Here is a 135,818-nt window from a genome sequence, read left to right as displayed (position 1 = left end):
TCGCAGGAGGCGTCGTTGCACAGGGACACTCTATGGATGGCAGTCTGGCCCTGCACCTTTACAGCAGTCCAGAGAGCCACCGGCCTCCAAGAAATATTTCTCTTTCCAAGAAATGCTGGTTTAGACACAACCAGCACCTAAGGCCTATTAATAGGCATTTCTATGGCATGCCTGACCTTTGGCAGCTGAGAGCTTCACTGAGCGGTCCCCAAGATGACAAACCAAAAATCAGTCCAGCACCATGGGAGTTTTGAAAAGGCAAGCTGTTAAACACTGAGGAGGAGAAACAAAGGAAAGCCGGAAATGTTGAGGAGCAGCCCACAGGTATACAATACAAACAATAACTCAAATTCACAGCTTAAAAAACAGTATCCCAAATTTAAAGTACTTGAACACTAAGGTGAGCAAGCTGGCATTGGGCTGGTAACACTGAACTGAGGTGCAGGAGAGCTGTGGAAATCCCTAAAGTGATTAGCAGGATCCAGGACCTTCCAGCTGCATGGGGTGGCATGGTGTGCAGCTCTGCCAGGGATGCCACAGGAATAGAGGAGCCAAGATGCAAAGGTGACACTGCCCTAGAAGTCTTCCCAGCACTGTCCATGTCAAAACAAGGGTTTCCCAGTGCTCCCAGCTCCTCATCCCACCTTGTAGCCAGGAGGCCCTGCTGCCATCCTCCCGCTCTTCCTGCTGCCTCCAGGAAAAATGACCTGCCTTCTTTACTGAGCCCAAGTGGAGTCCTGTGAGGCTCCCTGCAGCAAGGGCAGGTTCATAGCCTGTTCCACATAAGGGTCTCTGCTGCCTGGAGGAAAACAAGTGAGGTGGCTCCAGCTTTTAGTACTGTACATAGATACATAGTCATTTCTTAGGCTGTAGATTGACAGGATGGAGAATATTACTGAAGCACCCTGTGATATTTTAACAGAAAGACACATCCTCCAAACCTGGAGGGTTTGGAGCGAGTCAGGTCACGTGCAGTGAGGCTCTCCCAGGCAGCAGGGATAACTGCTTCTCATCCTTACTGAGTCTGTCCTGCCCCCAGTGTGCTGTTAGTGAGAAGCTAGGCAGCAGCTTTTGTGGGCACTAGGCTTCCTCAGCCTCGATCTTAGCCCAGGCTTATGTAGCTTCACTCCCCTGGTGCACACAGTGACTGCAGTTCTCCACAGAGCTGTGGTTAAGTGGCATCTTCATCCCCTAACAACTTCACTGGGTCTTGTGTCCCAGCCACATATATTACAGGCTTGCCCCTCAAGCAGCACAATGAAATCTCAAGCAGCACAATAAAATCACAACATAACTAAAGAAAGACAATATTTTAGCACATTATTAAGAGACAGTTTTAATTGGTGATGGGCTAAGAGTAGATCCTCCAATACAGTCCTTTCCAAATGCCTGGGATGCCAAGGAATGCACTTTAAACCCTGATCATTCATTGTACTTGGGTGACTGCTGGCAGCTGTAGCAGCCTGGCCTTCTGCTCTGCCTTCTGCCAGATGCCTCCTCTCAAGCAAGGTCTCTACCCCAGGTTCTCAGTGTCCCACACTCCGATCTCCCTAAACAGGGTCTCAGGTGTCAGTCTCTCACACTTCACTCTCCCCTCTAATGTTTGGTTTTCCTGCATTAAGAGTACACAATGAATCAGATCTTTGCTCCCCAAACCTGCACATTTGAGAGTGGTGTTGTTTTTTTGAGTAACAGTTGTTCATGTATTCCTGCCAAGATCCCCACCAAAATGAGCATCGAAACTTGACTCTTTATTTATCTATTTTCACAGTCCAGTTTCTAGCTATGGTCCTGAGATGTTTTTTTCTGCCCTTTTCCTTTGGTGGTATCTTGAACTAAATCTACTCAATCTTACAAACCCGGGCAATGACTCTCCCAACTGAGGCAGAAACCACAATGGAGCACTCATACATGTATGTTTGCATACATTAACATACTGATGTCTCCAGCACAGGGAATTTATGCCCCTGGTGACAAAAATACATACATAAAATCCACACCTGTTCCTCTCCACTTTCAGTCAGGGCTGTTCCTGGAGGCCTGCATGCCTTAGGCTGTCAGAGCAGGGTATTTCCCATGACACTAAGACACTGCTGCAGGGTACAGAGCCACAGAAATCCTAATGCCATTTGTAAAAATTGAGTCTCTGACACACAGCTTAAGTGCTCTAATCAATGTATGGTGTTAGAAGAGTGGGGGAAAATGAGAAGGATTTCCTCCTCTCTTTTTTGTGTCACAGATTTCTGCTCTGATGCCGTGCCAGCTCCTCAGAGACGCTTTCCTGCGAGTCTGGCCTCGAGCAAAGCGTAAAATTCCATGGGGTTTAGGCTTAATGCCTTCTTCCCAGCCTTTCCTCTTAGCTACCACAGTGTCAGCTTTTGTAAAGCCTGCTTTGGAGGTGTCTAATAGCCTCCATGCATTGCATCCAAAGCTTGGGTGCACAGCTTGGACCCAGAGCTGGCTCCCCAGCACTGCTCTCCTGTGGCACTGCCTCACAAGGGATCAGAAAGCTTCAGCAGCTTTGCAAAGGGGCGGATGATTTTGGGTTTTTGTTTTTTCTGTATTTACTACAGTTGCCAGAAAAGCTCTACAGCAAGCAAAGTGTTAGATCTGTTTGATTACAGTCAAAAGTACACAGGAAAAGTGCAGCTCCATCACATCTTCTTGCAAATAGCAATTTCTTGCTCTGTGTTGGCATGACATCTCCACTGATTAATAATCAGATCAATGTGATTTGGTTAATAAGGTGGGATATCAGTAAATAACATGTCATCCTGATGATTCTAGCAATACTCAGCTGAGGCATGCATCAGCATCAATTACTCTCCTGTGGTTTCCACCTTTAAATCTCTCTCACTCACTAAAGGTACCAAAGTCTAAGATTTCTGCATCCAGATCTGTCATGAAGTGTTACTGGACCTGTCCTCAGAATCACAGAGATCCTGTGTGTTTAATGCCTTTTGTAACACAGTAGGTACTCCACTTTTAAACTCTTTCTGGTAAAAATAACAACATGCACTCTTTAACCACATTCTGTCCTTTGCTCCTAGAGCTTAGGTCAGACAGGTAAAGGGGATGGGGAAAATGTAGAGAGGCTGAATTCGCTCTGCACCTTAAAATACATTACTCATGGAAGTAGCAGGGAAGTGGGATTTAAAAGGGATTTGAGAAGAGGCACTTAAAAGTGAAATCAAGAGATGAAGAATTAGGAAGACTGTAACTATACAGTTACACAGGAGACCATACAGAGAAAGGCATAGGGTTTTTTCCCCTTTAAATGAGACAGACAAGGAAGTGAACAATTGGTGGGGGAGCATTTAGTTGAGCTTTCTCTGACTAGGGAAAGGTAAAATATTAATCTGTTAATTTAACCTTAGGAAACTTTAGTACCGCTCTACATATTTTAGTTATTGCAGTGTTAAGTCATCACAAAGGAGTTATAAGAATCAGACTCATACAGAAGAAAAATCAAAATATTATTTTCATGGAGAAGACAAACACTGTTCCAGTAACTAAGATGGCCTGCAGGAAAGGTTATGCTTCTTGCATGGGAAGTGATGTCTTTCACAAAAAAATAAGGAAACTGCACAAGGATTCTGTTGAATTCTGTGCTCACAGCAAAAAACACTTACTATAGGTTCAGAGAAGTGAAGAATGATAGAGTCATAAGGAGAAGCTTTAATTTTTGGCTGATTATTTTCTTGAGTAGTATTTGAATACTGCTGGATTAAGTTTTTCTCTCAGTAGTTTTCTGGTAACATTGCACATTGTCAGGGTGAGCTCTGTGGTAATCTTTGAAATCAAAGCAAAAAAATACAATACTGGAATTTAGATGTGTGTGTATGTTAAAGAGAAGGGAAAACTGAAAGCAGCACCCTGATTTTCTCTGAGGACTAGTACCCAAGAAGGAGGGAGCAAACTCCACTTTGGAAAGGAAGAGGTGGATTTGTGGCTTAGCAATAAACAGTGCAGCCCAGCACGCATTATACATCTCCAAGTGCTACCAGATATACTGAGAGGAAATACAATAACCACACATGTGTGTTGGTATGGAAGATTTCTAGCAAAACCAAGTGGAAATAAAATGAGATTTTTGTAGCTTGCACTAAAATGGTGTTTCTTACAGCATTTAGCAAGGGTCTGACTGAAAAAGTACTAAGCAAAAACTAAGTGAAAACCAACACCTGGATGGCTCAATCCTTTCTCTCACAGAGACTATGCTAGTCAAGGGGATCTTTCTTTATTTCCTTTTCCATCCGAGCCTGTAGAAGAGATTGAGGGGCTCTTAACACTCAACCTGCAAATGGAAACCAAATGTGCACTCCCTCCTGGCAGAGCTCTCTATCTCAGTGAGTGTCAGCCCTGTCTAAAGAAACTCCAGAGCTGGGTGGATTTCACAAGACCCTAACCCTGAGTGCTTGAGCTTGAATGATGCAAAGACCCTGGCGTGGCTCTCTGACTGGGAGGCTGCTTTTCCTCCTAGGATGGGACAGGATCAGGTTCTGGCCGCTGCCCTGTGCATTCCCGTGTCCCTGAGCCCCTGGAGCGGCAGCCCCAGCCCTGCCCGCAGCTCCCCCGGCCCTTGCTGTTCTCAGCTCCTGCCGGGTGCCTTACAAGGGCTGCAGAAGATATAGATGTTTTTAAACCAGATCCTCCCCCTCGCTACCCATCCTTCCCTTCCAGACCCCAAAATCTCATGCCAAAACAAACAGGCAGGAACATAATCCCAGAAGGAGTTTAGATTTCAGCCCTGCTTTTCAGTAGTGCTGCAAGTGCAGTCTAAATATGTGTTCGTGTATTTATATGGGGTGTCTGCTCCTCAGACAAAATAAATCAAATACTTGCTGAATTTTGTGCATGACAGATTAAACTGCGTCTACAATGTCAGTGACACAAGAGAATGTTCTGGTGGCTATTACATGTAGACAGCAATAGCACATGCAAACTGTGGGAATCTGTTGAATAAGACTAATTATAAACACTTTATTGCTTTCACAAACATCCTGGCAGGTGCCTGCCCAGCCTGCACTGACAAACTTCTGCTTGCAGAGGCTTCGTGGCTTCCCCAGGCCAATTCCCTGGTACCTGATTGTCCATACACCATCAGAAAGATGGTCCTCAGGTCTATCTGGCTTCTCCTTGCTGTCAATCCATTATTTCTGCCACAGATGGAGGAAGAAGATGATTCCCGCTCTGTGCTAGAGGGTTTTTCATAACTAAGGGTGAACAGTGTGCTTCCTTCAATCTCCAGCTTTCCCTAGGCCTAGGTATACGTTATCTTTACCCATGGGACACAGCAGCTGCATCTCCCATCTGCTCTTCAGATGTCCTTTAGCCCATCTGTAGGGCAGACAGAAGTGGTGCCTACAAGATACCAGGTGGACCCTCTCCCACAGTGAGAAGAATAATTTTGTGTCCTGCTCATCCATCCCTGAGTAACATCCATTGTTTTCATGTTGGCATGACTGTGTCCTTCAGCTTAGGCTCCATGCTTTCTATTCTTCTGCCAGGTACCAATGAAAATACTGAACAAACACAATGGTGTTGACCCCCATAAATTCACTACTAACATAAATGATGCAGTACCTGTAATTGACACAATCCAAACAGGCTTTTCTCACCTCATAATTTCACCATCACAGTGCTTTCCTACCTGGCTAACAGAAGAGAATCACACCCTGGGAAAGGCAAACACCATTTCTGCTCTCTCTGCAAAGCCCATTGACCCATTTTAGAAGGACTCACCAAGAACAAATCCTATCAAACTCACGTTATTTATCTGTTCTTTATGTTTCTCTCTCTTTGCCTACAGAGTGCAAGTTTAAGCCCACATTTCTCCAGGAACCAAAGTTACATTGACTGATTTCAACTTTACTGCCCCTTCCCCCAGGTCCCTTAAAGTCCCTTTCCACAGGAGCAACCCTCCCAGGTGGCTGGGTCTGCTCAAATCTCCAATCATGGACCTGCTTTGGGAATGAACTTTCCTCAGTGACCCTATTCTTTGTACAGTATTATTGGGTAACCCAAGAACCACAGATGTATCTGATTATTGCAACTCTGGAGATGATTGCCAAAAAACCCGAAACCATGACCTTTCCTTGAGTTGTTATCAGCCAAGCTGGTGAGGGGAAAGAGACATGATTTATGACCATTCATTAAAACTACACAAAACTGATTATAGAGATAGATTTCAGCTGAGAAGTTCAGGCTAAAACCTCCCTGCAAAGTTCAGGGTATTTGGACATGAAAAAACAAGGCATTATCTCTTGAAGCAATGTGGATTATATTTTTATGATGTTTTGTGTTATATTTTAAAATACAACTTATTTGTACTCAAGTATTTTTCTTAATTTTCTCATGGTTTGTTAATATCTTATTTTTATCACTAGATTTTGTTAAATCTGGTTTTATTTTTTTAATATTTTAAAAGTCCATCTTTTAACTGGCCAGGGGCCATCACATAAAACCACAAATTGTATCAGTTTTTTTCCCCACTAACTTTAGATTTAAAAATGCAAGCAGTCAGTCTGGATTTTATATGGGATAATACCATTGCTTGTTGCAACCAACTGCTTTGCAGAGGGGTTCTGAACTCTGGCAACAATTTGTTGACAAAGAAGAGCTCCTACAGAGGAATGTGCGCTCCAGCAGTCAATGGCAAACCTGCTCTGAGACTGTACCATGAAATTGCCATGCTTTGGAGAGCAGCCAGCGTGGGATTGGGATTAATTTGCTCCCAGTGTTCAATAAGTAATGTCGGGAGGCCCTGTGGAAAGCGATCCCTGCTGGTTTCACACAGCTCCTGCCGCGGGGCTATGTTTGGTCACTGGCTGGGTGCGTGCGGCCGCCGTGCCCTGGCATTTCTCACTGGGCTCACAGCAGAAGGCAGCTAAAGTGCCTCCCACCCCTGGCACTGACAAGGGGGATCAAGCAGCCCCCTGGGCAGAGCTCCCTCGGGATGGAGGGGCTAAATATAGGGCAGCTCAATAAACACCATTATGATCCGCGTGCGGCGCACCTGCCCAGAATTAAGGTCACATCCACGCTTTTGTGTGTGCTTCTCCACGGCTCCCTTGGCTTACAAATTAAAGAACTGCAGGTGAGGAGCTGGCTGCCTCATGGGGACTTAGGAATCCAGCCAGTTTCCATCTGACAAAACCTTTTAGTCAGTACATGAGGCAACTGCAGAGCAAAGTAAGAATAAGATTTTTAAATCCACGTGTAAAATCCATTGTAAAGGTCAGGTTTATAAGGAGACCATCCCAAAATGCTAATGACATGACAGTTTTATGAGACTGGAAAATGATAGCTTGGCAGAAGCTGAGTAATACTAGAGCTAGGGATTTATTTAAATTGGACTACTTTTTTTTAATTTATTTTTTTTGTTTTGCCCTTGATCCTTCCAGATCTCACAGGGATGAAAAATGTGTAAGTAGCTCTCCACATTCAGCTGACAAGCGAGGTAAGAAAAGGTTATTTATGTGAGGCATTATTCTGTAATTTTACCCTCCAAAGGTTTTACATATTTTTCTGCAGAATATGTTATTGAAAGTTACACAAATTTTAATGCCTATGCTTTGCAAAAAAAAACCCATAAAACATCAACTCTTAATAGCTAGCCTCAGAAATAGAAATAGTAGGAGTTTCTACAGGAAGTTTTAACTTAGAGAAACTGCATTTCTCCATAGAACAGGAGGACAACCTGTCCAGAAGAGCTTGTAGTCAAATATATACATTTAACAGAGGTGCATGTGCACTCTAAGAGTAAGAGAGTAAGCCTTTGTGTATCTAACCAGAGCAAAAGTACTTTTTAATTTGCAATATAAAAATCTCTCCCATCTTAATACTGTTTCTCCAAAAAGCAGTTCAACACCAAGTTAGATTTGTTGGCTTTTTTTTTTTTTACCTTGTGCAATGAGTTAATTCACCCTCTAGAACACTGTGAGCACCTGAACACATCCTTCATCAACTGAGCAGTTCTTGTCATGCTGAAGCTTAATGCAATTTTCATTAAACTGCAGTTTCAAGTTTTGCCTCAACACATACAATATTTCTCAATCAAAACATAGCTGTAGATATGCTATAGCATATTATCTATAGTTACACAAAACATACAATATTTATCTACAGCTACACTAGTGATTTGCTTATCCACTTCGGTGTTTCCCACAACTCCTTTAATCAACAGTGAAAAATAGGAATATTTTAAAAAATAGGAAAAATAGTAATACTTTGAACACAAAAATGGTGTATTCTCTATTCTGCAAGGGGGCTGAGGCTCTCTCTCCAGGTCTGCTACTTCCCTTGGCCACAGCATGTTGAGAACACAGGTGGTGCCTCGGCACCCAGGGCTGTGGGGTTTAGTAGGGTGCTCTGCACAGGGTGTGCAGGCCTGCTCCTGGGAGGTGATGAGTGCTTCCCAGGAAGCGATGAGCCCTCTGAAATCCCTGGGACTTACATCCCCAGGCTGGGCAGCCACTGAGCACATCTCCCCCGACACCCTCCTGGGAATCCTCCTCTCTGCAGCACGCACCAACCTGCTCCTCAAGTGCCGCCCTTGTGGAGGCTCTCCATTAATAAATTGATCATCCTGCTAATGAGGCAGGGTGGATTTTGGCCAAATACTGGCTGCTGTGGAGTTCATTCTGGCAAAATACTGAAGTATTTGTCCACTTTGTGACTCAAGTCTGTAGCTGCTCAGCAATGAGGGCTGGTGTGCAAACCCTCTGGGGCGATGGGCTCCCCATAGAGCCCAGCTGGATGCTGCAGGTCACTCCTCTTCCCCAGCTCCAGAACCCAGGGCCAAACCAACCCCCATGGGGCAGCATTCCTTCTCCAAAGAAGCCTCTTTTGCTCAGAGGCTCTTGCAGTTGCCAAGTGGCTTCTTATCCCTCCCCCTGCACCAGCACATCATGGCTGGGGGGTCATGGAACTGAGCATGGATCGTATCCTGCTTTGGATACCTCTCAAGGATGAGGAAAATAAAAAAGAAAGCCTTCCCCTTCCTGTCTCTGAATGGTTTCCAAACCTCTCTGTGCATCAAGTTTGGGAAAAGAAAGCAAAAAACCCTCTCTGTTTCAGAAAATTTGAACACTTAACAACTCTTTTTCCTCTTATGAACCATTTGCTGAGCTTAAACCCAAATTACCAGATAGGTCTGAATTGTTCAGTTAGTGAAGTGACCAGCTGGAATTTGTATTTGGTCACACTCTGGTAATTGTTTTCTTTTACTAGCAGTACAAGCCTAGATGGCACAAAAGGTTGCTAGCCAGTGACACAAGTGACAACTGTATTAGCTGCTGGCTGCAGGGCAGCACCAGCACAGGGATTCCTGAGACAACTTTAAATTGGCTAGCTGGGGTGCTCGCCACTTGTTCACCTGCAAAAGCAGAGCAGTTAAGTTGGGGCATCTCATCTCTGCATGTCTTTATGTGAGCATTTTCCCCTCATCATCCCAACACAGTCCTTTTTGCAACAGTGAAGACCCTTCAAGGGCCAAACCTGAGAATGTGCTCCTTGTCAGAGAGATTTTGTTTGTTTCAGCATTTGTGGCGAGGAAGAGATTAAAAATTATTCTAAAAGAAGAGAGACTCTAGATTTATTTTTTTCTCCAAAAGCTATTTCACACCTGCTACTCCATACTTTAGAAGACAGAAAAAGTACAACTTTACTGAGTTTTAGTTTTATCCCTTTACATATTTACATTCCTATGTCCTGACCCTGCCAAAACTAAGCTCAGAAAGGAGAAAAGGCTTCTAGAGTATAACTTTTCACCAAAACTTTAAAAACAACCAGCAAAGGGAGAGTTCAACCCACCTAAAGTCTCAGCTGGTCTGTCATTAGCAGACAGCAATCAGCTTTTTACTTCAGATGAGTCACTTTGGTGCATAAAGGCATGTATTGTATACATAATCATGTGTGCTATGGGGTCTCAATAAAAAGATCTGCCAGATGGATTGCTCTGTCCAAACTGGGATCAGTGATCTGGCTGAGCCTATGTAGTTAAAGTGAAAGCAAATAAAATCTACTTTGTGCTTTATGCTGTTTTATTGAATGGTGTAAACCCACATGAGTGGGTCTGTGTGGAAAAAATGTAGTTATATATAAGCTTCGTGCCTGATACCTTGACAGCGCTGCAGGGATATTTTTAGCTTGAATGAACTCCTGAGCCCTGGTTGAAATGCATTCAACTAGGGCATGTTCCTCTCCATGCTGGAAAAAGAGGAGTCCATTAAGGTCTTATTCTGGTGCACCAGCAGCTCAAGCCACTTAACTTTCCATGCAGTAAGTCACATGAACTGAATATATAAAGCAAGCAGAGAACACAGCGGAATGATTTTTTATCCCTGACTGATGAAAGGAAGCACATGCTGATCTTTTTGGACAAATCACTGCTCTCTGCTGAAACCTCCATGCCTCCTCCCGTGGATATGTTGAAGAGGATGGGCACTTAAAGTGGTTGGGCAAAAATCCAGCATCACTTGACAACAAAGCCTTACTTAACGCGTATCCTGTTGCGGCCGTACAGTTGTTTTAGCCATCAGACAGAGCCAAAAGCAGTTACAGGGATGTGATGGCAACCTGAGAAGAGCTGTGCAGCCATGGAGAGAGTACAGGCCATAGACTGAGCCCAGCAGACCCAGGCTGATCTCTACTGTACGTGGCCAGGCTCTCAGGTTACGTGGTTGAGGCCACTGCCTACCGGGCGTGATAGAACTGATCACGTAGGTTTGGGGCAAAGGCACGATTTATCAGATCCTAATCCACAGGTTCATGTTCTCTCCCTTTACCCAGAAATGATGGTCATCCAAGGTTACAGGAGAAGTAGCTGGGAGATCAGCAGCAGCTCTCCTGGCAGCTGCCTTCATCTGTTAGGCAGCTTTGCCACCCTGCAGCACACGCTTTTGCAGCTGGCACAAGAGACAGACAAGGCACAGGCACTCGTACAAAACCTTTCTGCCCCCATGTGCATTAATGCCCGCTGAAAATGAGCCACACTGGGCTTTCACAGAGAGCTCTCTGGGTACCAGTGTGGAAGAAAGTAATGACATTGCTGTTTTTAACAAAGCAGTTTGGTTCCTAAGCTTGGTTACTCAGGAGATGGCTGGGGAGCTGAATATTCAGTCCTGTCACAGTATGCTGCTGCAAGAGGTGAAGACGTGCTTGTCTTTTATCACATTCTGCCCATATCTTATTTTCAGATGTCATGTTTATAAAGTTATGTACTAGAAGTAGTGAAAAAAATACTTAGCAAGGGCACATTAAAAATGCACCTGTGTTAAAAGAATATCTCAAAAAGGAAACCACTAAAAGTTAAAAAAATAGCTTTTCCTATTGCGCTTGTCAGAAGATGATAAAACCTGTGACTGAAGCCAAAAACTGTGGCTTTGTTTTGGGAGGACACCATCCACTCTTCCATTAGCAATCAGAAAAGTCAACAGAGCTATTAGTATTCCTTATAATGCTCTAATTCATGGAAGATTCTGAGTTGGAAGGAACCCACAGGGATCATCGAGTCCAAAGTTTTCTGGAATTCTGTAACCTTGCTGTTCTTTTTGTGCAGAGCATTTCCCTGCAAATGAGTATCATTTACAGAAGTGAAATGCAACGTACTTTTAACAAAAAAGTTTATCCCATTTTTTGTATTTGCAAACTAGAGATATAAAACTCTATCCTGGGCTCGTATCTGGTACTTTCCATTGAGCAGGTGCCGCTGAATGTGAACTTTCTCCCATTTTGACCAAAGGAACAGCTGTTCTGTTGGTTTTACAGCACAGATTTACACCAGCATGAAAGCACAACTGCATACTCACTCCACCTGCTGAATAACCTGCAGCACTGGCTGCCCCAGCGCTTTCACCAGGCACCAGATGGAGATTCCCACCCAGCTGGACATCACCTGACCTAAGTTTCTAAACAAAAAGAGCATGGCATTGTACCGTGTTGGATTTGTATTGACCAGGCAGCATTTTAGCAGCTCTACTCAGTCTAATTTTTAATGCAGTGTACCACAGCAAGAATCCTCATTATCTCCTTTGTGCTGGACAGGACCAAAATATATCTCAATAGAAGACAGGAATAATAATAAGAAGTGAGACATATGAAATTTTTTGCCTTAAGAACCTGGTATTGTCCATGGACAATTTTTTTTAGTCACATTAATGTGGTTTTGACACCCAAGTGTTGAGGCGGGAATGCAATAGCTGCATTAGCTATTTATAGAGGCACTGTATAAAGATCAACAGATGTTTTCAGCACAGCTCTGTACTTCAAAGGTTACTAGCAAAGTCAGGGCAGTATAAAAAACCTTAATTCATAAATTCACAATAAAAGCCCTGAATTGTTGTTGTTTTCTAGAGGATCCACCAGTTGTTAGGCTAATTGCTGTGGTAGTCTGACTGTTAGGGGTTACTTCCATTTTGATCAATATTAGTTTAAAATAATGTTGAAGGGGAAAGTGTGGAAAGGCAGGCCAAAGTTTTATTCCATAAAACAATATGGAAGTGTGGAAAAAGCAACCAAAGTTTGTGATGCTATCAATAATCATAGCAACATCTCAGACAAGGTACATGTTAAATTCTTGGCTCTTGATTAGAAGTTAATTTTTTTGCCAATCCCAAACATTTAAAACTGAAAATTAATCAGATTTTTTTAAAACAGTGTAGATAGATGTACTGATCTGGAGCATCAATTGGTCATGGTCAAATTCTAGTATTAAATTACAGTTTTTAATGAGAGCTGATGCTGAAAACCAACCTACATACCAGAACACAACACCAATTCTACCTCATCATGGCAAAGTTGCAGTGCAGCTTTGGGTTTTTTACTAAAATCATACAGTAAGTACAAAGGTTCCCTTTCAAAATACAGCACATTTTGGTGACAGACTGATTGCAGTATGCTTCCAAGGCAAGTTTCAGCTAAGTCACTACAAGTGTATAATTATTGGTTTTCTCTTGGAAAACTTCTTTTTCTTTGGGTTTATTTTACCCACATTTGTTAAGTGCTAAAGACTCTTGCCAAATTTGCAGGGTGAGCTGTCTAAGCAGTGAGTTACTTCAGAGCGATTTAATCTGCAGGGTAAGTAAATGCACCATGTCTGCACAAAAGCATAGGCAGTGCAGGCTGAGCAGCCCTCAGGCATCCCCATGGTCAAGGATTTTTTATAGGGACTGGGAGCTAAGCGTAAAAATGATCATCATTATCACTGTTAATGAAGGATGAAGAGCTCAAGCTAACCATGTGGTAGAGCCATCAGGAAGGATGTCAAAAATTGGCTAATAAAATTTAGTAAGTGTGAAGTTCGTTTGACCTTTCCATATGGAAAGTGAGCTCTCCATACAGAGAGCACTCTCAGAGCTGCCAGATGGGAGGAAATATCTGCCACAATCCCTTCTCTGCTCTCACTTTAGCCTGTTGAGCAGAACAGAGCCTGTGCTTTCACACATCTCTTGTTACATCTGAGCAGCAGCATGGATAACCATCAGGGAGAATACTCTGACCTTCATTAGACATTCACAGGGCCCTGAGCCAGAAGCAGTCAACTTCACCAGCATCCTGATAAAATTTAAAATTCACCTCCTGCACCCAAAGGCAGCCCAGAACAAGGCTGTGCTTGGGTCCTTTGTGTGGTCTGCTTGTGCTGTGGCACAGAGGAGAGGCAATTTCTGTCCAGAAGGTCCCAGTGAGACTTCAGTAGCCTTCACCAGCTGGTCACTATCCTTCCGCTGTGCTGGGCCTACATTACAGTCCTTGTTGCCTTAAAATATTCCAAATGGCACAAAGAGAAGGCACAGCTTCTCACTGAGGGATTAGAAGTGACCTCTGTCCAAAATGCTTGACTGCTTTTGCCTAGAATGAGGCAAAGCTGAGCTGCTTTTGCTTTTGCAGGGTGCAGATGGGAACTTGATTTATTTGAATTTTTTCAAGCTGATCTGACAGTCTCATGTAAAGTCCCAGAAAAATTCAGGTTGCTGTGGATTTTTCCAACATCTTCTTGCCTCCCAGCTGTAATTTATGGCTTATGTTCCGTTTAGATGTTCACCTCTTACAGGCAAATTATTGCAATACTGCATGATGCAACCACATTTTGAACAAGCTAACACCTGGAATTCTCCTGGATGGGGCCAGTGTCTGCAGGGACCTTGCAGCAACAAGGGAGGTGCATGTAGGGGCACCTAAGGGGCAGACTGGCACCTGTGGGACAGAGGAGACATCTGTTGTGCCCATATTTTAGCAGCTCTAATCCAGGTCAGGAAGAGCAGGTTCAAAGCCCTCAGGGTCTGAGTCAATCATACTGAAATGCTGTGGGTGGTAGACGGTCTAATCAAGCTCTGCATGGGTCATGTTCATTCAGGGCAGGAGACCTTTGGGAATTTTAAGGAAAGTGAAGCTCTTGCCAGCCGTGCCTAGCTGAAGTAGGTGGCAAAGGGGAAGAGAGATCAGTTGCAGCTGTCTTGTCTTAGTGCAGGAGTGTGGGGCTGGCTGTGCAGCTCTCAGGAGCTATTTGAGAGGCTCTGGCACACAGGAGCAGTGTGCATGGCAGGAGGTACCCAAGGACACCCAGAACGTGCCCACTCCGTGCAGGGTGGCTCAGGATGAGTGTGTCCCCATCATTACACATTCCTGACCTTGCTGGGCAGCAGCACAGACCGCAGGGACAAGGACTGTATCCCACTGTGCCCACGTGCATTCAGCCAGGGCAGCTCCCTCCTGCACAGGGCTTGGTGTGGAGCCTGCACTGCCGCTGACTCCAGAGCCAGCTCACCTGAAGTTAACTTTGGCACCCCGACACGCTGCTGCCTTGCACGTGTGCTCTGCACTCACTGGAAACCCTGAATTTACTGCCACTGCAACAGCCTCAGAGGCTCACAGAGGCATGGAGCTCATGCTGCTTTCCTTCCTGTGGCCTGGGAAACCATGCCACATCCTGACTTGCCTTCCACTCCCTTTTCTAAGGGACCAATCTATTTCTTAGCATGCCCCTGAGCATTCAGCAGGGCAGCGTGGCTGAGTAAATGCTACTATAATAACACCCAGCACTGTTAGCATCCAAGGGCATTGAAAAGTATCGAGTTTCTGCAGCTCTGAGGTAGAGACATTTATGATCCTTGTATCTCTAGGTTGTAAATTATTTCTGAATATGGCAAAATGCATGCAGAAATAATTGAAGAGATTATGGCTATAAAGCCACTAGCAGTTTGGGGAAGAATATAACACATAAAAGTTCTCTCTGAAAGTAATAGAACAGACCAGCTTTGACCCCATTTTTGATGAGAAAAGCCTGTATGTCTTTGTACAGAAATATCCTTTTCACTGCTCCTTTGGTTTATGGATACGATCGCATTTCATTCATTTCCTTTACAGGCCACAGGGTGGCAAAGATTGCTTGGTGCCTGGCTTCTGCACAGTGAGATCACAATCTGGAAACTGAGGTCCTCAGCACTTGGATTGGTGGAGCCAAAGGGAGCTGCCTCTGCCCTGGAATGACCAGAAACTGCAGCCACAGCAGCATGAACTCCATCATTTGGAGATGCAGGTTACAGGCCCTTCCCACAGGAGGGATGCAGGACGAGGAGCAAAAGAAAGATTCAGATGCTTCAGCAGAAGAAGGGCTTCCAGGTGGAGTCCATAAAAGGCCAGGTCTTCATGTGTTCCGGGTCTTCAGAGCCTAAAATGGACTGATGGCACTTCAAGGCCCCGCTGATGATTCATGCTGCAAATAAACTTCAGGAGGCAGCAGGTGCCAGCCCTCATCAGAGGGTGAAGTGCAATTGTTTTCTAGTCAACAGAGTAATTTGAAAAGTATTTGTGCCATCTTGCTAAAAACACAAACTGTGTCACATTTATTTTTAGGAGCAGATATCCGTCCAGGAAGAAATCACAACCAGTTATGTCACACATCAATAAGAGCTACCTGCTGACAGCATCACAGGGTTCACTATGGTGCTTTTTTAAATGGCCAACGAACCAATTCCAATGTTATGGTTTTCCTTGCCACATAGCAAGGTATATAAACTTTAATTTACATCTCAAGCAACCTTCTTTCTCAGGAAGTAAAATGCTCCCTGGGATGGAGGTGTTGGGCTGGGAAGAGAGTCTATGAGGAGCAGGGTTGCAGCCCTCTACTCCTTCTATCCCACACTTCTGTCTTTTTAATCATAAAATTATCCCACACTTCTTTAAATCATAAAAACCCCCAAGCAACTCCTATATCATCAGCAAAGCTAGTGCTACAAAGCAGACACGTATCTTAAAAAATAATGTGTGAATCTACTTGTATACGAATGAGGAGGGTTATGTCAAAAAAAGGAACTTTCTGAAAGACTTCCTTAAAATTTTCTTTTTCTTCTTGTGTCGTATAGTACTGACAGTACTGACAGTACCAGTACAATGGTTATCCATTGTCTCACACTTCCAGTCCTAAAAGGCTGTTTGACCCTCAGTTCTTTCTGAAAATAACCATACCATTTATGGTGCTAGAAATTATGCTTTCACTATTGTCACCAAAATAATTAGCCTTTTTCTACAACCTCTTCACTTTTTTGAAAATTAGGTCAGCAAACCCAATGTGAACAAGCACTACTTAATTCAGTAAGGCCATATGTGTTCTGACTACATAAATAATTTTGAATGCATATTTGAATACTTAACCAAAAGACCAGATGCAAACCCACACATATCCATGGGTAACATTCCAGATTCATAGTCGTGGTTTAACTCTGATGTTAATTCTGGGGGAATTAAGAGTTAAGAGCTCTGATGTCATTTTGTCTTCTTTTTCCTCTGAATTCTTATCAACATCCTCACTTTTATGGCTACATAATGAGATAATTATGATGTAATTACTGCACTGACAAAAACTATTTTTAAAAACTCATACAACTGCCCTTGATAGGGGCACAGAGAGTGGGCAGCAGACTTGTGGATGGAAGTTGGACTGGATGACCTCCACAGGCTGTTCTGACTTTAATTTTCCCCTAATGTTTTATATGCTTGTTTATATGCCAAAATTTAACAACATTACCCTTCCGCACATCAGTTCACCCAAATGGAAATACCCCCACAGGGCAGGCAGGCCCTGGAGGATGACATTGCTGCACTGCCCTTGTCAGCCCAAGCTCTGAGGAGGGCACTGTGCTGTTCTCTGAGTCCCACAGGGGCCACATCCCTGGGGAGCCAGCAGACGTGGCACCGGGGAGGATGGGCACACAGACCTGGCAGCTCCTGGCATGAAAAGACCTGCAGAGAGAGCCTGCTCCTCCAGACATTGAGCCTTTCTCTGTCCTTGCAGGGCAAGGATGAGGTGCTGCTGTGCATCATCAGCACACATCCTCCACACTGGGAGGAAATTCTCCAGCTTGGGGGATGCTCAGGATGAGGAGCGCTGAGCAGGATCTCCCCATCTTGCCCCCTGTCATCATACACCTCTTGTCTTCTACCTGTGTCTCTGTCACTTCACAGCTCTCAGTGGCCTCCTGAGCCTCCTTCTGATCGAGTCTCACATTTCTGGAATCCCTTGTTCTTTCAGTCCAGCCCATAAAACAATAGAGATAAACCATTAGTTCTTTGGCACTGAGAAAAGCAAGAGTTCCCTTCCCTCTGACTGTTCTCTCAAATAGGCTCTTCTGCAGGCTGGTATGGAGAATGGTGGCATTGTGTCCAGCAAATGCCATCCCTGTCCTGCTTCCCAACAGTGCCAACAATGTATAGTTCCTGTATTTTCCAAAGCACAGTCCATCTTGGACACAAAACTATAAATCCAGCAAATTCTCCTGTGCCAAATACCCACCAGCTTACCACCTGGCCAGCACCCAGGCAGCACTGTACAGGTAGGCTGGTACACCTGCTTCTCCCTCAGACAACTTTCTCCAGCTCCTGCCTGCTGGTGTTTCCCTCCTCCTGGGTACACACACACATTAATGCATCGCAGGGACTTCTTTGTTATACTTCTTTGTTATACTTCATCTTTTGGGAGCTACAGATTGCAATGGAACCTCAGTTTCTCTATCACAGATTGTGTATGATCCAGAGACACTTAGTGTTAAGGTTAAAGAATTATATCATTTTAATTAAACCAAAGATTAAGATTTTAATTCTCATTCTAATGAAAATATATATTCCCTACCACCATTCTTGAAGCAGTAATACAATTCCCCACTTAAACCCAGGAGAATATCCATCAGATATCCTTGACATATAGGTTGCATTAGGATCCCCGAGACTGACACATGTTTACAAATTCCCTTTTTTATTTCTCCTCAATGATATTAGCTTTGAGGGGGAGCAGGTGCTTATACCATGGCCCATAGGTACTGTAAGCTATTTAAATACAGTCTGCAAAAAGTAATTGCTAGGACTACAACTACAACCAACAGTGAAGCTCTGGGCTTTCTCTTTTATTACCTGCCTCTCACCTCTCCACTCCAGGTTGTTTCTTTCCTCCATTTTTCCTTCTTCATTACTTCTACCTACCCTGTAGATAGTTCCTATCTACCTTGTCATTACCCTTTTACATCTTCTCTGGCTCCCTGAACATTTGCCTGCAAATTTGGTGGTGCATGTCCTGTGCTGCAAGAAAACCTCTGAGCTTTCCTTTGCTCTCATGTTTCCCAAGAGTTCACAAACTGCTTTCAGCACCCAAGCACCCCAGGTGTGTTATTATGCTGCTTCAGTGCCTGGGGCTACTCTCATCCATCTTTCCTCTGCTGGCATGATGGAAACACTTGCCCATCATTTCCATCCCTCAACACAGAAAGCTTCAGGGATTTAACACTCTTTCCCCATGTGGTATATCAAAGGATTTTTTCCCCCCTAGTGGTATCTCGAAGTATATATCAAATGCACATCATTTTCTTACCCAACAGTTCAGAATTAGATATATTTTACCTACTCTAAAGTAACTAGGAACAAAAGACTGTTTTGATGCTTAGTTTTATAAAAGGTATGAGATTGCCTGCATTTTCTTTTGGTTACAATTTTCTCCTTCACTGCTGCTTTAGTGCAAGTGGTAAAAGCATTTAGAATACTGTGAACTTGTTGGTTATGAAGTCAAAATGGTAGGAAAAAGGACTGTTTTCTGCCCTCATAACTTCTGCACTCCTTTACATCCTCTCATGGTATTATTCTTTTCCTAGTGCCACAGAAACGCTCAAAGTCTTTGATTTTGATGAATGACACCTCCAGAAGCCTGTGACTACTCTCCAGGGATGCCTGTGACTGGTTTCCCTGCTCAGGTGCCTGTTTGCAAAAGCAGAGGTGGTTGAATCACGACTGTCTTAAAGCTGTGCTCTGTGCCACTTGGAGAGGAGCCAGTTCTGCCCAAAATAAACAGTGTGGTAGCAAGTCCATCATGATTTGTACTTCACTCCTTCACTGCTATAGGAGCAGCAAGCCTTATAGCCCATCTCTATCATGGCACAGCTCAAAACAATGCTGGCAGCAACAAAAGAGGTTTGTCCCAGGGTTGTCCCAGTTTCCCTCAGTGTACATGCAAGCACTGAATGCCAAGGTGGGAGCTCAGCAGTGGGAGAATTCATGGTGTCAGAAAGCATCTCAGAATTCTCCCAGCACAGAAACCCATTGCTAACCCATATTAGTGCCATCCTGGGGCCTGTCAGGACAGTGACAGGAGTGACAGATCGCTGTCTGGCAGTATTTACACCCCAGCCAGCCCTGCAGTATCTGGGGAGTGTGGTATAAATACAGAGCCAGCAATAGCCAGGGAAGCCCAAAGGGTGGGCAAGGAGGGTGAGTGGCCAAGGCAGCTGAGAGATGTGTTGGTGACATGCAGCTCCCTCAGCTGTCTCCAGCACCAGGTTGCCATGGATTAGAAATTGGGAAGATTGAAAGAACTGATCTTTCTTTTCCCCCCTCCTCTTCAACAGCTCTTTCTCACTCTACTTGAGCCCCTAAGGTTCTTCATTTGAGTCTGCAATCACAGCGCTTTGTGTTACTACATGAAGTAAACACGTTACTATTTCTTCTTAGGAGATGATTTGGCTCATGCCTGTCAGCCTGCAGCACTCAGAAGATGAGGTCAGAGTTGTCAGCCCTGCCTTACAGATGGGGAAATCCATGCAAAGGGAAGGTACAAAGCACCTTCCCGCAGAAGGCCTGCTCAAAGGAAAGAGGTTCATGTTCTCACTCAAAAATCCAGTCACAGGGCTTTTAAGACAACAGCTAGAAATGGGTTGAAATGCAGGGGAAAAGGAAATGGTTGTTCAAGAAGAACTTGTGGATGTGCATCTCTCTGTCACATGTTTAGCTCCCTCCCAACACATATTAAAGACAAGTATTTTCAAGTGTCTGAACAGCTGACTTTCTGCTGTAAAATCAGTGAGAATTTGAAATATGAGCTTTGCATGTTGATTTCTTTCTTCTCTATAAATAAATCACAAATCTCTATTTTCAAAGGAAACCTTTGAAATAAAACATAGGTGGGGAAGAATCCCTCACACAACCAAGGGATTTGCCACAGGTGTTTGCAAGCACATAGCTGGCATATGGGAGCCCATCTAGTTTAGCAATACTTGAGTACACCTCCTTGCTAGAGAAGGAAGGGCACTTTCTCTATTTTTTCCACTCAGGATACTGTATTTTCTTCTGAAGGACTGTGACTGCCACAGCAGCAATTCCCACAAGAAGAGTTTCTTTTTGGACTCAGCTCCTCTACAGGGAGCTGGACTTGTCAGCAGCACCCTGGTGCACAGATTAAATGATTAGCAACTACTTTTTGTCACACCTTCAGAGCCTCTTGTACAGATGGAAGGGCTGAAATGAGCTGTTCTTGAGAGTAAGATCAGATTAGGTGAGTGAGAGCAGATTTGGAAGCCCCTCTCCCCCTGCAGCAGTGGAAATGGGGGAGTGCATGGACTGCACTGACAGTGCAAAACTTGCCTATGGCTTATGGAATTATTACCATTTGACTAATTTGAGCTATTTCTGCCCTTGCAAAAGAAATATTCTACTTTGATGTTGCTGGAAAACGCTAAAATTACTACTCACCTCTTTGCATTCAGAAGGGCACTAGGACATTGCCTCTTGTGAACAGCATTTTTCCATCTGTCCTGGCTTGAGTCACTTAAAAGCCTGGCTAAGGACTCTCTCTCCCTGGTAATTTGGCACTCCAAGCTCTTTAGTAGATCACCAAGGTAGCCTAAAGCAAGCCCAGCTTTATGTGAGGCTTGCTTCTCTGAGTACAATCACTGGGAGGGCTTTGGGAAGAGCTCTCTGACAGATGCCTTCTTAGCCCATTCTCTGAGCAAGGTGCCACTGCACCAGCTGGCTTTGCCTTGGCTTGATTGAAATTCATGCTCAATAATATTTAGCTAGCACAGGATATCCTTCCAAAATATGTCAGTCCTGGACATCTTTTCCCCAGTTTTGCAGCAGGCTTCAGAGGCAATTTCCACGGTGACTTTGTTGTGGATGCTGCTTTTTTTGCAAGATAAAAATCTGTAATAAGAAAGATCTGTTTATCAACCTGACAGTATGAGGGCTCCCTGAAGCCACGGGGCTTTATCATGGAAGATCTGCTGCAGCCTTTATTTCCTTGCACTGTGTGCTCCTGTAGATAACCATCTGCTCCTGTGTCAGTCTGAAGGGCCTGACAGACCCACAGCACCAGTTATGTGCCAGCTCCTCCTGGATAAGATTTCCCCTTTCCCCTGCTGCTGCTCACCAGTGTGATTGTGTGTTTACACTTGGACATCCCTGAAACACCTCTGCTTCAATGTATTGTATTTCTATACATTTCAAATGTTAAAGCAAAATAGGAGGACAGAAAAATAAGGGGTTTTCTGGTGTCAAGCTGTTTAAGTTGCAAGGAGGATCGTTTACACACCCTGTATTTAGATCCTAAAGGAAGCATAGAGTACCTAACTACATGCTGGTGGCAGAGAGCAGCCAGCTGAACCTTCCTACAATGTGAAGCAGCCCAGAAATGTGAGCAGAACCTGCCACTTCAAAATCCAAAAAGCAGTTTTCACCTTGAATCCCAAACAAGCAAAAGCTCGTTTTTCAAAGTGCTAATGGGAGCTGCTGCTGCCTAGGTTATTTCTTGTAACCATGATAGCAGATGAAGAATCAAAGTGACATTTTGCTTCTTGGCATCAACCAGACTGCCCCCACCTTCACCCTCACACCTGACTCCACAGTTTGCTTTTTTTTTTCTGGAGATGCTGATTAAGATCCCTATTTGTGCACTGGTGAGACATCTCCAAGGTATGCTGGGTGTGCAGCTCCCCTTTGATGAATATGATTATGAACATGCACCTGTTATTTAAATGGATTTTTATCATTTGCAAAACATGCCACAGAATAACTGCTGTTCAGCTTCTTGGAGCTTTGTTACATCCAGATCAATTGCTATAAAGTCATTGTCTGCAGCTTTGCCAGAAACACTCTGACACGACTTGAACTAATACAGAAGTCAAAATTCACTAACTCAATTCAGTGAACATTCAGAAGTCAATGTTCCCTTACTCAAGCAGATAAACATTTTGTTATATTCTGAGATCGCTATGTTGAACCTGCATTTTTTATACTGGGTGTTTTTGTAAATGAACTTTTCATTTACAGAGTTTCAATTTATTTTGGTCAGGCTCAGGACTGCAATTAAACCTGTACTAAACCAACCTTGCATTTCAGCAGCATTTCCCAAACAACTCGACTTCATTTCAGCAGCTTAAAAATAGTTTCAATCTCATCATTGCTTTTCTCTGCCAGGCCATTTCCATCCCAGAAGACAATGACTCCCAAGCTTTCATTGGTGATACAGAAAGGGATTTGCTTGTGAAAGCACCTGTGCTCTGCTCCTGGCTGTGGTACAGGTTGCTTGGCCTCACTGAGCCACGCAGCCCACCTGGCTTCTGGCTAAGTACCTCCAATACTTGGTGCTATTCTGTGCCCAGTTTGGAGCCATGCCAGGAGCACAAAAGCTCACAGAACTCTGTCTGACACTGGCACATGCTGTGAAACCCTCGGGTGGCACAGTTCTGTGTGTTCCAGGTAAAAGAGCAGCAAACACGTGGTGAAGGGCTGCAGCTCTGCAGTGAAGCCTCCTTGCTTTGGTGGATGTTTAGAGTGTGAATTTTACATGGTCCTCAGGACTGTGAGGATGACTCCCAGGGGGGATCCTTTGATCCCTGCAAAAATATGACAGGGAAACCTGATTTATACATGAAGATCTTGTGCTTTTTGTATTTGTGCAATATTTAATTTTTACACCAGTTAGTAAAATACTTTCTGCGGGTATAGCATATATACTTTGGCCAGCACTATGTTTTTTTTTAAGGCTGCAAAGATCTGGGTTATTATAGACAAGAAATGTAGTTTAAATAATTGAAATTTCCTGGATGTAAGTTGGGGGCTTTGACCCTTGTGCATACACTTCCTAATAGATTACAGACCACGAAGTTTTGGTTTATTCCAGCTCTGGCAAGCAGATTCCTGGACTATCAAATCCTTTCAAAGAAAAACAGAAGTTAATTAAATTTTAATGTTCATAAAAATAATGATGTAGAGAATTAGCACCTTATGAATTTCATGTTTCAAACTTAGGATTTCCTGGGAGCTCACTCATAGCCCAGTTCCCCTCCAACCCATGACATGCCCTAAATGTAAAAACTGGAGAAATAAAGGTGGCCTACAAGAGGTCCCAAATTCTGGTTCCAGGTACTAAAACTTACAGTCTGTCAGAACTGAGAAAGAAAGCTGACTCACACACTGAATAAACATGCAAATTTAATTTCTGAGTTCAAAGAGGAGATTCTTAACCCCCTGAAACAAAATCAGGCCATAATAACAATAAAAGGCCCATATTTCTAAGAGCCTCCTCCACTTTCTTTACAGTATCAGGTTTGTGTCTCAAATCCCAATTTCCTTAATTCTTCATCTTAACCCAGGAAAATCCTCACTGGTTTGTTCTTGGGTCATCAACAAATTCTCTCTTTGTTCAATTACATCTTGCATTTCAGGCACCTGTACTGCAGGATACAACTGTCCTTTGATTAGTTTCGCCTATCTGCAGTGAAATTAGATCAGTGGCTGGACTTGGAGCACACCCACAGTGCTGACAAGGCCTGAGCTGTATCAACTTTACAGCAGTTAAACATGAGTGCACCCTGCTCTGCTCTAAGGTAACAGAACCAAAGACCACTACCTGAAAGCTGCCTTTCATTCAAACCAGAGCCCGCCTACTCTGCCAAAATCACGGTGACAAGGGCACATCTGAGCAAACTCCCCAGCCCCACACTACTTTACTTGCTTATGTCAATCAGTTTGGAGATTTTTAACGTTGGAGTTATGTTTATCTGAACTGGTTTTCAAGGTCTAATTATAACAGTGAGGTGGGGTGAGATGGCTGCCATGAAAGTCGCAGTATAAATAAGAGGGTTGGAGGGGCTGAGATGCTGGCACAGGCCAGACCTGGGTGTCACGTGGCTGCCCAGTGCAGCTGTTGTGCTCCATGGTACAATAAATAGCTATAGGGAAGGGAAGCACCGTGGTCAGGCAGGATTTTTTAATACCCCCTACTGTGCTACTTGGCCAAATGCACTCGCCTTGGGGAGAAAAAAAAAAAAAAAAAAAGAAGACAATGTCTGCAACTTAAATACAAAAAAGGCAGCAGTCCTGGTGCTTTTCCTCAGCAGGAAAGCATGGCATGGTTGCCTGCATCTACTGCTCTCTCCTCTTTTTTGCACAATCCTCCATAGATGACCCCAGCTCAGCTTTCCCCTCACCAAAACCAGCAGAGGACATGCTCTTGTCCCCTTGAGCAGGGAGAATGTGCTGGGCACAGCAATGTGCACAGCCTCTCCCACTACTGCAGGAGAGATCCACTGCAATCACCCCAAAATGGGCATGCAGAGATCATGCCTGCAAGCATGGCCAGACATCTCAGGTAAGAGACCAGGCTTCTGGAGAGGATCTCTATCTAAAACCTGGACCCTGCCAGGAGACTGCTCTTAGGTGTTAATGTGACAGAGTGCTGGTTTTTAAAGTCACTGAAGTGCCTGAACATGAATGGAATGGAATGGAATGGAATGGAATGGAATGGAATGGAATGGAATGGAATGGAATGGAAGATGAAGCTGTTGCTGGCTTGCAAATGATCATTGATGCCATGTACTGGTAGGAGCAGCAACCATCCATACCAGGCATTTGCAGTGCACTGAACACCCATTAGACCAATTAGGGTCCACAAAATATTAGTTATAAAGGTCCTGCACCCTTCCTTAGGTTAGGCTCTTATTCATTTTAGGGAAAAAAAGACTTGTCACAAGGTATATACATCTTTAAATTAGCAACTGGCTGTGAGCTGTGCTTTTGACAAGTCCCTGAAAAATGCCTGGCATCTGTAATTCCAGCAAGATGTCTGCTGGGATAACCCTAACATATTATGCTCATATAATGTTAACATATTAACCCATGCTCCCTCTGCAAGGAAAAGGCACTGTATTTACAATCATTGCTCTCAGACAGCAAGCTTCATCCCCATTTTCACCCAGATTCTCAGTATCCTGCTTTATGCATTAGCAGTGGCATAAAATGCAAAATGATGTAACATTCAAATGTTTTCAGAGCTACTGATGTAACATAATTTTATTTGGGTAAAATGATTTTTTCTTCTGAGCTCCTTTCTACTCAAGTCTTGGTATCACTCCTAAAGCTTGTCCCTGTATCCATAAACAGTTCCATAAGGTGACAGGGCTATCAAGTTTGATAGTGCACAGACATATTTGTATTATATGTTATTGTATTTATTATATATGTTATTTATTATATATATAATTCATAATTTATTTTATGTTATTTGAACATAAACTTTAAAGTTGCAAAAAGCAAAAATTAAAAAAAATATTATGAGCTGTAATAAGAGCACACAACAAACAGATTTACAAAACAGCAAGTAAGACTGTTCTCAGCTTTTTTTCCCCCTTACCCTGTCTTTAGTTTAAACAGTTCCATTTTGTATTTTATGACACTTTTACCAAAGCCTAAAATCACATGCTGCCTCTCCATCACTTTTCCTGTATGTTGGACACCGGTGTGTGGGGTCAGTGCTGCTCTGGGTGCAGTCTCTGCCTCAGGCTCACCATGGGTACTGTAATGCTGTCTGTGAGGAACTGGGAGCCAGAGCAGAGGTGGAGCTGGCACCCTGGGCTCTGCTGCAGGACACATTATGGGGACAGTCAGGTCTCCAGCCCTGAAGGTGCTCCCCACCAGGAGCACCTCCTCACCTGCAGTCTGGAGTGGCTCCTCCTCTCTACATCTTTAAATCCTGGCTAATCTTGGAGCACAGACTTGCCAGCCAGGTCTGATTCCTCTTGGAAAGAGGCTGAAGCACCAGCAGGCCACTTGGCACAAGGCACCACAAGAGGAGCTGCCTGTCTCCAGCCTTGCCCCTCACCCTGGCCTTTGGCAGCAAGAGCTGCTCTCCCCCACCTCCTCTCATGTACTGACACCCACATTTTATAATTTAAAGATAATTTCTTGGTGTTTGGGTTTATTTCTTGGGGTTGGGCTGGACAGGAAAAACATTTGCACAACATCTATTCAGAGAGTATGTCACTGCTGTAAAGTGGGAAGTTTTAAAGAGACTTTGGCTGTGTGTAAGAGGACATGAAAAAAGTGTTGAAGGCTTCAAGCACACATGCACGTTAAAGAGAGGATTGACAAAGTTCCTAGAAAGTTTTCCTTGTAGAACTGAAAGTGGAAACACATAATCTTCACATCATTATCCACATTATTGAAACTGTGAAAACCAAACCACGTGCAATAACACAGCTGTTCTAGCTAGGGGCATTTAATCTCCCACCATCATCTCAAAATATACATGCTCCAGCTCCTGGTTATGCACACAGCAATCAAGGGCTAGGAAAAAAATTAGTAAGCATCAAGGGAAACTTCCTGTACTTATTTCTCTGTCCCTGTTTAAGTTCAGAAACCAGAAAAAAAAATCCTCCTGCACTTAGCCCTAGAGAAGTAGCTGAATTTCCTAGAGCAAACAAGAGGAGAAAGTGCATGATGATAGAAATTATAACTATGTTTGGTCCCAAAAGACACATTGTGAAGAGTATGAAGAATGCTATTTTTTTTTACTAGGGACAGAGTTAAGAGACTTATAAAGCTGAATTAATAAATTAATATCTCTGGGATCCCATACATATATTCCTTTGGGACATGGCTGGGCCTATCCTACTTAGCAGGAAACTCCAAAAGGCTTGGGAGGGCATGGCTGTTGCACCTCTTGCTGTGCCTAGGTGGAGATGTGTTCCTAATCCAGGTGTGGGGAATGAACCCTGACAGCAGCACAGCTACTGTGATCTTTACCTATAGGAGCCCTGCCCCCCCAAACTGTGGAGAAAATGGGGCAAGAACAACCCTTCCTTTTGCACAATCTGTCTTCAAGCCATCTTCTGCTAGGAACCTGGGTAATTTCAAACTCCTTTTCTGACCACTGTTCTGTGTTTCCTGTCTGAATAGACTGCAGCCAATACAGGGTTAGCTGGCATGCTCTGGAAATGTACTCACTGTGGACATTAGAAACATATTGAATAAACATGCCCTAGGTGCCTCAAAATCCAAAGTAAACTCATCACTATGCTGATATCCAGTGTCTGAAGTGTTTTCCAGCATAACAATTGTTTCCAATAAACATTCCAAGACAATCCGTGCCACATTCAGAAGGGAAGAATCAGGTTAACTTCAGAAGATAATGTTAGCATGCATCCTGTGTTTGAACACAGTGGAAAGATTTCTGTAGCTGCTTTAGAGGGTTTCACAGAATCCCATGGGGTCATACCTGAGTGTAATAGGGATTAGATGTCTTGGGCACTGCAAAATTATCAGATGCAGTCACCTTAAAAGGAATAAATCAACAGCCAGCTCTCTGTTGTGTAGGAAACCTGTGCTCTGCAGGTGCCCACTGTGCTCCATCCCAACCTGCCGGTCATTCCAATCATGTTAGCAATGGCTTTGTGATATTTCTGGGGTTTTTTCTTTCATTTGGGTGGAATCACTGTCTTTGTGACTGACCATCTTTGCTTGGATGGTTTATAGCTATCTGTAATCTATTCAGGCTATTAGAAGGTGAAATAGTTAAAAGAAAAAAAAAATTCAATTCTTTCCTGCCACATTCTGTCAAGTAACTGGAGTTATTTATTTATGCTTTTGCAGCAATCATATCTATGTATTAGTCACATGCCTATCTAAGCCAAATTCTCCTTTATTAATTTAGTATATCTTAAAGTACAAAATTACAGCTACCTGAAAATAAAAATTAAACCTTTGAAACAGTTTTAAACACGTGCTGCATAATAACTCAAAAACCTGGAAGAACCATCATGATGCTGGGACCTGACCACTTGCAGGACACGTGATAGAAGCTCACCTAGCCATCCCACGATTTCTGCCCAAACAGAACACACAGCCTCCAAAAGCACTGTCATAAAAGCAAGCACCTGCTGGACTGAGAGACCTGGTGGCTGCACTGTAAAGGATTCACTGGGTTTTGAAGTCTGCTGGTAAATATGGCATTCTGGAATAACCCTAGTGTGACACAAGGAATAATTGCACATGCATTGATCATTATTGACCGTCTCCATTCTGACAGCCGTAGTTCTTCTGTTTTTTACGACCTAAATTTAAAACAATAGGGGTTTGGTGTTTGTTTCCTGTGAGATGGTGCAGTTATTCAAGAAAGGCTTGAAGAAATTGGGTTTTTTTAATTGAATCCCACTTTGGTTTTTAGCTGACAGCTGTGAGGGGATGAGTAGAGAGCCAAACTGTCCTTTGGGAGTGCTGTGTGGCCAGCAGGGCTCGGGCTGAGCTGCAGGCACCAGAGCACTGCTGCTATCTACAGGTCTGCTCTGCACAGCCTCACCCTGCACACGGAACCGCTCCTCCCACAGGGATGCCCGTGCTTGGGAACAGGACCAAAACACAGACACTGAAGTGTTCTGGCTTTGGGGAAGTGCAAGCTGGCAATCTGCAGCCTCTCTGTCCAGTGGCTACCCTGTGCCAAAAACCCAAATTCAAGTGGACTTCATTAAAGGGGAAGACCGTCTCTGCTGCATGAGAGTACAATTTCTGCCTTTTTTTTTTAATTTATTTTTAGATTTTTTTTTTTTTCTACAAATGAAGAGGAAACATTGCTCTGTCAGGTGCAGAGTAAGAGGAAGTGTCTGCTCCCAGATGGGAACCCCCTCCCACCGCAGCACAGTCGTGCAGAAAACACAATGGTGAACACAAGGGCTGGAAACCACCTTTGAGCATGCATTGCTGAACTTTTAAGACCATTTGTGATACAAGTAGAATTTAGTAAAATCTAGTTGTGGCTCTTTGCTGCTTGGAATTTAATTAGTTTTTCCTTCTGTGCCTTTTCCTCTGTAACCAAGAAATTTTCATAGGTGCTTTTCTGCCTCTATCAGTAGAACAGACAAGACAACCTGGAATGGGTTTATCACTGTTAAATCAAATACAGAACAGGAGAACACTAATAAATAAATCTATCCAGCAAATACAAGCAAACCATAGAGACATCAAAGCATCTATTTAACAAATGTTGTGGGTTTCAGAGTCAGGTTATCAAAGAGTATCAGATCACAAGCTTTCAACAAGCAATAGAGGAAGGGGAAAACTCAGAAAAAAGTATTTTTCCCCACTAAAAAATTACATTTTCCTAGTAAGGAACAAACCCCCAGCTTATCTGCAAAAATCTTTATCTACAACTGAATGTCTGCCTGTCAACATGAACAGGTAAGTACAGAAGCAGAGGACCTTGCAGCCACAATTAGAAACTCAAAGGACAGTCTGAACTGACACAGGGAACCTCTCTGAAGATTTTCCCATTTGGGAGGCTAGAAAAGCTCTTTCAAAACTGATTCCCCAAGACAAGCAGGATCTGCAGGCTAAAAAATCCTGTTCCAAATGACTCTCAGCTCCATGCTGAGCACACAGTTCATATGACTACTTTTGGGGAAAAAAGTAGCTGTTCCATCCTCTCTAAATACCAACTTTTCTAGAAACAGGTGATTTTTAGTCCTGGATACCTTGTGAAAACTTCACTATGACTGGAAAGGAGCATTCTGTCTTTTGGGTTTTTTGGGGGTTTTTTTTTGTTTGTTTTTTTGTTGTTTTTTTTTTTTTTTTTTTTTTGTTTTGTTTTTGTTTTTTGTTTTTGTTTTTTTGAGTCCTGTCCTTTTGTCAAAAAATATCAGTAAATAATCTGCCACACCTATTAAAATTACTGTCCATGAAGTATCAGGGAATACCAATAACCTCTAGTATTGCAGGAGATCGTTTAAGCATTAGAAAGAACAGACACCAAATAATGCTCAGAAATTTCTCATCCACAAAGCTCAGTCCTCCTGATATTTCCAAAGAAGGAATGAAGCTGTAAATTCCTAGCAGTTTATGTTCCTATTCCTGTTTCAGAAAGACAGTGTGACCCCTTCAAAGCCTGCACGGAGGATCACACGGGAATCGGCGGGTCCGGGTGCCGGGGCAGACCCTGGGCAGGCAGCATCCCCCTTCCCAGGGAATCCAGCGGCAGGGCCATGGAAAGCTGTAAGCCACAGCCCCCCTGGGCTCTGGGGGCTGGCTGGGGACAGAACTGGGCACCTGACACTTACAGAATAATCCACAAATTTCACTTCCACAGATTTCCTCGCTGAGCACTTGGGCGGACACAAAAGAGGAGAGGGGCGTTCATGGATTGACTGCGGGAATAAAACGAGCGGACAACGAAACGCTTGGGAATACGAACTTCTGGGAGGGACAGGTTGAAGCAACGGGAGGTATGAATTATTCTGGCGATACACCGAGGTGTGTTAGCAGCATGGGAGCCACGCCGGGCACCGCTGGGAGCTGGGGGGCTCCGGCAGCTCCTGCCGAGGGCCGGGGTCTCACCGTGGGGCCGGGCCGGGATGGGGCGGGCCCCGCCCGGGGAGGTGCCGGGCCGCACTTCCTCAGCGCCGCGGAGCAGCGGCCGAGCATGGCCCAGCGCCGGGAGCCGCTGGAGCGGGAGCTGCTGGCGCTCGGGTAAGGGCACCGCGGGGCCCTGGGCACAGCCGGGGGGCTGGCGGGGCGGGAGCTGCGGCTCCCGCTGCTCGGTGTCTGGTGAGTGAGGGATGGGGAGGGGATGGCGGGTCTGTCTGAGCGAGGCCGCCCAGGCGCTCCGGTGCTGTGCCCAGCGCCTCGTCCCGGCGATGGATGAGGGTGATGGGCTGGCACAGGGGACCCGGAGGAATAAAGAATAGTTAGAAAACCGAGAGCACGGGCACACGGTTCGAATGCAGTGGGGAGCCGGTGGCAGGGGTGCACCTTCCCTCGGAAAACCTCTGTGGCCTCGAAGCCATCGCCATGGGACAGAGCCCAGGGTGTGCCGTGCCACTCCCCTGCGTCTCCAGGGAGCACCACATCCACACCTGCCCTCAGATCCCTGCCCTCCCTGTGCCGTCCCTTCCGCTGCCTCCTTGTAGCTGGGCCTGGGCTCTGCAGAGCTGCTGTCCTGCTGGGCCCCGGGAGGCTGCAGGATTCCCAAAGGTGCCCGGAGCATCAGGAGGGACAGCAGCGGACAAGTCACAGCCACGGTGACGAGGACACCATGCTCACCGAAAAGCAAAAGCCCGGGAGCAAAAAGGAAGGCTGAAGGTTGCAACAGACCTTGTTCCCTGTCTTATGTGGCTCGCCCATTTTTTCTGCCAGTTAGTTTTGGTTGTTGCAGGAGGAAGGCTTGGGTCCCTTTGTCACCGGCAGCAGTGCCGTGGGCGAGGAGAAACACGGGCAGGAGGAGCAGCACGGTGGGCACAGGCAGAGCGGGAGCAGTGGCAGCAATGCAGAGGGGAGGCAAGGCAGAAGAAAGGCCAGTGATCATTCTGACAGAGCAAAAGGGCTCTGGTGTCAGCTCTGCATTCAAAAAGAACTGATGAAAAAAGTATGGGTGTTTTGCTTCCCGAGTATTTGTGGATTTGGACCAATTCATTGCTTATTTTTGCAGTTTATTCACTTAGTAATTCCAACCTACTCTGTTGCACTCAGATTTGTTCACTATCTCCACACTGGTGCTACTTTCCCATATTTGAAAAAAACTTTTAATGAAATGCCTGGAAACTGAAGCACCTAACAGGTACGAAATTCAGTGGAGTCACTTTGCAGTGGTACCCAGAGTAGCCATTTTATACTTTTTCTTTACATCTGTAAGATTATGTTCATGCTAAAACAGAGTCTACAGGGAAGAAGGAAAGAAAAATTAATTGCAGCTGTTGTGGGAAGCATGACTCCCAATTACCAGACTTTTACTGATTTCTACAATGTGGTCTGAGTTAATATATGCCAGGAACATGTGCCTATTAGCAGCAAGGAGTTAATTCTCACAGACAGTCTTGTAGAAATAGAGCTTGATGTGGTACCTAATGTGGTATCCATAAGAAGGAAAGAGTACAAATTAGAAGGCTACAAATATGCATTTTTAAAGCTGTACCTTCTTTATTTTACTTCCACTTCAATGGAAAACCTAAACTTTTCACCCTTCCACAGAATACTCAGCATCTCCTTCAGGGAAGTGTGTTGAGTTAAATGCATTAAAGTTGAATAAGGAATGCCAGGTAAAGAATCCCTTCAAATTATTAAACAAGGCCCTTTCTTTTCATCTAGTAATGAAGCCACTTTTCTTCCCCTTTTTTGTTTGCCTAAAGATGCAAAAAGAAGCCCTCGTGCAGCAGACATTCTTGTAGCATAATCTGAAAGATCTCTTAATGTAAATACTTTTTCAGCTGTGACAAATAGGTGTATCACTCTCCAGACCATACAATGAAATTTTCAGTCATCACAAGGGTTTTCCATCCTAAACTTAGCCCCCTTCTCACAGTGCAGAGCTCCCCTGACAGCTGATGCAGAGTCCAGCACAACTGAGACCCAGTCCTGGTGAGGAGTGTGTGTCCAACAGAGACAATGGTCATTCAAATGAGAAGCAGCTTCAACATTCACATATCTTTGAGGGGGAATTTGAAGCAGTTTATTTTAAAGCTTCTGCTTTCTGGTACAAAAATCAAAGAAGTTGGATAAGGTTTAAAGAAGTGTGAAATGGGAAGGACTTCACTCTTAAGAGAAAAAGCTGAGTACCAGGATATGCTGGTAGTTTACCAGGTTAGCTGCTCAACAGAATGGAAACTTGTCAGGAAAATTCAGATTACAGTCAGCTTCGTTGTATTGACGTGTATATAAGGGGACCTAATGCTTAATGAAGAGGAAGATCAAAAGCAGAACACGTTGTTAAAAACTTGTTGCCTCACCCATTAGCTTTGTCCCTAAATCTACCAAAATGTTTAAAGGGAGCACTGAAGTTTGCCAAAAGAGATATAAGCACTTGGCTTAAAAGGAGAAGGAAGCTGACCGAGGGACTCTCTCTCCTCTGAAGGGCTCTTTGGTTATTGCTGGAGTCAGTCCCTTTTGCAGTGCCTTTGCTGCTGTGAGAGCTGAGGCGCAGCCAGAGGCAGCAGCGTGGAGCTCCGTGGCTGAGCACGGACTGTGGGGAATTCCGCTGTTGTTTGCGCAAGAGGGGAGAATGTGGAGGATCCCGTCATCCCGGTAATTACAGGCGGCTCTGGCAGCACAGCTCCCATCCCAATACAGCTTAGTCTGGGTGACGCTTTGTTTATCAGAAGTGAAAGGCACAGGGTGAGAGAAAACAAATCTTTGTAGCCTTTTTTCCTTCTACAGTCCAAACTCAATCTTTGTCACCCCTTGCAGCAGAACTATTATGCCCTTTCAGGTCTGACAGTTCCATGACAGGTGCTATATTTGTAAGGCTGGACAATACATTCCATGCTTAGCTTCAGCAACAGAAGAAAAATTAAGCCGCAGGCCTAGATCAGGTGATAATAAAATTGTGAAACTGAGGAACATGTTAGACTGGAACAGGGTAAATGGTCGTAAGAATTTTTTTATCTCTATTTTATAATTTAAGTAAGATAAAAATTAAAGTGACTAGAAAGTGGGCCAGATAATGGGTGAAAATCAGAATGAAGGCAGCTAAAAGAAGGGGGAGTGAAAATGGAAGTGAAAAGCAGAAGATGAACTAGTGAAAGTCTACAGTTAGAAGACAAACCTTAAGACTGGATACAATGATGTTATTTCCTCTTATTTCTATTTTAAAATTATTTTCCCCCATATAATGGCCTCCTTGTATTCCAGCAAAGTACTTTACACAGATTTGTGAATTTCAGTGTAACACATTGAAAGGATGTCTAAAAAATACCAATTTGGTTGACTGACATCTGTAACTTCTGTCTTAGCATTGTTGCCCTTTTGGAGATTCTCTAGAGGTGTCAACTCATGCACCATTAAAAACATGGCCAAAACTTCACTTTTAATGATGTGAGGTACAGAGAACCCTTTTGCAGTTTTCGGATGATGGGCAATGCTTCTAGGGTGTGATATTAGGGAAAAAAAATTAAAGATCCCAAAGTACTAAACTTGACAGATAAGAGCTGGAAGTTGCTGAAATACAGAGTGCCAAAAATAGACAACTAGTGAGTCAGTTTTACAGTCATTTTTGGAGCACAGGCGTGTGAAGAGCATTGCATCCAGCCAGAGGAGATAAGTCAGTGCTTTCCCATGTGCTCCATTGAGCAGTGCTGGGGACTACTGCTTTAACAAGAGTGGGAATACATCTTTGAGGCTAGAATATAGTTTCAAAGTGTAAGTAAATTCAACTCCTTGTGGTAGAAGATATATTTAATTAAATAAAAAAAAAAAACCAAAACAACAAAACATAAAACTTGCCAACATCTACCACCACAAAAAATCCCGTCAAGCAACTGAGGGCAAATAACTGCTGTGAGCACTATGGGAGTGAAGTCCTACTGGGAGCTCATGTTCCCAGTAGCCTGGGTTGTTGTTACCTTTCAGAGGTGGACAAAGTTTAAATTAGACTTGCTGTGTTCCTGCTCGGCTCCTGCAGCTCAGAGAGCCCAAGTGCTTCCCCCCACCACATGGCACCAGCAGTATTGCCCCTGCTGCAGCAGGTGAGGGAGCTTCTGGGAAGATAGTAGCACCAAAAGAGAGCACAGCTCACCCAGCTGAACACCAAGAATCTCCTTCTTGCTTCACAGAAGGAACTTTGAATTGCCTGACTTTTCCACAAAAGCAAGCCAAACATGCACACAGTTTCTGATTCTATCCAGGCTACACCTGCCTGAGAACATCTGATAAGGACACAAAAACCAAGTGTGCCTCTGCCTACTGCATTCATCTGGTAGCTGGGCATACTGCAGAGTTTCACTCCAAACACTCGCACCAAATAGCAGCCAGAACTTCCAGCTGTGCTCTCTTTTGGTGCTACTATCTTTCATTTTTGTGAGGAAGAAAAGCAAGTGTTTCTACTGGATGTTACACAATTTGCACATTAAAATGGCTCAGAAGAGAATTATGCAAGTCAGCATTCACCCTTTCATGGATGAGTGTTTGTGTTCCTTGTGTATTCTGTTATTGTTAAAACGTTTATCCACCTGATGCCAGCTACAAGTTTGTTCAGCAGCCCCTATTTACACAGGCAGATTTTTTTTTTTTTGCAAAAGATCCAGGTGCTTGCTTTGAAAACAGCATTATCATAACTGATAGATGCCATACCTAAGGGCACTCATCAGCAGGGGACACAGAAATGAAGTTTCATTAACATTTTTCATTGGAACAGCTTGGGTTGTTAAAGAATGAATGAACATTTTGAGGATGATGTTCTAACCTGAACAAAGAGTTTCCCACCCCAGACTTTGCTGTAACATATTCCTGATCTTCACCATGGTGTAGGTAGCTCTAGTTGCTGCATTAACTACAGAGACATCTTCCAAAGAAGAGATTTTAGCATGAGTGCATCCTGTCTGGAGGAACAGATCTTCAGGGCAAGGCTGAGTGCTCTGATGAGTTTGGGCATTCTGGGGCACTGGGTGTTTCACTTCCTTCTCCTTCCTGTAAAAGCCATCAGTGAAGTCCTTCCTCTATGCCATCACCAATGCAGTGTGGCATAAACAATAGGCTGATGTCTGGAAATGGTTTCTTTTTCAAAGGGTAGCAAAAGTGGTCTCACTGGCTGTGCTTGCCCACCCTAAGACATGCCTTCACTGGCCATTCCAAAGAGCAGGAAGGATGGCATGGCCATTCAGCCACACACAGTGACAACACAAGCATGCCTACATGGGTGGGATAAAGAGATTTAATGCCATTTAGGATGAAGTTAAAGTAACAAGAATGGATAAATGATGGCAGCTATAAACTCTGAGCCTGAGATTGCTAGTCAAATTGTGGAAATGGAACCCCAAAAAGTTGACCACACTTTTTTTTATTAATAGAAGAAATGAAATCATTAGAAAAGAGAAACCTCCCAGAAGTATGTATACATACCAGGAGGGTGTACAAGGCTAAGGGCAGCCAGAAGTGGGGTTGAAGCAAGGAAAGAATTTCATCTTTCTTCTTGTGTTTCTCAGAGAAATCTCAATCGAGAACCTCAGGCAATTTTTACACTACTGATGGCTTTCAGTCTGAAAGGTGTCAAAGTACAGAGCAGATTTCTGGACTTGTTTTGTAGTGAATACAAGACTGTAAAGGTGACTTTTGGAGGGACCTTCAGAAACATCCCAATTATCCAACTTTATCCAGCATGTTCAAAACCGAAGATTTAAGACAATTCACCTTATGAAGGACTTTCTAGGGGCTTCAAGGAGATGGGTGTTTGTAAAGCATTTTAATTTCCTTTATGTCTTGTTTTAAGACAGCATGAAGGTTGATACAGTATTGTGTTTTGTATCAACTGTTTCCTGCCCCAGTGTAACTCAGAAGACAACCTGAACTTCACCTGAAGGTGGTCTGCCTTTTACAGTTTTGCCAAATGAGGCATAAATCCCATCTTGAATTGCTTACTAATTTCAAAGAACTGCTTAAAAGTCTTTTTTTCTGAGACATAAATAGAAGGATTCTCCCTGTGAAAAATACTTAAATTTACCTGAAGTATACCTAGTAGTGTCTAATCACAGGACGTTGGGGATTAGTTTTGCTAGAGGAAAAAAAATTGGATTGGATTTGACAACTGCTCTCAATTTTCCAAATTACTTGTACTGTCAGCTCAGGCTTGATTGTGAGAGCAGACTGTATAGGTGAGTATTTGTTTACCTTCCTAGTGGTATGTCATGCAAATTCTAAATTTTCTTCAGCATTTTAATATTTTACCTGTGTTTATGCAATTGGAACAAAGTTTGTGTGACCATTTTCACAGTGGAATATCAAAGTAACCTGATCAAACCATCTGTCACAGTCAGGAAGAGAAAAGTCCCAAAACTACATGTAGCAGTCCCTTTGACACCAAGATCTGCATTACTGTCTCCCATCCACTTCTATTTTTTGAGCTGAAGAAGAGGAACATAGTAACATTTGAGGGATTCTTGTCTGAGACAGCATATTTAGGCAAGAAACTGCTGCAGCCTTGTCAGCAAAGTTCTAAAAGTGTGCTTTCAAACAACATTATTTCCCCAATTAAGGGGTTTATTGTTGGTTTCTGGTTTGTTTATGTTTTTTTTTTTTTTGCATAGTAGTAACATTTCATTAGTCACTGGTCTTTTATGTGTAAAGAGAGTGTGAATTTAAACACAGCATTTTTTAAACTTAAGTGACTTCTCTCTCAAAAGTTTAGTAAAGTTTTTTGGAAATAAGGTAACAGCACAGTTATGAGCAACATCAAACTAAATCTGCTTCCTTCCTGACAATGACCACTCAGATTTTCTCAACATCTGCTTCTTTTGCACAGAAGTTAGCCAAACAGTGTGAGGAAATCCCACCTAAAGCACAGTGCAGCATTCTCAGCTGCAGGTCTGGCCATGCTGGGACCATCCTGCCACACCAGGAATGATCTGACCTTTGCCTGTTCCTTACTTGGGCAGTTAATCCCAAAGCGGATTTTGGCTAACAGGTGTTCCAGAGGATGACACTTTGACTCTTTAAATATTCATTATTTTATTCTACTGTGTAGATGGACCACATTCTAGACCCAAAGCAGCAATGCCCTGCCTGTATTGAGTTTCACATGGATCTTCTCTTCCTCTGGGTTAACAGCCTGGAGTCTCTCATGAAGCAATTCATCAGCCAGCTGGCCTTTCAAATAGGCAGCCATCCAAATCCAGAGCTAAAGCTTTGTGTGAGGTGCCAAGTTTGGTGGAAATTTGGGATGAACAGCTAAGGAGAAGGAGGATACAGTTACACCTGGTTTCATTTCTAAGACTGCCAGGTTACAAGCTGTGGAAAGTGCTGCCATGGCACTTCTGCATTCAGGGGAACTGTGTTTCTTTGGCTGAAGCAGTGACAGGCTTTGCTGCCAATGCTGCAGGCATTTAAAAGGAAGGGAAAGGTGACATGGCATCACTCCACACACAGACCAGGGAAGCTTGCTCCCAGCAGAGCCTTGGGTATATTATCCCTCCCTCTTTCTGCTCCAGAGGCTCGTGTGTGTGCATGGCTATGGTTATTATCACGTGCCTTGCAGGATTTCAGCTCCAACCTTTTACAGCTCCAGCTTTTTGAGCTCAGGCTCATTTCTAGTGAGATCCTTGTCTCTTGTTGAAAATTGGGTGTTTCCATTGTGGAACATTCTGAATGGAAACCTATAAACTACACTTCCTGGACTTCTTTGCAGGGCTTTCTCCCTGTGAAGTCCTTTCAAAACTTTTTATATAAAAATGAAGTTAATTTTCACTGAAGATAAATTGAAACAGTGTTTAGATGTTTTCTTTTGTTGCTCAGCTCACAGGTGGCCAAGAGACAACAATGGCAAGGTATCTTAATTTTCACTGACATTTTGTCAGTTAATTTTCTTCCCTTTAATTCTAAGCTTAGGCAGGCATGTTTAATTGCAGTTCTTGTCAGTGAAGACACGTTGAAGGAAATACAGAATTTATGAGGAGTTTAGGCACTGCCTGTTTGCCCAGAAGGGGTTGTGTACCAAAGAACATACATATGTCAGGAAGTGCAGCTTCTGAAAATAGACAAAGGATTCTCTATACCCCCCCAAAGCTGCTTTCACCTTATCAGCACAGACCTGGGTAATCTGTTGCTCATGCAAGCAGAATTGGCAGGGTTTTTAGATCCAGCAAAACACTCAGCTGTTTGTACACAACTTTGTGTTAAGGAAAAATAGTTTTTTAACTCTGTCAAAAGATGGCCACTGCAAGAGGCACAGATCTGTGTAAACTGTGAGTGCCTGTGAAGAGGGTGGTAACTCAAAATTATAGAGGAAGGACTGCAACTAGCACTGCCTTTTCTAACCCTGCTCCAAAAAGCGGCACCAGAGTGAAGGATGCTGTAACCCCTTGTGTCTCCCCAGGTGGTACCATGACAGTCTTGTGTCTCCTTGTGTCTCCCCAGGTGGTACCATGACAATCTTGTGTCTCCTTGTGTCTCCCCAGGTGGTACCATGACAATCTCACCCGGCACGCAGCAGAAGCGCTGCTGCTCTCCAACGGGCAGGATGGGAGCTATCTTCTGAGGAAGAGCAATGAAAGGGAAGATCTGTACTCCCTCTCTGTAAGGTAGGCTATGGACAGGGTGAACTAATCTAATGCTGCAGCTACTTCCATGTTTGAATGTCCCCTACATTACAGGTTTTTCTTTTTCCCTAGGGCTGAAACTATTTTGAAATATATTCCTATTGGTGTAATCCCCCTGAATGACATTTTGCTAGAGGAAAAAAAAATTGATTGGATTTGACAGCTGCTCTCATTTTTCCAAATTATGAATTAATCTTATTGATAGAAAACAATTCTATAGAATGGCTGTAAATTTTCAGTCTGCATGATAAAAATCTGCATGTCATTTAAAAGAGCTTAAGAAACAGCTGGTGGGAATGGAAATGTTTTATGATGAGGACAGCAGCAAACACTTAACAGGTGCTAATCTTACTAGTCTCTGAATCCCTGTATAGGAACCATCACCTCTGAAGGATGATATGCGTTTGGCTGGTTTACTCCTCTGTTCTGTGCTAAGGTTCAGTCTTAGCCAAGTCTGGGTGACTAAACTGAATAGCACCTTGTGAGTGATCAATGCCAGGGCCTTGAAGTCAATTACAGCAGTTTAGGACACAACTGTTCAGGACACAGCCAATACAGGGTAGAGGAAGTCTGGCCTGGTTACTTCACTATGGAATCACATTTAAAGTCTCCCAGAAGGAGAGAAGCCACAACATTTTATTGAGGAAACCTAAGGACACATGCATTAGACACACAAGGTACTCCCTGCACATTGGCTGGTTAGAGGTAACCAGCTGTAAAAATATTTGTAATCTTTGGCAACTGTGTGATAAAAGCAGCCTCTGGACCCAAATTTTAAACTGGTGCATGCAAGCTGATTCCTGCTGCAAAGTGAGCCTCTGAACAATTCATGACCACAACTCAGCTGAATCACAGTAACTTTCTAAAGTCACTTTGATCAGTGTAATGCTGCTGGTTATTTCCACTCCTGACAGGGGCACAGCATATGCCCTTGAGATTGTGGCTTTCTGCATATTCAGTACCAGGAGCTGTTACAATCTGGAAGAGCAGTTGCTTGGGAGCTGAGGAAAGTCTGATTTGCACATTCCCTGTTCCCCAGGAAGGGCAACAATGAGGTCTTTGACCCACTTTTGACAGAAGATCTAGGAGCAAGTGTGCCTATACACACACTGTTGAAATTATTTCCACTATAGGCAGCCATTTATACAAAGGGTGACCTACAGATCTGCAGGTGATGTTACAGAATGAGTATTCAGACTAGCAATGACTGAATTCAGTGCAAGTGTTGCCAAAAAGCAAAAAGAACAGTGGCATTTATAAGCAATAGCTTTCCTTAAAAAAAAAAAAAAAAAAAAAAAAGTAATTTTAAGTAAATAATTGTTTTTCTGGTTAATATATCTTTTTTACTTTAAAATGTTAAGCATTATTTGAGGTAACTACCTCAGCCAATTAAAAATATGTATATATGTATCTTGAAGGTAGTTTTAAAGGGCATTCAGGAAACAACTTATTGTAATAAACCAAAATTTAAATAGTTCTTTTAATAGGAAACACAAGTGCTAATTAATGAAAATAAATTTGCTGCTTGACTAGACTTTAGCCTTAGGAGACCTACAAAAGTCTGTTTCAGGCCCATTCCAATCTCTTGTTCAGCTCTTCATGTAGTGAGAATTTCTCACTGCATTACCATATGAACTGAATAGCCCTGTCTGAAGTTTGGTCTTTTATTCTGTTCTGCTAGTTTCTGTTGTTACATCTCCTTTGAATACTGATTTTGATTTTAAAATGTTTTTCAATTTTTCTACTGGTTAATGTTATGTTTTCTTTCAGTTTTTGGACTAATATTAAAAGTTAATAGTAGAATAAGTAATTCAGTTTTGTTCTGATACATTTCTGTAGAAAAGATAACTTCAGCAATTCTAGCTGTCCTTTTCCTTCTGTCCTGAAATATCTTCTGTAGCTTTTACTTTATTTTCTGCCTCAGCCTCACAAGGAACTTTGGTCATGATTATAGTTTGGGGTTTTTCAAGGAAAAACTGCTTAGCCATCCCTTGAGGTTTTTATTGACAGCTGTAGGAAGAGAGATCAGTTATTCCCTGAAATCCCCTCCCCCAGTTTGAAAGGGAAGTAGGAAGCAGAGTAGAATTTGCTCTCATTGCAACATTGTCTTGAGAAATTAAACAAAAATATGGAAATGCCTGTAATTGCAGCAGAGTCACAGCAGCTCTTCCCTGGCATTGAGCATTTGCACTTGGCTTGTTGTGCCTCAGCTTACTGTAGCACAAAACATGTGGGAGGCCCACAGAGGCCTTCTTCTGTTTTCTACAGTACCATAAATACTGCTCAAAGATAAATCTTTTAATACCAGTTTGAAACCATAATCTTCTTTGGAAGTGGCAATAAACAATGAAAGAGAGGCTATAATTAATTTTCTTCACCACGCTTTTCCAGTATATTTGCTGTGTAAGTTTTTGCTCAGACAGTTTGCATTGGGTGCTAGTAACATTAAAAAAAGTCTCTTTTCCACTGGAGAAATACTTGCAATAAGTGCTTCACTGTCCTTTGAAGTCAAAATAATTGCTACCCAGGAAGTGAGACCTTGCACACTTCTCTAAATGCCATCAGGTTTCATAAACAAAAGCTGTCACTTCCCTTAGAGAACAAGGACCCAGGTTCATGTTTGTCAGTGCCCATCCCAGTGGAACCAATCATCCAAATACAGAGACAAAGCAAACAACTGCTAAAATTAGGTTATTAAACCTGTTTGGGTGCAAAACAGAGACAGCCTATTTTTCAAAGGGAAACAGAAGACATTTTCAGTGAGATTGGGATGCTTCTTGAAGAGCAAGACACATACTGAGTACACCCTCAAGGCTGAAGCCCAGTAAGTGAAAGGATTTAATCCTATTTAGGCAGAAGGCTTGAAATCTCTTTTGTGAGTCTTTTTGTTGATGCAAGAGTTAAATTAACCAACTTGGCCTTTCTAGGCTTTCATCATCTCATATCTCTAATTTTCATACTCTGATTTTCAGCTGTGTTGAGTATTAGTGAGGGACAGTAATGGCAGTAGTATTACTACTAGGACAGTGATTGGCAGCCTGTGACCTGGGGCCCTGCTGTGAAAGATGCTATTTAAGGATTTTTATCTGCAAAATGCCTTTGGCATTTATGTCTTGACAAATCTTCCTCTTTTATTTTAGGGGTAAAGACTCTGTGAAACACTTCCATGTTGAGCACACAGGAACTTCATTCAAATTTGGATTTAATGAATTTTCTAGCTTGAAAGAATTGGTCATGCACTTTGCAAATCAGCCTTTAATTGGAAGTGAAACAGGTATGGAGAGCCATATTGTGTGTGTGAGCACATTTGTAGCCATGCTTCACGAAGATCTGACTAAAAGGATCTTTTCTGTTGTGCTAGCAAATAGATCTTCTGCTAAAGTGTTCATTAATTCACATTTGTATTTGTATCTAAATCAATTCCACTTCAAAAAGTCTTTCAAGTTCTTTGAAGATAAACCACACATAAGCTTATTGGGCTTTTGCTAACCAGGGCTGTGAGCTCCTTTCAGTTTCTCTGAGGAAGGAGGATTTCAAAATACCAGGAGGATTAGAACATTCTCAAAACCAGCAAAACCAAAGCACAGTGATAGTGAGGAAATAAATATTCATCTATGAACTTGAAATCCCCCAATAAAATAAATAGAAAAGTGACTTGAAATGGTTTCATCTCACAATTATTTGTCCAAGGAAGGAGCCTACAGTGTTATGCTCCTCCTTCCTGTAGGGAATGTGTTTTTAACCAGCTCTCCTGTCCTGCCTGCAATGCCATCACCATGCTGATGCCATCTGCCATCACAGTGATTTTTCTTGCTTTTAAGAGGAGAGAGAAAATCACAGGTTTCTTTAACAACCAGTGTGCTGCCTGAATTAAAGGATCAAAATATTAAACTTGATTCCTACAAGAATTGAACGCCATCAGGCTAGAATCCCTGGAGAAACAAAGTGGATATTATCATGGCAATGTCAGTTTTATGTTCAGCTTCAAGTGTAAGAGATGAAGACATGTCAGTACAAGTTAATCCCAAAACTTCAGTGTCCTCTGTGGCAAGTGTATGCAAATAACTCAGAGCAGTGCTAATTATGTATGCAAGAGCCCAGTTAAATCATAGCTGGCACATGCAATAACTGTAACTTGTCACACACTAAATTGCACCAGTACTCTGCTAACCCAAACATTAAATTCAAGGGCTCCTTTGCCAATTTCTCCCCCCAAGAAAAATGCTCTTCTACACTCAATATGGCACTTGTATCTTTCAAAACACTCTTTTTAAATTGTTTTCAAGAGTGGTTCAAACACAGAGCTCCCACATGTATTATCTGTGCCAGTGAGCTATTTTTCCTGGGAAATCAAGCATGCACCCACAGGCCTAGCCCTGTAAAGATTTCAGATGACATAAAACTTGTATTTCCCCATTCCTCACTCCTTCACTGTATGTGTTGCAGACACTAATAAGCAATATATTGGTTTTATCTGATCTTGATGGATGAGATCAACACTTGTCACCTTAAGGTTTCCTAATCAGATTCTACTGGCTCTGTGAAACCTCTAAGTCAGATGTGCTACAAAAAAAAGAAAAAAATTTGGATATCATATCAAGAAACCTTCCACCTTACAATACCATGGAAAACAGTACAGGGAAAGAGAGAATTAACACTCAGGCAATATTCCTTCAGATACAGGTGTCAAATTTCTCCTGGGTCATAACCATGTTTTGTCAAAAATGAGGTAGGAGCTCATCAGCAGTTGCAGACATGGCAGAATAATCTTCCTACAGTGCAGCTTTTGCTAAATCTTGTGTATAAGTACCAGATTATTCTGTAAAATTGTCTTTGTGGAGGCAAAAAAAAAAATGCACAGAGAAAACAAATATTGTAAAAAACGTTATATTAGTCCTTCCATTTCTGCAATGAAGCTTTTTATCCATGGTGTACAGATCATGATACCCTGGTTCTGTGCAACAGCTCAGGAGTAGTTTCTCTGGAATGGTGATGGAACTGTTCTCAATTTTATTTTAAATGGTAAAGCGTAATTTTTCTGCAAGGCCAGATAGAAATAAACTAATGTTGACTTTCCACCTACAGCAAGTCGAAAAGGTCCCATTTGCATACACCCCCCGTGCCTGCAAACAGATTTCAGCTGGTTACTTCAAATACAATTTTTCCACTTCTCTTTTTATCCCCTCCCATTGCAGAATACTTTTAAATTACTCATACATCTGTAGGTTTCAAGTTCAAGTTGCTTCCAGTTCTAGCATCCCTCCTCTTTAAGAGCTGCAATATCAGCATAAAATGCAAATGGAGCAGCATTTGGAATGCTGTGACATTATTTTTAAAGAACGGAGTTAGACGGTGGAGCAGTTACTATTTCAAGGATGTTCTTGAATAATACAATAGTACTATTGTACTAAAAGTACAAAAATACTATTTTGAAAAGTACAATGCATTCACTATGAGAATGCAGGTTTTTTTCAGGGAACAGGCAATAAACATGACCTCACTTGAAGAAAAAGAATGTCTGCAATGAAAAGTTTAACTGGGAAGAGCTGTGGTAAGAACAGTTGACATGGGTTTACTGTTAGGAAGTCTGTAACCAAGCTCTGACAGATTAGGTGATTTAAGCACCAGCTAGTGGCATGTTGGCAAACCCCATGACTCCTGTGCCTCCTGTCTAGTTTAGCATCCTGCCCACCCTCCAAGCTAGCCTCTGGGGCAGGAAAGCAACTTAAAAAGTCAAGGGATTTCACGCAAGCATTTGCAAGGGTAAAGGTTTGAGAAGGTACCATCTATTTACAGTTTTCACAGCTGCCTTTTTAATTTTAGGGGAAGGTGAAATTAACCATTCCTCAGAGATGTAGCTACTGACAAATTATTTTCTAAGCTGGACTTGCCAGATGGATGACTCCTGCTCTTTTCTGTCCAGGAACTTTAATTGTGTTGAAGCATCCCTACCCCCGGCAAGTGGAGGAGCCCTCCATTTATGAGTCTGTCCGAGTTCACACTGCAATGCAGACAGGAAGGACAGAAAGTGACCTTGTCCCAAGTGCTCCCTCAGTAAGTTGTGTTCTGGTGGGAGGGGTGCTCCTGGCCTGAGCCTAGCATGGTTGTTGGAGTGAGCTATGGAGTAGGACTGGTTATTAATCCCTCTGTGGGTTTGTAAATACAGGAAGTCTCTGCCAAACAAGGCAAAGCAAATACAGACTTGCTCAGTACAGGCCCATGGCAAATAAAGGCTTTTATAATTGTTGTCACTTCATGCTGTCCCCGGAAAAACCTGGGTGAGTTTGACTATCCAAACAAAGAATCTGTGAAAGATTTTCATTCTCACGCTGTCTTTTAGAATATTTTATTTAGAATAATCATTATTAAAATTATCGTGAATTTTTTAAAAATGCATACAAAAAAAAAATCGTCATATACATTTGGGCCACCTATTTTGACATTTGAGACTCACTTGAACAGCAGTTGGAGTCTCTAAATCCCTTGTAACTCACGTCTAAGTGAGACAGGTGGCTTCTCCAGAACAGTTTGCTCTGAACAGAGAGGAAAGTATTTTAATTATATACTGTATTTTTGGGGGGGAAGAGGAAGAATTATGTTAATATGGGTTAATGAAGTTGCAAGAAGAACCACTTCTGATGTGTCTCACAACCAACCCTTCATCACCAAGTTACACTGTAACCTCCAAAAAAGCTTGAGTTCCACATACCACCAATAATAAGGTAACATTTTTTCAAGAACAAGCAGTAACTTGGCAAGATTTTGATTTTCAGAGATCTCACAGCCAGGTCCCTACAGAGAATTTCAGTACCTAAGAAGTGATAAGGTCCACATGTCACTCATGATGCCAGAGAAACAGTTGAAACCACCAATTTTTCCAAAAGCACACTGAACATAACAGGTTTTTCCTGTCTAGCATGGGCCTGGTTGAGAGAAGAGAGCAGCTCAGTAAAACAGCACTTTCCCCTGGCTGCATTTGAGGAGCCTTTCCTGGGGATAATTCCACTGTCAGTTACACCCCATGTGCTCCTGGTCACAACACCTACAGGGACAACCATCCAGCTTCACCAAATGAAGAGTAACTGAGCTGTTGTGGTGTGTTTGGCTGAGAAGGGCAGGGCAGGAGCTCCAGCCTGGGGGCTGCTCCAGAGCCAGCGCTGCTCTGTGTTCACCCTAGGACAGCTGGATCAGCCCAGGGGGAGCACTGAAGTGAGGGCAGGTGGCTCTGGGGAGTTTGCCAAAGAACTGATGCATCTTCCCAATGTAGGCAAAGAGGGGGATGTGGGACATGGAAGCAGAGCTCAGCCTCTAACCACAATCCCTTTCTTTCTTTCTTACTTCACAGCTCGGTACCAAAGAAGGATATTTGATAAAACAAGGCAAAATAGTCAAGGTAAGGAAAACTCTTACTTGTTGCTTCCACCCTGTGATCACCCACATAAGCTAAAGACAACATGGAGCTGAAATTGCTCCACCTGTATTTTCCTGCAGAGAGGAACAATTTGTGTTTTGAGCAACAACAAAGCACAGCTGTAAACCAGGGCAAGCCAGCAGCTTTGAAAGTTTTTCTTTCCCCAAGAAGTTTTAGACTAAACTCTCCCAAAGCAATTACCATTCGTTCTTGATCTTTCAGAACTGGAAAACAAGGTGGTTTACACTGCATAGGAATGAACTGAAATACTTCAAAGACCAGACAGTAAGTAGCAAACAACAATTCCACCTTTTAAACATCTACACAGGCAGCTGCATGCAGCCTCCTTGTCTCTCTGGCTTCTCACATCTGTATCACAGCTTTCCAAGCTAAAGCTTCCCAAACTGTCAGAGGGGTCAAACCTGTCAAGTAAAGTCAGTTTTGCTGATGACTTCAACAAGAGAAAGTAAGTTTTATGTTTACTGTGCTCTGCCAGTCTTAGCTACTGGATAGAGTTTACAGGGATTTTTTGCAAAGAATCATGGAATAGTTTGGGTTGGAAGGGACCTCAAAGATTTTCTTCTTCCAAGCTCTCGGTGGAGACAGGCAGAGACACCTTCCACTAGACCAGGCTGCTCCAAGCCCTGCCCAACCTGGCCTAGAATACATTTTTGTTTTGCTTTGTAAAGTGGATTTTAAGCTACCAGCACAACACAACCTTTATTTGTAGCTCAGACACAACCTGACAGAGAGCATGCTAAAATAGTTCTGAAAATGCTGGCAGTATCCTTTGCATTCTTTGATTTCATCCTCTTATTTCAAGTGGTCTCACAGGATACATGAAAAACTATTCATTTAAAAATTCCTTCTGACAAAGATTAATCTGCAGCATCCCTACAGTTGCTGCTCCATTTCTATCTTGATCTGAGTAAAGATAAGAAACACAGCTGGAATTTCTTTGCCCTTACAATGCCTCTGTTTGAAGTTCCTTCATAAACACATCCACACTGTTCACCTCTGCCAAGCCCCATTTCAAGCATCTAACAGATTTTTACACAAGAGCAGACACAAGAGCCTTCTCTCACCAAACATTACCATTTCTAAACAGTTATGGCTTTGCAGGGCTTTCCACCGGTTTTCATTTCAGTTCAAGACAACTTGAGTTAAGTTTGCAAGAGAGCATTTCAAAAAGCAGCAATCCATTAGTGACTTACCAGGCAAGAAGGGCTCCTGTGTTTGTCAGGACTACAATCTCCTTCCAGGCAGCAGCTCCAGTGTCTCCTGGCACTCCTGTTGTTGCTGTGGGGTTGCAGGGACCTACAGGTGGGCAGCCTGCAGCTAACCCTGGGATAGCATTTGGTATCACACCACAGCCCAAGGGGCTTTCTTCTGATGTAGGGTATTGCTAACAGCTACTGAGTCAGCAAAAATATTAAGGGAAGATGAGAGAGCAACAGACACCTCCATACACCTGATGAAGGACCATGGAAACAGCTAAGGGTGTTTGGGCAGAAAGCAATTCAGCTGTCTCTTCTGAGGCCTTAACAATGTGAGGCTGAAACAAATGGAGGAAGAGCTCTCACACTTAGGGAGAATGAAACTCCTGAGGGAGATGGGTTGCTGTTATACACAATCCCTGCACCTGAGCTCACCCAAAGAAACTTTTACACACACGTGTGTGTGTGTGTGTTTGTTTGTTTGTTTGTGCACACATGCTTCTCAGGCAGCCAAACCTATCACTTCTGCTGCAAGCACTACTTTGGCTTTACTTCTACATTTGTCCTGACCCAGCTTCATCCATTTAAGGCACTTAGGAATTAATTCAATCTACAACAGCTGGCTGGTCTGATAGGCCCCTATACCCATGTCTTTGTCTTTGTAAACTTTGGCTGAAAGTGGTGCCAGGTTTGCTGCTGTGTCAGTCACATTACAAGGCATCAGCCAAACCCTCAGCAGTTCCATGTAGCTCAAACATTCAAACACCTCCTCTGTTGCTTGTCCAGATGTGAACAGCCCTGCATTTTTTGTATTAAGCTCACTTTGTATCATATCACTGATGTTATGCTTGCTAGTTTGTGCTTATAGTGTTACAGCCATTGTAACTATGCCTGGAAAAACCTGTGGAGGTGCCTGTAAAAGTCTAGATGCACTGAAGATGAACTGAGATAACCTTATCTTCTGTTTTCATGTGCCCACATTTTAAAACATTTTCTCTTCAAGGCTACGGAACCAATTCGAGCACTTGACTTAACTGAATGCTCAGCTGTGCAATTTGACTATTCCCAGGAAAGAGTCAATTGTTTCTGGTAGGTTGCAGGATTTTCTCCATGTTGCTGGGAAGTTCAAAGGGAATTTTGAAATATAAACAATGTGTGTTTCTGAATGTCCTTTGGTGGTTGTGACCCTGCTCATCCTCTAACTCTCAAGTCTCTTTCTGTCAGACAATCTCTGTCAGTCCTACATAGCTTTGCCAAATTACTCCTGGCAAAAGCTGGGCCCATGTGTAGTGGGCATTTCTAATTCTGTGAGCATCTATAATCATCACCTAGACTCATGGATCTTGGGGTCAGACACTGATACAGGTGACATGGTGACCTCTTCTGTGCCCAAATGTGGGTCTTTTATCCTTAGAAGGGTCCTTGTCCTTAAGGACCCTGGGCTGTAAAAGGCTGTCACCCATTCTTGGTTAATCTCCCTCCTGGTGGTTGAAGGGGAGCTCAGCCTCCCTGTCCTGCTCTGTCTCAGCAACTGCTGGCACAGGCCAGTGGGGCTTAGTTTTGGGGAGAACTGCCAGTTGTTCTAGCAACTTAAGAAAGCGTTGTTTGCTTGCAGTTTAGTGTTCCCACTAAGGACATACTACCTGTGTGCAAAAACGGGGATAGAAGCTGACGAGTGGATTAAAATCCTGCGGTGGAAGCTGGTAAGGTGATGTGTGCTGCTACTGCCAGCACAGCCCCCCAGGATGGGGCACCCAAGGGCTACAGCTCTCAGCACCTCCAACAGGGAGAACTTGCTCTGGCTGCCAGACCAGCTAGAATGGAATATGCATTTTCACATAATCACAGAATCAATTAGGTTGGAAAGGACCTCTGAGGTCATCAAGTCCAATCTTTGATCAGTCAACTAGAACCTTGTCAACTAGACACTGTGGCATTGTCATAGCCACACCCTGTCTTTTCTTAAGCACCTTCAGGGATGGTGACTTCACCACCTCCCTGGGCAGCTCATTCCAATGTCCAACAACCCCTTCTGTGAAGAAATTCCTCCTGATGTCCAGTCTAAACCTCCCCTGGCACAGCTTGAGGCTGTGTCCTCTCATCCTGTCACTGGTTGCCAGGGAGAAGAGACCAACCCCCAGCTGGCTCCCCCCTCCTTTCAGGGAGTAAGGTCACCCCAGAACCTCCTCTTCCCCAAGCTAAACACCCCCAGCTCCATCAGCTGCTCCTCGTGGGACTTACAATCTAGCCCCTTCCCCTCCAATGCCCTTTTCTGGCATCAGGCACCTTCCTGAACTGAGGGGCCCAAAACTTGGACACAGCAGTCGAGGTGTGGCCTCATCAGTGCCATGCACAGGGGCATAATGTATATCTCTGCAAACCCACTTCAGCATTTTTGGGATGCACTTTTACAGGCACACTCATTTGTAAGAAAAAAGTTACTTCCATCTCTAAGGATGTCATTATATGCGCTTGGTAAACAATACTGATCATCAGCCCAGACCGCGTGTCCTGGGGTCATGATGGCAGGAATGAGGAGACAATGTAAAGGCTTGAAAGCACTACTTCCTATAAAACTTTCAGGAATTGGGTGGGCTGTACTCACCCACATGCACATGCACATGCACGCAGCCAAGCAGTAATTAATGGGCTGTCTCTCTGTTGCAGTCACAGATACGGAAGCAGCTGGAGGAGCGCAGCGCCACCCTCAGTTCCTAGCGCTGTGCCAGCGCTCCCGCTCCGCGGGCGGGAATTGCCTCTCTCCAAGGGAAGGCATTGCTTACCAGAGCGCAGCCTCAGGTCTGCAGTGCTGTCTGTGCCCCTCACAGAGGTCACCCAGCGCTGCACACACGGGATCCTGCAGCTCCGGGTGCTCTGGGGCTGCCGAGTCACGCGTGGGGCTGGTTGCAGAGCCAGAGTGTGGGTTTGGTGTATGCCTGTAATGCACTTAATTCAAATTCCTGCCACCTAATCACAGAAGTGGGCACTGTTCAAAACATTTGGGGTTATTCAGAGCACTCATTAATTTATTACAAGCTGCATCACAACTAAGCACTGGTATCATATTCTGTAACCTTGAACCTTTTATTTAAAATAGGTCCTTTCTGGAAACATTAAATATCTTTTTATTACCTGTTTAGGCTTTAAACCAAAAGAAAAATGACAGAAATAGTACCTATATTGCAATCCAGAAAGTAGTATTTCAAGGGCCTTTTCAAAGTGACAGATGTCAAACAAACTTTTATACGGTTTAGCTTTATTCCACAGTGATGGCTACAAGGGAATGTTTGTTTCAAACAGCACCTGTAGGTAATGGTGAGCAGCATCATGTAAGCACACCTGTATACAAACCAGGGTTCTGAGAAACCATAGGACACACATTTAACAGCACTGTGGCTCACTAGAGAGACAAGAAGTGAAACCCCATGATGTTGGTGCTGTACTCTAAATAGGTGTTACATTTTGGAAGCAAAGTTTGACACGCTGGAGAGGCTCAAGACCAGACTGACCCAGCTGCAAGATCCCCTGAGCAATTCTGTGCCTCCTCGAGGGCTTGCAAAGAGAGGGGACCCTCTCTCCCTGCACAGCAATTAAATTTGTGCTGAAACAGCATCTGCAAACCTCTCCTGCTGTGCAACACTGCAGTCTATGTTTGGTATTGATCATGCAGAAGGTGTTTGATAATTGCCTTTGCTGGGAGAAGAGTGCAGAAGAGGAAGGCAAAAGCACATTGGAAGAAGAAAGAAAATCTAAATTAGGACATATAAATAGCATTTTATTTCAACTTAGAAATTCAAAGTATTTGTAAATATTTTTATACAGACTGTTTTCTGAATAAAATGTCATTATAAATCTACCACAGGTATTTTATATTCCTGCACTGTATTGCTAAAGCTTTGTCCTCCTTTTTCCCTTAATGAAGCTTTAACAAACTTGCATCTCCCATTTAGTTAAAAACCTTGGCTGAGTTTCTGTGAGAGAGAGGCCGCATAAAGGGAAGAGAGAGATTATATTCTCCAACAGCATCAGTGTTCTGTGAACATGGCTTGGAAATGGAGCTTGTGGGGAAACCACAAACATTGCCTTCCCTTTTTCACAGCAACAGGCTGCCTCACAAAACACTGGGCACAAGCTCAGCACAGTGTCACGAACTGAAGCCAGTGAAACAAACAGCACTTGGGTGGCCTTGGAAGCCATCACAGACAGATGGGTTGAACAGAAGCAAACAGCAAGGGGAGGCCTTTGCTGGAACACAAACACGTTTTGCCAGAAATACACACACCTTCCAGCTGCTTCTGTAATGACCAGCAACCAAAGTCCCATTCCAGCTTAGTTTAAATGGAAAAGGGTTGACTGACAAGCTGTAATCTCTTTTTGAGACAAGAACTCCCAGCTGTCATTTCCAGCACCACTGTTTCCCCCCATCCTGCCTGAGGCACCACAGGTCAGTGAGGTGTGAGCAAGGGCCATGGCATCCCCTTTCCCAGCCTGGCACACAGACCTGCCCAGAGCTATCCCCAGACCTGCAGTGCCTGGCAGCTGTCATAAGGGGACGTGGGAGGGAACAAGGGATGGGGCTAAGAACACAGGCTTGACCCCCAGCAACAGGATCTCTGCTCTGCTCTGGGACTTGGTATCCTTACTGCCCAACTGAGAGACACACTGGTTAGTTTGCAGTGTATAATTCATGGAGTTTGGACATTTACAAACAATTAAGAGACCTGTTCTCTCTAGAGATAAGCAGATGTGCTGTGGGGTTACTACAGTGCAACAGAAGAGCGGACCAGGCTCTGTCATTTAAAAATATTGTATTTTATTTATATTTATTTACTTAAGAAAACCTAAGGGTAAATAAGCTGAGAGTGTCACCAGTGATGAACCCACACAAAGACTATGAGACATGAGATCTTCACAACCATATTACACAAAAAACCCCATGAAGAAGTGAGACATTGTTTGGGTGCTTTTAGCTAGGCATCATGGAAATCCCTACAGCAATAGCTTCCATAGAAACAGCTTTCTTCCTAGTGGAAGCAGGATGCAGCTAGCATCCAGATTAGTAGCACTCCCTCGCCAAAGTGCCCCCCGTGTAAGGAAGCTGGGACATTGATTGTACCAACACATCACTGCTACCACACTTGCTCTCACAATGCCTCCAAGCACGTCTCTGCTCACTCCCTCCAGCTGATGTGCCTTCCCACAGGCAGTGGTGGCCAGCCTGAGCACACCCCTGCCATGTGCCACGTGCCCTGTGAGGCAGGAGATCTGTGGGTCGCTCCTTGGAGCTGAGGGCATGGCGCCCGCCTGGCTCAGCTGGCTGAGCTAAACTCCATGGGAGCTATTTTGGTGGGCTCTCCAGTACTGCACAATACAAGAAGCATGGCCTAAAGTAACATCCACCTACAACACACTAGTAGATCATTTCAGATTCAGTACTATGTACAATTTACTCTTACTTAGTATACTAAGGAGCTGTGGTATTTCTTCCGAGACATGTTATTTGACTGATGATTATTGAATCTTTCTGTCCACTGGGCTGCAGAGGAATGCTGCACTCTGGCTGTACCATCGGGTTAAGAAACTTCAACAACCTGCCTCAGTTCTTCAAACAGGGGTGTGAGCTCCTTCTCCAAACTTACAATCAGCCCTGGCAAGAGAGAAGAGACAATGTTCCATCAAACAGCATCACTGAGAAGCCTCTCTCCAAAGCCCACAGCTTCCTCCCCCTACCAAATCACAGGCAGTGTTTTTCAAAGCCTGAAATGTTTCATGTGAGCTCCTCACTTTCCTGTGCATAGTGGGCAGCACCCCCAGGCAGGGTGTCTGCAGTCCCTGGCACTAAAAGAAGCACCCAGTGCAGCACAACTCTGCCCCACTACTGCCTTGCCACTTCCATAGCTACTGTGGCCCAAGAAGCTGTACCAGAACTAAATCCCTTCTGCTCACATTCAGTAGCCAATGTCCTCACCAGCAAGGCTAGGGCCTGGCTGAATGACTTCCCCACCCACAGAACTGAAGACAAATCTGCACACATTCCTGCAGAATGTTGACTTGACTGACAGAAAGAGACCCAACAGCTGGCTTGTACAGCACAGTACTGCCCACATAGCATGGGCAAGGGTAATCACAGGAGAAATACGCTTCTAGAAGAATAACAACTCCAGCAAGAACACCTAAAATCTGTCAATTTCTACTCACACCTTTCACAATACACTGACAAAATTCACAGCAGTAACAAAGTTAACACAGCTTGCAGTGAATTCAGGGAATTTATTTTTAATTATTAAAATACTGCAATCTTTACAACACATGTGCAGACATACCTGTATTGGCATTGCTGCTTGCAATGAAACTCACTACCAAAGGCAAGCGATTGAACTGCACCACCTGCAAGGAGAGAGAAGTGCTCAGCCAGCAGCTAACACATTGTGCACACCAGGGCTCTGATGAATTCTTTCCACAAAAATTCATTCTGCAACAAGCAGCCTCCTCAGTTTAAAGGACAAGCAGGAGCAAGAGCCACAGAGGTGACTTTTCAGTGTACCTGTTTCTCAAGATTCATGGCTAAAAACACCAACAGAACTTACACTACAGTACAGGGAGCTGCAGATGGAAAACCTGGCATTTCCCTCCACCTCCACTGTTCTACAGAGTGCTGTCCACCAGAAGCCTGCCTCAGCTGCAGACCCTGCAGACTACACTGTGGAGACCACACCCTCCACGGGAAACAGGAGGGCAGGCAGGTTTATTGTTTTACACTGCTGTTCCCTGTACAGGAGTATCTGTTCCTCCATTACAGGGAAACGGCACCATGGGCACAACAGTAAGCTAGCAGCATCAAGAGAGTCAAAGCAATGCACTAACTCACCCAATTAATTTCCAAACAAAGCTTGGCACACTGCACGCTAAACAGCTGGCCAGTTTACTGCAGCCATAATTAAAAGCTCTCAGGACCACCAGAACTTGTGAAGGAGCAGATATGTAGTAGATGGACACAAATTATCAATTTATTTGTGAAAAACGTGAGTGGTATTTAGAAGTGTTCTTACCTCAAAGTCATACTGGCAGCAGCATTAGCTATGAAGCAGGCTGCATGTGCTTTAATTCATGTTAGGTGTCACTAGTTATAAACATTGTTTATAAAAAAAACATAAACCCTTCATAAAAGATTCAGAAGAGCATATCAGCAACATCTCCTGCAAATTCAGAACTACTACACTTTCCCATTGTCAACAAGTAAATCTCAAGTTATGAGAAAGGTAACAGAAGTTTGAAAAATACTGTGAAATTTAGGCTTAGCTAAAGCTGTGTAAGAAATAAATCAAAATTACTTCAATAGCAGCCTAGTGAAAATCTACCAGAGCTTAAATAACCTTCTTTCTCTTGCTCAGTGTAATGCAAGAACAGTTCATGTTGCTGAGGACAGGGCACACTGAGGTTACTCACCTGGTAGGTATTGTAATAGCAGATGATACTTTTGTTTTTGGAGAGTCCTAACTTACTGCCCTGATCTGTGGCAAGGGCAAAGGTGGACAAAAAGCCAGGTCGCAGTGCATGTTCTGGAGCATTATCATTGGCAACTGGAACAAAACAAGAAAATTCTTATCTTTACATGAGGTCTCTGCACCCCAACCCTCATCCAGCTCAGTGCTCTGCCAGAAGCAGAGAAACATGCAAGACCTCTGAGGTGCTCCCACAGGAACACCAAACAGTTTTCACAAGCTGTACATCATCTAGTGCTCTCTCCATGATCCTTTTAATCCTTTTCCTTTAGGACACCTGTGCTGATGTTCCTTTGGTTCCATGTCCCATTGCACCCATTCCAGCCTTTGAACAGATTACTGGCACACAGTCACTTGACAGCAGACAGGTGATGATGTGCAAGTTCTGCTGGGTGCTTGAATACTCTGGGGCACTGAACAAAATAAATCTGCAATACCTGAAACTCTGTATCTTTAAACTATTGTACTCACAAGCCAAAAACATCTGAAATAAGGACTGCAGAACATAAAAACTACAGTACCAAAAAAGCCAACAAAACACTGCCAAGCTGTCTACCACTTAGTATCAATCAGCCTGTGAGGGACTTAAAGATACAAGGACCTTACAGCACTCCAATCCCTGTCACAGAGGAAAAAAACACTTCCTTGGACTACAGTTACTGAGGGCACAAACAAAAGGATATATTTAAAGAGGTACATAATCAACTACTGAACTTCTACTTAAAGTCCAATTTAACTCTACCACTTGGGATATTCAGGTATTTGACATAACCAGAAGACTCTTCTGTACTTTTCCAACCCCTGCTGTTCCATCAGGATTTCAGCTGCAGAGTACAGCAGGAAGCTGAAGTTACCTTTGATAACAGGCACACCATCTCTATCTGAGACTACAATAGCATGAAGACCTTCAACGCTGAAAAGAACAAAAAGGGAAGAAGAGACACCATTTTAAAAACACAGTAATTAGTAGGAAAGAGTTTTTTTTTTTGTGTGAACAAATGTGCAAGAAAGGGGAAAACTGTGAAAAAAACTGATGCCCTCGTTAATTTAGCATTTGTTCTATTTAGTACAGGTCTGGTGGTGCCAATAATAAGAAGGACATGGAGCTGCTGGAGCAAGTCCAGAGGAAGCCACGAAGCTGTTAAGAGGGCTGGGGCACTTCCCCTACAAAGGCAGGCTGAGGAAGTTGTGGCTGCGGAGCCGGGAGAAGGGAAGGTTGGGTGGAGATCTCACAGCAACCTTCTGGTATCTGAAGGGGGTTTGCAGGGAAGCTGGAGAGGGACCCTCCATCGGGAACTGCAGTGACAGGACAAGGAGTAATGGGTACAAATTGAAGACCGGGAAATTCAGTTTAGATATCAGGAAGAAATTTTTTACTGTGCGGGTGGTGAGATACTGGAATAGTGCCCTACTGCCCAGGGCAGCTGTGAATACCGCACCCTGGAAGCATTCATGGCCAGGCTGGATGGGGCACCGAGCAAGCCGGTCTGGTGGGAAGTGTCTCTGTCGTGGCAGAGGGCTGGTACCGGATGGCCCTGCCCGCCCGCCCCGCACAGCCCCGCACAGCCCCGCGTTACCTCGGCAGCTTCTTGTACAGGAACCGCTTCAGGTCCTGCGGGCAGAGACGGGCGGCGCGTTACTCACGGCCGCCCCCAGCACCCCCGGAGCTCCCTCCCCTCCCCGGCCCGGCATCCCCCGGCCCCACCCCCGCCACAGACAGCCACCGCCCGCGTCCCGCCCGCCCCGCGGAGCCGCACTCACGTCGGCCATGGCTGGGCCCGCCCGCTGCTGCCGCCGCCGCCACCTCCGCGGGCCTGCGAGACAAGACGAGAGGCGGCCCCGTCACCGCGGCGCGGCCACCGCCTCCCAGGAGGGGAGCGGCCGGAGGGAGGGGAGGGCACTCTCCGTCCCCGAGGCCCGGCCGGCCGCCACCCCCCGCCCCGCCGCCGTGGTACAGCCGCGCCGGGAAGGGCGCTCGGCTGGGCCGAAACCACCGCACACCGGGAGGGGGGCGCCCCCTGCCCGCCCCGCCGTACCTGTCGGCGCCCCCGGCGCGCCCCGCACAGCTCCGCCGCCGCCGCTTCCCCTCGGAGCCGCTGTCACATGAGCCGCAGCACCGCCCTCCCGGCCCCGGAACCGCTTCCCCGCCGCCTCCGCCCCGCTGCGCCCCGGCAGCAAAACAAACCAAAACCAAAACAAGCCACAGCGCTTTGGTTAAAGGAGATCAGCAACCGGGAGCAAAGGTGTTTTTATGCCGAGCAGTTACTGCCGCTCTTCCACTATTTCCCCTGTGTTACCTATTTCCCCTGCTTTTGGATCTAGTCCATCAAACCATGCAGCTGCAGGCTAATTAAACAGCAAATGTGAAAAAATACATAGATTAATTTAGTAGATGCCTACAGGGTAACAATAGTAACTACATATCTGTTTTTAAAGTCTTCTACCAGAATGCAGGACCCTCATGGTAGATCTCAAAAAACCTCCAAGCTTGCTTAGCACGTATCAATGCTTTTTCTCTAAAAAAAAAGCTACTAAAGGCCAAGCACAGAATCACAGGATAAATTTGGTTGGAAAAGACATCACAGATCATCGAGTCTGAACTATGACTGAACACCACCACGTTAACCAGACCATGGCCCTGAGTGCCACATCCAGTCTTTCCTCAAACCCCTCCAGCAACAGTGATTCCATCACCCTACTGGGCAGCCCATTTCAGTAGTAGTCACCTCTTCTGTGAAGAATTTCTTGCCAAAATCCAACCTGAATCTCTCCTGGCACAGCTTGAGATAATTTCCTCTCATCCTGTCACTGGCAGCATGCCAGAAGAGTCCGGCCCCCCCCGGCTACCCCCTCCTGTCAGGGCACTGCAGAGCAGTCAGGTGCCCCCTGAGCTGCCTCTCCTCCAGGCTAAACACCCCCAGCTGCCTCAGACACTCCTCACAGGACCTGTGCTCCAGACCCTTCCCCAGCTCCACTGCCCTTCTCTGGACACGCTCCAGCATCTCAATGTCCTTGCGGTGAGGGGCCCAGAACTGGACACAGCTCTTGGGCTGTGGCCTCACCAGTGCCCAGTACAGGGGGACAGTCACTGCTCCTGCTGGCCACACCACTGCTGACACAGGCCAGGATGCCCTTGGCCCTCTTGGTCCCCTGGGCACACCCTGGCCCATGTTCAGCTGCTGTCACCAGCACCCCCGGGTCCTTTTCCACTGGGCAGCTCCCCAGGCACTCTGTCCCTGCCTGTGGCACTGCCTGGGGCTGCTGTCACCCAAGGGCAGGACTCAGCACTTGGCCTTGTTGAACCTCATTCTGCTGGTCTCAGCTCATTGATCCAGCCAGTCCAGATCCCCTGCAGAGACTTCCTGCCCTCCAGCAGATCAACGATGCCACCCAACTTGATGTCACCTGTGGATTTACTGGGGGTAGCCTCAATTTCCTCATCCAGATGGTCAGTAAAGATACTGAACATGACTGGGCCCAATACTGAGCCCAGGGGACACCACCAGTGACTAGAGCATTGTGGATACCTGAAGATTTTGCTTAAAATTTTAAAAAGTGTAAATTAAAAAAAAAAAAAAAAATCACTTGCTAGTGTTTCTGAACTTCCAGCGAAGTTTCCAAAAAGCCTGAAACAGAGATAAGCCACTTTTTGCAAGTAACAGAGGAAAAGGTCATTCAAAAGAACAAATTTATTTGAATACTGAGAATCCATACCTCCTTCTTAATCCAAGCCATGCACACACAGCAATTTGATAAGGACTTGGTCATATTAGAGAGATACTTAAAAGAGAACCCCATAAAATCATCATGTGAGCTTCTGGTAGTATTTTGAAAATGCTACCTGCAACAACCTTTGTCTTCTCATTTATTAAAATATTCCCTACTATACACTAAAAATGTTTAAAAATGCAACTTTTTTTTTATTTGCAGCCAAGATGCTCAGTGATCAATTTTACTTTTTTCCCTGTCACATTTTGAATAAGACCTATGCAAAAGCATCTATGAGATGGCCCCTGTATTGCTATTAATGGCAATTTATTCTCCCACCCCAATGACAGTCATTCTGTACATGGAATAAACCAGTACTGAAGGGAGAAGTGTATTCTGCATGAAGGATAACATTATAACTAAACAGTGCATGTTAATGTTACTTCTGAAAATGTGGAGAAGCCCAATACTCAAACCTAATTCCTGCCAGACTGAGCAGTATGGGAAGTATAGTTTATAATGGAGTCCTGCTTTCAGCTGGGATGGGGGAGCTACTTTTCTTCCTAACAGCTGGTACAGTGCTGTGCTTTGGGTTCAGGATTGGAATAATGTTGGTTACACACTGATACTTGGGCTGTTGCTGAGCAGTGCTGACCCTAAATCCAGAATTTTCAGTCTCCCATGCTCTGGCAGTGAGCAGGTGCACAAGAGGCTGGGAGGGAGCACGGCCAGGACAGCAAACCTGAATGTGCCAAAGGGATATTCCATCCATGGAGCATCTCATGGTCAGTGTATAAACTGGGGAGGTTGGTCAGGAGCTGTTGAGTGCTCGTCAGGGACAGGCTGGGCACTGGTTAGAGTGTGGTGAGCAATTGTGTTGGGCATCACTTCTGTTTCTTGGGGTTTATTCCTCTCTCCCTTGCTGTCTCCCTTTTCATTGCTATTGATCACTGATCTCTGATTTTGTTTTGCTGATTAAACCTCTGCCATCTCAGCCCAGAGGTTTCACCTGAGTTTGGTTCTCCTCCTGTTGCTGTGGGGTGGGAGCAGCTGGCTGCACGCTGCTGGGGTCATGGCCAAACCACAACAAATGGCCTTGTTCTTTCCTGTATTTATTACATCATATCTAAGTTAGAGCTTCAGATTACCTGCTTTAAAAAAAACCAAAATGCTTTTACTATTGCACTCTCCTTCTATTTGACAAAAAGAGCTACAAGAAGTCAGCATAACAACTGCTTAAGGGTGAATGAAATTTATGAACACACAACCTTAAAAAATATTCTTGCCCTCCCATTTTAATCCTTTTACAGCATTTGTTACAAAATTATATTAAAAATATTTATTATTTAAAGTTGTCTCTGCTGTCTATTTAAATGCATCTGTTACATTTTTAGTGCTGTAATATTCTACCATTTCTTGGAAACTTGTAAGAGACAAAAAGACTGTTTAAAAAAAGGTTAAAAAATTCAATTTAGACTTGTTTTATACCCAAACAGAGAACTTGTAGGGAAATGTTCATCAGATGTGAACACTGAACTGCTTGTGACTCAGGATGCTCCATAAATAGAACACATATTGATGTTATATTTCAGCAGATGCAAATCACATCCTTTTTTCATTAGGCTATGTCAGAGCCATGCCAAGATTTTTCTCTTTTTGCAAGGCTTTTCTGCCTGCCCTTTTAAAGGATAAAACCAAGAACCTGTGTTCATGCTATCTTTAACTCTAGATTAAATGAAAGGTAATGACTAAATAAAAACAGTAAGGAGCAGGTAGATAAAATGTTGAGGGATTTTTAGTCAGGCTGTTCAAAACCAGTTTTGATTTTCCCTTTTCTTTCCAGTATCTGATTTTGATGTGAACTTTGCCTTCTGAAGAAAGGTCATCTGAAAAGATTTAAGTACTCCACCCTCTTCAATTTGCATTTTGCTCATGAGAAAATGAATTCTGAACTTTCCAGCAGATTCCCTTAACAAATTCAGGGAAGATACTGACATTTATGAAGAAAAAAACCCTTCAGACTTGAGGAAAAAAAGCAACAATCATGAGGAGAAAAACACCCACTTGAAATATTAAAAGAATGTTTGCAGGCCATATTTAGAGCAGCTTAATCTTTATGCCACAGGAAATCAGAGCATCCTTTTGCACATTACTAGATATTTCAAAGTGTGCAACTATTTAATCTGTTAAATGCTAAGCAGCATACTTCCACCAGTATAAACATATTATTTCCTTTTCAGAAAGTGCTAATTGCAATAGGTAGTCAAATGAAATGTTGCAGTCTAGGTCTCACCTTTAACCTTCTGGGATGTCTGTGCTGCCATAGGGCACAGCCAGCACATCATTCCAGTTTGCAGAGGAACTGACAGCAATGGAACCCAGCTCAGCATCCATCCCTTTCCCCACTTCTCACCTGCACCAGAAGTGGCTGCAGGGCAGACACAGCCCATAGGATTATTACAGGCAGCTTTGCTAAGACCATCTGTTCACTCTGACTTCACAGTTCCAATATTTGATAAATGTGTTAGATATCCTTTTTCCTGTTAACTAAAAGATCACTTGCAAACTCAGACTCATTTGTAAACAGGAAGGCCCAAGTACTTGTTAAAGCCTTTGGAACAACTTTCTTCTTTTAAGAAGACACAGGAGTACCAGGATGTACTTTGATAGTTTGTTTTCATATAATTACAATACATTCTGGACAGTTACAAAATCTGGGGAATCTGGTTTTCTCCATAGATTTGGATTGCATATTTCAAACAACTGGATGCCTTTCCATTGTATCTGAACCCTTTTACTGCAGTCTTAGCAAGGACATTCAGTACAGCAACCCCTTTTTTTTTTGTTGTTGTTTCAGCAACTTTTAGTTCTGTTTTGTGCACCAGGCTTTTATGTTCACCTTGAATGCTGGTTTACCTGCTTAGTTAAAAGCCTGCAGCCAGTCTCATGATACACCAATTCAAGAGAAGACATTTCCACTGGGACAATTTGGAAAAGGGATCTATTCAAAATGTTTTCTGGATCACTTGGAGTAATTTAGTGTATTTGTAAAGTCATACCCTGCTGTAGATCAGAATGAATTGCAATGAAGTCAGACAAAGTATTTAAATTTTCAGTTTAGGAGAAATATTTGGCTCCACATGAACTGATAGCATTGTTCAAAGACAGCAGTTTTGTCAAACAAAATATATTGCCCATAATACAAGCTGTCTGGCATTCTCAAATTCAAGAAACATTCCCCTGCATAACACTGTTAAAATGTAAAAAACATCAGCTACTGAACCTAAAAACATTTTCAACATACTTTGATAAACTTCAAGTACATTGTACTTAGCTGCTTCAGAACACCTCTTTGCATCAGCAGGTGTGGCTACATATAGTTTCCATTTCCAGGCCACTGAGTTACATGATCTTCTATGCAGGAGCCAAACAGTAGGCTTGCTCATTTCTACAAAGTCAGTCCAGCTACACTCTGATCCCAAAAAAAACATACCCTACCTCTTCTGACAAGTGATAGGGCTCTGACCATAGGAGCACACTGCAAAGCAGCAAAGCATTTAAATAGTTGGCAAAAGGGTTGAAAGGCACATAGCTTGTCCTTAGCAAAATTTCCCTGTTCCACTTAGGGCGCCCATTGAGGAATCAGTATTGGGACCTAGCTTGAAATAAAAAAGTAGTAAGAAAATGGAAGCCTGCCAGGAAAAAAAAAATTAGGTTGCCTTTTTATTTTAGTTTTAAAATTTTAGTGCTGCATGTTTTCCTCTACCTTTCCAGTGAAAATTAAGGAAGCTATGGAGGCATGTTAACCGTATGTATGGACTTACTACTACTGGAATACCAAATGGTAGAGCTGCTGTAAACTGTTGCAAGTACTAAAAGCAATGTTTATAATGGTCTGTACAGCATTTGCAAATATTTACTTTGAAAAGAGATTAGTGTAGTTCTTATTTTTCTCAGCATTGCTTAGAAATGCTAAAAAACGACAACAGCTAAACTGCTACTCTACACCAGATCAATTTACCCCAACAGATATTTAGGAATATATGCCATTATATTTAAAAATACCAAGTTCCTCTAAGTGGTAAACCTAGAAGATTTTACATTGAGTTAGAGATAAAATATTAAAAATTATTGTTTCAACTCCACACACTTGACATCTGAATAGGAGTGATGTAATCATACCATTTATTCCATCAGTGAGACAAAATGTAGTATGGAACTAAATTTCTGAGATTTTTAAATAGAAAGTCATTTAACTCATATATACACAAAGAGTTCTTTCCACAGATATTTACATGGCAAATATGTTAGAGGAGAACCACTATGACTAAGTCTCTATAAGTATAGCATCCTTTCTGAGCTATTCTCTCTGCTGAAAGAATTCACAGAAGCTTTGAAGTAAAATCTAAACAATTAAAGTTACCTATATTTCACAGTAGGTAAAGAAGCCATTAAATGATATTTCAGCATAAGGTTTCTGGAAACAGCTACACAGTAGAGTTTTACATCCACCCTCTTTTCCAGCATCCATGGTGAAACTAAATCTCTTCTCAGTTTCAGGAGAGATAACAGCATAGGTAAGATGTGTGTGTAACTGTAGCTCATCCTCCTCGGTAGAGGCTGGTCAGCCGTTCTAGTTCTTTGCAGTTCTCCATGGACATGGACTCTGCTTTCTTTCGGAGCCGGTCGTCTCGATAGACTTTTGCTGCATAAAGTAAGTCTGTTTCTTTAAGGAGAAAAGAGAAAAGAGTTTTTTTGTTACAAACTGAATACTTGGCACATGACAGAGCTGTACAAAACACCTCAGGTTGTAACCCTTGCCCTTTTTTCCTTCTCGCTATTCTAACTTCCCTCAGGTGCCACTGAAACAGCACTGCTACAGTTTTCCTTTGCTGGATCTTTGTAACATTTCCATCTTTCTGAGCAGGTAAAGCTGTATCAGCCTTCCAGCTCCCTCAGAGTTCATACAGCAGTATCTGATTAACACGAAAAAAACACACCCTACAAAAATCCCCTACTACTTCTGTCAGACCTCATTAAACATTACAAATATAGGCCACTCTCAGTGATCCTGCATTGTTATTGATACCTCTAGCAACTTGTCTGTGCCCCAAAAAATCCAATCTTAATGTTAAGCCCTTTACTTCAGCTGATGCTGATTCAGACTGTCAGTGTTCAGAGCTATTAATAATTAAGAGCTCTCTGTATTATACTGGTGCTCAACAGCCTGACATTGCTGAGCATTGTAATTCTGTAAAATCTTTTTTGTCACTTCAACTCAAAATGCAAGACATTCTTAAATGTCAATTAACCCCAGATAGATTTTAACTGTCAAAGAGAGTTAACACACAACAGGTATTTTAAATCCATAAAACCACAAAATCAGCTGTTTCTATAATCAGGATAAAAAGAAAAACCATTAGGAGCCTCTTACTCAAAATCAGTTTGGGTAGTTTTCACAACCTGATAAATGACAAGTACCAAACAACTGGACTGCAGAGACTAAAGCTGGACAGAAACATGTGATCGGACTCAGAGAACTACATTCTATTTGCTTCTAGTCTGTGTACTGACAGATCATGAATGAATTATTTTTCCAGTTTTCTATGACTGAAGCTCACCACATGAAAAGTTAAAACCATCTGGTTTCAAGACTGATGTAATTTTAGCAGCGCAGTTCCCACAGAGCTCACAGAATGGTCACAGATAACAGAATAACTGGTTAAAATTGTTGCTGATTGAGAAAAGGCTGCTGGTGCTCTTCAGTATTCTTATGCTTTAACACTGAATTCTAGGTTTCTGAAAAGAAGTAACTCATTGTATAATATCAGACTGGAGAAACAGATGGCAAACTAAACTCCCTTGTATTACAGGATGTGCTGCCTGTCCTTGGTTGCCTGGAAAAGCAGTGTTTGTATGTACTGTGGTCCAAGGCAGATTATTTTTTCGTCTCTCTGGAAACACCTATGTAAGCTTCTGGTTTATTTATTTACTTGTATAAAAGCACCTAGGGAAATGAGCTATTGCTATGATAAAGTAACGTGGCAGACATGAGAATTCTTAGAAATTGCAGTGAGTTAAGGACAAAAGCTTTGTCATAATCAATTGAGTGTAGTCTTTAATTTTCTGAGAAATGGTCACAGCTAATAAATCAGGTTAAAATTGCTGATAATTTGCAAAGGGTTTTTAGATAACTGACTAAAATTCAAAAACTAAGTAACACTGGGGACAGTTTTAAAGTGAGAAACAGCAGGGGACCTTACACTTACTTTTGCATTGAGATGTTGTAATAATACAAGCACTTCCATCTAGCCTCAGGCTATTTTTATACTAATGCATGATTTAATGAAATTACACACATTGCCAAACTTACTTTGTTGCCTCTCCTTCCAACAGTTATTACGAATGTTGGATACATAATCTTCTTCCACGCTCTTTTCCACTTTCTGTAATGACACTCCTTTGTATTCATTTCTAAAGTCCTTATTGACATAATAAATGACACCCAAATTTTCTGTCTGCATTTTTATGGTCTGCCCTGTACTTCTGCAAAAAAGGAGGCAGGGGGGAGAGAAAGACTAAATATTAATTTGATTATTGTTTTAACACCACAAGTAGACTTAAAAAAATATTGACATTACAGAATAATAGCAGCACATTCCCAAAATTGCCATTCTGAGACAAATAATTAAAAGAATGGCTCTATAATCTGCTAGAGAAAAAAATTATTGCACTTACCTAAACATTAAACTTCTGCTGCCAAAACACTTGATCTCAAAAAAAAATCCACTTTACTAAGACACTTATTTCATACCTCTTTAGCCAAATACAAGTTTTAATAATAGAAAATTACATTCAAACTCAAAAGAAACAGGTCACTATTCTGTAGCAACCCAGTACAGCATCTCCATTCTGAAGTGTCTGCTGCCAGCCCTGATAAATTCATTTTCCTGCTGGCATTCTGTAGATTAAAAATCAAAGACCGGGTGCAAACATTTAGGCAGAAAAGCTTTTCTAAGCATTACAACAGCTTAGCTGCAGAAGGGAAAAACATCCTACTCCAGAAATAGAGAACTTTGAAAAACAGGAGAAAAGAAACCTCTCTGTTGAGGGGTTCTGTAAGGAACTAAGGCCCTTTAAAACCAGTGTGGTGAGTGGGCTATTTCTACCAGCTAGCTGCATGCTTGATTCAAGTTACTTATTTCTCAGAAGATAAAAAGGTTTAAATATCCTACTGTATGAAACAGGTAAGTTTAACAAGTAGAATTCTTCACAAGAAAAAGAAGATTTTACCATCACCTAGAATGAAGCAAAGAACAGACAATCTTCCCAGCCGTCATCATGTTTACCACTTAAATGAAGATGAGAAAGTTGCTTTCAAGTTCTTCACCTTCTACAAACACAGATTACCCCCAAAAGAGTAATGAGCCTTAGAAGATTTCAGGTTTTGATAACTATGTTGGAGATGCAAACACCTTTGCAACACGCCATGTTGCATGGACCCACTGCCTTGTACTAGACCTCCTGAACTCCAGGTACTGCTGACCTCTCTTCTCCATTACATTCTCACAGCATGTTCTTTGCATCTAATTTTTTTAAAAAACAGAACATGTTTTTCTGCTTCATCTACACCTTCCCTCCCTTCCTTCACTGTGGGAAATCAATGATCAACTACGGGAAGACTCTCCACAATGCTTCTAAGTGGGAGAGGGTGATCACAATACCTTCCCCTCTGCTTTAAGGTGATGTAATTAAGCATTACTTACGATCTTGGGTATAAGGCGTAAGGAGGGTTAGATACCATCAACTGGCTCAACAAGGAGACAAAGATCAACACAATAATAGGCATCAGCTGAATGACCATAGAGAAACCTCCCTAAGGAACAAAACAGATTCAAGTATTTCATAAATCATCAGGCAAAAAGGTAAATCTGACAATACTTAATGCTAAGTGTGACTTTTTGCTTTAAGCCTCAAAAGCTGCTAGGAAAACAGTAACTGCAAACGCTTTGGTATTATCTGAACTTTCAGATGCATACACAATATTCACACAGCGCTCAGGCTGCAGGAGTTCATGGGTTAGTACATACACATAAGCAACTACCACATAAAAGCTGGATTCAGCTACATTGTATGCCATGATTTGGTCTTATCTATACAGTGATATGTGATTATACAGGACTAGAGATAATTCATGGAGGTGAATACTGAGCCATAAGTTCAATTCTTACTTCAGCCCGAATAAATTTTTCTATGCATACAAGGATTAGTGGCCACAATTAGTGGCACATATAGGTTAATAATACCAGTCACCAGTAAGAGAATGACATACAACATCAGGTTTACAAAACCAGGCTATTACCTTCTCAAATTTGCACACCTATTTATCAGTCAGTAAGCAAACCACCCACTGAAGATTAAAATACCCAACTGGCAGGTACAAATCCTCCTCTACAGTACAGAGCTCCTGTACAATCACAATACTGAAAGCAAATTTTGTAGTTTAAAGCCATTGGTGCTTAAACTTACATCACCCCTCTCTTCCTCCCTCTCGTGCCCACTCTGACGGTGCTGGTTTGGATGGCTGTAGCCAGCACGACCATTAGAAAATGAGTGTACACTACCTGGGGAAGGAACATCCACATTAAAATCATGTACAAAAACACTGTTTAGAGGTCAGTACAGAAGCAACATAAAGCACTTTACATTACTGCTCAACAGCATATAAAACGACATTAAGGTATCTTGAAATTTCAAAGTTGTTTAAAATAAGTATTTTAAGCTGTATGATAGTAACCCCAAAGAAATGACATTTTTGGGATTTAGGAACACTTGAGGGAAAAATAAACTGATGCAGATTGTAGAGTTGGGGTTCAAGGCTGGCTGGAATAATTCTACTATTTTATAATGTCATAAACTCTAATGACACTTTGGCAGTAAATCTCGATTATTATGCTGATGTATACAAATACCTGTTGGAAAGGCCCCTCCAAAAAACATGTTGAACAGATCCTCTGGAGTAATATCTGCCTCACAACCTCTATGGAAGTTGAATCTGCCATTGCTAGGGTGATTGCAGGTTTGCTCTTCACTGCCTGTAAGGTCATACTGCTTTCGTTTCTCTGGATTACTCAGCACAGCATAGGCATTTCCGATTTCTGAAGCGAGGAATAAAACACAACTCCCATAAATGCATGATAAAAGCTATTCCAGCATGAAAATTGCAATTTCAAAGTCAAAAATAGGCAGCAAACGATGCAATTTACTGTATGTTACAAAACAGCTACAGTAGAACAAGGTCCAGAAACATCTCCACTTTTCTTAGAATAGCTTCCACAAAGTTTCCCACCAACGCTATCCAAAAGCCTTTTATCCTGTTAAACAAGGCAGAAGGCAGGAGAGCTTTGTTTCCTTTTCTAGGGGAACACCTACCCTTGTGGAAATGTTCTCTCTCACTGCAGTTACAAAAAAAGCATCAAGCATTACAATGAGACTCTGAAGCTGAGTAACTGCAGTTTGCTCTAGCAGCTAGCTTAAAAAACCTTCAAGGACTCAGCAGGTTTTCTTTGGTTTCATTTGGTAAAGTGGGCATTTCTTGGAATGCACCAACCTCATTGTCTACAAGAGTGTGAATGTATTTTTCTTCATGCTTCTGAAGGTATTTGTGGGTTACATGAATAACACAAAGTTCTGCATGATGTAACCTGAGGAGTCGAACACGCATGCATGACAGGAATGTGCTCCTCAGGCGGTCAGTATGACCTCAGTGTTTGGAGGGCCTGGCCTGGATGCTTGTCCCTGTTTATGCTATGGTATCACAAATGAACAGCTTCCATTTTGCCAGTAGAAGGAAAAAACCCCACTTAGGTAAACACAGAAAACATCAGCAAGAAAACCCACACACACTGCTGACTTTAGAAGCTTTTTTCTTGCCGTGCACAGACATAATGATCTTACAGACTGATGGAAAGTTTGTGTTGCCACTTGATGAACAATCTTCACTCAGTCATATCTTCATTAAACCCCTTCTGCCTTCCTCTCTACTCTCTCCTCCAGGCCTCTCCAACAAAAGAGTTCCTTTGCAGCCAACCAACCCAAGGCACAGGGATTATGATTTTCAGTGTTGAAAAGCCATCAGTCATCAAAAGTTCGTGAAAGGTGCACCACTATAACCTCAACACAGGCAAATAAGACTGTGGCTTTATAATTAATATTTTAAACACTATCCAATCTAAGCAAAAGTTAATGAGTTTTCGCTACAAGTCTTCTAAGATGCCCTTAGGAAAAAACCTAAACAATTCCTTTAAGTGGAGGAGAAAACCCAAATAAATGAAGCCTGGTATTTTGAACTGCAGCATGATACAAACTGACATCAAATATTGCTGTGTTGCTCAGTATGAGGATAAAATAGGTAGTAAAAATTTAGATTATCCCAAGAATTAAAAACTAAGAGAGATAATTCAGGTGACTGCACATAAAGTGAAGTTACCCTACTGTCACAATATGCCTGTTTGTTACTTGCTTTTGATTATCTGGTGCTAATTCACAACAGATTTGATTCCAATATAACTTTCTTTTCAAAAAGGACATAAAAATGAAAAAAAGGTCACTGCTCAAAACTTTCACAGGAAAGATTTTTGATTAAATTGATAAAAGATAGCAGAAGTTATTACATTTGCACATACTTTTTGATTTAAAATTCACTTCAGTAAGACTGCTCAGTACAATAGAAGTACTAGGTAGGTAAAGATCTAAGTACCTTACCTATCATGAAATGCCATTCTGTTTTATAATGTGACCTTTCCTTAAAATAAAGCATTATTATGAAATAAAAACTATTGTTAAAAACTCTTTTTCTCAGATTGATGTCAAAAACTGATCAGATATCTTTAAAGGAAAACTAAACCATAAATTTACTCAGCCATACAAAAGGTTACGATAATTTCAATGCAAGAAAATGCCAGTTGTCATGAAATAATTTTTGGGCAATGAGATTCCCCTACAAAACTTTCTGTTCATTTACTCATCTAGTTAAAAACCAGAAAGTGAAATTCAGCTGAAGAAATTAGACTTGTACAAAGTGCTCACATTAAATAAAATATTAAGAAGCTGATTTTTAACATTTTAAAGATGATTTATTTGAAATGCTATTGACAAGGAAGAACTATTTTATTCCCAGGGCCTGAGACAATTTTATAGGAATAGTATCTTTTAGATAAAGACATCACAAGGCTGTATTAAATGAATCAATAGCAATCAACTTTCCTGCTCTCTGTATCTACTTTTTATCTGGAATTGTTAATATATCATTATAATTACCTCTTAAAGTCTGTATCAGAAGTCTTGCTCAGGACTTTTTTTTTCTTTTTTTCCCTCCCCAATTTTAAGTGTTTTATCCGAATGATTTTTTCAAATGTCTGCATGTAAACCTCACACAGGAAAGAAATAAAAAGATGTACCACGATCAGATTGTTTATGCATTATCATTTCTTACAGATTCACATTTTTCTTCATCTGAGATGAAGCTGTAGTTTTCTTTAAAAAGTTTTTCTTCAATAACTCCCCTTGTGTAGGACTAAGCTAGGCAGCCTTAAATAAGGTCAAGTCAGACTGTAAGTTCTACCTAAAAAATGGTCAAAGGCAACTACTATTAAGGCCATGATTGAACTCAGGTGTTTTTATGCAGGAAAAGTAGTAAAACTACAGACATCCAAGAAATTCTAAGGAAGAGGCAACTTAGTGTGGCACGTGATTCAGAAAAAAACTGCATTTTGCTATCAAGGATTGCTTTCTTTTTTATCTAGCTTAAGTACAGTAAAGATCCAAGACAATAAAATTTGATAACTACATTAAGTCAACAACAGTAAAAAAGAACAATTGGGTTTCACAGATAAAGTATTTCTTCCCTGTATTGAACATTACAGTTAATTTTCTGAAACCAAGCCCTACTGCCAAAGTCCATGTTCTTTATCTTTACTTCTAATATAACAAAGGTCAAATATTTTCTTGAATAAAAATGTCAGTCCAACCACAGCTAAAAAACACATTTACATTTGTAAAAATACAAGCAATCAATGCAGATAAATATGGATTTGGATGAAGTTTAATGATAAAAGAAATTTAAAATAAAAATGGTGTTTTACTTTTAAAAGCCTCTGTTGCTCCAGGTGCATGGTTTTTGTCAGGGTGGAATTTCAAAGCAAGTTTCCTATAAGCCTTCTTTAGGTCTTCTTCACCTGCATCCTTTGACACTCCAAGGACTTCGTAATAATTTTTACATTTCTTTATACTGCAAAAGAAAATTATGTAAAATGTTGCAAGCAAAAAGATGTAAAAGTAATGGGTTAACACACAGCTGTGAATGAGATCATACACTATACTGGTGCATTATATTACATCTTTTGCTTTCAATATAAATTATTTTTAAAATATCCACTCTAGAAACAAAGAATGTCATTTTTTGATAATAAACTCACTATTGAGCTTATTATGTACATTTCTTTTACTTCTACTGTAGAACTACCATGGTTATAAGAAAGGGTTTTAGTTTACAACTACTGTAGCGTTTTCTCATCCACAATTACATTAATATTGCTGTTAATAATGCATAAAAAGAAGGTTCCAAATTTATTTTGCACAACTAGCAGGTAGGAAAATGTGTTTTGACTGTAAACAGCAAATGCACTTCAGTATGAAGGATATAAACAAAGCAAACAATACCTCCCTTTCTCCAAACTAAAGCCAAATCCTACCATCACTCAAGCATTCAGTTTTCAGGGAATAAAACATGGGAGAATACTTCTGCTGCTGGGAATGCACCTGGATCTTAACAATCTTTCTGTAAGTGTTTATGTAAATTCAAAGTCACACTATCAGCTCCAGCAATTGCATATTTAGCTTATCTCATATAATCAAGTATAGCATTTTTTAAAACTCAAACCTCAGGAATATTCTTTTTGTAGGCTGTCTAACCCAGACAGGAAAAGCAAAATCTGGAAATGATATAATGATTTAGTACACTTCTCAATACCCCAGAAGAAAGAAAGAGCACTTAGAGGAAAAGTGAGAACATTATTTCTTTGTGGGCAGCAAGAACTGATCAAACCAGTAAATACAGCTTAACAATCAAAACAAATTACATAAGTAAAAATTCAGAAAGAAAAGGCTGAATCCCAAACTTGCACTGCAGAAATAAGGCACACTGACACGGGGTGCATGCCAAAATAAATGGGCTGGTCTGAGCAAGAAATAGAAATAACATCCAAAAATACTTTAAAAGCTTCATGTGAGTCTTTCACATGGCTGTAATTGTATCTGCATTCTCTTACATGCACAAATGTCTACATAAATTTGGGTTTAATGTTTCCAAGACTATACACAGGGCAGCCCTGTGTATTGCAAGGGGGCAAGCAAGCCTTTGGCATTCTCATGGAATCCTGTAATTAAGGGAATGTGAGCATCACAAGTACAACCACACCATCATGTGTGGTCCATCCTACTTCACAGATTGATCAAATCAAATTTCATTTGAGGGATCCTGTTTCCTGTGTTCAAATACAGAAGCTTTGATGGAAGCCTCGGTGCAATGCTCACAAGAGCACTGAATTGAATGTATGCAGGCAGCTGCCAACACAAACATCCTGTGAAATAAATATGGCTCATTATATTGAAGTAACATTTAATAAGCTCCAATTAGGAAGCTGATAGAGCTAACTAAAAAGAACACAGTGAATCCATCAAGAAAGGTTGGAAAGAAAATACATTAAATTATACTCGTGAGTACTGGAAGCTCTTTTTGGTAATCTGTACAAGCAGAAAGAAGTGTGGTAGTGTACAGATCCCTTAATCCATAGCCTCAATGCTGGGATGATTTATGAACTGTACCAAGAACAGGTAGCTTTATGTAAATGTCTAACAGTATCAAATTAAGCTTTTATTTCATGAAATTGCTATCTCAGCATCCAATCTAAGTTCTCTTCAACAATTGCTTCTGAGATATCTGTTTGTGGGCCAGACTCTTCAGAACTTTGGTTGATATAAAATTACATAGCAAGCCGTCAATGTTCAGCAAAGTTGTTATTGTTTTAGCATTAAAACTCTGGTGTGAAACATTCATTCCTGTGTTTTTAAGCATTGTGCATCCTCAACAACTCTCTCCTTCAACAGCATATTGTCATTTTTCATGGGGAAAAAAAAAAACCACAGAAATGTATTTATTTACAATATACATTCATTTCACAACTCTAGGATGCCAAGAGGAGAAATATGGGAAAAAAAAAAAAGAACAATGCAACAGATGCCAACCTGTACTTCTAACTCCCCAAAACCCACTTGAGATTTCCTCCTGTTCACAACCAGTGGATGCTCCACAGTGGATGACCCTCAAAGGAGAAGCAGCAATGGTGGGTATCTACCAGAAGATCTAAAGGATTAATGCAATCACTTTCATGCAACAGCTATCCTGAACCTGGCCCACAAATGAGGTATTGTTATTACTGAGAAACATGTTCAGCCAAAGTATAACACATTTCTGTTTTTTCTTTGCAAGTCTTTCCTAAAGACTTGCAAAGAAAAAATGAAAAATTTTACAAACACAAATGTGGAACATGCATATACATATAGAAATTTTGCAGTTTAGCAGGACTTTGGATTAGGCAGATCAAGTTTTAAAGCTAAAAACCATTAAATGATCTTACAAATGCACAGGGGCCAAAAACCATACCTAAGCCGGAATTTTCATCAGTGACCTTATGCTATGAAGCCCTTACCACACTGTGCCATTAGCCAACAGTTTTACACCATTGCTTGGCCACCTCAAGGCAAAAACCACCTGGACTGTAAGCTGCCAGCATCTGGTTAATGCAGTTTCCTCCTGGGAGGGAGTCAGTGACTTTTGCCAGGAGGTTCCTGACAGAACACAATTCAGGGCAATCATAACAGGGTAACACCTCCATTTCTCCCCCCTTCAACTGAGTTCATGTGAGTTCTGCACCAAAACTTGCACTGGGGATGATAGGACAAGCAAAGATGATTAGAAGGTGCTTTCCAGTTAAACAAAGTTATCAGTGTTTGTGATGTGCTCCTGAGAAGCAAAACTTTAATGCACCACAAACAGAACCTGGAAAGTCAGTCAGGTCACACATGGCTGTGCAGCCACAAGGCTTCTCTAAGACTGCTGGAGCACACAGCCCACCCTTGGATGCCCCAGCACACAGCCTCAGATGCCCCATCCTTCCTCATCATTTAAGAGATGCTCCAAGTCTTCCTCCCCAAAAACTCCATTCTCCTGATGAGAAATTTCTCTCCAGCTGCTGGAAGCTGTTGGAAGCCATGGCCAACTTGATCCTTGCCCCTCAAAAGATGCAGACATTACCGGACATATTCCTCACCTCTACTTTAGCAGACTGACCTCTGACAATCCTCACTCAGCCAGAAACCCTCACCTGCACCACTGAATTATCCTGTGGAGATTTGTCATGGGAAGGCAGGTGGCACTTTTCTCTTACTACAGGGCACAAAAATCAGCTAGTAAAGGCAGGGAAAAATTAAGGGTAAAATTAGTGGAGGTTCTGGAAAAGCTCCATCACTGATGTTACTGCTCACTTTCAACTGCACCTGAAACCCCTCCAACACTCTCAGCATGAACAACTTTCTGAACGCTGCATTTCAAATTGTTGTTTGTTTGATCTTGCTGCCCTTAAGGCACTGCAGTTCCTACTGCTAGTTTTCTTGCATACGTAAACTCCACGCAGACATTTCTTTTTAAAATTCTAATGTACACATCACTTGCCTACTAACTGCCCATTTTGTACTGAACAGGTTATATTTGTTTTTCTTTATTTTTGATTTACTTGAAGTTTGGTGTTTTCACTGATACTTTGCTTGGGGTTTAGGCTTTTTTGTGAATTGCTTTTCCTGTACTTTTCATTTCTGGTTGGATCACTTCTGTATCTGAATTACTATCATATTATTTCTGTTATTTCTCTCCTGTTGAATTGTTAGTCCCTGGCCAACACCTTGGCACTGTCCTTCTGATTAACAGATTTGCTGGCTGTTCCTGAAAAACAGAATAGACTTTTACAGAATAGACTTCTCAAACTGCAGAAGAGCAAGTGATGGCGTACATTCATGCCCAATCTGTTGACAGAAGCATCTCATCACCACTTGCAAAGCTCCACTATCCCAGCTTGCAGCTGACAAGGCACCTGCAGTAGAACTGGTCAGCCAGCTGCAAACTGCAGCACCAACAACTCTGCTGGATGCTGGGCTCCTCTCCATGCTCTCATGGCTGACAGCAGAGGAAGCCCTTCAGGTTCTGAAACAACTCTTCTCACCTGCAAAAACCCAAGGGCTGCCACCACTGGTTCTCCTCACAAAATGATGTGATCCTAATGCTGTGCTTGTCAGATCACTTTTCAAATCTACAATTCAGATTAGGTCAGCACTGCCAGCTTTTATCAGATTAACAAAACCTATCAGAGATGCTTGCCTTACTGTATCAAATACCTCCAGCAATGCACAATCATGAAATTTGGAGTATGAGGAAGTATTTCAAAGGGTCTTCCAAAGCCTCACAGGAACAGCCCAGAAGACAAATACTTCAACCAGAAGCATGTCAAGGGAGCCACAATTATTTCTCCCAATGGTAATCTGAACTGAGCAGCACAGTGAACAGCAATGTGAATGTTAGCGACAAAGAACCCAGCAAGAGGAAGCTATACTGACTTCTGATCCTAGAGTTGAGCCAAAAAACACAGTAAAATGCAGACCAAAATCTATACAGGTCAAATTTCCAGCTATGCCAGAGAGCCTGATGCAAATGGTATCTTGCAGCTGAACTGGTAATGTGCCAGTCACAGTCTGGTGACAAACATGGGCTGAAAGAAGTGCTCTAGATTGGGAAGAGAAGGTCACAGCATTGTCAAAGAACTCAAGCTGGTATGAGCATACCCCTAGTTTTTGAAACAAATGCAGCAGAACTCTCAGACTTCTGGTGCACTGATAGATTCAACAACACATTAGGGTGCTTGTCTTACTACCTTGCTCTTGGATGTACCTGATCAGTTTGTTTCTATTGTGTGTATCATATGAAATAGTCAAGGCTGTGTTTACATCAGCATACTTTTCTCCAGAATTAATTTAGTATTTTATTTTAGTTATGAGCTTTCTGACAAAGTCCATCATGTCTTCTCTGCCACTTTTCTGTGACAGGCTCTATGACTATGATTTCCACCTTAATTTCTCAACCATTCAACTGAATATTTCAAAAACTCACGGCAGCTCTACAGCCTAATTAAAGGCATGCCCTGATTTCTCTGCTTTGGTGGTTTGGCTTTTTTTAACACATACTGATTGCTCTTATTAATCCACTTCCAATTAATTATCTTCTTGACACTATGGTAGAAAAGAACCAATATCTTTCTTTTTGCTGGATTTGTGAAAGTGTCAGCAGAATGCTTGGAAAAAGTCAGTCACACAACTTATACTCCTACTTTGATCCATGAAATGTGTACAGGCAATTTTTTGGTTCACTACATGAATTCAAATCAAGCTACTGATTATTCCTGACCACTACTCGATGGCACTTAATCCTGCCTTGCAAGATTTCTACAGAACTCATGCCTCTATTCGTTTGGTTTGGTTTTATCTCAAAAATCCAAATACAAAACTTGATTATTGTGCTTTCTTCCAAGAAGCTGGTGCTGGCAAGGCAGGAAAAGCAGTATTCCACCACAGTTTTCACAAGACAACAATGCAAATTTAGCATACTAGTAGTCATGGCAGTTTTCTTTCAGATGTCAAAAAGGCAATATGGAATACATGCTATGGCTTATTCACTAAAAAAAAAGAGACCAAAGAGGTCAAACACCATGTGCATTTTAAGATAATTTAAAAAGACCCTGTATAAAACATACAACATGAAAATGCCTCATTTTGTTGTGCATGTGATTCTTACACATTTGTCATAAGCTGACATTGCTTGTGTAGCTTTCAGTTGCCTAGAGACCTCTAGAGCACTTGCTCTAAGAAGGCATTAAGGCCACTGTGGGTCCTAGCGTATTTCTGCTGGTCTCCTGTCAATACCTCCCACATGCAGGTCACCTAAGGGTGTTAAGGCAACTTGATCCAGTTGTCAGTGACAAGGTAAGGATCATTAAGAAAAAGATGCACGTACTACAGATGGGATTTTCAAAGCATTTCCACTAAAAAGCAACAAAGTGCTGCGGTATCTCTCAACCTTCAAACTGTCACACTGAAATAGCAAGCACAGCTCCCACAAAGAGCAGCATTACCCAGCACTTATGCAATCAAAGGAAATATGTTACATCTTACGCTTCTCCCTGTTGAGCAGCTTGCAAGCTCACGTAATACTCTACAGAACTGTTATGGTAACTTGCTAGTGATCAGTGTCCCCTGTGTATGTGGAAAAAATGAAGCCAGCACAGAGGTGCTTGTTTGTACTCATAGCTACTCACATTACTAGAGTAACCCTGATGAAAATTAATGCAGCTAAATTAGTTACATTGCTCCAAGCATATCCTCACTATGCTTCTTAAATCTGCTGTCACAAACAAATTCAAGATAGCTGTACAATTCCAGGAACTTTATTCAGTGATCCCAGCCAGGGAGCTCAGAGTCAGTCTCTCTGTCTGACAGCTCGGTAAAGCTTACAACAAAAGCATTGCAAATGGCATGGAAGTGTAGCTGAAAGCTTTCCCTATGTCTATATTCAGTTACTGAACCAAGAACTCCTAAAGGGAAGAATATTTGAGGATAATGACCTTTTGAATCATGCACATGCAAACCACTCTGTTTGTCCGATGTCCATGGTGAGTGTCAGAATTGATTGAAGTCTGGAGGTTTTGCTACCTTGCTGGCTATAAACTTCTTCCCTTACAGAAAAAAAGACAACAACTGGGCATGAAACACTGTTTAAAACCACCTCTTTTCACACACAATTTCTTTAATCAATTCAAACATCTGAAAACCGTTCCACTGCGGTACAGCAGAAGCATATGGTGGTGACAAACTCTATTCTCTAAAGAATACCCTCCCCAGAGGGGCATGTTTCATTTAATTGGAAAAATATGGGGCCTGGCTGAAGCAATATCATATGCTGTCTGTCATGTTTCCAACTAGAAAGGTCACTCTCACTGTGGTTTAAACATGAACTTTCTCTCAGTTATCATCACTGAATGTGTTATATTTTTCCATTTAGTTTTAGGCCATTTTTTGTATTTAATTCTGCTCTCATTGGCAAGGCACACGTTTCTTAATTCTTAACCACAAATTTTTAAAGTGGTTTATGTCACTAAATAATAACATGACGAACATTTCAAAACTTTCAACATGATCACTCCACAAATCTAAACAAAAAATTCATCTCTCTCTAAAGGTTCATGAAGTGCTGTATTAAAGGATGGCAGCATTCCCCGAGCAAAGGTGAAGACATTGTTTTAACACATGATTTTAAGTGGTATGTTAAACAAACAAACATGGGTTGTTCTGTATTACAATCGCTTATTTTGCAAATATCTTGGTAGGTTTTAAAACTCTGTATTCAACATTCAATGTTCTTGAAGCAATGTTGCATCAATATTATTCTCAATGTGTGATTCTTGAATACCCCCAACTCTGGTCCTGATCTCAACAAACTGGATTAAGTGTACGTAGCATTTAACAAATCCCTTCGAGAAAGCAATACCCAATACCACAAAAGCCAATCAGAGAAAAAAGCTAGCTCTACAACACCATTTCAGCCAAGACAAAGTAGGTAACATACCTTCTGCTAAAACAAACAGACTGATCTTGCAGGGAGCCTGATGTCGAAGCAGACTGCAGCGCAGAATGGCATGTCACAGGTGAGTGACTATTGGCACCAGACAGCACTCCCTGCAGCAGCTTTTTGGGAGTATGTGAAATGTCTTATTTTGACCTAAGCCACATTTACAGACGACTTCTTTCTGGATATTTTGTCTCACACGTGTGTACGAGCATACATTCTACAATCATTTTAACAAAAACATACAGGCTTATCCAGGCTTTACTTTAGATATATCACAAAAGGTAATAACATTAATTAAGCAGAGATGATGGTCAATGAAAAGCACTAGTAAATAACACCAAGAGGATAATCATGTGAGACCTGCTGCTGTCTACCTGCCTGAATGCAGAGCTTCTGTATCAACAAAGAAAAACTACTTCTTTCCTCACTGTTAGCACAGCTGAACAGATTTCTGAAATGCAGGAAGATCTAAGATCGTATCAACAGAAATATACATTTCACAGATGCACACAAACCCCAACCACCCCAAATTTCTGTTATGCACAACATCCAATACACACAAACTAGGAGACAGGGACCTCTTGATTTCCCTTCAAGCTCCCTTGAAAATATGTGGGCTAGGCTTATGTGAAAATACCAGGGTTTGAGCTGTGAAATTTCCTTGCTATATCCATATTTCTTTAGCAGAAACCTGGGCACATATGAAACAATATTTTTCTTGCTCCTACAGCCAGCAAGTACGCAGTAATAACATGACTTAAGACTTACTTGCCTCAAAAGGGCATTTTTATTGACCTTTGTTTCTTTTCCCACATCCTTTCCTGATGTCACTTCATCTTAATACTATCAAAGCTGCACTAAGCAGAGTTTATACTGCAACTCAGATGATGTATTCTAGTGCTTCTCAGACATCTTTACATTCAAACCAAAATAATTTAACATTTGTCTAAGACCAGTCTGGACAGCAAGATTAGCTTGAAAATAAACTTTAGGAGTGACCGTGTATCTTTAGTATAAAAATACTGAATAGAAACACTGCCCTGCAAGTTGTACAACAGAATTTTCATAACTTTTTCCATTTACCATGAGATCTACTCAGTAACTATTTTGAGTATTATTTTTCCATAAAGTAGCCTTAATATTTTGAAGGAGTAGCATCTTTCTTGCAGAAAGTGACAGCATCTCACTCAGTGTTTAAAGCCAGCAAAACTCCTCCTTCCAGGCAAAGTTCAGTACAAGTAATCCCTCTGAGATAACCTCACACTTCCTGTGGCTCCTTTAGATGACAGAATCGAAAGGGTAAGTAGATAATACACAGAATGAAAAGCAGTGACATATTTAAGCCATACCTTAGTACTCCTTCCATTTGGTCTTTGTTGTAGCCTTTTCCACTTTCACCTGCAGCAGATGCATTGTTCTCCTTCATGCTGTTGGGCTTACTTTGATCACTGTTACTGGCTGGTTTCCGGCAGTAAGCGCCTCCCCCAGCAGTGCTTCCATTCTTCATAATAGCTTCCAACAAAACTGTAAAAACAACAGTATACCATAGTATCATTACAGGTATTAGTGAAAAAGTCAGGCCTCTCAAGTATCTCAGATGAGAGCACCACATGACAAGACTAGCTGCTACATCCTCCTTCCTTACTGATCACCACTTAGTGTCACAAATTTTGTGCCAAAACTATGGAACAGTGTTTCAAAATTAGTAACCAGGCTCCTCCCATCTGTCTCTGCCAAGGTAATGTAACACTGCAGAGAATATGCCCAGGTGCTTCATTTCTAGATGTTTTTTAGAGCCACTGAACCTGTGCCTTGGGGTGAAAACATCTGAACACCTGAATAAGCAACTGCAAATTGAAGAAGAGGAACTAACCTTGCAGAGGATCAGCAGAGGTTAGACTATATAAAATGCAAATCATTCCACACAGACATCAAGCCCATCTCCAGACATTTCAGTTCCTACAGTACATACCTATCTGTAACCTGAGTCATTACTGCCACAAACTGATGCTCTATTCCTTCCAGGCAATATCAGCTGAAATTCAAACCACTGTTAAAATGCCACAACCAGCAAGGACCAGCCAAGTACACCCAACTCAAGACCTGAAACTTGAAAACCAGTTGGCTTCTGCTAGTTCTTGAAATCCTCTTTCATTCCAAGTTCCAGCAGATCTCAAATGTAGCAGTCTGAATAAACATTATACACAAAGTCCATTTCTGTATATAAGCCTGTATTTCAGGGGTATCTGTCTTAGCAATGAATCAGAAACAATACCATTCTAACACAAGGGACTGCACAGAAAGTACAATATAGATTAAAGATTATTAAATAGTCCACCTTTCCTGAAAACAGATTCCTTCAGAGCAACATGGCAAACTACATAAGCTAAATTTGCTTCATAAAGAAAATTAGTTACTATCTGCATTAAAATCCACTAATAAAAACTGCTAAGGAAAAATGTCCCATGAACTGTGAAAGCACAGCACTTTCTTCTAGAAAGCCCATGGGAAGAATCCTTAAGAATTTTCTCCTAAATTAAAAAAAAAATTCTCCTCTGCTTAACATAGTCTTTCTTAGAGCAGCAGAAAACTGGGATCCTATACATCATAGCTTGTGTATCACAGGAAGAAAAGAAAGTGAAGCTTTGTTGAAAAGGAGAGCCACCACTTCTTAAAAGCTCCCCAGCATTTAGTTTTACATACACTTATTAGTGAATAGCTACTCTCAGCCTGAACAAGAAAGTCAGCTGACTTCAGAGCCAGTCCTGCCCTCCGCCTGCCTCAGCCAGACTCGTGGACTGATCAGATCAGGCTCTTTACAGCAGATACAAGGAAACAACTAAGCTTTAGATGTCTAGTTGTAACTGAGGGGATGCTCTCACTACAAATGAAATCTGGAGCTTGAAAACAGGAGAGCTACAGTTGCATTATGGATTATAACTGAAGGACATATTGAATATTTGCAATACTTTATTCTAATATCCTCCATTGCGGCATATGAAGTTCTGAGGTAAATGAAGTTGTAACAACTCCAACGAGGTGTCCAGGTCTGCAGATTAAGAACTGATCAAGAACAGAGCTTTGAATGAACAGACAATGCCCTGCGAATGAAGCATTTCAATCCCAATGCACTCCAAAGAACTGCTACCAGAAAACATAACAAAAAAATAATTATCTTTCTATCCAGTGAGTATGACATTTAACAATGGCATTGCACAGAATCCTAATGCACATGTGGCCTTCTTGAAACAATGCTTGCTCCAAGTTTTGCAGTTCCTCCTTTCATATTGGTATTGCCCTAGAAATTTCTCATCCCTGCCCCAACATTTATGCAGAAGCTGTGGGAGCAGAAATGGCAGAAACGCAGGCATGGGCCATGGTTTGCATTTTTAACGTGCAGCGTTTCTCCACAGAAAGCGTGGCTCTAAGTCTCTTAATGAACAGGTTTGGTTGCAGTATACTTTAATAAACATCACTATTTTCTAACCCCCTTCTCAGACCTCATAATGGAGCTGCATTGCTGAGAATACAATGCAGGATGCTTAAAAAAATAAAATTCAAATATATCAGTGTGAACTTCTTAAAATAGCAGGACACAGCATACACAAACATGCTATTGTCCTACACTGAAAAAGAAAACCACACAAAGGGTATGGTGCCATTGTTTCCTTCAAACAGAAGATACAGTTTAGGTATTCAGAAAATACTCTGGCTCTTCCATGAACTGCTGGTGGTAAAACCAGCTGTTAGAATGTAATACTAACACTGCATTTAAGAAAACTTTAACTGTGCATCTAGTATTTCAAAATAGGGCATACAGGGAACCAAAGACTTATTTTGTTAGCAGGTAAGGCAATGAATCTTATCTCTGAGTGTGTCTGAAGCCTCTGTTGTGTGTACTATTACCTGCTGTTGAATGAAAGATCCTTGGACTACATTTGATTCCATTATGCATTGAACATGACCCCCCTCCTCCCCCCACTTTCACTAATGGAAGAATTCCGTTTAATTCAGAATTCGCAACAGCCTAAAAACTAAATTGACATGCTCCCAAAAAAATTGTTTGTAAAGGCAGCATCAGAAATGGGGCAAGAAAATCTTAAGAAGCACTAAAAAAATAAAGTTTTCCTTAACATTATTTTCTGCCTCCAAACTGAATGGGACCTAAGTTTGAAAGGGACATTTTGTCCTTTGTTATCTTTAAATTCACTCTAAAAAAATCTTTCCCAGACAAGCAATTAGGTTCTGTTCAGTTGCAAGATGAATCCTTGGCAAAAACCAAAATCAAACAATTTTCTAGCAAAGAATGACGTCAACATGGACACTGCTACTATGAAGTCATTAGCTCAGTATCATTAAATAAGCACTGACCTTACATTTCACACTAGTAAAGCCCTAAAATAGCACTGCTGCAGTCAGCGTATTTCAGGCAGAAGCTTTGTTTAGCAAAACTAAACTTCACTGATGACTGAACTAGTGCTGAATGCCCTCTAAATGTAAATGTTGCCAAAAGCAGATCACACATAGTATTGTTTTAGAGACAATAGTTAAAACGTATTCTCTGCCCTTTTGTAATCCACTACAACATCAGGAGGAGGAAGCTCCCACCAGTAAAAGATTCAGCATTACCATTCTCATTGCTTTTATGACTGACAACTTTGTGAAATAGTGGGCAATTGTTCTCAAAACGATACTAAAGGTACAGCATATGAAGAATCTGCAACTTCAGTGAGAAATTAGTTCAGCTACCTTCCAACCCACTCCAGAGAAACATAAGGGAGCAGAGAAACATAAGGGTGCAACTGGGGCTGCACCACGTTGTCCTAGCACCATAAAAACCCAACACATTATGACTGTAAAATAAGAATTTGTGTTAGAACTAAAGGGGCTCACAAAACCTTAACTACTCCTTTCTCTCTGGTATGTGCTATGACACATTTTTGGTTACCTGAATTATGAATTACAGGTTGGATTTTTTCCTTCATGTGGGCCCCCAACTAAAAGATGCCAATGAGAAAAATTTAATTTGTTCTTAGTGTAAAATGCCAGCTGTAATTTATTGCAGCCCGTCCAGAACCTGTTCTGCAAAAAATACAGTCTGTGTCCCTGCACTTTACTGCACTTTTAAGAGGGCCATTTAAGTGCCTCAAACTTTAAAACCAAAATAAATTCAATGAGTTGGTGTTGTTTTGGGAGGAAATGAGATGACTTTAGAAGATTCAACAACCTCCACAAATAGAAAACTGAAGCATAGAGATATTAGATGTTTACAGAGTCCCCTAATTTCTAAGTACCTAGTTCAAATCAGGCCTAAGGCCTGAACTTTTTCAGTGGTATTAGGGCACCTGCAATTCTCTTTAGCTTCAGATGGAGCTTTAACTGCCCCACAGTTCCACAAATCAGGCCCTTGTTTCAAGCTGAATACCTGAAAAACCAAGCACAAACAATTAGCTGGTCACTAATGGAAATGGTGTGAACTGACTTATTTAACATCACACAGAAATTCTGGGAAGCTTTTCGTTGAAGAAGACACAATTCCCCAGATTACAGCCCACTACCATAAGACCAAATTCTTTTCCCCAGGTCTGTATCTCGTTTGTGATTGACTTGGCTAATTTCCACAGTGACTAAAACAAGTGTCCTACAGACAATAGCCTAATTAGCCATCTATTTCTTGCACTGAATACTTTATCATGGTGGTTATGTAGTGGCAGTCCTACTTAAAAAAAACCAAAAACCAAATGCTCAAAACAAGTCAGATTTTCTTCCTGAAATCTGCTTTAACTCCTTGAGATATAAGATAACAAGCTGTGTGAAGCAGATGAAGCTATTTGCTCTCCTTGGTGAAAGAAGCTGAATTGAAATCCTCTGCCTGCCTGCCTCCTGACCAAAACAGATTCCAAAAAGCTCCAAGTATTTTCACACGTCATGTTCTCAAGCCACAGAAATTTAGGGGAATATGACAACATCCATGCTGTCTTGCAAAAAACAAAACACTTGAAAAAATTAAATACTAATTTAAAAAGTGTCAGCAAAGTCTTCATTTATTGTTTGCATAGAAGAAGTCAGGGGATAGGAGGCCCAAAAATGTTCACTGCATCTCCTCACAGCAACTTCCAGTTAAGATCTGGCCTCACACTTCCGCTGCAGAAATGGCAACTGCTGAGGCCTTTAACTGGTACAGGGCACTGAAGTTGTTCCTACTCCTTGCACAGCACAGACCACGTAAGTGAGAACCACAGGAACGCAACAAGTCCCTGCTGTGTCCAAAGGTGTTTTGAGCTGACTTCTGGCACTGTGTGACAGAAAGGCTCCAGGACAGGAAACAGTTCTACATACACTGAAACCTTACTGCTGTTCCTTTGAAACAATTATTTCTAAACACTTTTTGCTAAAGGTAATATTTTTTGGTTTTAGTACGGAATATTCAGGAGAGCTAATTAGGTCTTGGGGATGCCAAATATTCTATTTTCTCTAGCAAAGGTAAACCCATGTGCAATTCCTATGTGGCTGCTGTACACCCAAAAGAGAACCAAACCCGAGAAAACCCAAACCACAAGTATATTAGAGAATGGAGACACAGACCACAAATATATTAGAGAATGAGGACACGGTCCACTCTGGAGCTGCAGCTCTCATTGCAAGCTGCTAGAGAGGGGTGATTCACAGTGACAGAAAAGAAGCCAACCCAGCCTGTCTCGGCCTGGGGCCTGAGATGCCCTGATGTTAATCGGGGCTAAGCCTCGTCTGTACGGCTGCGCTTTTACTGATGCCTGTAGGGAGGAGAGGAATGCAGGCGAGGAGCTGGGTCGGCCCTGGGAGATCCCCGCTGGCACCGGGGGAGGCAAACCCACTCCTCCGCAGCGCCTGACGCCAGAGTCATGCACCGGCGGCGGAAGGCACCTGCCCTGAGCGCTGCTCCCGGGCACACACTCCGGCCTCCTCCGCCAGCCGAGCCGCGCACCCCGCCAGAGCCCCCGGGCCGCCTCTGGGGCCGGCTCCCGCTCGCCTCGGCCCGCACGGCCCCCCCCGGCGCAGGCCCCCCTGCGCCCGCCCTCCTGCGGGCCCGCGGTCCGTCCGGGCTCGTCCCGACGGAGCCGGGCAGCGGCAGCGGGGAGGGGGCCGGGCTTCACCTCGGGCCGTCTCGGTCGGGTAGAGCTTCTGCGCCTTGTTCAGGAAGCGGAGGGCGCGGTCGCGGTTCCCGGCCTCCAGCGCCTCCCGCGCGATCCCGATGCACTTCTCGGCCTCGTCCCGGTTCCCCTCCATGGGCTTCTCCTTCCGCCGCCTCCGCCCGCCGCAGCGCAGAGAGAAGGGGCCCGAAGCCAGAGCGGAGGCGGGCGGGGCGGAGGCGCCGAGAGCGGCGCGGGACGTCAGGCGGGGCCGCGCTCACTCCGCAGGGCTCATCCCGCCGCTGCCCCGGCGCTGCCGCAGCCCCAGCGCGGCGCTCGCACCGGCGCCAGCCCGGCCGCCCCTTCCGGGCCCCGCCGCGCATGCGCCGCCCCGCCCGCCCGGGGCTCCGCCGCTGCCCGGCCTGGAGCGGCTGGAAGGGCTGGGAGCGCTGGGATCTGCCCGGCCGGGAGCGCAGCCGCCCTCACGGCCGGCCCCGCGGGGGAGCCGGCTGCGATGGAAAAGTACCGTGCGCGCTGCCGCAGCACTGCGGGCCCGCACGGTGCCACCGCTCCCCGTGCCCGACTCTGCCTGACGGTGCTCATTAGCGGCTGACTGTAATTAGTGACAACAGTCCCAGCCCGCAAGGAGTGCTGTGCCGCCAAGGAGGGTGCTGGTCCGGGGAAGCAGCGCAGCGCCAGAGGAGCGCAGCTAGCACAGGTCTCACCGGCGTCTCCGATCTAGGTCACCGCCTCCCAGCCACAGTGCTGCAGCAGAGATTACTGCCTCCAAGAGCTTAGGGAAACACGAGAGCCTACTCTCAGCAGAACCAAGTCTATTTGCAGTATTTCATTGCGACTGCAACTCTGTAAGGCACGGAGCTTGCTACCCCCAACTGCACGCCAGTAACCATTCCCCCTGCCTTAACAAAAGGAAGTTTTCCCTTACCACAACAGGCAGGGCTGTGCTATATGAAATGAACTAGCAGAGTGGGGGACAGCTGAAGGTGTGCCCAGACCTCCCTGTAATCCACTGCTACTGAGGATTCTACTGCATGGCACAATTTAAAGGGTGCTGCAGTACAGTTCCTGTTTTCATGAATGCCTGTCCAAAGCTTTTGCAAGCTGAAACAGTTAAGAGAGGCCCTGACACGAAATTATGTGAAGCATGGAATTTCAACATCCCTTCAGCTTATCTTACGCTCCTGCATGACAGACCCTCTCCCCCTGTGAAGGCTGACACTGAGTAAAACTGGCCTTAAATTACATCAGCCTTTTACATGCCCTGCTAAAGACAATTTCAGCACAGGACACAGCAGGTTCAGTAGGAAGAGTGGTAACTTTACAGGACAAAGCCCTGTGCCCTTTCCCTACATGGTATTTAACCATTACCGTATTCTTAGGCTGCATTTTAAGATGCCCCAAGCCCAGCAGCAACGGATTTCAGTTACATGCTCTTGGAACAACTTCAAGAGCTGACAGTGGAGACCAGACTTTCCAGTTAATGACAAAGAGACAAATCAGTCCTGACATAACATTTATTGAGTATTTCCACTCTAGTAGATGAAAAGTCTGTACAAAACCAAACATTTTCCTTTATTTAAACCAATCTAGAAACAGTCGGCTCAATTACAATCCACTACAAACACAATAGCTTCTTTGAAGCCATGGTAACACTTAAATATGGTTAAGACTTCAACGCAGAAATTTGGTTTGTTAGAAAGCTCAAGGGAGCTTAGCTTTTAAAGTTAAAAAAAGGCAAAATCGTGTTTCACAGATACAGTCCACTGGAATCACCAACACTGGACAAATTAAGTACTTCGAGTCCTGAGATAACAAGGAATCCTGGTATCCTTTAGACAGTCTTCTGCTGTCCTTTCTTGCCAATGAGGGACTTGTGGATGTGTGGTATTACACCTAAACAAGAACAACAGTTAAGACCATGCTATTTTTCTTCAACAATTTTCCTAAACTTCATGCTTCAAATAAAATGACAACACTAACTAACTTCAAGTCTGTGACAGTTCATGCCACCCAAGCACCCATAAACAGGAAGCACTGACATACCACCACCAGCAATTGTTGCCTTGATCAGAGAATCCAGCTCTTCATCTCCTCTAATGGCAAGCTGCAGGTGACGGGGAGTGATACGTTTCACCTTCAAGTCTTTGGATGCATTTCCCGCCAGCTCAAGGACCTGAAACAAGGCCATTTTTTCAATAGTTACACAATCAAGTGACACCCACAGCACACTGTTAGTGATACCAACAGCACACTGTTAGCCGCTCAATTCTCTGCTCCAAATAGTGTCACTGCTAGTGACAACAAGACAGCAAACAATGTCTCTTTTCAAGGGGTTTCTCCTTTGGAGCTCTGCATTTAGTTTTCCCAATGACAGATTAAGTGTTCTACAGCAGATATGACATGCTGTAATGGCCCATTCTCAAAGTTATTTCAATACTGCATTTTTCCTACAAGGCACACTGCAGGATCTGCTTGAAATGCAGAGGAGTGATATTTCATGGTTTTTTTGCTCTTTGAGACACTTTAAAAGTGTCTCGAAGCACATGAAGAGTTCACAACCCAGTCCAAACTGTCAAATACAGTGGGCATTGGTCATTACACCTTTTGGGGACTGACCAACTTGCTGGCAGCCTTGCAGGCAATTTTACCTCAGCTGTCAGGTACTCCAGGATTGCAGCACTATACACAGCAGCTGTGGCTCCTACACGCCCGTGGCTGGTTGTCCTGGACTTCAGGTGCCGATGGATGCGGCCAACAGGGAACTGCAGAATAACGGAAGCGTGAACAGGCTGTTACGACAGAAAGGCTCTGCACAAAACCACATTGTGGGCAGCAAAATCCCAGCGGCAGAAGCACGGGCTGCATTTCAGAACTTGAGAATCCAGTTAAGAGACTGCATGCCAAACTCACATCAGCAACTTTCACAATGCCCAGCAATGGCCACAAGGGAACTGCTTTCCTCCCTGTATAGATATGCAAAGGTCTAAAACCGGCCGGGTGTGCTAATGTCTGGTTCATGATCCTTACATCGTTCCAGACAACGTTCCAGACAACAGACAGACAGTGTGAAGGTTTCACACTGCACAAACAAACCAACAGACTGAAGGTCCACCTGACTTTCACTCACGCACACCTCAGCCCCTGCTCACCTGCAATCCAGCCCGTTGGGAACGGGACACTGCTTTGGTCTTGGTCTTCCCGGAGTCCTTCCCAGCTTTCCCACCAGCCTGGCAACGCCAAGAGAAGAGCAGACGCTGACGTCTCCCACCGCGCATGCGCCCCGCGCCTCCACCACCCCACCCCCCCCCGTCCCCGCGCAGAGCCACCCGCGCGGCTGCCAGGCGCGTGCGCGCCACCCGCCGCACCGCGCGGCACAGGCCGCTCCCTGCGCGCATGCGCGGCCCCCGCTCCCCGTTCCCGGGGCGCCACAGCGCGTGCGACCACCCCCCCAGCCGCCCCCGCCCTCCCCCCACCGAGCCCGCGCGCGTTTCCCCCCCCCCGCTCAGCAGCACGGAACCCGCCCGGCCCCGGCCGCCGCCGCCCGCCCCCCGAGCGCCCTCGCGCTTCCTCACCATAGCGAACCGGAGCGCAGTGCCGCGCAGGGGAAGGCTGAAGCAGAGAGCGTCCCGCACGCACAGAGCCCAGGCGACAGCACCGACCTATCCCGACCCGCCGCGATTCAAACTGCGCCCACTCCCGCCTTCCCCCGGCCCTTTATATCCGCACCGCGCGGCCGCATCCGGGAACCCCGGCCTCGCTGCCAGCCAATGGCCGCGGGCGGGGCGGCCGCTCTGCCCCAGCGACAACCAATGGCGAGCTGGGGCGGGGCCGGGCGCGCGACGCGGGGGGCGGGAGAGGCCCCGCCTCCCCGGCCAGAGGCAGCGCAGGGGGGGGGATGGTGGTGGCGGTGTCTCGGTCGTGTCGCCCGCGGTGTGGGGCTCCCTTCGGCTCGGCGCCGGCGGCCTGCTCTGGGCTGGCGCTCCGTGGGGTCACCAGCGAGAGAGACCCTGCCCACAGTCACTCCACTCATTTTCGCGGTGCTCTGTATCGGCGGGTCCCGCTCCGAGCCTCGCCTCTGTGCTCAGATGGCTCTAGAGCTGCCGCGCTGCCCGCGAAGCTTTCTTTCCACAATGGAGTTAATTGGCTTTGTGTGCAAAGCGCCTCAGGAGCAGCCTGGAGGAGATCATGCGCGGGTTTGGGATGGGCAGCTATTACACTGCCTTAGCGAGGACACGAGGCTGCTCAGGGGCGTCAAATAAAGCTCCCCCATCAACTTCTCAAAATTGCGGCCCTGGAGAAGTGCCAATGACTACACACGTGTTCTGATTTTTATTTTTTATCTCTAATACCTAGGGCCACCCAGCCTTAGACCCCTTTGTGTCACCGGCTATTTCACAAACTGCAGTTAAAAGCAGTTTATCATCCTTTCTGTTCCAAGTGTAACAATTAACATAGTGCAAATTTCCTTACCTTGGGCACTTTGAATCCCTGGCTGTATTTCCCTAAAATGAAGCCATAACCCACTTAGTTTTTCGAGGTGCTGTTTTCAGTATGTTACCATTGAACCTCAGAGCTCGGCTGAGGGTGTTCTTGGTTAATCCTGTATTTTCAGCTTCAAAAAAGTAACAATTTGCTGTGCTCTTCCAGAACACTGTAAATCTGTGTAATCTGAGAGATTTGCTGTTCATCGGTGAGCATGCAGTGAACTCAGGGAGAAACCTTGGCCTTTAGATGGCTGAATAGCTAGCTCTTTAGAGGGAAGACAGGCTACATCTGTCATGCACTTTAACCTGATCACAAACCCACCACTTGGGTGGGTGTAGTTTCTGTTTCTTCTCCCTTGATATTGAAGAGTCCTGAGCATAATGTTAAGTGGCAAGTAGAGCTGACACCCTAAAGTCCTCATGAGGATGCTCTCCACACCATAACTTTTCCCCTTTATTCAGGTCTACAACAACCGAAGTACTCAGAGCTCTAAGACAGGAGGATATGTCCCTAGAGCTTCACTTAAAGGTCTTTTGAGCTGTTCACACACATAGTAAAGATTTAAAACTTTGTGGCTCTTCTTCTCCAATGTCTGACTGCAAGTACTTGGTCCCCTGGCTATGAAGGACAGCCCAAGGCCACATCATCAATGCCTGCATCCCCCTGTTTCAGTTGGGGCTTCTAGTCCCAGCTGCTGTCGCCTCCGGGTGGGGAGACCTACTTCCAGGCACAGGCACAGAGAGGCAGGACTGAATTGAGAGCAGCACTCCTACATGCAGGGATCTGGCAGTTTGTTTTTATGTAACTGTCTGGTGCTTCTGTCTATTTGAAGCATCAGTTGTTTATACTCTCCTTCAGCAAGAAAAAAAAAGGGTTTGAAGGATTTGGGGGGGGGGGGGAGGTTAAAGTTTAAAAACAAACCTCAAGGTTTTACAAAAGCCTCCAGAAACTTAAGATGTCGTTCAACATGCTGTTTAAAAACTGTTTGTTTTCAAAATCAAGGATCCCTGTGCCCTTTACCTTGCAGAAAAAGAGAAGCAAGTTGCAGGCCTTAATACCCCTATGGAACACCATTCACGATGTAGGAAGAAACAAAACAAAACAAAAAATTCTCTAGTTTCTGTCCACAGAAGTGCTAGGAAGAGGAACAAAAAGGCCTCCTATCACATGGAGATATCCCTGCCACAGACATTCCCTGTTTCACACACACAAACTTTCCACATGGCTCACTTTGGCTGCCTGGAGCTCCTTACAGCTGGGATTACCTGGCAAGGCAGCCTAACACCAAAGGTTGAGCCAAAGCAAGGATACTTCTTACCATCCAGGTAAGGTTAGGGACGTGTCAGGTAGAGTGCATGAAACCAGCCTCAGGTCACCTCATGCAGGCTAACAAGACACTCTCATGAGCACAACCTGGACTCCCCTCTCTGCTATTTAAAGAGATAAATTGAAACAAACTTAGGTACTCAGGAACAATCCCATAGCAACTTCAGACCCAGTTGTGAGCACAAATAACTCAACCTCAATCCCACATGCATGCATAAAAGGAGCCAAGGGAGCATTTACCACGTCCAAGTTCCTAATGATATTTATAATGATATTTGTACTGAAAGCCTATCCCCAGGTGTCTTACCTTTGAAGGCCACAGTGGTGAAGGGCTTTGCATCATTTACCCAGCCCTTGTGCCCCTGCTTTTTTTACTGTGGAGTTTTTCTAGTGCTTCTCATTGTTGATGTTGTGTGGGCTGTCTGTGCTGGGCAGGCTGTGCCTGAGCTGCTTCTGCTGCAGCCCATCACACAGAGCCCAACATCCAGGCTGCTGCAGCCCATCACACACACAGCCCAGCATCCAGGCTGCTGCAGCCCATCACACAGAGCCCAGCATCCAGGCTGCTGCAGCCCATCACACACACAGAGCCCAGCATCCAGGCTGCTGCAGCCCATCACACACACAGAGCCCAGCATCCAGGCTGCTGCAGCCCATCACACAGAGCCCAGCATGCAGGCTGCTGCTGCCTTGTCCTGACCATTTTCCCCCTGCCCTGGGAAGCTGGATGGCTTTGCTGGTGCCCTGCCTTTAGGGCAGCTCCTTGCTGAGAGGCTCTCAGCCTTGCAGTGGGAGCTGCTGGGTAAAGGTTACCTCTGCCTTGGAGACAGAGTGGTACCTGAAGGACCTTCTGTGTTCTCAGAGCTTTAGGAGAATTGGGGTGTGGCGTTGCCTTCTTTTCTACTCTGCCTACTACTTGGTATTATTTCCTTATTATTTCCAATTGCCCCAAAAATATCAACAAATTCTCTAAAGTGGGTACTGCTGCTCCCCCCTCATTAAGTACTGGGCTGCTAACATAGTAATATTTGGACTTCCTTTAATTAATTTTTTGCAGGATTTTAGTTTCTGCAGAAGTGGTGGAGATCACCTTCAGTGGGCTGATGAAGCATTCCCAGAAAGCTCTTTGTACCACAGCCTTCAGAACTTCACAGTTTCTGGATCCTGCTTAAGTTTTAGTGGGAGATACATGTCGAGGTGCTCAGCTCTGCCGTGGTATTTCCAGGATACAAATCTGGGTATCTGTAGAACTTCAAGAGCCAGGCAGCAGAGAGCATTTGAGAATTTTTTTTTTTTTTAGGTGAGAGTTAAGGAGTTCAGTTTTTAGTACACAGTTTTTAGTCAGAGGTTTTAGTATGCTGAACTTTGAGCCAACTCCTCCTAGGTGAGTAATATAGTTCATATGGGGTTTTTTTAGACACCACTTAAATTATTTAGGCTCTAGTTTTTGTGGTGAGAGGAATTCCTGTATGACTTGCATTTGCCCCCAGGGTTCTTTCCTCTTGCAGAGAGTTCCCTTGTGCCCTTTTCCAGGATCTCTATCAAATAACAGGGTTCTGCTCTGCTGGTCTCCTTGCTGGCTGCTGCTTTTGGGTTCAGGAAAATCCCACCCTCTGTGGCTGCACTGCTGTATTGTTTGTAGTGATTAATGAATTCAATTGTTCAGTTTAACAGATATATCTGTTAATCTGTTGTCTCTAAACAGCTTCACACATTGTAGGGGTGAGATGTGGTGTGAAATATGTGCTGATGGGATGGGCATGATGGCCTGCCCTTGGGGTGATAGGTTATTTTATCTCTAGGTTGAAGGTGATTCTCATCGCTGCAATCCAGCTGGAATAGGGAGTAACACTCAGGTGTCACAGTCCTGTTCTGCCCTTGCCAAGACATACAGCCTTTTTAATCTCTCTTTTTGTAACTCTCAACATTCCTCATGTAGGTATAAAGTGTCTACCCTTCCCCTTTGTGATAACAGAATATTTGACTACATTCTCACTTCCACTTCTCCAAAAATGTGATTTGGCATTTGAAATCCTCTGTGGCAGTGTTTGACAATATGACCACTTTGCAGACAAGTCAAAGACTTTTACTCCTCTCTTCTTCCCCAAAGTTGGGATGACTTTTTGGTAAGATTTGCACCTCTAAAATATATCTGGAAACACTTGTACATAGTACTATATATATTTATATTCTGCACATCCCATGAATCCATCACTGCCAATCTGTAAGAATCTACAATCTGTTGTTCCAATAAACTGCACTTTTGGTGAGTCTGTGTTTGTGCAAGTTCTTCTGAACCCAACCAGACTTACAGTGTCTCATTGGTAAGCTGCACTATTTCTGAATTTCTGATTGTGAATGAGACCCACTGTATTGGTACCTCTGGGATCTTACTGAATGCAACCGAACTTACAGTGCTGAATTGGTTATAATAAAAAAATTAAACCTAGCTGCACCCAGACCCTCTGAGGGCCAACTGGAAAGCAGGAGGGTTTATTTTTTGTTGAATTTTATACTTGTAACAAAATACAAGTCTCTGTAATAGTTTTGCAGATAACACTTGCATGCTGATTTCAGAAAGACTTGAACTACCGCTATATCCACACTGTTGTTCATGGTACACCCTTGTATTTGCTATTAATAGTGTCACAACGACTGGTCTGTATCGATTTTTATCTTGTTCTTGTTTAGCCAGCTCTGAAAGGAAGCTACAGCTAGTTAGGCAAGGTGGAATGAGAATCTGTCAGAGATGGTGACAGCCAGAACTCCTCAACCCCATCCTTCCCACGGTCTTACATAGAAACTTATCCCTCAACACTCTTTGGGGTTTGCTTTGGTCCTCCACCTTCCTCCTATCTGAGCTCTGTTCAATATGGTAATTGAAGCTATATTTACATGATATTTTGTGTTGGCTACAGAGTCATTTGCAAGTACTTACTCCAGTTGTGTTCAAGCTGGGGAAGTCTGGGTGAACCTAATTTGCCTTGTGATACCCATGTCCCGAGGGTATTGTAATCAAGTGGGCTTTGCCAGCTATAGAAAATTCGTTATACCAGTTTGTTTGCCTAAGAAAGCAACTTGGAAAACATGAAAAAAAAAGGAAGAAAATTACATTTTCCCGAAGGTGGCTTTTCCTAGGTTTTCAAACAAAATGCTCCCTTGCAGGAGCTGGAAATGGTTCTACACAACTTGTTCTGTGAACATGAAAAAAGAAATGCCACCTGCCCTTTGGAAGTCTGGAGAGAAAATTCACTGGGGGTCTTAACCCTTTCCCTTGCCGAAGTCATTGCAAGTAGAAGGAATCCAACTCTTCTTAGGTGGTAGGAGGCAGCTACTACAGCTGTCATTTCTTCCTCGTGGTGCAAGTTGGGTTTGGTAGAGAAGTAACTGAAGATCACAACTGGAATGAGATCCTGTACCACACCTGTGACACAGACAGCCTAGCCCTCACTGAATAGTACATAATTAATAATAACACGTTCTCATTTTTAGTCATCTGCAACAAAGAACTGTGAGATCTAGGGCCTATTTTCTACTGAGAACTTACCAGTTTCTGAGTGAGTCAAGGTGTCAGCACAAATCCCACTGGATTCTGTCCTTTTCAGCATGGCCCTGGCTGTGGGGGACCCTCACCACCAAGAAGACCAGATGGACGGGAGAAATGAGATGTTGTCGGGATCCCTGGAAGGATGACACCTTTCTACCTAACCCTTGTCACTCCCTCCCTTCCCTCCTCCCTCTTTTACTATTAAATAAAACATATCAATGTTTTGGTGCCAACATCTAACCTTATTTGGTTTTAATCAGGTTTTTTGGGTATATTTTAAACCTTTCTGCATTTGATCTGCTTTTTTTGTCAAGACCTGGGCTCCTCTGCTCTTCTGCATTTAAACCAGACTGTAATTTTTCTCTCTAGTTTAAAATAAAAAAAAAACCAGCAGTAGAAAGTCACACTGCCCTAAGGATGCCATTTTCACCCTCATGGCACCAGGCCAGCAGCAGAACCCTGACAGGAGGACAAGAGCCCCCAGAAAGGCAGGGATGGCACCTGCAGGCTGCAGTGACACGCAGGGCTGGGGGCTGAGGGTCACACACCAGGGCTGAGGACACAGGACACAGCAGCAGGTCTGTGTACAGGCAGGGCAGATGGTTAGGGACCAGGGTCAGGGTCCAGGCTCCAGAGACAGGGGTCAAAAGCCAGGGGCCAAGGATAAGGGATAAAGGGTAAGGGTCAAGGATCAAAGATGAGGAGTCATAGGTCAGAGGTCAAGGGGAGTATAACCCTTACTGACATACCTTTACAAAAAACAGCAAGATTAACTCAGGAGTTCACTTCTGCCAAAATTTGGGATTATAGCTAAGAGCATCTCATTCCCAAGAACCCAACCCAGAGAGGTTGACTTTGGTTTTTTTTAATGTATGTTTATTTTTTTTCATTTATCTTTAAATTGCACCTAAAGAAGAAAAAAAAAAGTCAAGTAGGTAAGTAGATTCCTCACCTTGTTTCATCTCTTGTATACTGTTTGCTAAAGTGAAAGATTTTGTGCTGGACTTGTTTTGGAAATTTCCAAGTCTCCTTAATGCAGAGGTTTGCATTTGAAGCAAACCTCTGCATTAAGGAGACTTGGAAACTTGGAAGCATTTGATCTTGCAGTATGACTATTAGTGCCCAATTAAATTTGATATACTGTGAAAATGAGTCACACTTTGACCAGGGTATAAAGATGAATCTCTTTAACTGTAAAGGGGCTGTGACTGACCAAATGAAATTGTCCCAATGGTGGCAGCATAACATAAGAAATAAATGCGAAAATATGAAGGGCTTCCTCTTCTGTAAGGCTTTTTAGGCTGAGTCATCATCACCAAAGTGGTATCCTTGTTCTCTGGGGGTGGAGTTGCCATTAAAACCAAAGCACAACACTTATCTTGCTGAAAAATTGGAAAGAAAAACATTTTATTTTTTGTGTCAGGAGACCAGGCAAGGTCAGCATTTCATGCGAGATGGACCTTACTTGGCTGCCATCTGGTTAAGATCCTCTGCTAGGACTTCAGAGCAGGAAAGATAACATGCTTTAGAGATCTTGTGTTAAAAAGGGATTTTTCTTCTTAGATGTGAAAGCAAAACAAAATTTAGCACGTGAAATTCACTAGGTGAAGTTGCTGCAGATGAACAGAGGCATAATTGCACAGCTATAAAATGATTGACTTTACAAGTGAGCTCTTTTCTAGCTTAAAAAAACCCTCCCATCCTGTCAAATTTGTGGGGGGGCAGGGTGGGTTGTATGTCCCGACAACTCTCGATTATACATCATTGAATCTTTTCAAATTTTCTCTCCTGGGCCTGGGCGGCCTGCATGGTCTTGCATTTGTCCCAAATCCATGCATGTAAAAAGTAGGAAAAAAATGTAAACAAGTTTGTCAAATACAATGATTTACTGGTAAGGCCTTGCAACACCTGGGAGCAGTCTGGAAGAAGAGAAATATTCAGCACAGGGAGAGTTAAACATTGGTGGTTTGAAAGGCTTTTGTCAGGACCATCTTTTCTGTGACTCTCCAAGGGGATGTGTATCCATCCCTCTTATCTCAGTGAAGCAGCTGGGCTGCTGCTGCTGTAAATCAGGAGCCAAACCAAGGGATGGTGATGGGTAAGAGTGATGGCAGGGCAGTGGTGGTGCCTGGTGAGAGGGGGAGAGCAGCTTCAGCTTCCAACGAGGTGCTCGGACTTCCTGCGGGAGGGAGAGATGGGGAACACGAAGCCTGTGGCGCGGTGGCGACGGCAGGGAAGGGACAGAGCTGATCCCTGTGGGGAAAATCCTTCTCTGGGACGTGGGAACCCCCACCCCCCGAGCTGGGCATGGAGCAGCTGGGAGGTGAGTGTGGGGATGGGCTCAGGGTGGGAGTGCTGGCAGCGGGTGCTGTGTCACACTCTGCCTCTGAAAGCCACTGGTGCCAGAGTGGGTGAAGCCACAGGAGCTGCTTGCTCACAGCAGCCTCTCCAAATGGCAAGGCTTGCAATGCCTTTCTCAGCCTGGGGAGCAGAGACCTTTGCTAGCACACAGCAATGTGGCATCTTCAAATGCAGTGATTATGGGTGGGATTTTTAGGCATTCCTCTTGGTCATGATTTTGGTCCTGTTCACCTGACTTTGGCACATGGGTGATGTATAGGAACCAGGTTGCATAAATACATATACACAGCCTGATTTGTGTCCCCCAGTGCCTGGCTCCCCAGGAGAGCCCCAACAACAGCACTGGGCTTCCCCATGCTTTAAAGCTGCCCCAAGGATGCAGGGTTCCAAGCATTTCCTGATGAGTCACCACAGAAAAGGCTGTGAAGAGCAACTGAGAGGTGCCAGCCAAGACTACAAAGGTTGTTTCATGGCAGTGATCTGCTTCACATCTCTGCATGCAACGCAACAGGCTCCCCATTTGAAGTAGACTAATATTTGTGGCCCAGCTGGGGTCCCTGAGGAGCTCTTGGTGCCTGTAGTCCCTGCTGCTGGCTGTGAGGGCAAAGGCCTGTAGAGGGAAGGAGCCCAGGGGACTTGCATCTCCTTCCTTCATCCCTTCTCCAGGCAGGCCTTACTTCAAAGTGACTCCCCATCCACAGCAGCTGCGTTTCCCTCCTCTCTTGGTCTTGGAGACAACACAATATTTGCCTGAACTCAGATGTAGCCACAGTGGAGGACAAAGGAGTGTTTTTGCTAATGTCTCTGCTTGTGTAGGACTAGATGTAGATGCTTGTAGATGCATTTTCAGATGGTGGGCAGCCAAGCAACAGCTGTTGGTGGTACCATCTTCTGGAGCTGGGATCAGTGCACTCCAGCACTTTGTGCACCTGCCTTTTGTCATGCACAGGTCTCCTTCTTCTCACTGTTTAGGAAAAAAAAAAAAGGAAAAAAAACCCACACAAACACAAAAACACAACCCCTCCCAAATAAACAAACAAGCAAATCAGATTAGGGATGCTGAAGGATCAATTTCTAAAGGAGCTCCCTGTGAAATGTGAACTTGCCATACATGTCAGTGCCTACACAACTGCAAAAAGCTGAAGGCCTCCCGTCAAAAAACATCTTGGGATAAAAAGTAAACATCCAGAAGTTCCTTCATCACCTGTCTTGAGGAGCCAGGCACAGCATCTCTGCAGTAGTGAGGGTGGAGGCTGCCAGCAGGGCATGGCTGATCATTATGGACACTCTTGTGGAAAAGTGGTGTCCCACAGAGAGCATATATGCCAGGGTGTACCCCCATGGCACTGGTGCAGGGTCACAGAGGTTTCCCCTGTCACCTTGCTTCTGACCATATCCTTTCCCCTTTCTCCTTCTTGATCATTTGTTTGCTGTTACATGTATTGGATGTTCCAGACTTGCAACAGGAACAGCTCCTCCAAAACCCTGCATTTCCTACTCCTTTCCTGAGGCTTCAGACAACCTGTCATGGAGCACAAAGGAGACACCACAGCTGTGAGTATCTTGCAGGTCACAGACCTGCACCTATAAAAGCACTGGCACTGCCTCTTGCAGTTTGGTGCATCTCCTGCAGCCACATGAAACATTCCCTGACATGTTCCAGCCACTGCAGCAGTGACAAAACAGCACAGGGATAGCCCACGGCCCCTGTGTGAAACCAGACTCTTTGCACTGCTTCAGAAACACTGTCTTACCCTTCACCATAGGTCTGTGCTCAGCTTTGCCTGAGCTGGACCTTTAACATCAGCCATGTCTCCAGCAAGAAGCACTTTTCACCAGGAGGAGTATCATTTCCTCCTCTTAAATAAGATCAAAAGCTTTCAAAAAACCCAGTTTGACCTATGACTTGCATTTCCTCTTGGACTTGCCATTGGCTTACAGGGATTTACATATCCATCAGCACTTTCAGAACAGCATCACACAGGCTGAATGGGGGAATGTGTGTGTGTCCAAGTTCCCTAAATCCCTAAATTTATCAGTCAGAAAATCAAATGTTGGGGCATTTGCATGTCATTATTGCTTACCTATTTTATCATTTAGCCTAATTAGCTAACTAGGCTCATTTAATCCTCAGCATTCACTAATCCCAATTAGAGATGGGCCCAAACCAGGACCTGGGTCCCAATTAGGAGATAAAAAGCTCTTGGCAATCTGCTGCCTCCAGCAATCCCTGCAGCTGATAGTGATGTGTGGGAATGCAGAAGCCGCCATGAAACAGCAAGGAATGGCATACCCACAACATCTCTGTGCTCAAGCTGTAAAGACAACTGAGCAGCAGGTCAGGATCTAAATGCATCATTTGCTTTGCAGTGGTCTGCATATATCTTGAGGACTACACCCTCTCCCTCCTGCCCCCCAAAAAAGTGAAGGAGAGTTGGTGTTTGCACATGTCTGTGTCAGTTGCATCAAACCATCCATGGTGGCCAGAAGAGCCCCTGACTATTAAAGCTCTTCTATCTCATCATCCTTTGCAGCTGCTTCACGTCCCCTTGGCTCATTCTGAACGTGACATGATGACAAATGCACACACACATGCTGTAGCCACTATGGAAATTATGCCCAGATTAAAAAGTGAGCTTGTTCTGGAACAGCTGTGGTCAACTGGACAGAGCTTGGGGCTTGATTCTGACTTGGCTGTTAAAAAGGGCTACTTGTGTCTGCTCTGCTTTCTCACACCCAAGGGAGGGACGGTGGCATGCAGAGCACCTGCAGGCACTTCTGCATGTCCCCATGAGCATCAGCACCAAGAGTCCATCACTGCTTCACCAAAGCTACAGAGCTGAAGGATGAGGTATTAGTGGATACCCCCAGTTCCTGCAGATCCCACACCATCAGCTTGGTTTCTTTCTGCACAGAGCAGCACAGAGAGACTGATCAGCGCTCACCTCCTTGATGTGTTCAAAAGCCATGCCTTCCATCCAGGACTGTACCTGGTGTGTCTTCCCCCTGTTGTAGGGAAGGTGTTACCTTCTGCAGGGCTGGCACCACTGGTGAGGCAGGCTGCATTCCCCTCCAGGGAGACAAAGGGCTTCTGGTAACCTGTGCAGGCAGGGGACTCCATGTGGGCCTCCTACAACTTTTTCCTGAGTATGTTCTTCTTCCCCTAGCCAGGAACATCTGACTCTGCCAAGATGCGGGTGCATAAGTTGCCAGCTCCTCTCACTGGAAGCTAATAGCTAGCTCACTGAACAAAGAAAATCCAATTTGGCAAAAGAAGCAAACAGTCTTATTCTGGTCTCTCATATATTTTCCCCTGCTGGTGCAGTTCAGACTTTTCACTGATTTATACCTTGGATGCAAGAAGAGTTTCAGACTCAAGGTTATTCTCCTGTCAGGTGTAGGCATGTCCTTGCTGTAACATGGAATGAAAGGGTTTATGGGCTGTGGATGTTCAAAGGGAGCCAGACATGGAGCTCCTGGAGCAGGTCCAGTGCAAGGCAATGAAGATGATTGAGGGAGGGTGACAGGCTGAGGGAGCTGGGCCTGTTCAGCCTCAAGAAGAGACCACTGAGAGGGGAAGTCATCAACATTTATAAGTATCTGGAAGAAGGATGTCAAGAGGATGGAGCCAGGCACTTGTCCCTGGTGCCAAGCAATAGGCCAAAAGGCAAGGGGCAGAAACTGATGCACAGGAACTTCCACCTGAGCATGAGGAAGAACTCCTTTACTGTGTGGGTGACTGAGCTCAGGAACAGATTGCCCAGAGAGGCTGTGGAGTTTCCTTCCCTGGAAATACCCAAGAACTGTCCGGATGCAATCCTGTGCCATGTGCTCTAGGCTGACCCTGCTTGAGCAGAGAGGTTGGACCAGATGACACACTGTGGTCCCTCCAGCCTGATCCATTTTGTGATTATATGAGGGTTCAGATCTGTATGACAATAGTGTGGGCAGTGATGGCCACAAGTCCCCAGGTTCCTGGAGAATGAGGCTCCTTCTGGTAAGTGCCTTTGATGAATTGTTTCTAAAAGCCTGATGGCACCTTAGGGTTTATTTTTCCCCCTTTACTTCAAGAGGACCACTAGAAAATTAAATGATTGTACTTTCCTTTGCTGCAGCAGAGCTTAAAGGGGAAGTTAACTTGGGAGCTTATACACTGCTCACTGAATTCAGCAGGGCCTTTTCTGCCAGCTTCAGTGGAAGTTCTGGAACTGGCTCTCTATCAAAGGTGACTTTGATTTTCTGCAGTTGTGTGGGCCTTTCCTCCCATTCCTCTGTGGGGAATAGCTTCGGGAGTCTTCAGAGTTCAGATGAAATATTTGCTGTAGCTAGCCCTCAGCTTATTTTCTTCCTTGCATCATGACTGTTGCTCTCTTTTACAGCTGGCAGCTGTAATCACTGCTGGCCTTCTCCTGCTGTACATCCTGCTGTGTTATGAGCATTTCCATTTCCACGTGGCTCATGTGTATGCTCGCCTGGGGTACCCCAATGCCCAGCACATCCTGGCACAGAGGTACTTGCAAGGTAGTGTTTCTCCAGTCTGTGGCTAATTTGCTGCCAGAGTGTGCATGCTTATAGGCCAGAAACACAAAGGTGCCTTTGTGGTACCAACACCCTGCTGGATTTTGGACACTGTGTCTTATAACCTTTGCTACCTTGTCTCACACCCAGGAGCTGGAGTGGAAAAAAATGAGGACATGGCCATGCACTGGTTCAGGTGAGGCTCAAAAACCCCCTAAGCAATTCCTGTCATAGGAAATTGGCTTCTTCTGGGGAAAGGCTACTTGTGGTGTGGGAGGAAGGAAAAGTTGGCAGTGCTTTGTGGGGAAACCCTCACTGAGCTGTCCTGTGCTGGTGGGAAGGAGGTTCACAGGTGGCAGCAGGGGCACTGGGAGCTCCTGACTTCTCCCTGTGGGCTGCACTATGCTTTGCTCCCCTTTCCCCACCTGCTGTTGCTATTGTTTTTAACCCGTGGGAAGAAAGGAAGTATCCTGACAGGGGCAGTGCAGAGGGATGCTGGTGCTGCTGTGTGGCTTTTTGGGGAGGCTTGAGCTGCAGGTGGGCAGCAGAAGGAGTGCACAGGTGCAGCAAGAGAGTGAGCCAGGAGCTGCTGAGGCAAAGGGAAATCGAGTTACAGCAGTGTATCATTGTCCTGCTCTCAGCACACCCTCCCAAGAGGCTTCTGCCACATGAGGGACACAGCCTGTGTGTGCATTGGCTGTGGTACCCATAGCAGTTACCCCTGAGGTGGGAGCCTGGGCTGTGTTCCCTGGAATCCTGCCAGTCTTGGTGAGAAATGGGAAGGATTAAGGACAGGGAAATTTACTGTGCTCCCCAAGAAACAAGGGGAGAGAGGTAGGCATGTTGTATGGTATCTCTGCCTGCTCAAGGCACAGAACAGCATCAAGCTGCAGGACTTTTAGGGTTAAAAGAGATGGAAATTAAAGAGGAATCATTAAAGATGTCCATACCAAGAGAAATGCTGAAGCTTTCATGCTTTTCTGAATAAGGATGTTTCCCAAATCAGGCCTGAAATTTCAAAGGAATCGTGTTTCTAAAAGTGAATTATACATAACTTTTCCCTTATTTGCTCTGTCCTGTTTAATCTCAGCTAGCAACTAAGTACAGTGCAGCTGCTCACTGGTTTTCCCTCTCCTCTCCTGCTCCTGTGGGAGGAGAATTAGAAAAACGTAAAATCTGTGGGTTGAGATAAGAGCAGCGTGATAACTGAAATAAAGTTAAATATAACAGTAGTAACAAAAGAGAGGAATAAACCCCAAGAAACAGAAGTGATGCCCAACACAATTGCTCACCACACTCTGACCAGTGCCCAGCCTGTCCCTGACGAGCACTCAACAGCTCCTGACCAACCTCCCCAGTTTATACACTGACCATGAGATGCTCCATGGATGGAATATCCCTTTGGCACATTCAGGTTTGCTGTCCTGGCCGTGCTCCCTCCCAGCCTCTTGTGCACCTGCTCACTGCCAGAGCATGGGAGACTGAAAATTCTGGATTTAGGGTCAGCACTGCTCAGCAACAGCCCAAGTATCAGTGTGTAACCAACATTATTCCCATCCTGAACCCAAAGCACAGCACTGTACCAGCTGCTAGGAAGAAAAGTAGCTCTCAGCCAAAACCAACTCTTACCTTGCTTGAAAACATTAAAAGTCTGGTTTCCTTCTGTACTTCTCTTACCATTTTCTGTGCTTGTCTCTTCCTGGCTGTAGGCAGGCTGCAGGACAGGGCCATCCCCACTCCTCCTTCAACCTGGCAGTGGGGACACTCAGAAACATGACCATGGCACTTGAAGAAGGGTAACCTGAGATATTCCTCTTCCTTTCTGTTTAGCTCCTCTTGGAGGTGGGGGGAACCTGGTACTGTAGGTGCTCTGTGCACAAAGCCACTCCAGCATTTCTAATGCCCTCTTTTTGTACTGTCAGTAATGCAGTACCTGCAGCAACGAAAGGGAAAAACACAGTCCAATGACATTTTAAAACTTAGGTGTCACAGCACCTAAAATGCCTGTGATCTGATTGCATATGTTTTTCCATGATGGTTTCCCAATGAAGGCAAGGGACAAGACCTGTACTGGTGTAGAAAGAGCTATTGAAGTGACATGTGGATTTTCTGCTATAAAGAAAATTCTGTCTTTCTCTTTTAAGGGGGTTTCCTTTTCACTCTCCTTCCACCCAGTGGGGTCAATGAGAAGCTTCCTGTTGACTGCCTGGGGTTTGGATTGAAACTGCCTGGGATGAGCTTCTCTCCCTGATGTGCAAGGGCACATTGCACACCAGTGTTCCCAGCAAGGCCCAGAGATTGAGAAAAGTTGCCTTGTGCTTCACACAGTCACTGTGGCAATTTGTCCTAGGGCTAAGTGAAACTGAAGAAACTGATCCCACCACAGTGAAACCCAGCTCTTTTTTGGTTTCATGTATTGTTTCATTTTGATTCTTTTTATTTGCTTCAAGCCTGAAAATTAAAATTGAGGTTGGATAGAGCATTTGTACACTAAATGAAGCTAAAAAAGCATTGTTTGGACAAACCTTGTGGTTTGAAGCCAATGCATTTTGTTTCAGTCTTCTCTGCATATTGCATGATCAGAGTTATATATTGAGTAGGGCTCAAAAACCATTTCTCCTTCAACTAAGATGAGAAAATCACCAAACCTAGAACATATGTGCTCAGACCACAGGAAAAAGCAAAAGGAAAATCAGATAATTTTCTGAGTAGGGGAGAGTTAACTTTACAGATGTTTTCATATTCAGTAGCTGTGTTCCTCTTTAAAAAGCCTGTGTAATTAAAATTTAGCTAGGAATAAATTTAGGACGTCCTCCTATATTTTCTTGATGAAGGTTTCATGTCCTTCAGGGAAGTGGAGAAGCTCCTCAGTGTGGCAGCAGCCCACGGGCTCCTAGAAGCTCAGCAACTTTTGGAAAACATCTTCAAGAGCAGAAACCTTCCCTGAGTGACAGCTGCAACACCAGTGCTCATCCAACCTTGCCTTCTTCTGCACTCAGCTACCCCACCTCCTCCCTGCCCAGTGTCTAATCTTCAGGAATTTGAACATTCACTGCACATTACATTTGCTTTGTGCTGCATCTCCATGGTCAGGTCCATAGCATTTCTCCATTTGCTTCCTGGCTTGCCCCTTCTGAAGACCACAGAAAAGGTGAGGTGGAGGGGATCAATAGCCTTTAGGGTTATACTGATGATGAGCATATGAACATTTTTGAAAAAACTTCCATCACTGTTGCACCAACTCATCTGCTAATGCTAAGTTAGATCCAAATATTGATCTGGGCCTGGTGCAGTGTTGCTTGCATGTTTGTGGCACCTTTCATGCTCTGCTCAGCATTGCGATAACTCATCACAACTAAGGCTTTTTATCACTGTAAATCAGCATGACATGCACACATGATCCATTTGTACTGGAAATGACAGTGATTTAATAGAAAATAGAAATGATGCTCTCACTTAACAGCTATTGTTCCTTATCAACATTACCATTGTCATGCCAGTTCTGGGGAAAAGTAATTCAATTTAATGGAAACTGCCTTCATTTTCAGGGTGGTCGCAATTTAAAACCTCAGTGAGCAATTGCATTTCATGGGAAGTGCACTCACTAAACAAAGACCTGTAGAGTTTTGCTAGCAATAAAATTGTTTCCCAGGGCTTTTGTTGGTGTGCAATGTTTCCCTTCTTCCTACCACGATTATCCAGCTCACTTGTTGCATGACACACGGTCCTGCAGTCCCCCTGGGCGCCTGAGGCCACACTGGTGAGCCTGAGAACAAGGGGCTGCCACAGGGGGAGCAAATGGGACAGCAAGTCCATGGTGGGGTCCAAGCTTTGGTTTCTGAGATTTGCTGTTGTGTCATGACTCATAGGCAAAGGCATGAAGGATTTTATTGAGGTTCCCATTTTCCTGTCCCCTCTTGGATGTCAGCCTCAGTATCTTTCTAGGTGATCCTGGCAACAGCTGGGGGGCATCCCACAGGCACAGCATGCCAGCACCCTGCACAGTGGAGCGGTGGAGGCTGTGTGGTGGCCACACATTAAGGAAGGGATGGTCGGGCTTTGCCTCTTCTCCGCCCGGCTGTCCCCAGGCTGGGCTCCTCAGGGCCAGCTCTCTGTCCTGCTCCCAAAGGAGAGGAGAGCTGTGGCCTGGCTGTCCTGCCCCCCTCAGCTCGTCCCTGCCAGCGTGCTGCACACCAATGCTCCCTGGTGCACTGCAGCTGCCTGCTCCCCCACTCTTCTCCCTTCCCTTCTGTGCTCCCTCCCACACAGCCCTTTATTAAATCTGGTGCCACCAACTGCACAGCAGAGCAGAGCTCCAGGTGAGTTTCTCTGTTTCCAACTCCTCAAGCAGAAAAGCAAGGCACCATTTGCCAACTCAAAAAGGAGCTTATTCCCAAGGTCTCTGTGGGCCATGCCCTGAGCCAGGACCCTTTGAAGGCAGGGGAATATTTCCTTTGATGTGAGCTTGTGCTGCATCACATCTCATACCCTGCCCTTTTTCCTCACAGAGTAAACATGCATGAGCAGTAGCTCCTGATTTAGAAACCAGACCTATGCTTTACATCTCATAAATAGAGAGATACACTAATTAAGTGCACCAGGCATCTTTTCCATGCCTCCTTTCTGTGCCTGTGAGCAGGAAAACCTTGTCTTTGTGTCCTCAAAACAGCACCCAGAGGGCAAGTAACATGAGGAGCTGTCTCAGAAACCTCACTGAAACCCAGAACCGGTGTGTGCTGCCACTCCCCTACTCCCAAAAACATCCTCCTCATTTTCTCCATCCTCCCTAACTGCAGCAGCCAATGTCAGAGGGACATCCAAGCATGGCTGCAGAGAGCCACATCCTGCCGCACACTTCTGCCAACCAGCAATGGCCAAGCTCAGGCACCTTTCACACCTTCCCTGTTGCCACTGGGCCCAGGATGATGCTGTTGGTGGCCCAGGTATGACATAAGCTCAGTGAGCTAAGGCACACTCACCTGGGTATGTGAGGAGCAAATACATGGAGGGCCTGGTGAGCAGGGTCATTGCATTTCACAGTAAATTGCTGGATTGTCCCTGCCTGAATGCCAGACCCCCATCAAAGCCCTTCTCTCACTTTCCCTCTGAAACTGGACTGGGGAGAGAAAATATAGCAAAAGGCTCATGGGTTGAGATAAGGGCTGGGAAACATCACTCATCAAATACTGTCACAGGCAAAACAGACTGAACTCGGGGATAATTAATTAAATTTACTACTAAAAAAATCAGAGCAGAATAATTAAAAAGAAGATAAAGTTTAAAACCAGCTTCCTCCTCATCCCTCCCTCCTTCCCTGGCTCTACCTCCTCTCCTCCCAGCAGTGCAGAGAGATGGGGAATGGGGGTTATGGTCAGTTCATCACAGCTGTTTCTGCCTCTGCTGCCACCTCCAAGGAGAGGAGTCCTGCTCCAGCGTGGGATCCCTCCCAGAGGAGACAGTTCTCCACTGACTGCTCCAATGAGGTCACTTTTCACGAGGTGCAGTCCCCTCCTGCTCTTCTTTGGCCACAGTTACATCTGTGCAATAACTTCTTTCCCTTCTCAAATATGTTATCACAAAGGCATTACTCTCATTCCTGACTAGGCCAGCCTTAGCCAGCAGCACACATGCCTTGGAACCAGCTGGCATTGGCTCTGTCAGACATGGGGGAAGCTTCTGGCAGCTTCTCACAGAAACCATCCCATAGCCCCCCTCACTATCAAAATATGGCCACACAGGACTTAAGAAATCACCTTTTTCAGTCCCCCAGCCAAAATGAGGGAGCAGGTTTTTAATGCTGATCAATTTTCCCCACCTGAACCATGTCATTGCCCAACAACTAAATGGGCATTAGCACCAGATTCTGCAGCTACCAGGCAACAAGTCAGCCTCAAGGTTCATTCTGCCTTCACTTCAGCGACAAGGTGTAATTCTACTGTTTGCTTTCTCAAAAAAAGCTGTTTTGGAATATAACATATCAGAAGTAATTTCCTTACTGGTATACATGGTCATGTACAATAGGTAAGTGACCCATCATCCAGTGCTATCCTGGTGGCCCTAATTACTAAAAAAGAGCAGTAAGAGCTGGGCAATAAATCTTTGCAAACAACTTTGCATATGATTCAACAGAATGAAAACAATTGTTGGTTTAATAAAGTCAGTTCTCAAACAGCAGCAGGAGGAAGCTCAAGGTGGTGACGAGATTTTACCAGAAAAAGATGTTCACTGTTTTCCTGCAATTTACAGGAGTGCTTGCATTTTTACCCATGCACCACCTCGCCCTGAAACACAGGTGTCTCCCACCCTAATTGCTGTCCATACCATTTCACCCCGGATTTCCTTTCAGTTCATGGTTAGCACTTGATGGCTGAGAGTGCACACATTCCCCTTCCTCCTGTTTTTCCCCTTTTTCTCCCCAGACCTGCCTTGCCATGGCTGTTCTGGCTGCTGGTAGATGTGCGCACCCTGTCCCCCCTCAGGGAATGGCCCCAGATGTGGGGCACTTGTCCCACACAGCCCTGGCTGGACCTCCCCAGCTGCTGCCAGCGCCCCCCCCTCCTTGGCACTGCCTGTACTCAGGCAATTAGAAGGATTTTCTTTCCCAAAACACAGCTCTAATTATAATCTAATTCATCTTATTTGAAGTACAGTTTGGTAGTCTTTCCATTATGCAAATATCAATTTATTATCCTCACATTATGTTTTGACTACAGTTGTGTTGCTAATTAGAGGTAATTTAAGTGCTTTTAAAACCCCCCTTCCTCTCCATGCACCCTTACTTCCTTGCAAACCACACAGTGCAGATATTTAGCACAGAGTCAATGATGAAAACCTGCAGTTATAAGCTCTGTTTGCATCACTCTAATTGACTTTCATTATGTTAGAAACCAATTAGAAAGCACAATTTTTTTCTGATTTACTTAGGATTGGAGATGGAGATATGAAATAGGAAGGTAACTTACTCCAGCTGCATTTCTAACATTTTTCTGCCCAGACTTTCAAGTGCTTTTGGTGTGGCTCTCCCAGTAACTGACCACTTTGTTGCCTTTGGCTATGGTGGAAAATTAGAATTATATTAATGCTAGTCTAGGAGAGAAAACACATGCATGCCTATCATAAGAGAGAGAAAAGCTGACCCCAGGAATCTGGCTGAAAAAATCCTAAACCTGGCTGTTGTGGAGGTGTTTGTATGTCCTGTTTAGCCCCACCAGCAGAGGAAGCTAGGGCAAACCCTGGGATAACAGCAATTCCCATCTGCCCTGGTTGAAGGCAGTGGGAAGGCTGTAGGTTTTGGTCATGAAGGCTGCCCAGCTTGGTATGGGCCATAGAAGGTGGGCAGTGGAGATTTTTTTGGGGGGCAAATGAGGCAGCCATAAGGGGATGCGTGGGCATAGGGACTATGCAGTGGTGGTTTATGGAGGGCTGACACTGTCACTGACATCCTTATAATCCCACAGGATTACTCCTCCCACCCCCTTTTACAATAACCACTTCTTCTGCCGACTTTTCTTCTGCAGACATTTCTGTGGGGCACGTTAGGTGTGTCTGCTGCCACAGCTCAGGGCAGGGAGGGATCCTGCCTGCTCTGCAGGCGGCAAAAAGGTTTCTGCCTCTCAAAGCATCTCCAGGCCATCTCAGTGTGAGTTGGCTGGCATGTTTTCTGACCACAGAAATGTTGTTTTACCAGACAGTTTGAGGAGCTCTCAGACCCTCCCAGAAAGATGACTTTTAGTAGGGGGAAGGGAGCGTGCGTGCCTGTAATAAAGGCCTACCAGAATGATCAAACCCATAGATGGCTAAAGGAGCTGTGCAGCTCTGGCTTTGAAGTGCTTGCTTCAGCAGTAGCTGAACGTTAGGGGTCCCCAGTGGACTTTCAAAAGCTTTGTTAGGGGAAAAAAAAAAAAAAAAAAAAGACTGAAGCTTTGCTGAATTTGTCTACAATATAAATCCCAATACCCCACCCACCTACCAGGCAAGCTCTGTTGATACCAGGGGCAAAACAACAGCATTAATGCTCTGACGTAAAAAGAAGACAGCAGCCGCTGTGCTGTGCCTACAGAAACCCAAGGCTCTCAGAAAGGGCCTTTTCTTCCTGCCCAAAGTCAAGCTTCAAAGCTTCCTGCTCTGTTTTGTTCTTAATTGAAAGTGCTATTGCAGTGGGAAGGGTTGTTTTTGTTTTGCCAATCCCCTTCCCCGCTTTTAGTTTATTTTCCTCAGGAGACATTACCTATCTTTCATTTGCAGAATGAAATCAGTGCCCTGTAATGGAGACTTAATGGTTGTGGGTGGGTTTAGGGGAAGCTCTGCTGTGGCACTGCCACAGTGCACCAAACCTCCTCCAGCTGGGAAGGAGCTGGGCTCTTCTCGTGGGAGAGGGGCTGGCAGTGGGGTTAGACAGATCATTTGCACTTTTGGAATCCATCAGATGTTGAAAGGGCAGGGGCCACAAGGCCTGGGAAAGTTCTCTGTGTCTTGGGAACCCTGCTCAAAGCCCCTGACTGTGGCATTGGTGTGGTTCCTGTCTCTGGGAAGGGAGGAGAGCTTGCCTACAGTGCAGACAACTTCAAGAAAGACATTTTTTTAAACATCCCACTACTGAAAAGCAGTACTTTAAGGAGACCCCCCAGAAAGGGAAGACACAGTGGATTTGTCTTTCTGAGGCTGAAATAAGCATTATGATAAAAGTATCCAACAAGAGCTGACAGCACTTTAAAGGGCTGTCATTGTAGTGTCCCACAGCTGACAGCTCTGTCATTCATCTCTCAGACACAATCACATGTGATACTCCACATCGCTTTCACTCATGAATTAAAAAGGTACAAGCACTCTAATACTGTAATACAAGTGTCCTTAGAGCACTAAGGATTTCTTAAGGTAAGACAGATGCAAGATGAGCTTTGCATTCCTACTCGGTTCATGTTCTGCATGGAATGCTCCCTGGCAGCTGCTCCCAGAAGGATTTAGGACCTTTTGCAAAGCCATCTCTGCCACACAGTGGGTACTGCTGGGACAGCACCTAGCAACATTCCCTCTCCACTGGCAAACTCCTTTTTTGGTGAAAGTCACAAAGCCCTGAAACTACTCGAGGTTATCCAAAGCCTGGATGGGACAGTGCTCATTAAAGGTGGGTGTGAGCCCTCAGGCCTCTCTGGGAACACAGCTTGGCAGCAGGCTGAGTGGTGCAGGGGATGCTGCAGCTCACAAGAGCTGGCAGTGCACTGTCAGCCCCAGCACAGCTTTGCATCACAAACCCACAGCACAAGCCCAGCCTCAGAAGCAAACACCGAGGTGTGTCTGGCCTTACCCCCTGCCCTGGATGTACAGGAGAGAAAAGCAGTACAATGCAAAAATCCAGCCCATCTCTCTCTGCTCCACCAAGTGCCCTGGTGCATCTCCTGTGGCTCTTTTAGCAGAGCACTGTATAATGGAGGGGCTACTGGGTTGAAACCCAGAGAAAGCCCTGGGAGTGGGGAGAAGGAAAAAGACCTTCAAAAGAAAAGAAAAAAAAACAAACTGTAGTTCTTTTTCTCTCCCATCTTTACTATGCTTGCCTTCAATACGGGATTAATAAGAGGCATTGAAATATAGTGACATTATAAGCCAAAATGAGTTCACAAAAGGAATTACGTTGTCCCTTAGGAAAAGACAAATGCCTGGGCACTGTTTGGAAACTAAATGCAAAATTATCCTTTATAGCTGGGGTACAGAAGCCGGTGGCTATGACAAAAACAAGGGGATTCCCTCCCACCCACCCCCAACTTTCATCTTGTCTGCTCAGAGAAAGATCAGCAGATTTTGGGAGAAGAGACTCTCAGAGGTGGAAAATGTTTTCTCAGAGGAAATAGAGAATTGGGATGACAGCCTCTACCTGTTGCTACTTTGTGTGCAATACTTCTCCAATTCCCCATAAAACAACCATTTAATTAAGGAGTCAGCTTGACAAAATTAGAATGAACTCTGCTGGAGCTTAATGATGACCAGATCCTTTTTGCTACCACTTTTCCTCCAAAATGAATAGCAGGCTATCACGGACTCCATCATAGATGACTTTTGCCTGGCTCTCCTGTTTGCCACTCACATCAGTATGGCTTGCTGCCTTAAGAATAGCAAAATCAGCCAGATTTCCCCCTTTCCCATATGACTCATCCAGCACAACACTGGCTGGTACACATTTGTTTCCCAAAATGCCTCTGTGGTGGTGTCCAAGTTATCACCAGCAGCATTTTTATGAAACACTTTTAGCAAAATGTCAGTGGCCTTGCCCAAGCTCTAATAAACATCTGCTTAAGATGAACAGAATCCAGCAGGGACTTTACTCCAAAGTATCAATTCAGCAACACAATTAAGTCCACACTTAAATTATTTTCTATTAAATTATTTTATAAAGTGGGATGAACAAATGACTCAGGGCCTTGGGTCTCAGCATGTTCAGCAGTTCCCAGGCTGTTTACTCAGAGCTTAGTCACAAAACAGCAGTAACAACTGTAACAGAACTCACCTTTTCAGTGATGAGGGGAAAACCCAGTTGCACACATTTTCCTTCTTACATGAGGTGGGAACCAGGCCAGTAAGTACTTTCCTGTAGCCATTGAAAGATATGATTTAGGATATTTTTTCTTCCTATATATATAATGGCTGAAAAACTGTAGAATGAAAAGCCTTATATGAATGCTCCAGCATTTAGAAAAAACTGACTAAAATATATTCTCATCATCCAAAGGATGAGTGCTCAGCAGAGAGGGGGAGGAAAGGCTCCACTGCCCCTGAGGACTGGCACAGCATTGCCAGTGCAGCTGGTCCTTTCCTGACCACCTTTTCACCTGGCTCTCTGAGGGCAGTAAGTTGTGTGAGCACAACTCCCTTCTTTCTGATACCCCATAGGCAAGGACCGTCTTGTGCTACCCTCTCCAGAGGATGAGGAAATGAATTCAGTGTGAGAAGACAGATGAAGGGCCACCTCATCCTGGTAGCCAGCTCAAACAACAGGATTTGTTTCTCACTTCACAGCCTGAGGATGCACCATGCTGGTTTCTGCTCTCCAGTACTGAGCAGGCTAATGTACTTCAAACTGAAGTAGGCTCCTCCAAGCTTAGCATGGCTCTGATTGCATAGCCTCTGCAGTCTTGAGTAATTATCATTGCCAAGGGCTCCTCCGAGCTCAGCACAAGCACCTCTGCAACTGCAAGGCTGCAGAGGAGTCCCCTCCCCCAAAACTCCCTCTGATGGTCTCCTGTGTTTCTGACCCCAGGTGCTGCTGGGAGAGTTGGGAAGGTCAGTTCAAAGCAAGAGGGGCAGGTAGAGAAAGAAGGCCTCCTTTCTTCAGTTTCAGGGCTGCACACTAACGCACCACCTTTTCCTGCTGCTCACAGCGCATCTCTGTTGTCATCTCATTGTAAATCTCCCATCCCTTCTGGGTGGTTTCTCATGGACAGCTCTTCACAGCACAACCAACAGACTCCAACCCTCTTCTCACCCAGCTAACCCACTCTTCTGTAGCACTCTTCTTCTTATTGGACACAGCTGAAGCCTATTAAGGGCAGGCCTGTTCCTAATCTTTGGTGATTAGTACAGCTGCAACTCCTCAGGTGTGAGACTGCCTTCTGCACTATTCTCTTACATTCTATCCCTCCACACATCTCCACTCCACTCTTCATGGAGCAGCTCCTCAAGGGAGGAGATGTGGTCCCCACTGGCTGGGACTGTGAAGCACGTCCTTGGTGGTGAGCAGGATTTCACACTGCAGACACCCTGTGTTGAAAACTGAAAGTGTAGTCTTGAGTGTCAACACACACAAGTTCATTTCTTGAATTTAAGGGTAGGGCTATGCCAGCAAGCAACTGCCTTCATGAAACTAGAAAGATGAGGGTGGCAGAGGAGGCTAACAATTCATGGCAGTGCAAAGATCCAGCCCCTGCAAATGACATCCCACTTGAAGACACTGCTTGGCATTAAACCCATCATGAGTGCAAAACCTGCTTGCACTGGGGGCTGGGGTGGAGGGTGGGCACAGGATATTTTTTACTAGCTTGAACCACAGCTCAGCTGTGACTCTTTTACATCACCTCAGGAAAATAAAAGGAGAATTGCTGGATATCTCAAAAACTGAAGAGAGAAGACAAAAAAAAGCTAGCCTGGGGTTTGGGGAAAAAACTATTAGCTTGAGCTGTCAAGGAAGAGCAGAGAAACCAGCAGGGAGGCTCTGGAAAAAGCCAGCAGAGAAAAGGCCGAAATACTGATGCTCCACAGTGGAGCTAAGGGATGGATGCCCAGGGCAAAGCCACAGGAAAGCCTCAAGTCCAGAAGGTTCAGTCCCTCTGCCACAGGAGCTGCCTTTCACTGAGTCCTGTCCCTGTGCAGTGACAGGGCACGCTGCAGGGTGAGGAAAGCCCCTCTCGCTAAGGGCATTCCTGTGCTGCTGCCCCTCCTGTTCAGGGTGCTCCATGCCTGGGGAAGCACCACAGCAGGAGCCTGCAGAGCCCTCCCACTGCCCGCATCCTCCCGATGGCATGCCCAGCTAACTCACCTCTGAGCTGCACTTGGTTCAGATGTGCTTCAGCACCTTAAACTCTTAGTTAGTCCATGCTTCAGGAAGTTATTCACCATGCAAGAGGTTTACCTGGAAAGCCCACAGCCTTGTACTTGTGATGAGGAGGCTGTAGGCAGTGCTGGGAGCATCCCTCTGCAACACCAAACATATGCAGTGGCTCTGCCACGGCAGGCAGGGCTGCTACTGTGCTGGGTGCAATGCTCAGGCCCCACAGACATATTGGGGCTCTGTTTTTTACAGGGTCCCTTCCCAAAAGTCCTTAGGCAACTCAATGATTCATTAATCTTCTTCCACTAAGCATCATTGGGGTGGATGGGTGGCCAGAACAGCTTCTAAAGAATGAAAAAACATTAGTCCATGGTTCATTAAAATTTTAGTCCATGCCTAGCATTACTGCTCATCTGGAACACAGGAAGCTGCTCCTCCAGACCAGGAAGAAAAACCTCTTATTTTAGGCACCGAAAGGCTTTCCATGGCTTCCTGCTGGAATAACTGCAGCCACTGAGCAGTAAATTAAATTCCAGGAGAAAACACTCAAGAGTCCACAGGGATTCACAACTGTATGGAGAAATGAGTGCCTCAAAAATTTACAGGTTTTTAGAAAAATAAATGTTTGTTTTGCCTCCCTCTTGGAAAGAGAAAAATAAAAAAAAGGAAACATTCTGGCAAACAACTCTATTAATATTTACATAGAACATAGGTGTATATTTGCTCCATAGTGTGTTAGCTAGAGAACAAACCCCCTGTAGCCTTCCCCCCACCCCCTCTAAAAAAAAAAAAAAAAAAAAAAAAAAAAAAAAAAAAAAAAAAAAAAAAAAAAGCCAGAAAAACTTCCATATGCAAGTACTAAAAAGTCCTGCTAAAAGTCTCCTGAGCTAGTACAGCCCCAGGCCAAAGGACAGAATAAAACCACCCTCCTGCTACCCCCCTTGGAAGTGGTTCATATTAGCATGGGGGGTTTTGCTCCTCCCTGAAGCCACCCGTGGACAACTCCCACCAGAGCCAGGTGGTGCAGCTCACCTCATCACAAGGCTGGGTTTGTCCCCCTTTATTTGGAAACCAGCTTTGCCACTGGCTTGATTGGGCCCACATGGAGCATTGTGCTGCTGTCACTCATGTTGTGGTTTTAAAGGCAGTCACAGTGACTGACCTGTGAATGGTGTTGACTGTGTCCCACTAGTCTGCCAAGGTTTCCATGCATGTCCTTGATTCTAAGAACAGAAGCGATAGGCAGAAATGCCCAAGGAAGAAAAGCTGAGAGGTTTTCTTCTTTTTTACAACCTTTTTTTTTTTGCTTGTTTTAAGATACAGCTTCTGCTTAAGCCAAAGGAAAATCTGAATTTGTGGCCTGCACACTCTGTGTGCAGCAGCAAACTGGCTCTTCTGTGCACCACTGGGCTCAGGACATGTGGCTAGCTGCAATGGAACACAAGTTTCAGGACACCTTGTTTATCTGCTGCCTTCCCCAAAAATGATTACTGATATTTTGAGTCTCTTTAAGTATTTAAGAGATTGAAGTAATTGACCATGATTTCTGACAGGCTGTAGTCTCTCTCTGTAAAGTTTTGTACTGCTGAATTAGATCAAATGCTGATGCCTTTGGGGGCAATAAAAGTAATTCAGCTTATGACAGAAAATGAATTATAATTTGGAATAATTCTTGGTAGAAATAATATATTGTTTAATTGCAGCCATAACAGCTATTTGATTTTGAGATAAAAAGTGGTTACCATAGTGACCCAATTCTTAGAGATAATTTTTGCCTAACACTGTATAAAACACTATACGATACCTGCCTTCACAAGAAAGCAATTTATGAAGATGAGTTTTCCTAGTGTTAGGTATGAACAAGCAACGTAAGCTATAGATGGAAAAACATTTTCCATTTGGTTACTGCCTGAAAAGCCCTCTGTGCACATCTCCCTGCAAGCTCACTCATAGATGTTGCCTTAGATTCAGAGCAAGATACAAATCTTCCTCAGCTTTCAAGACCATGTAGACTCTGTTGAGGAATTTCATATCTCTGTGGAGTATTAGAAAAAAATGGGAGAAGGAAATCAGAGACATATTTGTTCTGCAGAACAAGCCATGCCTACTGCCTACCATCAGGGAGGGTAAAAATGGTTTTACTTTAAACAGTCTTCAAGGACACAGACTCTGAAATCACAGCCATTGCTAGAGTCAAGCAAAGGCACATTTTGACACATGAAGTGAAATGCAATCCTCAGTGAGACTGGTATAAGTTATCATTTGTCAAGGCTATCAGCTTTTTGGGGTCTTCTTTTGGTAATCCTTGCCTGTTTCACCACATCCCTGTGGTGGATTTAGAGAGACTGGTCTGCAGGACTGCTCTAGGGATTGCAGACCTGTCCCTGTGCCAAGCTGTGTGGGAAGCTGGGTGTTTGGCTGCCTCACGCCAATAACGTCCCTGGCAGCCTGTGAGGACGATGCAGCTCTTTTTTGCTTGGGTTGCCCAGTAGTGAAACCAGCTTGCCCATGGGCAGGACCCCTGTGGGCAGCCATGGCCATGGTCATGGGGCTGAAGGGCTGGGCTGCTTGCTGGACCTTTGCTGCCTTGTGGAATCCAGTTGTTTGTCCACCCTCAGATTAAAATAATTTTGGTTATTGAAGACGGTGAGTTGGAGAACGAGAGGCAGCACTGACCCAGCTGGGGTGGAAAGTGGGTTTTCTCATGTCATTGTAGGCTTGTTTGTCATCAGTGATTGCCCTGCAGTGCTTTGGTATACAGCATCCTTCACTACATTCACCCTTCCTAAATTACTTCATGGCCCTTGCTCTGATCCTCAGGGCAGCCCTGGTTTGGGAGAGTACAGAGCTGACAACCCCTGTCCAGTGAGCCCTGGCTTTCTCACTCCCTGAGACGTCTTCTCCTCAGTCTCCTCTCTCCAAAAATTCCTGGCAAACCATAGCTAACTAATCATGTGAAAACACCAGTGCTCTAACTCCAGGTGTTTCATATACCAAGCCAGCTCAATCTGGGCTTAGTTTAGGCTGTTAGATTTTATTTTTGGAAGTTAATATATGCAAACTTCTTCCTTCCCAAAATGGAAAAGCCTTGGGTGCTTCAAAAGTCTTGCACCTTGCTTCAAAGGTGACCCACATGGGAGGAGATGAAACAGGAATGTGGCCGTTGCAGCTTCCCTGGGATGTGCAGTGCAGAGGCAGGAAGTTGCTCTCTCTCTTACCACTGAACAATGAATATTTTCAATATTTGCTTTAATTAAAAAGTGTTGGGCCTTACAGTAAAGGTCTCCCAGCCCCTGCTGCCACTCTCCACCAGGGATGAGGGAGATTAGAGCCTTCAAATGTTTGACCTCCTAAAATCTGCCCCTCTTCCTCAATGCTCCCCTGTCCCTTACCCATGTCACCGTGATACTTTCTGGAAAAATCCCTTCACCAGGATTTCTTCTCCTGGGAAGTTGAGAAGCCTCAGAGAAAAATGTAAATAATAATTATCTGATTTGCTTCTCCTGTGTTTGCCTGCTTTGAAATGTGGTCTGGACATTGTTTACCAATAGGTGCATGTTTGATTGGTTTCATGTGAATTGTTTTTATTTAATGACCAATCACCATCAGCTGTGCCAGACTCTGAGGAGTCAGTCACAAGTTTTTATTATTCATTCTTGTTAAGCCTTCTGTCTGTATCCTTTCTCTTTCTTTAGTATAGTTTTAATATAGCTTTCTTTAATAGAATATAATAAGATAATAAATCAGCCTTCTGAGAACATGGAGTCAGATTCTCATCTCTCACCTTGTCCTGGGGACTTCACAAACACCACATACCCATGACAACACATTTCTGCTAAAAGCCATCCAGTGCTGTCCCAAAACACACGTGGTGGTGAGTCCACTTAGACAACCTCAGCTGCACCTGGGGCATGAGTGGACAGGCTCTCTGCTTTAGCACATGTGATGTCTCAGACTCCTGTAAATCCACTTCTTCCCTGTTTAAATACTTTTGCTTTCCAAAAATGTTGGGCCCAAAGGGCAGAGGATTAGAAAAGAAAAATACTAAAAGAGATTTAACAATTCATATGAAAATGCTAAGATGCTAAAGCAATTCCAAATATGTAATTAATTAATAGATACTTAAGTACCTCATGCCAGTCTCAAAACACTGAATATGAGAAATGATGGGGATGTGATAACCAGAGCAAGACTTTGCTTCAATTCCCAGACACAAGACTCAAAATACTGGGAAAGTCATCCCCACCCATTCTTCAACACTCAACATGTTGCCAATTGCCTAAAAGCAACAACTGTAAAAACTGAAAATTTGTTGTAAAAAATTATCTTCCTCATGTAAAGCATGAGCTGAAAATGTCCTTGTTCAGCATTGGATGAATTTCCATGCCTCTTCCCACAGCACAGAGCACCCAATGGGACCAGGTGCTGAGGAACATCCCTGCATCTGGCAGGACTAAGATGGTTCCCTGCTGCTCTCAGGAGCCCCAGCCTGCTCCATAGGTCCAGTGGCAGCATGTCTAGAAGGAAAACCAATTACTAATTCTGCTTTTTGTGCTGTTTCACCTTTCATAGCAGAGCAGGGCCTTGGGAGGAAGGTACTACTCCTGGGAGCAGAGCAAAACTTCTCAACCCTGTTGTGAAATGCTGTCAGAAGAATAGCTGAACACCTGAAAATGTCAAGGCCTCAGAGACTTGCAATAAGGATCTGAATGGTTAGATCCTTTTAACAGTTTTGGGAAAAAAAAAAGAAACAAACAAAAAACTTCCGATTTTATTTTAGTTGCTATTTACTAGAGTTAAAGTTAAAATGGCAACAGACTAATAAACCTGGAGGAGGAGAACTAAGGAAGGGTTTGAATTTCTTTCTGATTTGGGGATGTGTGGTTTGTTGGGGTTTCTTTAGCCACAGAAGGCTCCAGTGATGCTCGGGTAGCTCAGGCCGAGGGCAGCGGGAGGTGCAGCTCTGTCCCTGCTCTGCCCCTGAGGCCCCACGTGCGGAGCTGTGCCCGGCCGTGCCCAGCAGCAGCAGCAGCAGGGTGTGCCTGTGGAGCTGTGCCCAGCAGCAGGATGTGCCTGTGGAGCTGTGCCCAGCAGCAGCAGCAGGATGTGCCTGTGGAGCTGTGCCCAGCAGCAGGATGGGCCTGTGGAGTGGGGCTGGAGGAGGCCGTGGGGATGTGTGCAGGCCTGGAGCAGCCATGCTCTGCAGCCAGGCTGGGAGAGCTGGGGCTGTCCAGCCTGGGGAGGAGCAGGGGCCGGGGAGGCCTCACTGAGGCCTTGCAGTGCCTTAAGGGGGCAGAGAGTGATGGGGAAGGAAAGGGTTTTAGATCAGAAGGGGGAGATCGGGATCAGATGTTCAGAAAAGCTGTGAGGGCAGTGAGACATTGGAACAGGCTGCCCAGAGAAGCTGTGGATGCCCTGGAACTTTCCAGGCCAGGCTGGGCAGGGCCCTGAGCACCCGGATCTGGTGGGTGGCAGCAGCAGCAGGTGATGGTTGAGGTGCCTCCATGGCGCTCTGGAACTCCACGGGTGGGCAGAGCGGACACCCGTTACCCGGGCATGGAATGTTGCCCCTGGTTGCCAGGGGCACTCCCACTTCCAAGGTTCTGTTGGCATGGACTCTGTTGAGCCAGTTGACGGATTCTCTGCTGCGCAGCAGACGTGGAGCATCCGTCTTCTCCATCCCGGCTGGGAATAGAGAGCGATTTGCTGACATTTGCGAGCCAAACTCTGCACTGACTGTACAGGTGAGGGCAGGCGATTCTTGGCAAGGCTTCTGATGCTCAGGGGCTGGGCTGGGCTGCAGGATGGGTGGATGGGCTGCAGGTGGGCTCAAGTACCAGAGTCACGGATTCCCCTCTGTCTTTGGACAGGAAGTGGGGACTCAGGAATGGGAGTCTTGGGACATGGGGGTGTTCAAGAAAACTGGCATTCCAAATAGATAATCTCCCCTCTGCTTTTCTGATAGATTTGGAAGAGCAGTTTTCTGTCACACCGAAAAATCTGCAGTGGGCTGGCTGAAGGAGCCAAAGGGATTGATCACATCCCTGACGTTCCTTTTTGCTGTTTGCCCCACTTATTCTGCTGGTGGTTTTTGATCAGAAATCACCATGAGCTCAGTAAGTACTTTGCTACTCAATGGAAATCTGATTCTTAAAACATTTTCCAGGGTACTTCTAGAAAACATTTCAGGAGTTTGTAGCAAATGCAGAGGATCAGAAGCCTTTGAAAACTTCATGTAACTTGACATTCTGGAATAGTGAAGGTTTTTAATCTCTGTGGCTGTTAGCAGTAGTTCAGAAATGCTTACGGTGTGAGCAGCAAGCTGCTGGAATTGGGAACTGGTCTCCTCATTCTCAAGCCATTGGGACAGGCTCGATCTTGGGGAGGCGGCTTGTGGGAGAGCAGGGGTGATGTCTTTTCCCTGATGTGATGTGCTCAGGTGGGAATGGCCCATAGCACCATTTGGTGTGTATTCCAGCCTTTGCAGAAGAGTTTTCTGTATCCTTGTGTGCTGTCATTAGTGTTGCAAAAACCGAGGGCTGTGTTAAGATTTGTGCCACAGAAAGTGCTCAGGCTTTGTTCCCTGTCAGCGTCAGCGAAAGCGCCCTGGAGGAGCAGTTGGTTCCAGACCAGCTCGGAAACGGAGCAGGCTGCTGCCCTCCAGCGCAGGTGGAACTTCGCAGACCGAGCCAAGAGACCTTGAGGAAAGTGGTGCACCTGCCTTTGAGCCTGGTGAGAACAGAAACTGCTTCTGGAGGGTTGAAGAAAATCTGGCCATGTGCTTTTGCCAGTTTCTAGGCCCTTTACTGGGGAGGAAGGGAAACCTTGGGATTGAGGAAGCACCTGGAATGGGATCCCCAAACAGCAAGCCTTCTGACAACTGTTTTGGTGTTACTGAGCTCGATACACTGGCAGCTAGTGGGAGAGGAGCTGTGTAGCAAAGGTGCTCAAGTGCTGCTCAAAGCCCTGACTGTGTGTTCTGATGAGCTGGCAGTCACTGCAGCTGCCTCAGCGGAGGGTGGCACGCTGAGTTTGGGATCTCCCAAGCTGGATGAAGATGAAGAAAACCTGTCATTAGCTGTGGCCCATCCTTCAGGGGAACATGCACAGCATGATACTTCAAAATGAAGATCCCCTCTATGATTACACCTTTGGTGGGGCTTTTTTTTCCCTGTGTGCTAAACATTCCTGTATATGAAATTAATAATCTGTTGATGTGAACCTCCTGTAAGCTGTTGTCATCCAACAGAAGTTGTTTGGAGCTCAGCTGCTCTTTCTGTTGTTTTGTCCCTTCAGAGGGACAGGGCTGGCCATGCTCCCTGTTGGACTGTTGAGGGCAAAGCTTGAGTGCAATGTTGTACACATTCCTGAAAAAAAGAGACCGAGGGCACAATGAATCCAACCACAGCCTGTTCTACAGTGGCAGCCCATTTCATTCCTCTGCAATCTCTGACCTTGGTTCTAATGTTCTCTTTTTCAACTGGTGAAGAAGTCATAGATCTCACAGGTGAAGACACCATAGATCCCACAGGTGAAGAAGTCAGTGATCTCACAGGTGAAGATGTCATAAATGTCACCGGTGATGAAGGCAGAGATCTCAGAGGTGAAGACATCATAGATCTCACAGGAGAATCTTCTGAGCCTGAAGTCATCATTATCAGTGACGATGAGTCTCCTGTGGTAAGTAGTGAAGGGCACACTCCTCTTCATCTTCCTTTCAAATTAGTTTCTCTTGATCTCCTGGGCTTGTCTTCTGGCATCTATCTCTTTGAGTATCACTTGCAGAGAGTGGAAAAATAATCTAAAAGAGCTTGTTGCTTCAGTGATTTAAAGAAAAAGCAAGGGAAAGGACAGGAAGTTTTGACTTCCCAAATAAGAAGTGTTTTTGCTGCAACATCAGTTTAAGGTGCTCTTATCACTGAGGTGCCAAGTGCAACTGCAGCTGACTGGGGTAAAAACCAGTTGTATTTTTATTACTCCAAGAAGTCTTTTAAAATGTCACTATTTTTTTTTCTTTTCATTTCCCTGCTATTTGAAAGAATAGCCCTTGATCCAGCCCACAGTGTAGTTTTATTCCCACAGTTTTGGGATGTCACGCTGCTGTGCAAAGCAGAATATGCAGCAGGCATAACATAAAGGGTAACTCTTGACAGCATTATTCCTGAGCCTTCGCAAAGGAAAGGCCTCAGACTTTACAAGAGAACCTGCATGACCCAGTTCCAGTTCCACTAAAAGCAATGTGGGTTTGGATTTGGGGTTCTTTCATCAGCAACTGTTAATCTACTGCAAAATATTTTTGGATACCACAGTGCATTTGCCAGTTTGGGGGTAAGAGAGGGAAAGAAACTGCTCCAGGCCCAAATGCAATTAGGAAACTGAAATGAGGGAGAAGGGAGTAGAGTGTTCAGGTGGTTCCTAAATGCCTCCATGTCTACCCCATTGCAGGACAGAGAGCAGAGCCAGCAGCAGCCAAATCTTTCAGCATCAGCTGAATCACTGGCAAGGGAGAATGAAGAAGAACCAAGCGATTTTGATGAGTATGTGACAGATAAATTGACTCTCTAAAATCTAATTTCTGATACATAGCAGAAGGAGATTTTGCCAAGCTTTTGGGTTCTGCTTGACTCTGTGCCAAAACTTTAGAATTGGAAGAGAGTGGCCTGACAGAAAGAGAAGTAATTTTTAAAAAGCCAACAAAACAAGCAAAACAAATCCAGTAGAAACCATTCTTCTCTGTGCATGAAGCCATTACTGCATGTTTCTTCAGTATGGCTTGAAATGCTTGCAGTATATAAAAGCTCTGGGAATGATTGTGTTGTTGGGCTGAGATATTGCTAAATCAAAATAGGGGATGTTTTTAATAACCAACATTTTCTTTGGTGGTCTGGAAAAGTACTAATTAAAAAAAAAAAAAGAAGAAAAACCCAACCTGCAAAATACAGCAGAAACCTTTCTCCTCTGTTCATAAAACTATTTAGCAGAATGGCTTCACAACATGCTGAAATTCTTGTAGTACATAAAAGTTCTTGGAATTATTGTGATGCTGGGATGGGATATTGCAAAATCAGAATAAGGAATGTTTAAATAACTGACAGTTTGTGTACTGGGAACTCTTGGTTCACAGTGAAATTAATGGCTGCATGTTCTTTCTGGTTCTGTCCTCTCTAGGGCACAGCCAGCAGGTCGTGCCAGTCCTCCAGCTAGTGAGGATGAGGACTCAGAGGTGAGGATCCACACGTTGATTTATTCATCCAGCATGAAGTGTTTAGAGCTGTGACAGCAGAATTTGCTCTTTTGGGGGAGAGCAAGGGAAAGAAACAGCTCCAGACCAAACTGAATTAAGGAACTGAAACAAGGGAGTAAGGAGGAAGGTATTCCTAGGTGCCTCCATTTCTATCTCACTGCAGGACTGGGAGCCCCCACAATTTTTCAGAAGAGAAGAGAATTCAGCTGAGCTACCTGCAAGGGATACTGAAGAGGAACCAAGAGATAATCAAGGGTATGGGAGAGAAACTGTCTTTCTAATTTCTGATATATGGTAAACCCAATTTTTTGCTAAGCTTTTGGGTTCTGCTTGATTCTGTGTCAAAACATCAGACCTAGAATACAGTGTCCTGAAGAGAAGTAATGAAAAAATCAAGCAGCAAAATCCAGCAGAAGCCTTTCTTCTCTGTGCATTAAGACATTGTTCAATGTTTCTTAAATAAGGCTTGAGATATACTGAAATGCTTGCAGTACATAAAAGTTATGGGAATGACTGTATTGTTGGGCTGGGATGTTGCTAAATCAGAATAGGGAATGTTTCAATTTCTGACAGTTTGATTCAGCAATCCTTGGTGCCCAGTGAAGTTAATGCTGTGTGTACTTCTGGTTCTGTTCCCTTTAGGAGATGGCCAGACAGTGTATACGTCGCTCGATTTTGGATGCATTACTACTCAGAGGTAAGGACCCACACCTCCAGCCTAAGCCCAGTTAGGGAACAGAAACAGGGAGAGCATGGAGGAGGGTGTTCAGGTGGTTCCTAAGTGCCTCCATTTCTACTCCAATGCAACAGTGGTGGTACTTGCGGCGGCAGCCACGCTTCGTCAGAGCAGAAGATAACTCAGCTGTGCTGGTGATGGGGAACAACGAAGAGGAACAAAGAGATAATAATGAGTACGTAAGAGAAAATATCTCTTCAAAGCCTAATTTCTACTATACCTTGGAAACATTTTTTTTTCCAAACTTTTGGTGTCTACTCAATTCTGTGTGAAAAAAAAATTGATTTGGCATATAGTGGCCTGTCTGGAAGAGAAGCTTAAGACTTAAGAGAAGCAAACACCAAAGTCGAGAAGAAACCTTACTGCTCTCTTCAACAACATTGAATGCTTGTCAGAGAATGGCCTGAGTTGCACTGCATTACATAAAAGTTTTTTGAATGGTTGTGTTAGTGGGTTGGGATGTTGCTAAATTAGAATAGGGGGTGTTTCAATCACTTACAGTTTATGTATCAATAGCCCTTGATAGACGGTGGAATTAATGGCTGCATGGTCTTTCTTGTTCTGTTCCCACTAGTGCACAGCCAGCAGGTCCTGCCAGTCCTCCAACTAGTGAGGATGAGGAGTCAGAGGTGAGGATCCACTCATAATTTCTACTTTGTGGGAGGGGAGGGGTCAGAGGGGGTGCTGCACAACTCAGTTGTTTGAGGTGGGATACCATGGGCAGCTGTCTGGAAGCACAGCCCTTGCTGGGAAGCTCCAACTTACCCATCCCTCCAAGTGCCTCCTTGGTGGTGTCCATAGAGGGAGAAGCCCTCTGGCAGAGGGCTCTGGAACTGGCAGATCTGTGTGTTCCTTGTGGTTCTAGCATTGAGTGACAGATTGCACATATTTCCAGCTCAGTTTTCCTGGTGCCAATAGGGCAGCAAACTGGAATTCTTTACTCCCAATGCCTGTTGTGGTTTCCTTTCTTCAGCAGTGGTTCACCTTATACTGAGTGTTTATGGATAACACATTTGAATTTTGCCTTTTGAGGAAGAAAGAGGGAAAGAAACAGCTCTAGGCCAAATTGAATTAGGGAGCTGAAACAGGTGGAGAGGGAGGAGGGTGTTCAGGGGGTTCCTAAGCTGCCTCTGTTTCTACCCTGTTGCAGCAATGAGAGCAGAATCAGCAGCACCCACTTCTTTGTTTTTCCGGGCAGCAGCTCTTTGTGCTACTGCTTTGAATGCTCTTAGCCAAACATAGAGGGTGGTACCCGACCCTTGCTCACCTCCCCTGCTGTAACTGCTTTCTGCATTGAGGCTTGTGTGAAGCACCAGTGGCCTCACCAAATCTAATTGTATCTTCTTTTCTTTCCCTTTCCACCATATGCATTGATGGAAGTTTCTTGAAGGTGAGTTGATGTTTTACAGTTGGTAATGGAATTGTCCTAAACATAATATATATATTTAAAAAAAAAAAAAATTAAAGAAACTCAAGCAGCAGGGATTGAAACTGCCTTTAGTGAAAGGCAAAGGACAGTGCTTATATAGAGCAATAGAGCAAATGTTTTGTGTTGGTCTCTAGCAGAATAGTCACAATATCTGGAAGGGTTCGACCTTACTATTTGGGAAAGTAGTTTGTTGAAGATTGTTTTTAACCCAGCTGAATAGAGTCCATTTATAATTGGAACCATTGCTGACTATTTATATAACTCATTTCAAGGGTAGCTCCAGGGAGAGAAGAATAATAGATCTAACTTCTGAAAATTAAATTACAGTGCATGGACAGGAAAGGAGAAATGTTACACTGAACAGCCAGGAACAGGTGGATGGCTCTGGTAATGGAACAGGAGCTAATGATGCCCCTGTGGCTGACTCAGCCCCTGCAGAACAGGGAGCAGAGGAGGAAGACACTGAAAGTTCAGAGTATGTATGGCTCCTGCCCTACCAAACACAGAGCCTTTCTGTGCCTTTCTTTCTTTTCTGTGTAGCACTAAGTTATTCTGCTGTGCCTGGTTTATCTTTGAGGCCTTCCCACACTCTATGGATTTCCCTCCTTCTCCCGTGTTGTATGATGATCAAATGATACCATTTGCATTTTGGGAGAAAAAGGCAGCCCAGAGCAAATGTACAACTTTGCACAGAACCTGAGAGATGAGTGTGGGGGTATGGCAAGGAAGGGGGATTGGTCACAGGCCATAGCTCAGTATTTGCTTTTTCTGGCAAGCTCTGGTAGTGATGTTAGATATGGAAATGCTTCCGTTGTTATCAATTGAGCTTGGCATCATGGAACTGGCAGGCAGCAGCTGGGCAAATTCCAGCAGAAATTCCCTGCTGGAATGGTGCCAGCTTGGTGCCTTTCTCCTGGAGCTGGAGCCTTTCTTCCCAAGGTAGACTTGTACACAGGCATCTGTGGAGGTCATGCTTTTATGGCCAGTGCTGGATGTCACAAGCCCTGATTTGTTTCCTCCTGTGGTGGAGATCTTGCAGTTGAAGTTGGATGCCTTCACAGTAAAATCCCCATTCTGCAGAGAAACAGGGAAGTCTTGCTGTAGGATTCCATCAGGATAAGAAAGATGCAACTCATTAGGCTGATTAAACTAAACCAGGTGTCTGTGTCACTAGGGAAGGCAAAGAACATAAGAATTATGGTACAATGTTTTCTAAACGGTTTTTTTCTGCGGGGGTGGGAATACACAGGTTTTACCATAACTGGTGTGCTTTGAGCCTTTTGGAAAGGCAATATAGGAGAGAACTTGAGTATGGAACTTTTAGGTGTCAGGCCTTAAATGTGCCACTAAAGGGCTTCTACTATTCTAAACCATCATGCATTTTGCCAATGAATTTGTAGATGTTTAAGTTTTGGTTGTTAAATCTGTTGGAGAACAAATCCCACCACTTGGTGAATATAACAAAAGGAATATTTTGTTCCTTCAGTCTCAAGCCTCTCAGTTACTGAATGTAACTGCTCTGTTTAGGTAAGGCTGAAAGAGCTCAGTGCTGCAGCATTTAAAATTGTCCAAAAGCTCCTTCCCAGGGCTGGATCTTGCCAGAGCCGTGTTACTCTGTAGTTTAGAACTGGGTCCTGGAATGAATATTCTGGGGTGAAGAGTTCCCAGAGGACAGCTGGATGCTGTAGTTACAAGGCTCTTACTGATGACCTGCTGGAAGTCAAAGTTGCCATACAGAAACTGGCCAGTGCTAGAGACTGCTGTTACTTCAAATCCCAGGGCAGGGTGACTGACTGCACCTTTCTCCTGGTGACAAGCAGGACACCCTTTCCCTCAGGACAGGGAGACCCCAAATCCTCATTAAATGCAGCACACAGAGTCTTAAAGACAGCAGGGTTCTTCAGAGGAGATGTGTCATGGCTAGTCAGTGCAGTTGCATGATTATGTGAAATTTTCTGTATCAATAACCATTGAAGTGTGGTGATATTAACAGCTGTACTTTCTTTCTAGTTCTGTTCCCTCTAGTGCACAGCAAGGAATTGTCATTAGGTGTCCCATTTGCATGGAATTTTACTCACAGGTAAGGATCCACCTGTGATGGTCCTTTCTGCTTTGTGGGAGGAGAAAGCCAGAAGGGGAGCTGCACAAGTCACTTGGGTGATGTGGGGTGCTGTGGTCAGCAGGCTGGAAGCACAGCCCTTGCTGTGAAGCTCCACAAGTCACTTCTTGATGGTGAATGTAGAGGGAGAAGCCTTTGCCAAGATGGCACTGGCACATCTGTGGGTCCCTCATTATTCTAACTGATTCCAGATGCTCTAAATAGAGCCTGTGGTGCCAATAGAGCAGCAAAGTCAAATTCTTTCTTCTCAATACATGTTGTGATTTTCTTTCTTCCAGTTTGTGCGACGTGGACGACAGCTTATGTCAACCCTGTGTGGCCATGTCTTCTGCAGTAGATGCCTCCCTCTTGCCCTGGAGACTTCTCACATGTGCCCAACCTGCAGGGTGGAGCTCAGTCCAGAACTATACCATCCCATTTATTTATGAATGCTTCTGTTTCTCAGGATAGACTTAGATGACTTAGATAGTTATAGACTTAGATAAGTTATAGAGACTTGTTTCTTTATGCAAATAATTCTTCCTGTATATAGTTTCATTTCTGATTAATTCAATTTAAATAAAGTTTTGATTGATTTAAATATAGTCAGTCTGCTCTTCTGTGTTGGACTGTGCTGATAGGCAGAGATGTTGTCTAACAGGTGGGAATAAGGCTCTTGGTTGGAGCAGTCAGAAGCTTGTTCTTTTCCTCTCCCTGTAGTCATTGATTTGGGGGCAATGTGCTAAAGCCACAAGCTTTGTAGTTCTTGTGGCCAGCTTGTGTTGTACGGGGGAAAAAGAAACAGGGCCTGCTTGGGGGGCAAGGCCTTGTATTTCTCAGGCCAGACTCTGGTGGATGTTTTGGTGAAAATGTCATGATTTCAGTGCTCTGAAGATTGAAAGAACAGCAAGTTGTTCACAGATGCAAAGAAAACAGTTTTCTTTGAGAATAACTTGTAGGTATCCAGACAGCTTGTTTATGGTCCAAGCTGCTCCATTATGTTGTGGTTAAAGCATTCCACTTATGACTGCCAGCTGATGACAGGAGCACTGCCAGCTTCTCTGAAGCTCTTCACCCTTCTAAAAAGCCTGTAAGCTTAAGGGCAATCAAAAGAATATAGATGTGTAGACTGCTGTGCTCAACACAGCCTGCAAAACAACAGACAGAAGTAACTAGTCAGGTAAAGAAACAAAGTAATGCCATCACTGTCATCATCATCATCATCATCATCATCACCATCTCACCATTTACCTTTCCCACTGCAAAAGCAAATTGTCTCCAGAGGGGTTGAGGAGCTAGTAGCAGCTCCTAGACCCAGGGTGCTGTCGTGGGCTTGCAGCAAGTGGCCCCGTCCACCCCAGGAGTTACATGGGACGCAGTCAGCGGGTGCTAATGGCATGTACCTGTAGGAATGTGCCCCTGTTGACAGAGTGACCAAATTATCCTTGTTTCCTTAAAAAAGAAAAAAGCCTAGAAGTTTCTCTCCTCAATTAGGTAAAAAGACACCTCATAGGACCTTGGGGACTTCACCTCGAACTTAAGGAGAACCAATTGGACAGAAGCAAAAAAGTCCCACCTGAGCAATTCACTAGAAAAAGAAGAGAACAAAGGAACTAATCGCTTTTGTGGGGTGGTTTACCAGGAGCAAGAGCCTCTTGCCCCTAGCTTGGATTTTCTCTGTAAAGAGATTTGTTATTTTGCCTTCTATTAAAACTTTTCTGTTTCCAACACTACCATAGAAGCCATCCTGCTGATTTTATGCCCTCAGAGGTAGCAGAGCTATCTCGGGCGTGATACATTTCTCCAAGAGCTCATAAGACCTGGCTCGAGGAGATAATTTGTATCATGTACCTGTATATTTGAGAAAAAGCATCGTGCTGAAGGAACAAGACTTTAACCACCTGCAGGGCTGAGACCCGCACTTCCCAGGCTCTGGTTTCAGTGCGGGCGAACACCACCTACCAGCTGTCCGTGGTACTTCACAGCTCAAGGGCTGCTGAAATATCCTTCCCTGCATGGCAGCCCTGCACAAGGGCTCGTCATGCATTTCCCCTCGAAAAATTCTACTGTTTCATCAGCGGAGTTTTTGCTTCCTGGGGATGGAAACCCCAAGGAAAAATAAACCATCACTAACTTCTCCACCTACCCACTGCCACTGCACATGGTGCACCCAGGGTTCATCTAAGGGCATTTGCAATCAGAACGCTGAATTTCTTGCTGCTTGAGGAGAAAGAAAATCAAGAAAGATGGTTATTTTGTTACACTGATATTTCTAGTCTCTCTGGATAAAAGATTAAAGTTTGCTGCAAGTTGTCCAATACAAAAAGCACTGCTTCCTTTTGTAAAGCACCTTTTTAACAGGTATTTTTAGGATAGGAATTCTTTAGTTCTCTATTGCAGTTTATGGATTTCATAGATTGTATATTTGGGAAGCTGTGCTTTTACTTCTCCCAACAGATCCAAACCACTGCTTTGATTTGTTTACTTGTTTTATGCCTGCTCCAGAAGTTTCAGCATTTCTCTAACAATTTGTTGTGTTGTGCTGAACATTGCAAGCCAGCTTAGCTAAAAGCAGACCAGTCTGGATTAATATGGGAGATGAAAGCAAATGGCAAGCAAAATGAGTAGTTGATGAGACATTGATGCTCTGAGGTGGCAAGAGGCAGTTTTGGAGGCTGATAGAACAAGTTTGCCGGTTAAATATTTCTGGTAAGGCACCTGCTGTCACAGAGCTTCAGGTAAGCCATGAAACCATGGAGGGTGAACAATTAAAAAGTTAACTTAAATTTAAATAAAAACCAAATAAATAAAACAGGATGGGCTAACATTATCTAAATATTAGCTCTAAAAACATGATTGGCCCTTGCAATTTCCCTTGGTTTCTATTTCACCTTCAGGACTTCAGGCCTGAAATGTGTTTTCCTGGGCATGAAACCTGCAGAGCAAAACAGGAGTGAGCCTTGGATGGCTGCTCTCCCTGTCCCCATCACAGGCACATGCCATGCCTTGGCAAGGTGAAGCTCTTTCACTCTTGTTTTCCTCCCTTGGTAACATGGAAATAATGTCTCTCATTTTCTCTTAGAAAACACAGACTCCAAGTATTCATGTGCTCCATTGCAAAGAGCTGTCTAAAAGCTGTGAGATTATTTGATCCACAATAGTTAGGGTTTCTTCCCTGAACACCACCTTGAATACCTAAAATTCTTTCTCCACTACTTATGGTCATTAACTTTTCCTTATTTTGCTCTACCAGGTATGTTGTTTATACTCTACACTAATTCCTGCTGCTTCCAACACACGGGGCAAAATAACTAATTTAATATGTCAGACACAGCTACAGAAAAAAAAAAACCGTGTGTGCCTAATGACTGAGGCTCAGCTAAAGTTAGTGCATTGTCTCTGCACTGCAGCTGAATACTAATGATTCTGTTCCTTAAACTGGCACAGTAAACCAGCACGTTAGGTGTTCTCACTTAATGAGGAGGGAAATAAAAAAAGTCTGGAATATTTTCAACCAAACATCTCTGGATCTAGAAGTCACCTCCATTCTACAATCTGTGGCAAGGCTCAAAAAACTGCAGTTTTTTCCAACAAGTTTTTTTCCAAGTGCAAGAATACAAGACTCATTCTCTCCTCTTCAGACCCTCACTTCTGCCTTGCAGTTCCTCAGAGACAGCTGCAATATTATCAGATCACCTGGTGCAGTTCAGGAAAATATAGGGTGACACGTTTTAATTTTATTCTCCCAGAGGATGCACAGGTACATAAATTGACACCTGCTTACCCCAGGGATGCAGGAACCCCACTGGCATTTTCAGTGTCAGGATTCCTCCTTCATATACTTTGGACTCAGTTTAAGACCTGTGTGGAGGTAGAAAGCTGAATGTGTGCACAAAGCACCACCACAGCTGACCCAGCCCTGCTGTGTTGAACAGGGCAGTTTTTAGCAAAGCCACGTGGAGAAAGGCAGGGATGTGTTTTCAGACTACAGATGGCACAGCAATGACTCCTGTGCAAATTCCTCCAAGGAGTATATGGTGCACACCCCACGAAGGGGACAATCCCCAAACAGCTTATTCTACCACTGCTTAGTAGGCACAGGGGAAAAAGCTTTGAAAGCCCAGAAAGCAGAGATGCAGCATATTGGCACACTTCATTTATCAACACCCACCCCTTACCTTTGCTGCCAAGACACTGCATGATGGAGCAGACTGACTCCTCCCTACCAGCTCCTGTTTATGCTTCTCATTCCACATTTCTCCATCCAGGGACGAGAATTCCATCACCTTCACTGTGTTGTGGTCCTGTGCATGCGACAGCTTCAGGCCAGCAAAGTTCCAAAGAACTGCTAAAATGCTGTTTAAAAGGAGTCTAAAAATGATGAGCTGTGGAGGAACTGTTTGAAGGAACCGTTTGACCTGCATCACTCCAGACTGCATCTAGTACAGGTTTTGAGGCTGGGCACTGGGAGCAGGGAGTTGGGCCCCAACCTTGAACACTGAGCTTAAAATGGAGTTTTGAACTGTTTTTAGGTACAAAGCTCGATGCTGGCTGTGTGGAGGGAGCCAGGTGGTGCCCATCACAAAGGGCTCTTCTCAGCATGCAGACACCTTCATAGCTGTGTGGGGGCAGCAGACACAGCCTGGAGAGCGGTGGGTGTTTTCCCCCTTGTAACAACGTGGTTTTTAGAAAAGGCAAAAGCAGACTGCCTGAGGGAGCAGATGGAAGCAGCAAAAGGGAAGAAACATGGCTACAGGACAACAACAATTTTCCCCTCTCTGTGAGACCCATCATCATCCCATGCCAAGGACCAGGAACTGAAATGTACTGAACTACTGCACAGATCCCCAGTAAACTCCTCCTTCCAGCACTCAGCCTTCCTGCTCCTCAGTGGGCAGCCAGGCTTGGCCAACTGAAGGCAACCCAAATATATCCAGGTTTTTGGAGGATGGCAGATGCCCCAAAGCCTCCATCCTTTGCCAAGAGAATAATTTAGGAGGGTGCAAAGCAGCCCCAACAATAAAAAAACCTACCTGGAGAGAGCAGAGGTGATACATGAGGCAAAATCTCCCTGGTGATTACACAGCAGTGGCACCTGAAAGAAATTACTGGGGTGATGGGGAACACAAGCGCCTCAGGGCCAGCTTCCCTGTGGGGTGGGCACCCAGAGGCTCTTCCAGCCCCTCAGCCATGCACAGTCTGGCACAGGTGTGTGCCATGGCTCCTAAAGCACCTGGCATAAGCAGCATGAAAGTGCAGTCTGGCTCACATCCTGGCCCCATTTATCTCCATCTCCCAGAGGTGCAGGTCAGGCCCCTCATGAGCTCATGAGGACTTAGAGCTTAAACTGTAGTGCAGTAGGATTAAGTCTTTTCTGTCCCAGTGTGCAAAGAATGCCCACAGATTTGGGGATGTGAGGGAGGGACCTAGGGAGAGTGTGTAAGCAAGCCCAACAAGCATTGGGCAGATGAGGGGCTTCTATCCAGTAGGTGCTTTTCCCCCATCCTGCCTCTTGCTCCCCCTTCCATCAGCAGGGACTCTGATGGCAATGGGGACTGTTTGGACATTTTTGTGACTCATCTCTGAAATTTGACCTGCAAGTCCAATGCAAAGCCCTGACAGTCAGCAGAGCAGCTGCAGGTACCTGCAATCACCTCCTCTCTGCACTTTCCATCAGGTGTGTGCTCCAATGCAGTCAGCTGCTAAATCCCAGGGAAAAAATATCTCCCTCCAATTGCTTTGTTTTTTCTAGTAGCAGCTCTTTGTTGAGCTTCCTAGTACTGAGTCTTCTTTGGAAATATGCACATGGGATTCATAAAGATCGGACTGAAAGTGAGTGTGATCAGACTGGCTGGCATGGGACACCTGCAGCCACAGTCTCACCTGCATCACACAGCATTTCCCATCCTCTGAGGGCTGAAGGTCTGATATGGTTTTCTCCCTCAAATGATTTTTTCTTGGGTTGAGGTGAGCAGCAGAGTTCAACTCTGGCTCTGAACTCCCCCAAGCTACATGGATTTCATGCTCTTCTTCACCCTTCCTTCCTCACTTTTCCAGCTAAATTCAGACAAGGTGCCTGTTTGCATAAGAGCTGTCAAAAGAATAACTTACAAGTACAGGAGCTAGAAAAGTCTTGAAGTGTAAAGCTGGCAGCCCCCAAAGACCTGCAGGGACTATCCAATCCATCTGGTGCTCCAGGGTGCAGAGCAAACAGGCTTTTGACTAGTTCATAACCGCAGCATATGCAAAAGGCTCAATTATTGCTTCTTAAAAAGCCCAAATTATCTCCTGGAGTTGGAGACTGACAGCCACACAGTCTCCACAGCGTTATGCATGACTGAATTTTTGCTGGCTTATTCTCTGCTGTTCTGTGCTGCCTGTAATTGCATTGCATTTTAACTGTTTAGCATCGTCAGAACTTCAGCCCCAGGGGCAGCGGAGGTGGTGAGAGCTCAATACATCAAATTACTACCCAAAGAGCAGGCAGACAAAAAGCAGAGCAGGGAGGGAGGGAAACAGACAAATGAGCCACATTCATTAGAAAAACAGTAGCCCTGACCAGGGAAGCGTCCTACTGATGTAATGAGAAAGGTGAAAGTTGTTAATAATAATAAAGAGCACAGTAACACAGTTGCTTTTCTATCAGAAAGCACCAAATCTGGAGAAAATAAATGCTCTGTGGAAAGCAGAGATGAAAACCGATGAAATGCTCCTTGCCCACATAGCCCTTTCTTTCTTCCCAGTTTTATATTGTGGGTTTTTTGTGCTAGTGAGTTCTGTAGCTGCTCTGTTTAATGCTGCTCCCTTGAGTGCTGTGATGTGGCCCCAAAAACCGGCATTGCTGCTGTGGAAGGCAGTGAAAGCACTTTCCCACAAGCAGGTTTTTGTTTCACCCTTGGCCAGCCAGAGGTCCTGAGTACTGCTCCTCTCTTTGGAATTTTGCCACCTGTGAGGGTCCTGAAATGTAACAGAGCTCTCCACGGGTTTGCCCTGCTGAGGCACCTCAGTAGCTTTGACCTCAAATAACTGACTAAGTTCTGTGCAGCTTAACACCCTGAAATTATAGGACAGTGTTCCAAGAAACAGGCCCCACACAATCAGAGCCCACAACGATACAGCCACAGAATGAAGGGTGACCCGTGGATGCCTGAAGAGCAGCCTCAGAGCTGCCCACCACAGCACGGGGTCCCCA

General features: G+C 44.2%; 4 protein-coding genes across 5 annotated transcripts; 1 reads left to right on the top strand and 3 right to left on the bottom strand.

Moving 5' to 3' along the window:
- The first annotated feature begins 30,972 nt into the window (after positions 1-30,972).
- DAPP1 (dual adaptor of phosphotyrosine and 3-phosphoinositides 1) lies at positions 30,973-52,077 on the top strand. Its single transcript, XM_059469925.1, has 9 exons — positions 30,973-31,047; positions 39,453-39,575; positions 42,734-42,867; positions 45,517-45,647; positions 46,939-46,986; positions 47,227-47,289; positions 49,225-49,310; positions 49,837-49,924; positions 50,889-52,077. The coding sequence occupies exons 1-9, from the start codon at positions 31,001-31,003 to the stop codon at positions 50,937-50,939; spliced, it is 771 nt and encodes a 256-aa protein (XP_059325908.1). The 5' UTR covers positions 30,973-31,000; the 3' UTR covers positions 50,940-52,077.
- A 935-nt stretch (positions 52,078-53,012) lies between these two features.
- LAMTOR3 (late endosomal/lysosomal adaptor, MAPK and MTOR activator 3) lies at positions 53,013-57,841 on the bottom strand. The gene is made up of 7 exons (XM_059469926.1): positions 57,760-57,841; positions 57,485-57,537; positions 57,301-57,335; positions 56,578-56,636; positions 55,668-55,801; positions 54,545-54,608; positions 53,013-53,868 (listed from the first exon to the last, which is right to left on the bottom strand). Exons 2-7 carry the CDS (start codon positions 57,491-57,493, stop codon positions 53,795-53,797), a joined length of 375 nt encoding a protein of 124 aa, XP_059325909.1. The 5' UTR covers positions 57,494-57,537; positions 57,760-57,841; the 3' UTR covers positions 53,013-53,794.
- A 5,752-nt stretch (positions 57,842-63,593) lies between these two features.
- DNAJB14 (DnaJ heat shock protein family (Hsp40) member B14) lies at positions 63,594-86,659 on the bottom strand. The gene is made up of 8 exons (XM_059469785.1): positions 86,351-86,659; positions 80,567-80,741; positions 71,575-71,720; positions 68,404-68,589; positions 67,961-68,055; positions 67,198-67,307; positions 65,805-65,977; positions 63,594-64,157 (listed from the first exon to the last, which is right to left on the bottom strand). The coding sequence occupies exons 1-8, from the start codon at positions 86,481-86,483 to the stop codon at positions 64,033-64,035; spliced, it is 1,143 nt and encodes a 380-aa protein (XP_059325768.1). The 5' UTR covers positions 86,484-86,659; the 3' UTR covers positions 63,594-64,032.
- A 1,188-nt stretch (positions 86,660-87,847) lies between these two features.
- Positions 87,848-90,101, bottom strand: LOC132072061 (histone H2A.Z). 2 transcript variants are annotated; one of them, XM_059470030.1, is made up of 5 exons: positions 89,920-90,101; positions 89,497-89,574; positions 88,996-89,109; positions 88,391-88,520; positions 87,848-88,240 (listed from the first exon to the last, which is right to left on the bottom strand). In XM_059470030.1, the coding sequence occupies exons 1-5, from the start codon at positions 89,920-89,922 to the stop codon at positions 88,179-88,181; spliced, it is 387 nt and encodes a 128-aa protein (XP_059326013.1). In that variant the 5' UTR covers positions 89,923-90,101; the 3' UTR covers positions 87,848-88,178. The 2 variants fall into 2 exon arrangements, with proteins under 2 accessions (XP_059326013.1, XP_059326012.1); XM_059470029.1 differs by lacking the exon at positions 89,920-90,101 and having other exon boundaries at positions 89,497-89,622.
- Positions 90,102-135,818: the final 45,717 nt, after the last annotated feature.

The sequence above is a fragment of the Ammospiza nelsoni genome, chromosome 4 (genome assembly GCF_027579445.1).
Source record: "Ammospiza nelsoni isolate bAmmNel1 chromosome 4, bAmmNel1.pri, whole genome shotgun sequence".
Lineage (NCBI taxonomy): Eukaryota > Metazoa > Chordata > Aves > Passeriformes > Passerellidae > Ammospiza > Ammospiza nelsoni.
Note: the sequence above shows the minus strand (reverse complement) of the source record. Positions and strands in the feature narration are given on the sequence as shown.

What these genes read in the sequence shown, in the direction of transcription:
- DAPP1 (XM_059469925.1), top strand. Translation starts at nt 31,001, where the DNA reads ATGGCCCAGCGCCGGGAGCCGCTGGAGCGGGAGCTGCTGGCGCTCGG. An exon ending in TTTAATTGGAAGTGAAACAG is followed by an intron (nt 42,868 to 45,516) that starts GTATGGAGAGCC and finishes TTTTCTGTCCAG; the next exon opens with GAACTTTAATTGTGTTGAAG. An exon ending in TTGTCCCAAGTGCTCCCTCA is followed by an intron (nt 45,648 to 46,938) that starts GTAAGTTGTGTT and finishes CTTACTTCACAG; the next exon opens with CTCGGTACCAAAGAAGGATA.
- LAMTOR3 (XM_059469926.1), bottom strand. An exon ending in TGGTGTGCCTGTTATCAAAG is followed by an intron (nt 55,802 to 56,577) that starts GTAACTTCAGCT and finishes GTTTTGTTCCAG; the next exon opens with TTGCCAATGATAATGCTCCA. An exon ending in GCTATTACAATACCTACCAG is followed by an intron (nt 54,609 to 55,667) that starts GTGAGTAACCTC and finishes CTCTCCTTGCAG; the next exon opens with GTGGTGCAGTTCAATCGCTT.
- DNAJB14 (XM_059469785.1), bottom strand. Translation starts at nt 86,483, where the DNA reads ATGGAGGGGAACCGGGACGAGGCCGAGAAGTGCATCGGGATCGCGCGG. An exon ending in CAAATGGAAGGAGTACTAAG is followed by an intron (nt 71,721 to 80,566) that starts GTATGGCTTAAA and finishes TTTCTTTTGCAG; the next exon opens with TATAAAGAAATGTAAAAATT. An exon ending in AGCAACAGAGGCTTTTAAAA is followed by an intron (nt 68,590 to 71,574) that starts GTAAAACACCAT and finishes TCCTCGCTTCAG; the next exon opens with AAATCGGAAATGCCTATGCT.
- LOC132072061 (XM_059470029.1), bottom strand. Translation starts at nt 89,622, where the DNA reads ATGCGCGGTGGGAGACGTCAGCGTCTGCTCTTCTCTTGGCGTTGCCAG. An exon ending in TGGAGTACCTGACAGCTGAG is followed by an intron (nt 88,521 to 88,995) that starts GTAAAATTGCCT and finishes GCCTTGTTTCAG; the next exon opens with GTCCTTGAGCTGGCGGGAAA. An exon ending in GGCAACAATTGCTGGTGGTG is followed by an intron (nt 88,241 to 88,390) that starts GTATGTCAGTGC and finishes GTTCTTGTTTAG; the next exon opens with GTGTAATACCACACATCCAC.